Genomic DNA, 144179 nt, shown 5'->3' with positions numbered 1-144179 from the left:
AAGAGTGGCTATTGTATCATCTAGTCATTCAAAATGGATTTTTGTTTTCACTGAATAAAATTAAATGCTTTAAAAAAATTATACTTTAAGAAACTATTTTTCTGTATTTTCTTGTTCACAGTAGCATATCTAATGCATGACAAACAATAAATATTTTCCCTTCTCTAAGAAGTGATTGGCTATAGTAGGAGCAGTGTTGAATTGGAATAATGTATGTTGATCTTAGTAATTAAAGACCTGGTATCTTTTCTATAATATGAATATAATAAATATTGAAGTAACATAACAACATATAGAAATGGTGTGTGTGTATAATGGCCATTGGATAGCTGTAGTTATCAACAAGAAGATAAAGAAATTAAATAGTGAAATTCAGAAATTGTACTTTTTCCAAAGGGGACACTTAAAATTTTTTTTTGTCTCTGGGAAGTAATTTTGATTAGGCAGCTGCAACTTTTAACATATACTGACTTTGCTTTCAATTTTTGACAAGTAACAGAAAATGTTAATAAACAGTTTTTACACTAAAATTTAAAAAAAAAAGAATACCCATTTTCTCTTAATACCTAGGTTGGTGCCTGACTGTTCTGGGTAAAAGTGATTGGGGCTCTTTCTGAGTGCCAGGGAAGAGTCAGCCTTGAGAACCTAGTTTCAGGGTGACTAGAGATAAAGCATCCATGGAGTTCCAGGTGTTCTCCCTTCACTTCAGTGGACCTCAGAGCAGTTATAATAGCAACAAGACACAAGTTAGGGTAGTTAGTAGAGAAATGTGATAGATATCCAACCAAGGAAACAGTAGCATTTCAAAATATAAATATCTCTTCAGGGACAAAGTGACCTATTCTGAGCAATCTCCAAAGTACTTTTTACAGGGCATGAAAAAGGTAAAGCTGGGAGATAAGGAAAGTTAGGAAAGTGAGGTTTAAAAGGATGTAGAAGACTGATCAGTGAGTTAGAAGTGGGTGAACATTTTGGTGTTTTTTATTTTTTTTATGCTTGCTTTTCCATATTTATTTCTGGTTTCTTTATTGTTTTGAATTTTTTCTATAAAACAGTGAAAATTGATGTAATTTTTTTTTCAAAATACCTTTCAGAGTAGCTGAAAATTACATGAAAGCTGAGGAATATTTAATTAAGCTTAGTGACTTAAGTTGCTATCTTGCTTAATTGTGCTGTAATTTTTTAAAACCTTTGTTTTAATATAGCATTTAATCTCAACTGATACTGGATTAGACTGAATAAAGAATTTTTGTGTTCTGTAGGTGTACTTTCTCTTGCAGACAAATCATGGAAAAGCATAGTTTCATTTCTAAGCCTATAATAACCACTTAATTTCTCTATTAGTTATTAACAAAAGGTTTTTTTTTTATTTTGGCATTTTCATACATATAATTTTGTCCAGACCTGTGATTCTGAGAGAGAGAGAGAGAGAGAGATCTGAGGTGCAGCTAGGTGGTGCAAGGGATAGAGCACCAACCCTGGAGTCAGAAGGACCCGAGTTCAAATCCAACCTCAGACACTAATTACCTAGCTGTGTGACCTTAGGCAAGTCACTTAACCACCCCATTGCCTTAAATAAAGTTGATATCCAAACCATCTCTTTAGTGCGATATTAATGGTTTCATAGTGATTCATTCAGACTACTACTACTGCTAAAGAGCAGAGTTCAGCTATATTATATGGAGAACGAGTCATGCAGAGCACACAGAGGTAGCAGTAGTCCTTATCTTGCTACATTTTTCTACCTTTACAAATGAAATTTTATAAGACGCTATGATAGGGAAATAATTCTACCAAAATTTTCAAAAAAAGTAACCAGAGTCTAAAATCTCTGAAGAGACTTTGTAAATGAAAAGAAAAAAAAAAGGGCTCCTTAATCATTTGTGTAGTTTTCTCTGATTTCAGAGGCATAATTATTATCATTACCAAATAAAAATAAATGGTCGAAAAAATGACTTGGTTACTATTAGGGCATCTCTACATCCCTAGTTTGAGATCACCCATCATCCTTTTGAACCAGTTACTAAAGTGTAATTGTGTTTTTGGAATCTTATGAGGCCATAATGTGAAACAATAGATGTGATACAAAAATCTGAAAATAAGAGGAATATGTTAACTTCTACAAGTGCTTGAAAGGACATCATGTGAAAAAGAAATTGGACATGTTCTGCTTGGTGCCAGTGGGCAGAGCTAATAGAGGGAGATAAGAAAAGGCTTAGCTTTTGAACCATATGAAATTAAATGCCTTGGGACCTCTTTCATTCAAAGATTTCAAGTAGGGGTTGGATACCATTTATAGAGGATGTTTTCAGAGCTAACTTTTGTCAAGATACTTTTGAACTTGATCCCTGAAGTTTCTTCCTATCTATATGGGGTTTTTTTAGGGGTGTTGGATCCCCCTTCCTTGTTCTTACTCCTTTGGTGATTTTAGGCAAATAGCTTCTCTCCTTGGCCTCAACAACTGGAGTAAGAACTCATTTTCAACAAAAACTGCTGAGGAAACCAGAAAGCAGTCTGGGAGAAACTAGATATAAAAATTATATCAAGTATATCAGTGAATTCAAATGCTATATTACTGTGGGCAAGAATTCCTTAGAAGAAACGGAGTAGCCCTCATCATAAAAGGAATGAGAAGTGCTGTGGAAATAATCTCAAAAGTGACAATATCTGTCACTAAATCAGTTATCCAAGCCACTGATGCTAAATAGGCCAAAGTTGATCAGTTCTACTTAAACATTTAGAAATAATACCTAAAAGAGATATGTTCATCTAAAGTAGGAATCAAAAGATAATTCAGATAAAATTGACCTTGGAGTATTAAACGAAGCAAGGCAGAGACAGCTTTGTAAGAATAACTTGGTCATAAGCAAATGCTTTTTCAACAACCCCAAAAGGTTGGGGCTGCTAGGTGGTGCAGTGGATAAAGCATCAGTCCTGGAATCAGGAGTACCTGGGTTCAAATCCGGTCTCAGACACTTAATAATTACCTAGCCATGTGGCCTTGGGCAAGCCACTTAACCCCATTGCCTTGCAAAAATCTGAAAAAAAAAACCCAAAAGGTTGGACATCACCAGATGGTCAATATTGAAATCAGATTATACTTTGCAGTTAACAAGACCTGAAGCTGACTATGGCTCAGATCACAAAGTTCTTAATGCAAAATTCAGACAAATTGAAGAAAACAGAGAAAACTATCAGAAGCATAGATATGACCCAGATAACCATCCTGGAAGTGATTAATAGATTTAAGGGATTAGATCTGCTAGAGTGCCTGAAAAAATATGGATAGATGCTCAAAATATTGTACAGGAGGCAATAAAAAGCATTCAAAAGTAACAAAGCAACATGACTGGCTGATGAGACTTCACATAGCCAAGGGAAAAAGGAAAAGATATACCACAACTGAATGTACAATTCAGAGAATAGCAAAAAGAGATTAGGTTTCCCTTAAATGAATAATGCAAAGAAAACAATAGAATGAGAAAGGCAAGATCTCTTCAAGAAAATATCAGGAGTTATCAAGGGAACAGTTCATGTACAAATGGACATGATAAAAGAAAAATGGTAGGAATTTAAGGGAAGCAAGGGAGATTAAGAAAAAGTGGTAAGAATATATAAAAACTATACAAGAAAGATTTCGCTGATAATCACAATAATGTGGTGACTGATCCAGAACCAGACAACCTGGAGAATGAAGTGGGCATAGGAAGCATTGTTAACAATAAGGTTAGTGGAGGTGATAGAATTCCAACTGAAAATAATGCACTCGATACGCCAGTAAATTTGTAAAACTCAGCTGTGATCACAGATTAGTAAAGATCTGTTTATGACCCAGTCTAAAAAGGACAATGCCAAGGAATGTTTAAACTACCAAGCAATTGTATTCTTTCATATGCCAGTAAAGTTATGCTTAACATTCTACAAGCTAGGCTTAAGCCATAGGTGAACCATGAATTATCAGACAAAGCTAGTTGGTTTTCAAAGAGACAGAGGAACTAAAGACTAAATTGCCAATATTTTGTGGATCACAACAAAATGTGACAAGTCCTGAAAGAGAAGAATATTAGATCAGAATGAGCATACTATTTTTCACTTTTTTTGGTGGGGGGGGAGCTGTGCTTTCTTTCACAACATGAGTAACATAGAAAATATGTTTTGCATAAGTTACTTATCAGGAATGGGGGAGGAGCAATTTGGGACCCCAAATTTTAGAAATGAATGTTGAAAATTGTTTTTTACATGTAATTGGGGGGGAAATAAAATAATATTTTAAAAATAAGGACCACCTTAGATCTGTCTAGACCCATGTGCATGGACCAGGTTTTAGTCCAGAGAGCCTGGCTCCTAAAAAGGGTAGGTTATAAGCTCTTAAAAAACTAAAACAACCAAATGGTACTGTGGGTGACCCAGCGCAACCCTCTTTTAAGATGAGAAAATTGGGGTGGCTAGGTGACGCAGTGGATACAGCACCAGCCCTGGAGTCAGGAATACCTGAGTTCAAATCCGGCCTCAGACATTTAATAATTACCTAGCTGCGTGGCCTTGGGCAAGCCACTTAACCCACTGCCTTTCAAAAACTAAAAAAAAAAAAAAATGAGAAAATTGAGGCAGATAATGATTGTTACTTGCCCAAAGGCCACGATTTGCTACATAACTAATTGCATATCACATGTACCTATAATAGTATTTATCCTTGTTAAAAACTGTATTCTTGATATCATGTCTCCTTGACCACTAAGTATAATACTCAGCACACAGAAGGGGCCTAATAATTGTATAGGATAGGACCAACATATATAGGCAGCATGACATAATGAAAAGAATGCTGGACTTGTATAGATAAGATCTAGGTTTGAGTCTCTGCTTTACTACTAAACCTGTCCACTTGTCATTTAACTACTCTGAGCCTTCATTTTTTAAACCCATCAAATAAGCATATCAACATTTCTCAGGACTGAGAACTAGATAAGATCATCAGATACTAAAGCTGGGGACAACCTTAGAAAAGCTTAGACCCTGACATCTTAATTGTATGTTGTGTTCCAAATCCCTTTGGCAGTGAGTCTAATAAAGCCTAAGTCCTTCCTCAGAATATGTCTTTTAAGTGCATAAAATAAAATACATATTTTCATTTTTATATGTAAATATTGGTAAATTAATATAAACTAATTTATTAGCATAGTTAATTACAAGTTTAATTTTTTTAATTTGTAATTATATTACAAATATTACATTTATAATTATAAATATTAACATCTTTTTGTCTTACTGTTGTTTATTATACATATAATTTTTTAAGTACTTTTTTTTTTAGGTTTTTGCAAGACAAATGGGGTTAAGTGGCTTGCCCAAGGCCACACAGCTAGGTAATTATTAAATGTCTGAGACCGGATTTGAACCCAGGTACTCCTGACTCCAAGGCCTGTGCTTTATCCACTATACCACCTAGCTGCCCCTAATTTTTTTTTTTAAACTTCACAGACCCCAGGTTAAGAACATTTGCTCTAGTTCAACTCTCTCATTTACAGAATAATGTTAATGGTACAAACAGGACTTTGCACTCATACCTTCTGGTTCTCCATCCAGGACCCTTTCTGTTATATCCATAAATGTACTTTGGAAGCATAAAGTCCTACATTGATACTTCTGATTAAAGTCATGGCTACTCTGTGCCCCAGAAAATGGTCTATGTGAGCTGCCCCGTGGCTGCTTGGGGCACTCCTATGTCCCTTCTGGCAATGAGCCTCTGAGGGCTTAGCCAGTCTATTCTTCAAACCATTTTTACAACGAATCACCAAACCTGGATATGAAACCTTTTCACATGGGTGTGGGATCCATAGAACTTACTCTGCATCTTCTAAAACCTTCTAGAACAGGGTCACATCCATGCCAAGGGTGGGAGTACATGTTCAAATATCAGCTATTGTTTGTAACTCAGGAGGGCCCTAAATGAGCATAATTGTTATAACAAAGGGCTTGGGTAAACAGTTGATAGAGTAATTTGGGGTTTTGATTTTGTTTTTTGTTCTTAGGAAATTATATAAGTGAAATTTCATGTAATGACTGCCCATGTGTCAGTGCTGTCTCTGAATCAAAAATATAAATCTTAGATACATGTTGCCCTATTGTTAGTCTGGGAAAATTCTCATTTCCACAGCACTCTGAGGTTGTCAAAGCATTTTTCTCATAACCCTGTGATATAGGTAGTGTAAATATTATTGCTCTCATTTTCCAGAGGGGAAACAAAATGACTGGTCCAGGGTAGCACAGTTAGGCAGTGCCAGAAATTTTTGCCCAGTGTCTGTCTTGGAGTGGGGTTGGGGAGTTGGAGTGGAAAAAGTCACTGAATAAGATCATTTCCATAATCATATCCTAATTCTTAGAAAAATGACTAGAGCTTGAAGTCAGCTTCATATTTATCTGGGGACAAAAGTGCCAGAAATCTGGCAAGTTAGATGGAGAATAAAGCTGCTCCAGATGGTAGTATACAGAACCCTTCTCTGCTCAGCCCACCTTTGTGTGTGGCATGAAGTTCATCGAAGGGCACAGTTTAACAGCACCAGAGATCAAGGGAGACTAGAATGGTAGGAAAATGAGAAATGATTCTAGTTGAAACAGCAACCATGGCCAGGCTCTAGCAAAATCTGTCCATGACCAGACAAAAAAATTCCTATGAACATTGTTTGGGAACATCCTTATGTTATATTCTATTTCTAGCTCCAAGGCATTCAGCAAGAAAAGTGGTCACCCACACTCCAATGAGAAAATAAAAATGAAAGGGCCAAAAGTTGTAGGTTTAATGTAGAAGGTAGGTTGCAGGTATGAGGGAAAATTAGTCAGTGGCTCAGTTCCTGCCCACAATAGGGTGGATTACATTCAACCAAGATATTTAAGCAAGGCTTGCTGGCTTTGGGAAGCTAATACTATAACTGTACTAGCAGAAGCCTCTGAAGATAGAGGGCAGGAGACAGCATCTTATCACAGTTTTGCTTGGGGGGGGTGAAGTGGCAGTGGGATCAGGTGTTCTTGAATGTATTTCCTTTCATGTCTGATAGTATGTTTTTCTTTGTCCTGTGAGTTCTGGGGAGTTTTGTGCCTGGCCATGTTCTGGAGCTGCCCATGGTTCTGACATACATTGTTCTTCAGTAACAGTTCTCAAATTTTTTGGTTCCTGAACTTCTTTTATGTGGGTTCTCTCAATTGATGTTTATCATATTAGGAGAAAAAACAAACTTAAAATATTTTATTCATTCATTTAAAAATAACAATGAACCCATTACATGTTAACATAAATGTGAATGCATTTTTATGAAGAATAACTTTTCCAAAGCAAGATTTGGTGAGAAGTGACATTGTTCCACATATTATTGCATAGCTCTTAAATTTCTATCTTAATAAAGGACAGTTAGATTTTCAGACCTGCTTCTACATGCAGTCTTTTATGATAATTATTTTGGTTAAATCCAGTCTCACCCAGGTATATAGTTTAAAACAGAAGGAATATTTTTAATAGGAAAATTAGGTATGGTATGACAATAGTTTTGATCTTTTGGATCCCACTTTGAGAACCTCTGCCCCATAGGATGGTAATTTGTGATGAGTTGACCTGTCATAAGACAAAAAGAAAATGGGGCCTGATATGAAGAGCCAATCCTACTTGCCACTGCATAGTAATTGAATTTTGTCTTTGGTGCCTTCTCAGTCCCTTCCTGTGCCCTATTTCTTCCTCTCTCTTCTACTCCCAGACACAGTTGCTTGTGATCACAGGGCTGATCACATTCAAAGCTGTTAGAAATTTTAGAGATGATATTGAATAGAGGAAATAAATAATTCATAGAGAGGGAAAGTGATAACTTTTGGTTGTCCAAAACCACACCTTGTAACAACTTGTCCTGAATTGCTCATGGTCCAAAATGACTTTTGTTTCTTATTCTTCCCCTTTCTCAACTCCTGACAGTAAACTGCTGTTTACTTAATTCGGTCAACTCAGCAAGGTATTGACAAACTGAGCTCCAAGATAAATTTCAGCCCTCAAATGTCTATCCTAGAGAATTCCCTAATGTTTGTCCCTCATTCTTGAAGACCAAGACATCAGGGAAGTGATGCCATAACAAGCACCTGAATTAAGTTTGAGTGAAGAAGGGCTATACTAAGTCACCAGCCTCACTTTCTTCTCCAGAGCCATCTGGGTCTAGTGGTCAGATATGATCAGGACAACTGAAGATGGCTCTGGATGTGAGGCAATCAGGGCTAAGTGACTTGCCTAAGGTCACGCCAAGTCAAGTATCTGAGTTGGATTCAAACTCTTGTCCTCCTGACTCCAAGGTCAGTTCTCTATCCACTGTGCCACCTAGCTGCCCTGAATTATAGAATTAATGACCATTGTGAGCCACATTTAAAAAACCTGTTTTTTCTCCATTTATACCTAGTCACTGAAAAGAGTCTAATGGTATTTTGATACTTCCATCATGTGAGCACCCCATCCTATAGTGCTGATCACAGCCCATCACTGACTTCTCAACCTATGTTTCTCATGCCCAAGTCCCCCCATAAATCCTCCCCAGGGAGACGCACCCAATATGCTGGAGGTTACTCTCTTGACATTGCATAGAAATCAAAGGAGGGCAAAGACCCTGACAGTTAAGTTTCTGGACTCACTTCATTTTCAGGTTATCTGGTCCACACATTGTTCTCTACACATGCCACTCCATTTCCTCTCTTTGTGTCTCTGCCTAGGCTATCTTCTATTCCTGGACAGTTAATCTTTCTTCATCCTTGCTTTTTAGAATGCCTACAAAACTCTTTCTCGGCCTTTTAGAAATATTAAGTAAATTTTTCCTTTTTTTTTTTTTAAGGTTTTTGCAAGGCAAGTGGGGTTAAGTGGCTTGCCCAAGGCCACACAGCTAGGTAATTATTAAGTGTCTGAGGTCACATTTGAACTTAGGTACTCCTGACTCCAGGGCCAGTACTCTATCCACCATGCCACCTAGCCACTCCTATTAAGGAACTTTTTAAGAAACCCCACCTCCAGCCTTCAGATAACAAAGTAGACCAAAAAAAAAAAGTGAAAAATGTAGGCAAGGCTGTAGAAAAGCAGGTACATTAAAGAACTATAAAGTGGTAAATTGGTCAGCCATTCTGGAAAGCAATTTAGAACTACGTCTCCCAAGTTATTAAACCATGCATATCCTTTGACCAAATAATATCACGTCCAACCCTTGGGATTAAAGAAAGAGAAAAATGATTTGCATGTACAAAAATATTTAGAGTAAACCTTTTTTGGATGGTTAAAGAAGTCCACTCATCAATTGAGGAACAAATAATGGTATTTATGAATGTAATGGAATGGTATTTGTTTTAAGAAATGATAAGAGACCCAGGAAGACTTGTACTCTGATCATTGCACTGACCTATTCCAGAGAATCACATCTAGAGAACTAATAATGGCACCTGCTACCTATCTTATGACAGAGAGGTGACCAGACATATATATTTTGGACTTGTCACTTTGGTTGTCTTCTTTAACTATGGATATTTGTTACAAAGGTTTTGTTTTCCTTTTTGTGTCTGGGAGTTAGGATAGGGGAGGAAGAAAAAAAATATATTTTATTCATTGAAAAACAAATTTTAAAAATGAATATAATACAACTATTGTGTTGTGAGAAATTATAAAAGGTATTTTTTCTTTTTATTGAAATTTTATTTTATTTTTCCAATTACATGCAATGGTAGTTTTTTAATATTCATTTATTTGCAAATTTATGAATTCCACATTTTTCTACCACCCTCTCTTCCCTCCCCCCTACCCATAGCAGTGAACAGTCTGGTAAAAGTTGTGCATGTACATTCATGCTTAACATATTTACATATTAGTCATAGTGAAAGAGGAATTAGAACTAGGGAGAAAGAAAAAAAACATGGAGAAGAAAAAAATAAAATGTTTTTAAAAAGTGAACATAGTATGTATTCAGACTCTGGAAGTTTTTTCCTATGAATGTGGATGCATTGTCCATAACATATCTCTCAGGGTTGTCCTTGATCTCTGAGCTGCTGAGAGGAGCTGCATCCACTTTAATTGACCATCTCATAATGTTTTTGTTAATGTGTACAATGTTCTCAGTTCTGTTCTCTTCACTCAGCATCAGTTCATGAAATCCTTTTCATGCTTCTCCAAAGTTTGATCACATGATTTCTTATAGAACAACAGTACTGTACATTCATATATTATAATTTGTTCAGTCATTCCCCAATTGATAGACATTTCCTCAATATCCAATTCTCTCCCACTATAGGAAAAGCTGCTATAAATATTTTTGTACGTGTAGTCTTTTACCCTTTTTTATGATATTTTGGGGATGCAGACCTACAGGTGGTATTGCTTGACTACATATTTGTTATAAGGATTTGTTTGTTATTGTTTCAACCATTGGGGTGGGAAGGTGAGAAAAATAAATATTTGCTAAATTTTTTTTATTTAAAAAAAGAAGGTATTTTAAAATTACCCTAGTCTGAGATCTTTGGAAAATCTGAAAAAGAAATCTTTGTCATTTTTTTTAACTACCAGTTCTGTTTTTTTTTGGGGGGGGGCAAGGCAATAGGGTTAAGTGATTTATGCAAGGTCACACAAATTATTAAGCTAGGTACTTATTAAGTATCTGAGGCAGAATTGACCAGTGCTCTGTCCACTGCATCACTTAGCTGCCCCTATCACTATTTTTTTTTAGCTTTTTGCAAGGCAAACGGGGTTAAGTGGCTTGCCACACAGCTAGGTAATTATTAAGTCTTTGAGACTGGATTTGAACCCAGGTACTCCTGACTCCAGGGCCGGTGCTTTATCCACTGCGCCACCTAGCTGTCTATCACTTCTGAAAGAATACCCTGCACCCTTCTCTCCAAATCAGTTTCAAGAAGTACACTTCTCTTAAAGTAATTAGGCTAGTGACCAGCCAAAGATGTATTCACCTGAAAAGATAAGCATAGGGGCACCTAGATGGCGCAGTGGACAGAGCACCGGCCGTGGAGTCAGGAGTACTTGAGTTCAAATCTGGCTTCAGACACTTAATAATTACCTGGCTATGTGACCTTGGGCAAGTCTCTTAACCCCATTGCCTTAAATAAAAAAAAAATTTTAAAGATAAGCATAATGACACACCCAAAAGAAGTACCCTTTTTCCCTGTCCCTTAAAGGTAATAGAGTACATTGATCATAAGGAAGAGACTTTTTTGATTTCTTCATAATCCTTGTGACCAACTTAGAGCAAGAATCCTCAGCAAAGTGCTCAAAGAAGGATTGAGTAGTTTTAGGATATGCAAGTGGATGAATGTTAAAAACTTTCATTACATGTAATTGAAAAAAAATAAAATATCAATAAAAAAATAGATCAGTAAGACTGATGTCAGGAAAAAAAGCATATTACCTTGGATGGAAGACCACTAGCAGGATCAGAGCACAGGACAAAAAGTCTCAATGCTAAGGTTGTCAAAGTTGAATTTCAAAAGCAGTAATCACATTGCTTTCAGATTGGTAAGACTGGAGCAAGGAAAAAATTATGGAAATATGAGATGCAAGGAATTAGGAGAATATGATGCAGGGAATTATGAACATAGATTTATAATTGGAGACATTTTGTAATCCTTCATACTGTTAAATTTTGTAAAAATGTTATCTGCTTCTATGATGTAAATTGACTCCTATTTTTCCATTGTTAAATATAAAATTTTTAAATTCTCATTCCCAACTCCTAAATTTCAATCTTTTACCTGGTTTCATTCATGCAAGAGGGAGGATTTCCCCTTTACCCACAATCTCCTGATGCTTCTGAAACTAGAGAATGAGTAAGACTATAAAAGCCTGGCCTGGAATCCTCTCCTGGCACAGACTCCAAAGTCTTAGCCCAGCCAGCTCTCCCTGGCTGTCTGTCTCTCTCAGTCTGTCTCTCTCTCTCCCAAACAAACCTCATCTACTCTTGCTATTCTGAGCAGCTTACAAATTGCTTGCTGCTTTTTTTTTTTTTTTTTTTTTTTTTTAGGTTTTTGCAAGGCAAACAGGTTAAGTGGCTTGCCCAAGGCCACACAGCTAGGTAATTACTAAGTGTCTGAGACCGGATTTGAACTCAGGTACTCCTGACTCCAGGGCCAGTGCTTTATATACTACGCCACCTAGCCGCCCCCTTGCTGCTTCTTTAGAAGGAGCAAAGGTTTTAATCTGTACACTTTGTAGGCTTCCATAATAAATCTTGAGCAGGTTTAAATCCCAGGGCTGTGTATGAATTCTTTCACCATTTGAGACCCCTCAGTCTTAAATTGGGACACAAACCCTTGGCAACATGTGGATGAACAATAAAATAGACAATTTTGATGATATAAAATTTAAAATTAAAAAGGTTTTGCATAAATAAGTCTAATGTAATAAAAATAAAAAAGGAAAATAAGTGGTTAGGGGAGTGGGTTGAAAGTATTTGCAGCAAACTTTTCTGACAACTAAGATATATAAGGAACAATTTCAAATTTTAACAATAAGAGCCTTTCCCTAGGAGCTAAATGATCAAATATCGTAAACAGGCAGTTTCCAAAAGAAGTCATCAAGGTTATCAACAACTATATGAAAAAATTTTCCAAGTCATCAGTAAAGGAATACAAATTAAAGCAACTTTAAGGTTCCATTTCAAATAGGCATAGGACAAAAAAAAATGATGAATATTGGAGGGGCTGAGGAAACAGCCCTTTGTACTGTACCATTGGTAGAGCTATGAATTGATCCAGCCATTCTGGAAAGCAATTTGGAACTTTTCCCCCCAAATTAATTAACTGTGCATACCCTTTGATCTACCACTATTAGGTTTATACTTCCAAAGATTTCAAAGAAAGGAGAAGATGATTTATGTGCATAAAAATATTTAAGGCAGTTCTTTTCAAGGTAGCCAAGAATTGGAACTTAAAGAGGGGTCATCCTGTTGGGAATGGCTGAACTTTTAGTATATGAATACAACAAAATATTATGCTTTAAAACATTATGAAATTGCTAATTTCAGAGGAAAGTGGGAAGACTTCTACAACTCGTGCAGAATAAAGTGAGTGAAACTTAAGGAAAAATGTATGCAATGACATAAGACAAAAAGCATTTATTAAGCTCTTACTATATGCAAGCCACTACTGAATGATTTACAAATATCTCACTTGAACAAAGAAAAAAATAATAGTAAAAGACTTTAGGACTTTGATCAATATAATCCAAGAGTCTAAAAAAATGAAGGTGAAACATGGCACTTATCTCCTGACAGACAGGTAGGAAATTAAAAATTCAGAAAGATGTATATTTTTGGACATGAGCAATGTGGGAGTGTGTTTTGCTATGGATTAAAGGCTTTATTTTTGTTTTTGTTTTGATTTGCTCAATGATGAGGGGAGTAGAATGGACAGATTAATTTTGAAAAAATATTCATGAGCTGGCCAGGTGGCACAGTAGATACAATCCTGGAGTCAGGAGGACTTGAATTCAAATACAACCTCAGACAATGAATAATTGCCTAGATTGTATGACTTTAGACAAGTCACTTAACACCATTGCCATAAATAAAGAAAGATATTCATGCTCAATGTGTGATAATAAACTATGGTGGCTTGCTCTTTTCAGTAATACAATGATGAAGGATAATTCTAAAGGACTTGTGATGGAAAATACCATCCACATCCAGAGAAGGAACTTTGGCATCTGAATGCAGACCAAAGCATACTATTTTCAATTTTTAAGATTTGTTTTGTATTTTTACCTCTCATAATTTTTTCTTTTTGTTCTGATTCTTCTTTCACAATATGATTAATATGGACATATGTTTTACATAGTTATACATGTATAACCTATATTAGATTACTTGCTGTTAAGGGAAGGGCGAGAAATATGTAACTCAAAACCTTATAAAAGATGACTGCTAAAAACTATCTTTGTATGTAGTTGAAAAAATTAATTTTAATTAAAAAAGATCATGCTGGACTTCCGGCCAAGATGGCGGAGAGAAGACAGGCACAGTTCTAAAGTCTCCTGATCTCTTCCCCATCTATCACATGAAACAAACCTCTTAAAAGAAATCCGACTCAAAAAAACCCAGAAAGAAAAGCCAAGAGAAAGAACATCTACCTTGGGATTTGTCTCCAGCAGGAGCTGTGGCTGAATTCGGGTGGATGAGTGTGGGACCGGGGGAGGATCAGCCCCGTTCAACCAGACTAGCAGCTGAATTGGAACCAGGAGTCTGAGGGCCCGAGAGCCGGACCTGCTGGATCGGAGGTGGGGCTGGACCGCAGGGGCGTGAGTCTGCAGGGGAGCAGAGGCACTGGTGTTGGAGCTGTCCCCCTGGAGATCCCAGACAGGGTTGGGGGGAGAATTCTGGAGCAGAGTGGCTGTGGATACCATCCCTGGGCTCCTCTGGTCTGAGTCTCATTACAACTTAGACTTCTCCCCTAACAAACAAATGCAAACTACTTCTGCCTCAGGCCCAGGTGTGTGAGCAGAAGAACAAGCCCAGCTGAGGAATGACCTCAGGCCAGGGTAAAGCCCACCATTGATTGAAGGCAAAAGAATTCAATACCTCCAACTCCTCCCTTCAAGGAAAAGAAGGCCTCAAACAAGGTCACAGACACTCCAGAGAAAGCAACCAGCACCTTCTACTGGCCAGCCAGAGAAACCACACTCAGTGACTAAAGCCTTTAGCGATCCCAAGCTCCTGTGAACCAGCCCCTCCAAAACTCAGGTCTCAGCAAAATGAAGAAGGGTCAGTGGAAAGGTGGATCCATAGAAAAATTCTTGGAAGGGAAAGACACTAACTCAGAGAGACCTGGAACCTCTGAGGAGAATACAATCTGGTCTTCAGCACAGAAAGACTTCCTTGAAGAAATAAGGAAGGAGTTTAAAAATCAACTAGAAAATTTTGGGGAGACAATTAATACCTTGCAACAAGAAAACAAATCTCTCAGATCTTCAAATGGGCAAATGCAAAAAGAAATTAATTCTCTCAAAACCTCAATTGGTCAAATGGAAAGCTCTTTCAAAAGTAGAATTTACCAATTAGAAAAGGAGTTTCAAAAGGTTAATGAAGAAAACTCCTCCCCCAAAAAAAGAATGGGGTCTACAGAAACTAATGACTCCATGAGACAGCAAGAGTCAGTTAAACAAAATCAAAAAACAGAAAAAAATAGAAGCAAATGTAAAATACCTCATCAACAAAACCACTGACCTTAAGAATAGATCGAGGAGGGGCAACCTGAAAATTATAGGACTTCCTGAAAACATTGAAGAGAAAAAAAGCCTGGACTTAATATTACAGGATCTAGTGATAGAAAACTGCTCTGATATCATGAATCGGAGGGCAAAGTAGTTATTTAGTTATTGAAAGAGTACATCGATCCCCACCAGAAAAAGATCCTAAAATGAAAACACCAAGGAATGTTGTGGCCAAACTGCAGAACTATCAGATAAATGAGAAAATCCTGCAAGCAGCCAGAAAGAAACAATTTAAATATCAAGGAGCCACAGTAAGGATCATGCAGGACCTGGCTGCATCAACTTTAAGGGATCGAAGGGCCTGGAACGAGATATTTTGAAGAGCATGGGAGCTTGGAATGCAGCCAAGAATCTACTTTCCTGCAAAGCTGAGCCTTCTCTTCCAGGGAAAAAGATGGACATTTAATGAAATGGAAGAATTCCAAAAATTTATGATGAAAAGATCAGAGTTAAACAGAAAATTTGGGCATCAAACAGGAGGTTCAAGAGACACATGAAAAGGTAAAAAAAAGGAGGGGGCGGTAAAAGAAAAAAAAATTGCAATCCAGTAATTTGGAACTGGCTATGTCCCAGCATGGGGGTAAAAAAGAAAAAAAGATTCTCATAAACTTTGAGAAATGTAACTCTAACAGAGAGAATACACCTAGCCAGAAATGATACACATTTATGACCCATCCATGAGACTACTATCTAATGGGATGTAACTGGCTTTAACCCCACTTGGGAGAAAGACTAATAATTCTCAGGAATTTTGACTCTATTCGATAGAATATACAGAACTAAAAGGGACAGACACTTAGAATTTTCTATGACTTAGATAGAATGATCTTAAAAAACCCACTACTGCCCTAAAAAAGGGGACAGGAAAGAGACGGGAGGAGGGAGGGGATTGAATGGGGTAAATCTCATTACTCTAAGGGGTACAAAAACCCTATGGTAATAGTGGGGAAGGAGGGAGCAGAGGAGAAACACCTGAATCTTCTCATCAGACTTGGCTTAAAGTCAACCTACACATACTCAGTTAACTTATAAAACATCTATTAAAAGGGGAAAAGGGGAGGGGGGAATGGAGAAAGGGAAGGGGAGTGGGGGAAATAAGGGGAAATAACAAAAGGAAGGGAAGGGAAAAGGGAAAAAGGGAAAGGGGAAAGAAAGGGGAGGGCGTGATATGGGAGGGCAAACACACTGAAGGGGGGGTGGTTTTCAGAAACAAAAGACTGGGGAATATGGATAAAAGAGGGGGAAAGGGGGAAAAATACAAACAGAGGGAAGATAGCATGGAGGGCAATAAAGAATTAGTAATCATAACTTTGAATGTGAATGGGATGAACTCTCCCTTAAAACGTAAGCAAATAGAGTGGATTAAAAACCAGAATCCTATAATATGCTGCTTACAAGAAACTCATTTGAAGCAGAGAGATACATATAGAGTAAAGGTAAAAGGCTGGAGCAAAATATATTTTGCTTCAGCTGAAGTAAAAAAAGCAGGGGTAGCAATCCTTATCTCAGACAAAGCAGCAGCAAAAATAGATAACATTAAAAGAGATAAGGAAGGAAACTTTATCCTCCTAAAAGGTACCATAGACAATAAAGTCATTTCAATACTGAATATATATGCACCCAGTGGGACAGCACCCAAATTCTTAGAGGAGAAGCTGAAAGAATTACAGGAAGACATAGACAGCAAAACTCTACTAGTGGGAGACCACAGCCTCCCGCTATCAGATCTAGATAAATCGAATCATAAAACAAACAAGAAAGAAATTAGGGAGGTAAATAGATTGTTAGAAAAATTAGATATGGTAGACTTATGGAGGAAACTGAATGGAGATAGAAAGGAATATACCATTTTCCCTTCAGTACATGGAACTTATACAAAAATTGACCATGTACTAGGACATAAAAACCTACTTATCAACTGCAGAAAGGCATAAATAGTGAATATATCTTTCTCAGATCACAATGCAATAAAAGTCATATGCAATACTGGGCCAAGGAGATATAGACCCAGAACAAATTGGAAACTGAATAACCTCATTTTAAAAAATGAGTGGACCAAAAAACAAATTATAGAAAGAATTAACCATTTTATCCTAGATAATGATAATAATGAAACAACATACCAAAACCTATGGGATTCATTCAAAGCAACTCTCAGGGGATATATTATAGCTCTAAATGCTTATATGAATAAATTGGAGAAAGAGGAAATCAATGAACTAAGCATGCAACTAAAAAAATAGAGAAAGAACAAATCAAAAATCCCCAATTAAGTACCAAATTAGAAATTCTAAAAATTAAAGGAGAAATTAATAAAATTGAAAGCAAAAAAACTATTGAATTAATAAATAAAACCAAAACTTGGTATTGTGAAAAAACCAATAAAATTGATAAACCTCTGGTCAATTTGATAAAAAAAAAAAGAAAGAAGAAAACCAAATTGCTAGTATCATAAATGAAAAAGGTGAACTCACCACCAACGAGGAGGAAATTAAAGTAATAATTCGAAATTATTTTGCCCAACTCTATGCCAATAAATTTGATAATCTGAGTGAAATGGATGAATATTTACAAAAATATAAGTTGCCCAGGTTAAATGAAGAAGAGATTAAATACCTAAACAACCCTATCTCAGAAAAAAGAAATTCAATAAGCCATTACTGAACTCCCTAAAAAAAAATTTCCAGGGCTTGATGGATTCACAAGTGAATTCTACCAAACATTTAAGGAACAATTTGTTCCAATCTTTTATAAACTCTTTGGAAAAATAGGGAAAGATGGAACTCTGCCTAACTCTTTCTATGAAACCAATATGGTATTGTTAGCTAAACCAGGAAGAGTTAAAACAGAGAAAGAAAATTATAGACCTATCTCCCTGATGAATATAGATGCAAAAATCCTAAATAAAATCTTAGCAAAATGATTACAACAAGTCATCACTAGGATAATACATTATGATCAAGTAGGATTTATTCCAGGAATGCAGGGTTGGTTCAATATTAGGAAAACTGTTAGTATACTCAATTATATCAACAACAAACCTATCAGAAATCATATGATCATATCAATAGATGCTGAAAAAGCTTTTGACAAAATACAGCATCCATTCCTATTAAAAACACTGGAGAGTGTAGGAATAAATGGACTGTTCCTTAAAATAATTAGCAGTATCTATCTGAAACCATCAACAAGCATTATATTCAATGGGGAGAGGCTAGAGGCATTCCCAATAAGATTAGGGGTGAAACTAGGGTGCCCATTATCACCACTACTATTCAATATTGTATTAGAAATGTTAACATCAGCAATTAGAGAAGAAAAAGAAATTAAAGGAATTAGAATTGGGAAGGAAGAGACAAAACTCTCACTCTTTGCAGATGACATGATGGTCTACCTAGAAAATCCCAAGAAATCATCTAAAAAACTACTGGAAACAATTAGCAATTTTAGCAAAGTTGCAGGTTATAAAATAAACCCTCATAAATCCTCAACTTTCCTATATATGTCTAGCAAGATACAGCAGGAAGAGCTAGAAAGAGGAAATCCCATTCAAAGTAACCTCAGACAATATAAAATATTTGGGAGTCTATTTGCCAAGACAGACTGAGAATCTTTTTGAAAACAATTATAAAACACTTCTCACACAAATTAAATTAGATTTAAATAACTGGGTAAATATCAACTGCTCATGGATAGGGAGAGCTAATATAATAAAAATGACAATTCTACCAAAACTAAACTATCTGTTTAGTGCCCTACCAATCAAAATTCCAAAAAATTACTTTAACAAGTTAGAAAAAATTGTAAGTAAATTCATATGGAGAAATAAAAAGTCAAGAATTGCCAGGAGCTTAATGAAAAAAAGTGCAAAAGAAGGTGGCTTAGCCCTACCTGATCTAAAATTATATTATAAAGCATCAGTCATCCAAACTGTTTCATATTGGCTAAGAAATAGAGTGGTGGACCAGTGGAATAGACTAGGTGTAAAAGCAGGAGATGATTATAGTAATCTGCTGTTTGACAAACCCAAAGATTCTGGCCATTGGGATAAAAACTCCCTCTTTGATAAAAATTGCTGGGAAAATTGGAAGTTAGTATGGAAGAAACTTAGATTAGACCAACACCTCACATCCTTTACCAAGATAAGATCCAAATGGTTACAGGACTTAGACATAAAAAACAATACTATATGCAAATTAGAAGATCAAGGACTAGTCTACCTGTCAGATCTATGGAAAGGGAAACAGTTTATGACTAAGGAAGAGTTGGAGAACATCACCAAAAACCAATTAGATGATTTCAATTACATTAAATTAAAAAGCTTTTGCACAGATAAAACCAATGTAACCAAGATCAAAAGAAATGTAGTGACGGAACCCAGGGAAGCACCTTAAGGAGTGGCACTTTTTAAAAGTGCAGCCCTAAGGCCACCCAGTGCCCGAACCTGCTGAAGTAGAGTTACTTGTTGGGTCTGATCTGGTCCTTGTGCAGCCCAACTGTCCTCCCTGAGAACACCAGCCCAGCCCAGCCCAGCCCAGTCTCCACCATGCTGGTCAAAGGAGGAACCAAGTGCATTAAATATCTGCTGTTTGGGTTCAACTTCATCTTCTGGCTCGCAGGAATTGCGGTCCTTACCATTGGCCTATGGCTTAGATTTGACTCCCAGACGAAGAGTATCTTTGAGCAGGAAGACAACAATTCCAGTTTCTACACAGGCGTTTATATCTTGATTGGGGCTGGTGCCCTCATGATGCTGGTGGGTTTCCTGGGCTGTTGTGGGGCCATACAGGAGTCACAATGCATGTTGGGCTTGTTCTTTGCCTTCCTCTTGGTGATATTTGCCATTGAAATAGCTGCAGCCATCTGGGGTTATTCCCACAAAGAAGAGGTGATCTGTGAGATCCAGGATTTTTATAAGGAAACATATGAAAAGATAAAGAGTAAAGAAGGCCCCACCAAGGAAACCCTCAAAGCCATCCATCATGTGTTAAATTGCTGTGGTATGGCTGGACCTTTAGATCAGCTGATCACAGACACCTGTCCCAACAAGAACTTTATCAAGGGGATAACTATGAAGTCTTGCCCAGCAGCTATTGAGGAAGTCTTCAACAATAAATTCCACATCATTGGAGCTGTTGGCATAGGGATTGCTGTTGTGATGATTTTTGGTATGATTTTCAGTACGATTCTATGCTGTGCTATCTGGAGGAACCGAGAAATGGTCTAGAGTCTTTGCTTTCATTCCCTGAGCAGGAAAGTCTGCCCTCTAGAATTGTTCTGTTTGTATCTTTTGTTTTATTTTTGTTGTGTTTACCACTAACTTTAGTATTCATTCTGCATTTTTAAATGGACAAAGTTGTTCTATATTTGTTATCTTTTTAATGCCTTATTTGATACCAGTGTTTGTAGTTGAGGGTTTTTTAGTTTTTGCTTTGCTCCTGCAATGAAAGGTACTATATTTGCTAGACTCTAGTTAAAGATATTGTACAGAAAAAAAAAAGATATTGTACAGAATAAAGGACCATATTGGCCTTTAAATAGATTAAAATAAAATTCTTATCTCAGATTTAATCAGGATGTAACTTATGTTGAAGACAATTTCATACATAATAAAGATTATGACAATAAAAAAAGAAATGTAGTAAATTGGGAAACGATCTTTACAACTAATGATTCTGACAAAGGACTCATTTCTAAAATATACAGAGAACTGAGTCATATTTTTAAAACAAAAAGCCATTCCCCAATTGACAAATGGTCAAAGGATATGCAAAGGCAATTTACAGATGAGGAGATCAAAGTAATCCATAGCCATATGAAAAAAATGCTCTAAATCATTAATTATTAGAGAAATGCAAATTAAAGCTTCCCTGAGGTACCACCTCACACCTCTCAGATTGGCCAGTATGACCAGGAAGGATGTGGGATATCTGGGACACTATTACACTGTTGGTGGAGCTGTGAACTCATTCAACCCTTCTGGAGAGATATTTGGAACTATGCCCAAAGGGCAACAAAAATGTACATACCCTTTGACCCAGCAATACCACTACTGGGTCTATACCCTGAAGAGATGAGGAAAAAGTGTAAAAACATTACTTGTACAAAAATATTTATAGCAGCCCTGTTTGTGGTGGCAAAGAATTGGAAATCCAGTAAATGTCCTTCAATTGGGGAATGGCTGAGCAAACTGTGGTATATGTATGTCATGGAACACTATTGTTCTATTAGAAACCAGGAGGGATGGGATTTCAGGAAAACCTGGAGGGATTTGCATGAACTGATGCTGAGTGAGATGAGCAGAACCAGAAAAACATTGTACACCCTAACAGCAACATGGGGGCGATGATCAATCTTGATGAACTCCCTCATTCCATCAGTGCAACAATCAGGGACAATTTAGGGCTGTCTGCAAAGGAGATACCATCTGTATCCAGATAAGGAGCTGTGGAGTTTGAACAAAGTACAAGGACTATTCCCTTTAATTTAGAAAAAAAATAGATAGCTTATTGTCTGATCTTGTCACCTCTTAGACTTCTCTTCTCTTTAAGGATATGATTTCTCTTACATCACACCCAATTTGGATCAAGGTACAACATGGAAACAAAGTAAAGACTGACAGAGTGCATTCTGTGGGGGGGGGGAGGGGGGAGGGAAGCAAGATTGGGGGAAAAATGTAAAACTCAAATAATATCTTTAATAAAAAATAAATTAAAAAAAGATCATGCTATCATATGCTGCATTTAAATTAAATATGAATTATCACTGTTGAGGAATGTTGCCCTGTATTAAAACTGAGACACTGAACCACACTGCCCAATAGGGATGATAAAAATATACTACTTCATCTTACTAATAAAAAAGATTATTTAATGTATTTAGTGAAATAGAACTGCTATTGATAATTCTGTGCTATTGATAATTCTGACATTTGTAAGTGAATTAGGCGTATATAGTGAAAAAAGTAATGTATTAAATGCGTAGTTTTTTTAAATGAATATCCTTTATTTTTTTTAGTGATTTTATATACATATGCTGTATAATCAATTTTTTAGAGGAAGAGACAAAGAGGTAGCTTTAACTCTGCCACCCTCTTAGGGCTGTGGAACAGAAGTCCACCCCAAGGATCGGCTAAGCTATAGACCTGAGTGAGATTATTGAAGCCCTTTTCTAGCACCATTCATCACTGCAGAGCCATTGTTGAAGAATCATGGCACAGGAGACCACCTAAGGTTGTTAAAAGGCACCAGAAATGGCAGAAAGTAGAATGAGGGCCAAGACTGAGCCCCAAGGTCCATAGAAGCCCAAGGACAGTCACAGTTGGTTGTAAGTATGGAACAAAAAGCTAGGGTCCCTTGAAGAACTGAGAAGCAATTAAGGAAAACTTTCAGCAATCAGAACAGAGTTAGAATTCCTCTAAGCTTATGAGTCCAAAGGACAGACACCTGTCCTGGACAGGGCAAGTCCTCTTCCTGGCTGACCTTGCTCTGACCAAAATGATGGGCAATGATTGGGTCAGGATTACAACAGACAGTAATGGGATGAATTATGAATAATAAAGCATGTAAGGTATACTATGAGCCAAGTACCTGCTAACCCCTAGAGACACAAGTACCAGAAGGCAAGATAGTTCCCTTCAAAGAATTCATAATGTGGAGGAAGATAGCATACAAGTGGAGGCAGAGAGGAGCACTTATTCAGCATGGCATAGAAATGACCGAAAAGTAATGTGAAGACCTGTTCCAAGACAGATTAAGTGAAAACTTGCTTGTAAGAGCCCAGGATAGCTCCAGATTCAGTCTAAGACTGGAGGACAGAGACAAATGAAGGCTAAGCAGATTGAAAATGATGACCAGAGTATAGACAGCATGGTTTGAAAATGGCTAGGAAATGAGAACCAATCACGGTGCAGAGGAAGATTAAAATGTGTCATCAGGAGCATTCCTAGAACTGTGATCTCATATAAACTTTTTTCTGAGCTTAAATAATAGGCAATGGGTTCTCCTTTTAGTTTGTGTAACTGGATAACTCACCCTACCTACATTCCTGGTGAAAGGTCATATAGTATCCAAAGGTTTCAAATCAACCTTAAGGAGTGACCCTAGGGTAGGGAAACTATATATTTACTACTCATGGTGTTAGCTCAAAGTCCCTATTGATTTACTTCCAATTAAACAAATTAAGCAAGATGATATATTAACTCCTAACAAACATTTGTTACATATAATAAAAAGTAAGAATGATCCCGACATAACATGGTAATTCACCCATTGATCTGGGTCAATCTCTCCTAGCAAAGCAAATAGATCTGTGGAGGGTCATGAACCTATAAAAATTTAACAGTGAAATGGTTTATGATTAAGGTAATCCATATTCCCAGGGCAAGTCACCACTCTGGATTGCAGGCCAGAGCTATCCTTGATATATCTTTGATCTCTTTAGGAAATATTACATATGGTGGGTCACTTTCTGGTTGGAACCAACTTCTTGCTGTTCTTGGGTCACTGCAACTGTCAAACTTTTTTTTTTTTTTTTTTTTAGTTTCTGCAAAAGTTACCAAACCTGAACTCCAGTTTCCCAAATCTGCTCCCTTGACTGGGTACTAAGGCATTTCATTTATTCAGTGAAAATCAATTGCCTTAATTCTAGGATCTAAGAATCTATTTGGGTCTATTCTGTTGGACATAGGCACTTACCCTTTGAAAGCCATAAGAGAGGATGAGAGGAATAATGGTAGGAAAGTCTTTGAAGGATGTCCTTTCTTTCAAGTTGTAAAAACAGAGTTCCAGACAGCAACGTCACTTTTCCCCCAATCTCAGGGAATTCTGAGAATTCTGATTTTTTCAATCAACCCACAGCATAAACTTTCCTCCAAATCAAATCATCTTCCCACATAGCTGGTTAGCTTTCCTCATGTGTTCATCTCAAAACAACTGCTGTTTATCTTCTTCTGACTCTGCTCTTTTGGATTCTGCCTTCTGGATGAAGTTTCTAATTCTGCTTTCTGACATCTAATTCATTGGCTTCTCATTTCCCTTCTGTCTCAGGACCGCCTCATGTTTCATGAGCAACTCACATTTGTCTCAGGTTGGAAACCCCCAAATTCATATTTCTATTACTTCTTTGATTTAGGGTTTCCTGGTATTAAACTTCCAAGTACTAAAGGAATAATTTCTTACTATATAGGAAAGTCATCTTACACTTACCCCTTGTTTGAGATGCTTTCCACTCTGAGCCTCCAAAGCCTGATATGTGCAATGAAAAGGCTAGGTTGTGATCATGATCATTAAGATCCCTTCACCATTCCATTACTTAACTTTTTTTGCTTTTTTTTTTTTTTGCAAGGCAAATCAGGTTAAGTGGCTTGCCCAAGGCCACACAGCCAGTAATTATTAAGTGTCTGAGACCAGATTTGAACCCAGGTACTCCTGACTCCAGGGCTGGTGCTTTATCTACTGCGCCACCTAGCTGCCCCCATTAGTTAGCTTTTCTTCCCTTTTCCTCCCTCATTCAAATTCCTATTTAATGGAATAATACTTCTAAATCTCAAATTATACTCCCAGGCAACAGTTTGAAATTGGATTTTTTAAAAAATTTTATTTATTTGGGGCAGCTAGGTAGCGCAGGGAATAGAGCACCGGCCCTGGAGTCAGGAGTACCTGAGTTCAAATCTGACCTCAGACATTTAATATTTACCTAGCTGTGTGACCTTGGGCAAGCCACTTAACCCCATTTGCCCTGCAAAAACCTAAAAAAAACCCCTAAAATTTTATTTATTCAAGACAGTGGGATTAAGTTACTTTCCCAAGAGCACACAGCTAGGTAATTATTAAGTATCTGCATCAATTAAAAAAAAAGATAAAATAAAAAAAAATTATTAACTATCTGAGATCTGAACTTATGTCCTCCTGACTCCAGGGCTGGTGCTCTAGCCACTGTGCCACCTAACTGCTCATTTGAAATTGGATTTTTAAAAATTAGATCAGTGGAACAGACTAGCTCAACAAGAACTGCATGCTATCAAACTCAATGTTCAATAAACCAGAAAACATATATTGCTTAAGGAAGAATGACTCATTTGATAAGAATTTCTTGAAAAAACAGAAGACAAATAGGAAAAAATTAGGCTTGGAGCAATATATTACACTACCTACCACAACAAGCTCAAAATGATGAATGAAATCTCAAAAGGAAATCTCAGTATAAAAGGTCATACCATTTTAAAAAATTAGAAGATGGGGGCAGCTATGGCACAGTGGGTAGAGCACCGACCCCAGAATCAGGAGAACCTGAGTTCAAATCCGGCCTCAGACACTTAATAATTACCTAGCTGTGTGACCTTGGGCAAGCCACTTAACTCCATTGCCTTTCAAAAACCTAAAAAAAAATAAAAAAAATTAAAAAAATAAAAAATTAAATGACATTTTCATAATTATAGGTAGGGAAAGAATTCTTAACCAAGCAATGAATAGAGGAGATCACTAAATATAAAATTAGCAACTATGAAGTTGAAAAGTTTTTTCACAGGCAAAATCAGTGCTGCTAAAATAAGAAAGGAAACTGTCAAAGAGCATAAAAATCTTTGCAGCAAATATCTCTGATGAGAATATGGTACCTAGGGAATTAAAATAAATCTATAAGACCAAGAACCATTCTCTAATTGCCAAGTGATAAAAGGACATGAAGAAAAATTCTAAAAAAAAAAAAAGATTTGCAAACTATTAGTCATCATATGAGTTTTTCAAAGCATTAAAAAGATAAGCAAATCAAAGCAAAGAAATTTTATCCCACATTAGATTTTGGCAAGTTGGCAATATTCAGTGTTGAAGGGGTTAGTGGGAAGATAAGCATATGACTTCACTGTTGATGGAGCTGTGAATTGGTCCAACAATTATGACAAGCAATATGGAATTATGCTAAAAGAGTAACTAAGATATCTATGCCATTTTCTCCAGAGTTTACTAACACACACACACACACACACACACACACACACACACACACACATATAAAATATATATCTATGTACATAACAGGTTAAAATGAGGAAAGAAATGTCGCATTTATGCTAAAATATACATAGACACACTGTAGGGACAAAGAGCTGGAAAAAAGTCTATGTCAATCAAGAGGAAAGCTAAACAAAATTGTGGAATATGAATGGAATGGAATAAATGTAATATAATGTATTCCCTTCACTGAAAGAAATGATGAATAAGAAACCTTCAGAAAAGCAATGGAAGGCTTATATGAACAGATCAATGCAGAGTTCAGTAAGAACTAGGAAAGCAACAGAAACAATGACAGAATAACAATGCAAATGCAGAGAACAAAAAAAGTGAAACTTAAGAAGATGTAATTACAATGTACAAGTAAGTTTGACCCCTAAATTCAGTTAATTAAATGTTCCTCCCTTCATTACAGAGGAAGGAGACTATGAATATGGAATACTACATATACTGTCATATATGACTAATATGCTGATTAGTTATACAAAACTAATTTTTTCCTCTTTATTTTTCCATCTTATTTATAAAAGATGACTTGTTTGAGAAGGGGAAAGGGAAAGATTTATGAAATGAAAAGGAATAAAAGGCTCAATTAAAAAAAGATAAAATTTTAAAAAAACAAAAAACTCAAACTCCTTCTGATCTGCATCTCATTCCCTCAAAGATCAACCTTCCCTCAGTGATTGTATTATAAGACTAATTCTCATCTATTCTGATGTATTAAGGGCAAATGTGTTGAAATTCCTGAGTAACCTGGATCAAATACCAAATTTGGCATCAGAGAAAATCTGATTTCAAATCAGATGGCCTTTCTTAATACACACATGACCCAATGATCTAAGCCAAGATACTTTCCCTTTCTGTGCCTAAATTTCCTTATCCGTAAAATAATGGGACTTTCCTAGGTGGTCTTTGGGGGCCTTCACCTTCAATTCAATTTAACTGAACAAGCAATTCAACACCTACTCTTTAGTAGGTACTAAAGCAATAGAGAAGACAAAAATGAAAAACTCCCTGACCTTATTGTAGGATTTCTTAAATCTAACAGGCCTGTGATTATATCAGGAAATGTTACCTAACTTTTTGACTTATTTGTAAAACATACCACTTTGAAGGAAGTATCAAAAAGTAAGGCCAGTAGGGGAAGATAAGGAGCACAGCAATATAGAAATCTAGATATTTTTTTTTTCAGTTTTGGATCTGATCCATGCTCATTAGTCCTGAATTGGGAAACACCAGGTTGCAGTGTATTTCCCAGGGGATGCTTTCCTTGATGCAGGATTGATGACTGCCAGCTCTGAGAAGAGAAGTGAGAGACTTCTATTGTTAACTTGGATCTCTGCAAGTCTGCTGAATACTAAGAATGGCTATTTTCATTTCCACAATTTTCCAGTTAATAAGTTAATTTTAAACCAAAGCCTTCAGAGTTCTCTCTCCCCTAACTTCTCTTCCACCTCCTTCCATCCCTCCCTCCCTATAGCTCTCTCTCTCTCTCTCTCTCTCTCTGTCATTTTCTCTCTCTCTCTCTCTGTGTCTCTCTGTCTGTCTGTCTGTCTCTGTCTCTGTCTCTGTCTCTGTCTCTCTCTCTCTGTATGTGACTTTTTGCAGTGTCCTTTTGCAGGAACAGTTGAAATTTAGTGCAGTATATGAAGTTGAAACACATTAGAATTTTATAAGGCACAGAATCCAATTACATACACGCAGACAGTACAACAATAGAACTCTGGTCTTTGTCAGCACCAATATGGTGGAACTAAGAAAAAAAAAAAGGAGCTGTAATTTCAAAGAAAAAGTTAGGTTTGGTTTTTTTGTTAGTCTGACCCTTGTCTTGGTAAAATGTTTTATTCTGGGAGAGCCTTCTGGGATCAACAGCCCTTCCTACTAAGTGGACAAAGCCAAGACCAACCCTCTGCCAAACTGTGGCAGGGGCAATCTTTGTCCTTCCTTTACTTTGTGTCCCAGTTCGTGGAGTCCTATCTGTCCTGAGGTTCCATTCTCACTTCACTAGCTATCAAGACCATGGAACCATTAGGGATATTCACATTTCAATGGAGAACCTGGAAAATTTAAAAACTTTAGAACTCTAATGAATCCCTAATGGTAATATTTCAGACATTTGGCAAGGAGGATAGGTGGCTTCTGGGATTGGGAAGCATGGCAAAACCTCCCCTGTATATGTGGAACCAGGCTAGCTTTTGGAGAACCATTTGATTTAAATAGGAGAGGGGGGGTGGGTTGATACTAAAAGACTGTTAATGAACTGGAGAAAAGATTTTAATGATAGAGGACAGAGGAAAGTGTAAATGGTGTCATTTAATTACATAAAATTGAAAAATTTTGCACTAATAAAATTACTTTGGAAAGCATGAGAAGTAAAAACTTAGAGAAAATCTGTACTGCAACCTTATCTGACAAATATGTAAAATCTAAGGTATAAAGAGAATTAATACAAATATATAAGAATGAGGCTTATTCTTTCAGTAAATCAAAGATAAAAGAATATAAACAGAATATGAACTAACAGAACTTGCAAGTTCTCAGTAACCATATAAATAAAGCTTCAAATCATTAATAATAAGAGAAATTAGGGGCGACTAGGTGGCGCAATGGATAAAGCACCAGCCCTGGAGTCAGGAGTACCTGGGTTCAAATCTGACCTCAGACACTTAATAATTACCTAGCTGTGTGGCCTTGGGCAAGCCAATTAACCCCATTTGCCTTGCAAAAACCTAAAAAAAAAGAGAAATTAAAATGAAAAGAAACTTAAGATTTCATCTCATAAGCATCAACTTGTCAAGAAAATCTCAAATGGGGTGGGTTCATGGAGAGCCGGACTCGCCTTAACAGCAAAAGGCCACTAGGTGGCGATATTGAGATGAGCCTGAAGTCAAGAGGACTCTTTCCTGAGTTCAAATCTGCACAAGTCACTTAAACCCTGTTTGCCTCAGTTTCCTCATCTGTAATATGACCTAGAGACGGAAATGGCAAACCCCTGCAGTATCTTGGCCATCCAAGAACGTCCCAAGAACATCCCAAATGGGGTCACGACTGAAAAACGATTATACAATAGACAAAATAAAATGTGGTACACAAATATAATGTAATATTACTGTGCCATAAAAGTGATTATATAAAAAAATGAATACAGAAAAGCATGGAAAGATCTACATGAACTGTTGCAGAGTAAAGTGAACAGAGACAAGAGAACAATATGCATGACTATAATATAAGTGGAAAGATCAGTCACACACACACACACACACACACACACACACACACAGTTGTAAAGAACAAGCATGACTTTAAGGTAGAGCTATGAGAGGGATACTTCTAATACAGCCCTTCACAAAGGTCTAGGTGTTATACACTGTTTATGTTTTCTCACTTGTTTAGTATATTGATCACTTGTGCTGATTTTTTCCTCTTTTTTCCTTTTTGTTTTGTCTTAAAAATATTAGTTACAATATAATTGTTTATTCCCTTCCTCCCTCCCTCTTTCTAATCAGTTACCAGATTTGACCAAGTCTGTCTACTTATCTGTCCCTTTTCTGCACTTGCATGGCCAATATTTTTGTTCAGTTCTTCATTACCTCTCACCTGGGCTATTTCAGTCTTCCTGTTTCTCTTCTCTCTAATGTATCTTCCACACAGCTGCCAAAAATCTACTCCAAACACAAATATAACTATGTCACTACCCTCCTTAAGAACTGTCAGTGGTTATCTATTGTCTCTGGAATAAAGTCCAAGCTCTGAAATTTGGCATTTGAAGCTCTGTATAATCTGGCTCTCACCTTCCTTTCCAGGCTTATTTCACATCATTTTTCTTTACCTACCATGCTTTAAAGTCATACTAATAAATTTCCCATCCCCCGACTTGGAATTCTCCTGAAGCTGTAGCTTTGCATAGACTGTTTCATGCAGAGAATACCATCCACCACCTCTTTTTTAAAGGCTTAATTTCCTATGAAAAGTTTTTTCTGATTCTCCCCCCTCATCCCTCTTCCCATCAATGATAGTGCTCTCCTCTTTAAATTATTGTTATTATTATTATATATGAATGTTTGCATATTGTGTTCTATTAGAAAGTAAGTTTCTTGAGGGCAGGGATTGGTTAGTCATTCTATCTTTGTAGCCCATCACAGTGCTTCTGTAGAGTTGGGGCTCAATGAAGGCTTGTTTGGCTTGTTTTGAACTGGAACTAAAGAGATCAAAACATTTGGTGGATCCCTTGTAATGATTCCTAAGCTCTACAAGGATCTCTGATTGGAAACAGATTGGAAACCATGTTAAGTCTCTAAGGTCCCTCCCAGTTTAACATGCTTTGACATAATGACTATCGTAGTTTATATCATCAGGAACTAAATGAGTAAGACCATGAATATTGTGCTGCAGATGCCCTTTAGAGATCTGGGAGCAAGTGCCCAACATTTGTTGAGGAGTGAGGGACATCTTTAGAAGGAAGAAGATGCTATAGAAGAAGGCAGCCAAGGAGCCAGTATCCTTGTATTTATGGAATTCAGTTAAGGAGGAACCCAAAAGAAAGTGGTCGGGGGAAAAATCAACTAAGATATTAAGGAGTGGGAATGGCAACGCGGCTGGGAGAGGAGGAGAGCAAGAACTTGCAAATGATCCGTCTATATTCAAGTCAGGAACCAACATGCTATCAGTCAAAAAGCGCTTGGTGAAGTAGATGGTGCAGTGGATAAAGTACGGCCCTGGAGTCAGGAGGACAGTTCTAATTCAGCCTCATGCCCTTGCCTCTTACTAGCTGTGTGACCTTGGGCAAGTCATTTAACCCTGATTGCCTCACATCCCAGGACCATCTCCAATTATCCTGATTCATATCTGGTCACTAGAGCCAGATAGCTCTGGAGGAGAAAATGAGGCTGGTGACTTAGCACAATACCCCTTCACTCAAATACAATTCATGTGCTTGTCATGACATCACCTGCCTAGTGTTGTGATCTTCTTTGAAAATGAAGGACAAACATTTTTAAATTTTATTTAGCATTTATCATGGGCCAATATTGTACTAAGTATTAGACAAAAAAGGGTAAAAACCAAGTCCTTTCCTACAGTCTAATGGAAAACACAACACACAAATAAATATGTCTTTATACTTTCAGTTGGTTTTCAGCCTTGCCTAACTCTTCATGACTCCTTTTGGGGTTTTCTTGGCAAAGATAATGGAGGGATTTGCCATTTTCCTTCTCCAATTCATTTTATAGATGAGAAAACTGAGGCAAACAAGGTCACCCAGATAGTTCGAGGCTAGATTTGAACTGGGGAAAATGAGACTTCCTGACTTCAGGTCTAGTGCTGTGTCCACTGCACCACTAAGCTGTCCTATGTGTGTGCATGTATAAATTCATGTACATATATACACATAACTTCAATATGTATATAATTTTAATATGATGGTCAAAGTTCTACCCCTACAGTTTTGATCACAACAGCTTTAAAAGGAGCTGGATCTAGAACACACACATTCAACCCTTTTCAAGTCTCCATGAATGTATGTATTTATGTGTCTATACACATGTGTATATGTGTGTGTGTGTGTGTGTGTGAGAAAATCTGATTTTGAGAGAGCTAGAAATAAGGTCACATTGCAAGGCAAGGAAAGACAAGGTGCTTGTTGCTCACAAGCAAGATCTGGAAGGCTGACTGACACCCTGGGGAATTATCTGAAAAGAGGGTATGTATATATGTACCTCCTTTTCAAGAAGATGTGGTCATTGGATGGGGCATTAAAATTTAAATAGGGTTTTCAGCATTTAATCATTATAGAAATAACTGAACTCACTATCTAGTTAGCAAGAATTTGTTAAAACAAGAAGCTACCAAATGGAGATTTTCTTCCCCTCTCTTGATGTCAGCAGTATCCTTCCTATAAGAGCTTTCAGTCCCTAGCGGTGGCCTCACAGTGTTCCAGAGAATCCTTCCATGTCTCTCCCACTCCAGTCTACTCCACAACTGAACTGAGGGGCACATTTTTCTCTTGTTGGTCCCAGACTCAAAAGCTACTAGCTCACAGTCCCGATAAGTGACAATGTCCTGGGGTTTCAAGCCATTCTAAGTACAAAGGCAACAAGCAGTTACCTAAGGGAAGAGAAGATAAAAAAGCCAAGTCACTGTCCGAATGGATGGGGAGAGGAAAGTATATTGGAATTTAGAGTGATAGAGCTGTGGTTCCCTGATGGGTTCTATTTACTGTTGAGAAGAGATGCTGTGGGACCTGGAAAGCTGTTCCAGAAGAATCACTGGAACAGAATCTATGGTAGTGGTTTCTAAAGAAGGGCCCATGGCAAAAAGTCATTAGGGTCCATGATTTGACTTCAAGGAGCTTATAATCAACTAATCAACGGATTCTATGGAGCACACCCCAATTTCTCTGCAATAGCTAAACACGGGGCTTGTCTTTAACATAACCATCTTGCTCTGCACCCATTATAAACAAATGCTTCACATCCTCATCCCTTTACAGCTCTACAAGCTCCCATCCTTCTTCCTACTTCTGAGTTTGGCATAAGGCCCTCAGGGCAGACAGAATCTAATGATTATGCTATTGGTAAAAATTCCCTGAAATTGAAGGAGATATGAACTATCTCTAGCAATGAGGATTGGGTTCAGGTTCTCCTTTCAGAAGGAAACCCATATCTCTCAGTCTCCTTGAGAATAATTAAGGATACTCTAAGGAAGTTTTCCAGGCTCATAACGTAGAGAATTTTGCAACTTCTCTGCAAAAAGTATCCCAGGTATATCTGCCAGGAGCCCTACAAAGCAAATTAAAAAATGAATTCCTGATAATGCCTTCCTTACAACTCTATGAGGTAGGTAATGTGACTATCATTAGCCCAATTTTATAGATGGAGACTAAGTCACAAGGGCGAAATGACTTAACTGGGGTCATGGTATGTGTCAATCTGGCAAAGAGAGAATTCAAGCTCAGTATTTGACTCAGGCATTCAAAGAATTTAGAACTGGAAAACAATTTTATTTTTCAGATAAGAATAAAAGAGGAGAGCAGAGCAGAGCCAAGATGATGGAAGAGAGGCAGCAATCCTGATGGATTCTGTCAACATTCCCCTCCAAACAACTTTAAAATAATGCATCAAATTGAATTCTGGAGCAGTAGAAACCATCAAAAAGTCAGGGTGAGGCAATTTTCCAGCCCAAGTTAACTTAAGGGGTTTGTAGGTCTATGAAACCAGTTGAGGGCTGGTCCAAAGAGTGATAACAATGACAGTGATTACAATGGTGGACACTGGAGATGACTGCAAGAGTAATAGAAGCAGTAGCAGCTGTGGGAGGGCTCAACCCAACTAAGGATATTGGACTTGTCCAAGAGTCTATAGGGGACCCTGAACTGACACTGGGTGCAGTTCACAGGAATCCTGGTCCCAGATACAGGGAAGAGAGGAATGCTAGTGTTGGTGGCTGCAGAAGGGCTATGCCCTTCCTGGATAAAGACCAGAGAGCAAAGTAGGAGAGCAGTAACCATACCTCTCTCAGAATAAAACCATCTAAGAAGCACCTAAGAATTGCAGAACCCCAGACTAGCTCTGAAAACAAAAGCACAAAAAAGCCTGAAGTTTGGAACAACACTTCCCCTCCCCTAGGTGAGAAGAGCCCAACTTGAACAAAAAGTTCCAAGGTCAAGAAATAGGCTAGGAAAAATGAACAAACAACAAAAAAAAATACTTGATCATAAAAACTACTACAATAATGGAAAACCAAACACAAATTCAGAAGACAACAATGCAAAACTAACTAGAATCAAAGTCTCAAAGAGAAATACTAACTAGAACCAAGGACAGCAAGAATTCCTGGAAGAGTTAAAAAAAAAGAGTGGTAGAGGAAAAATTAGGCAATAGAAATGAGTGATGCAAGAAAATTATGAAAAGAGAATTAACAGCTTGGTAGAAGAGACACAAAAAAAATACCATCTTAAAAAACAAACAGAATTGATCAAATGGTAAGAGAGGCACAAAAATTCATGGAAAAGAGAGGTACCAAAGCTCACTGAAGAAAATAATTCCTTAAAAATCAGAAATGGGTTAGTGGAAACTGAGGACTCCATGAGGTATCAAGAAACATTAAAAGAATGAATAGAAGAAAATGTGAAATATTTCATTAGAAAAACAACTGAATTACTCATAGGTAGGCCAAGCTAATAAAATATAAATGATAATTCCCTCTATAGTCATTTATTTATTCAGTACCATAACAATCAAACTACCAAAAATGACTATTGAGCTAGAAAATTATTAATAATTCACATGGAGGATGACCAGGAAGGATAATGATCATTGTTGGAAGGGATGTGGGAAATCTGGGACACTATTACACTGTTGGTGGAGCTGTGAACTCATCCAACCCTTCTGGAGAGCTATTTGGAACTATGCCCAAAGGGCAACAAAAATGTGCATACCCTTTGACCCAGCAATACCACTATTGGGTCTATACCCTAAAGAGATGAGGAAAAAGGGTAAAAACATTACTTGTACAAAAATATTTATAGCAGCCCTGTTTGTGGTGGCAAAGAATTGGAAATCCAGTAAATGTCCTTCAATTGGGGAATGGCTTAGCAAACTGTGGTATATGTATGGCATGGAACACTATTGTTCTATTAGAAACCAGGAGGGATGGGAATTCAGGGAAGCCTGGAGGGATTTGCATGAACTGATGCTGAGTGAGATGAGCAGAACCAGAAAAACACTGTACATCCTAACAGCAACATGGGAGTGATGTTCAACCTTGAAGCACTTGCTCATTCCATCAGTGCAACAACTGGGAACAATTTTAGGCTGTCTGCAAAGGAGAGTACCATCTGTATCCAGATAAGGAGCTGTGGAGTATGAACAAAGTGCAAGGACTATTCCCTTTAATTTAGAAAAAAAAAAACCAGATAGCTTATTGTCTGGTCTTATTACCTCTTAGACTTCTCTTCTCTTTAAGGATATGATTTCTCTTTCATCACACCCAATTTGGAACAAGGTACAACATGGAAAGAAAATAAAGACTGACAGAGTGCTTTCTGGGGGGGGGGGGAGGGAAGCAAGATTGGGGGGAAAAATGTAAAACTCAAATAATATCTTTAATAAAAAATAAATTTAAAAAATCATGCTATCATATGCTACATTTAAGTTAAATATGAATTATCACTGTTGAGGAATGTTGCCCTGTATTAAAACTGAGACACTGAACCACACTGCCCAATAGGGATGATAAAAATATACTACTTCATCTTACTAATAAAAAAAGATTATTTAATGTATTTAGTGAAATAGAACTGCTATTGATAATTATGACATTTGTAAGTGAATGAGGAATATAAAAATAAATTAAAAAATAATTCACATGGAGGAACAAAAGGTCAAGAATATCAAGGGAATTAATGAACAAAAATTCGAAGGGAGGTGGCCAAGACATACAAGATCTAAAATTATGTTATAAAGCATCAATCATCAAAACTGCTTGGTACTAAAAAAAATAGGAGTGATGCATCAGTGGAATAGATTAGGTATAAAAGAAACAGAAGTAAATGACTATAGTAATCTACTGTTTGATAAATCCAAGACTAGCTCCTGGGATAAGAACTCATTCTTTGATAAAAACTGCTGGGAAAACTGGAAGATAGTATGGTAGAAATTAGGCATAGATCAACATCTCACATTCTATACCAAGATAAGTTTGAAATGGGTACAGGATTTAGACATAAAAGGTGATACCCATAAGCTGATTAAGAGAACAAGGAATCTTGTTTCATCCTTTTTCATTATCTTTTTGGAATGCAGACCTAGTAGTGGTATTACTGAATTAATGGATATGCACAATTTTATTGCTCTTTGGACACACTTCCAAAATGCTCTCCAGAAAGGCAGGATCAATTCACAACTCTACTAACACATTATTAGTGTCCCAGTTTTCCCACATCCCCTAAAGCATTGACCATTTTCCTTTTTTTGTCATATTGGCCAATATGATAGGTCTTAGGTGTTTTAATTTCTATGCATTAGAAATCAGATCTATGAAAAGGGGAGCAGTTTATGACTAAAGAAGAAATAAAGAATATTATACCATGCAAAATAGATTTTGATTTTGTTAAATAAAAAAGTTTTGCACAAATAAAATCAATGCAAGTAAGATTAAAAGAAATATAGAAAATTGGGAAACAATTTTTGAGCTAGTGTTTCTTATTTCTAAAATATATAGAGAACTGAGCCAAATTTATAAGCATAGAAGTCATTCCCTAGTTGATAAATGATCAAAAGATATGAAATCAGTTCTCAGATGAAGAAATTAAAACTATCCAGTCATACAAAAAATTGCTCTAAATCATTATTGATTAAAGAAATAGAAATTAAAACACCTAAGACCTATGACAATATGACAAAAAAAAAAGGAAAATGGTCAATGCTGGAGGGGATGTGGGAAAACTGGGACATTAATGTGTTGGTGTTGTGAATCGATCCTGCCTTTCTGGAGAGCATTTTGGAAGTGTGTGTCCAAAGAGCAATAAAATTGTGCATATCCATTGATACAGTAATACTACCCACAAGTTAGGGGCAGCTAGGTTGCACAGTGGTTAGAGCACTGGTCCTGGAGTCAAGAGGACCTGAGTTAAAATCCGGCTGCAGACACTTAATAATTTTCCTTGCTATGTGCCCTTGGTTGAGTCACTCTTAACCCTATTGCCTTAAATAAAAAAATAAATCTAAAAAAGTCCCACAAGTACAAAAATATTTTTAGCAGTTTGTTTCATAGTGGCAAAAAATTGAAAATTAAGGGGATGCCCATCAATTGGGGAATGGCTGAACAAATTGTGGTGGATGTGATGGAACACTATTGTTCTATAAGAAATCATGAGCGTGGAGACTTCAGAATAGCGTGGAGAGACTTGCATGAACTGATGCTAAGTGAAGTAGGCAGAACCAGAACATTATACACACTAACAGCAACACTGGGTGATGATCAGCTATGGTGAACTTCTTCACTTCAGCAGTACAATAATCAGACAATTCTAAAAGGCATGTGATAGAAAATACTGGAGAAGGAATTGTAGAATTTGAATGCAGACTATGAATGCTTACTACTATCTTCAATATATAAAAGTTGCCTTATTTTTTTCCCTTGAATGTTTTCCGATTTGATTTGATTCTTTTTAAATTTTTTTAAATTTAAGGTAATGGGGTTAAATGACTGGTCCAAGGTCACACAGCTAGACAATTTAAATTCAGGTCCTCCTGACTCCAGGGCCAGTGCTCTATCCACTGCACCACTTAGCTGCCCTAACCAGGATGGTTTAAAAAAAAAACAAAACCTGAGAAGACCTACATGAACCGATACAGCATGAAGTGAATAGAACTAATTGTACACACTAATAGCAAACAAGTGTGAAAGAATTAACTATTCTGTCAATTCAATGATCCAAGACAATTCTGAGGGATTCATAATAAAAATGCTATCCAGCTTCAGAGTGAATGGATGAACTTGAGTATAAATTGGAGTATAATTTTTTCACTCTTTTTCTTGTCCTTTTTTAAAAAAAAGGCAGAATGGCTAACAGGGAAATGTTTTGCATGATATCACATGTATAATTGATATAGGGTTTGCCGTCTCACTGGGTGGGGGAGGGGTTGGAGGGAGTTTGAAACTCAAAAATTTTTTTAAAAAGAATAAATAGGGGTGGCTAGGTGGCGTAGTGGATAAAACACCAGCCCTGGAGTCAGGAGTACCTGGGTTCAAATCTGGTCTCAGACACTTAATAATTACCTAGCTGTGTGGCCTTGGGCAAGCCACTTAACCCCGTTTGCCTTGCAAAAACCTAAAATAAATAAATAAATAAATAAATAAAAAGAATAAATAATAGAGGGCAAAGAACATGAAGTACTTTGTCCAAAGCTATTTCCACATTTGTGGAAGTGAGGTTTAATTAAACTGGGTCTTCATTACTCCTAGCAAGAAAACTTTTAAAAAATATAATTTGTTGCTATTAGTTTTTCAGCTACATAAGTCAAAGAAGAGTGTGTCCTGTCCTGAACAGGTAGGTTGGAGCATCTAGAAGGGGTTCCATCTTCTATGTCTCAAGATTGACCACATTAGAGAATCTGTTTGAAGAATTCTGTGTTTCTACAGTTCAGGATTTTTTCCACTAAAAAGAAAATGACATGAAGGAAAAAATATACTGTCATATATTATTTAATGTTCTGATTCACAAGTCACAATATTATTCCATCATGGCAAATAGGAATTTAAATCATTCAAAATGTCTCATTGGAGAATAAATTACCATTCCACTAGGAGATGAACTTCATCTTCAGAAGAACCCATTCATAATAAATTACAATCTTCTTAAACCAAGAATGTGGGTCACCTTGGACCTTTTCCCACTGCAGTGCTTAGTGATATACTAAGCGTTAAGAGCAAAATGTCCTCAGAAAGGGTGTCAGAGGATCACAAAAGGCATATTCATAGACTCAGTATTTTATATTTAGCACTTTAGAGTTCATCCATCCTCATTTTATAAATGAAGACACTGATGCTCAGGATCATGAAATGGCTTACCCACAATTCTACTGTAGGACAATTTGATAAAATGTCCATTGGGAGTTTTGTTGGGCTTGACATTCCATGTCTTCATCCCAACTAAAACCTTTATTGCTGGAGATATATATTGGACTATTTTCTGTCACTGAATATCCAGTGGCTAGAAATATCAAATTACCATCATTTACTAACAATGTTTATAAGAAATTCTTTGTTTTTAAGCACGTGGTTGTAGCAGGTACAAAACTGTTTTTTTTTGCAAGGCAAACGGGGTTAAGTGTCTTGCCCAAGGCCATACAGCTAGGTAATTATTAAGTGTTTGAGACCGGATTTGAACCCAGGTACTCCTGACTCCAGGGCCTCCACTGCATCACCTTGCTGCCCCCAAAACTTTATTTGGAAAACTACTTGACCAAATCCAATCATGCACTTGTTAAAAACCAAATACCAATTCGGCAATATTAACCAACTTATCAATTTCTTTTGACAATATATGCAATATCCCCCAACATCCAGATCTTCAAATAGGGGAGGGAAGTGCATTTTCTCACTTCTTTTCTGGGCAAGTATTTTCTAAAGACAGAGTACCTATTGGATCGCTAAGGGTCCACATTTATCCCAGACGTGTGTGGTTCTTGAATAGGACTTGGGTAGCATGACTAAATCTCAGCAGTCTAGTAAGGCATGGCTGAATGTGGTGATTCTGCTGTGAATAGATGGTGAGGGCAACAGACATTAGGAGGTGCAGATTCTAGCCTACGTTCTAGTGTCAGCAGCTGGGGAGGCATCCGCTTTGTGAATTTTGTCACACTAACAACTACAAGAACTCATTCACAGCCCTTTTAAAGTATGCAAAGGACTTGAGATACATGATCTCTTGTTCTGCCCTTACTTCAGTAGCCAGTTGTGTCAAATGAGAGTGCATGCGAAAATATTCTGTGAACTGTCATAGACTACTAGAATATTAAGATCAGACTAAAGCATAAGCAATAGACCAGGAAATGCTTACTACTTAGTGAGATACTTGGAGACAAAGCAGTGTAGAAGCTGATCATAGACTTGTGAAAACCCTGTTTCAAATCCTTTTTTTTTTTTTTTTTAGGTTTTTTGCAAGGCAAATGGGGTTAAGTGGCTTGCCCAAGGCCACACAGCTAGGTAATTGTCTGAGGCTGGATTTGAACCCAGGTCCTCCTGACTCCAGGGTCGGTGCTTATCCACTGCGCCACCTAGCTGCCCCTCAAATCCTATTTCTGACAGATCTTTGCGACCACAGAGCAAGTTGTTTATTGTCAGAACCTGTATCTTTTTCTTTAAAATGGGAATATTTGTCACACCAAATCTTGAGTTATGACTAGAATGAATTGATGAATATTAAGTGCTTTGCAAACTTTAACATATTATATGAGTCTGTCACTATAGTAATTTAAGATGGGAGCAAATGAAAATGGAACAATCTTTGAAGAAAATGACAGGGGAGTGAATAAGTCAGTATTATTATCAATCGAATTTCTCTGCAATAAATAAAAAGAATTGTCATCCAGATCATAAAGTGGTACAAAAGGAGTCATGATTCTTAAGAGATCTATCAATGGGGAGTAACTATAGGTAAAGAGTTGATAGTTTTTGCAAAAAAAGAAGATAGTGGAAATCCCTTTTTTTTAATCCTCATAAAAATAGTACTGACCAAGCCAAAGGCAAAAAAAATTGGCTACTTTCCACATCTGCACTGTTACCCCATTAGAAAACTTCTAGATGTCACTGCTAAACTGGTCAAAAGAAATGCTGCCTGGATTACAAGGACAGTTTTACCAAGATCTATGAGAAATAAAAGAAGGATAGCTTGTACTAAACAATTAAAGATGGCTCAAAAGGGTGGGTTCTTTAGGTGAGGGAATCAGTGGTTGGAACTATGGCCAAGATGCTGTTTCTCTTTACCAGTAGGATGCACATCTAGGGAAAAGAGAGAGACAAAACAGGGACACCAGCAGGAAGCAGTGAGTATCTGTTTAAGTTGGCCTTTAAATCTTTCAGCACATTAAAAGTGAGCAATATTTTGAGAATGGGATGAAGTCCCTCCATTAAAGACATGTGTTGCTCTGTTCACATCTATGTAGTAGACCTATCTGTTGGTTTGGAGTCAATGCTACAATGATTCTTCTTTTGAGCATCAGGATTTTCTGCAGCAGAAACAACCTGCCTTTTTTAGTCTATTTTCAAATACTCTACCTGCTGAAAGTTGTCAGAAAACAAATGGGGAAAAAAAAAATCTGAAAGTAGTTTCCAGTCTGGCTTAGGTCACTCCTTAGCACATCAGGTGGTCTATCAATTATAATTACTGTACTAGAATATGGTAAACTAAGAAGAATACAAAAGCAAACTTCAAAAGTTAAATTCAGACAATTTATTTGTAAACAAGATAACCCCAGCACACGGTCACACTGGCTGTCACATGCTCTCAATTCCACATCAACTACTCAAAAGAAGCCTTTAAAAAGTTACATGGAACTAATAATTTACGGTTTCTTTCACAAATTGTATTTAACAAGCACTAAATAGTAAATAACAGTATCCTAGGTAGTCTGTTATTGCTTATAGACACTGCAGCTTTGGATCCATTGAAATGACCCATTAAATATGCCTGAGTTATCAAACTGTACTAGATCAACTCAGAAACTGGGTAAAGGCTGGAGGACGGACATGGTTCTGGCACAACACACAAGCCACCTTCCAGGACTTAGAAAATAGACCTTCCTCATAAAAATTATTTGATAATGTTAAATTTCATCCAATTTTTTAAAAAAAGTTAAAATTACATCCATAGTACTTCATTTTCTACATAAAAGTTTTACCCAGTGGATTGTAATGGACTGTTATCAGGGCATGTTTATGCACTCTAGTCCATTTTTTTTATCTACTTTGTTTATATCTGCAGTTTGGTAATAACCTGCATATTCTATAAATACATATAACCAGAAGGGAATGATGAACACATAAACCTCCTGACGGATGACAAGTGCCTTCAGAAAGTCAGGTTCTGAAGGCAAAGGGTAAAAAGACCATTATAGCACCGCTCATCTGCAAGTAGAAATGGGGCCAAGTGTTCAAAGGCAGTCTCCATGTTTGTGATTATAATTACTCTTGCCCCAGTTTGTATGCCCCCAATTTTAGATTTGAAAAATGGCAAGTATAAAAACTTAGATGTGAAAAGTTGTGACTTTACATATGGAAGCTATATCACATTAAAACTGAGGTGACTGGCTGTTCTGAGAATTCAGTTTGGAAAACTGGCTCCAGGTTTGACAGCCTAATGTCACAGATACCAGCATATGGAATCAGCACATCTCCACAATTTCATTTGGAGTTAAGTTTTGACAATGGCAAATATTTTTTAAAAGCAGATGAATCTACTATATTAACTTCATCTAGAAAAAAAAAGACAGAAGCTAAGGGATAAAAGTCTCAGTTATTTCACTCAAGTTACTTTCTATTTATTTTTAAAGTAATTTATCAACAATTTAAGGCATTAATTTATCAACATAGTAAGACTACAACAATTTAAGAATTTTAGAAAACCCATGCTGTTAAAAATAATCTGGGGTTTTATTTTCCACAAAGACTCCAAAAAACATGGCTCTTCTACAGCCTCACCCCCCGTGATCCCCAGGGGAACACGTTTCTGCTGTTCATGGGCCTCATGTACTCTTCTGTTTGGTGCCACACATCCAGGAGGCCAGCTCTGACGCACCTGGCAGCTGGACATGCTTTGACGATGTCAACTTGAGGTTGAAAGAATGTGTCAGACACTCCCTTGGGGATCCTACCTGTGCTTGTTAAACTAAGGTAGCAGTGTGTGAAAGGGAAGAAGTCAAAGTGATGAATGCCACAGACCACAGAAACAACAAGAGGAATTTCAATTAAAGAAAATAATTTTAACCAGAAAGAAAATGGTCACACAGTAATCCTGAGAAAATTCAAAATGGGATAAAATTGATGACAGAGATAGTGTTTTTAGAACCATAAATAAATGGGATGGACTAAAGTTTCCAGCCATTCTATTAATTTGAATATAAAATGTGTTCACATTTATAAAAAGATTAAAACCATGCCTAAACATTCAATGATTTCACCAGTAAAAGAAAAAGCTATTTTCTTGTCCATTATCTGTCCAATTTTATATTCACCATTGATCTTAATAAACAAACCAGTAGAAAGCATTTTTTTGAGGATCAATTTTCCTCTCAAAAGGTGTTACCCAACAGTGTCACCTTTCAAAAAGCTTGGAAGTCTTCTTTATCAAGTTAAGGAGTTTTTTTTTTTTTTTACAGAAAAAGGCTTATTAATTTATTTTTTCCCCTGGCAAATGAGTATTTTACAGTTATAGAAGGAGCATTCTGTGGGAATAGTTTTAACATTTTAAGAAATGTTATGTTTGGGGGATGTGTATTAGTAATTAAAGGGAAGTTTAAATATTTTGATAGGTATGTAACATTCTAAAAATATACTACATCTACAAGACTTTAATATTTTAATTAGTTTTGATTTTTAATACTCTACATAATGCCATTTGACTGCAATTGTTTTTTCTAATCATCTGTCTCTAATACAGTATGAATCTTGAATGAACCAGAAACTCCTAAAATGGGCCAGATTGTCTCCCTAATAAGAACACTGTGTTCATTTTGAACCCTGCTGAAGACATGAGAATGCTGATCCATTTGCAATTTTTCCATTGGTTGGGTTCTTCAGAGTTTTGCAGCCATGAAATTTATGTGTGGTTTCACAAGGGGAAACAGTGGCAGACCCCGCTTGAATTCCGTCATGTTTTCAATAACTTCTGGCTGCAGTTGTGGGTGAAAAGAAACAAATTTTAGTATCTTTGAGAGGTAGATTGGAAACAACAGGGCAATACTATTCTCTTACACAACAATTAAAACCTAAGATTTTCAAAACTGCTAACTCAACAGGTCTGATTTCTACTCCATACTGGATGGAGGGTAATGAGCATTACTGCATAAAACTATACAGATTCTGGTATTCCCTGCTCTCTTCTTCTATGAGTGCCCACATGGAAAAACTACACAATAGGCCCCTCTGCTTCATTAAGGAGAAGAACTTAGAACAGTCAGAGACAACTTCCCAACAGAAGAGGCTGGTACTCATTACACAGGAACCATGGCCGAACTCCTCTCCCTTATCAAACTGCAAAGAGAGAACACTTCAAAATCCAGGGAGCCATAAAAATGGGAGATAGAACCTCCAAACATCTGGGCTGGGTCAATGAAGGAACTGGAATCCACAGAACTGAAATTCCAACAACACTCTGGGATCCCAGACTTCTTAGTAATAGGTTGCATAAAGTAACAAGTCTCTTCCTTTTTTGGATAATCATCTAAATACAACACTTTCACAGTAAAGACTGAACTTTCTTACTTGGGGTAAGGCTGGTGCTTGTGTCAAATTCACATCATTTTGACATGGAAACTCTCCAACAACAGGACCTATAAGATAACAAAAGTTATGTATCACTTAGCTGTTTTTACTGCCACACCCAGAATAGTTTAAAAAAAAATTCATGAAGTTTCTAATGTAAAATACAATTAAATATATAGTTTCCTTTAGTTTCTTTTTAAACAAAATAATTATATGATCATAACTTTTAAGACTTGTTGCTAAAAATATTACTTTAAAAAATACAATAATTCTTTAGTTTTTGGATGTAAAAAAAAAAAACTTTCTGCAACAGGTCTTCTCTGTTCCTTTCCTGCTCAACTTAACTGCTCCCTCTCAATTCCCAATTAATTGGCATGGGTTGAAATACCCCACAGTCCCTAGGAGCAATTACAAACTCTTTCTAAATTCTAAAAGCTAAGGAGCAGTAACCCTTAGGCCTCTTCCTTTAATTTCTCTGTTAAAGTGACAACACTGGGGCGGCTAGGTGGTGCAGTAGATAGAGCACTGGCCTTGTAGTCAGAAGTACCTGAGTTCAAATCTGGCCTCAGACACTTAATAATTACCTAGCTGTGTGGCCTTGGTCAAGACACTTAACCCCATTGCCTTGAAAAATCTAAAAACATAAAAATAAAAAAAAAATAATAAAGTGACAACACTGGCATTTCTCATGATTAGCTATTCAACAGCTTCAATCAGATAATTAAGTGTAAAAAAAAGGCAAAGTGATAAAGGAAGTTACATGGTCAAATGCCCTTAATACTTCTCAAGGCCAAGAAAACACTAAAACAAGACACAAAACAATAGGTTCCAATAGTTATGAAAATTATTCACTAAAAGCTTTAAACTTGTGCCTTATTTTCCAGAAGACTCAAGAGATGCTCATTTGTGTGGTAGTAAAGAAAATCTGTACTGCCGAGTGCAGATGAGAAATGAAACTTTAAAGCAGCAATATGGAATAAATGTGGAGAAATAAACTACCTGGAAAATAGAAATATCTATCAATTAGAAGCTCTGTACTTTTTTTACCATGCTTTAATGCCAAGTTATAAATGAGTACATAAGACCACAAGCTTATAGTTTGAAAGAGAAAAAAAAAAACATGTACATCTCAAGATGTACAGAACACGTACATCTTCATGGAGTGAATTTGAGTTGAGTTAGAATTTTAATAAGATTTATCATTACAACCCAAGAGCATCAATACTGCACTTTTCCTGGGTTCACTGACATGAGATGTTCAAAGTAAATGGTGGCCTGATCATTTTGCATATAAGACTATCTTACAATAAATTATGTCCCAATTGTTACACATAACTGTTAAACAAAGTTACAAAATAGTAACTTATAGAAAAATGGTATTCCTGGGGGTAAAATCGAGACAATTTACAACCCTCATAGAAGTCTCTTCTTTCAGGTTCATTCTAATAGCCTTAAAGCCCCAGATACTCTACCCGATAGCACAAAATGAAGACTACTTTCTCTGGATTTTAGACAACCACCCCACATCTCCTGCCTAGCATGAAGCATAGATGAAATACAAAACAACTGAAAGTTATTAGTGCTTTTTGAAAAAAGTAAGTAAAATATTGATTAGAGATAGTACTTACAGGAATCCATTTCTCTGGCAAGAACATGAACGGATACCTTGTGCCTCCTGGGGGCATCTACAGCCAACATTTCCTGCAGAGAAAAGGTAAAATCAACTATTGTCTCTGATGGAGTAAACGGCCCAAAGGAATAAAAAAAAAATCAATAAGTTACAATACAAGCTAAGTAACAATCCTGAAAAACTGCTTCAATGATGTTATAAACTGGAGAAAAGTATGTAGTCTTGATTATAGAGAAGCAGAGACTAAAAAAAAGTTATAAAATGAGAAAAAGGCCTCTACTAAATAGAATACATTTTAGCTACATTCTAACATTTTTTGCCTTACGAGCAAAAGATGAGACTTAAGTGAAGGGAGAAAAAAAATTTTCATCATGGTAATTGTTTGACTGGATTTCCTTCTTTTCTGTACCAAAATGAATTTTATACTTTAGCAATCAATGATTTGGTTGTTTTGGATGGAAAGGAAATTGAGTATAAAAAAGTCAATTGTAGTATTCAATGAGTATGCTTTTATATCTGATAGTGACAAGGCATTCAAATGCTGAATATATTCTGAAATAAAATACTTCAGGGGAGAGAGGGGAGGAAAAAATATTTTCCATATTGCTGATTTTAAATATACTCAAATCCAGAGGTTCAAAAGTGCTGGGTACAAAGCTGGGCATGATGGAAGGTGTTTTCTACAGCTGGCAAGTGTTTAAACTGCAGAACTATACTGAATAGTAAATAAACTGACCAACAAGTATTAAATGCCTAATGGGGATACAAATGCAATCAATGGATACATTTACTATATGCAGCTGAATGGGAAAGTGTACTATATATGTAAATTCACACACACATGTGCATGTGTGCACACACATACATACACAGTTAAGAGAGAATAAAAAATTAATAAAATTAGTTAAAGGCAGTTTCGAAAAAATGGCACTAGTCATTGAGGAAATGGGTTAGTTCTTCATGGAGAAGGTTGTATTTAAGCAGTACTTTTTTTTGTTTGTGGCTGCTGTTCCTCATCTTCCCCCCCCAAACTGATAATTTTATTTCAAAAATAATTTTAGAATGTCCATTTGAATGGGTCATGGAATTGAAATACTTCACACGGCCATTAACCATTGCACCCCAGCTCTTCACAGAAAATGAGGCTAGTAAGGAGATGGTCAGGCAAAAAATTTGACACAAAAAATTGTTCTTTCCTGTCTTACTTTTGGGAGAGCATGGCACAGTCACCCACTCTGGCAGAGGTAGAACCATAGGCGGAAAGAAATATAAGAATTCTCAAGCTGTATCTTAAAAGATTCTATGAGGTGAGAAAACCACAGGAATGGGCGGGGGGCAGCATATTAACACATCATCATCATCGTCGTCATCTCAAGGAATTCTCTTTAAAACTTTAATGCTGAATGGTTAAGACTCTAAGCACTGTCTGGTAACCTGAACTCCTTCTCCACCTGGTGAAGGTTATCATGAAGGCAGCCAGGTTCCTATCAGACAGCAGAGAATCATCTCTCAAAGCAGAAAAGAATGTGGATTCCCAGGATACATTGGGTGGGGATAAGCATGCTTTGAATCTTTTTCTTTTTAAAAATCTCTTTTGAACATTTTAAATTAAACCAATAAGTCTTTATTAAAGGACTGAATTCTTGGGTCAGTGCTACTGGAATACAAACAAAATTTAGACCCTGTCCCTATCCTCAAGGAGCTAAAATACAAGCAGAGAGAAGAGGATTCTGGGAATCAAGGAGGGAAGCTAGTGTTGCTTGCAATGGAGCGTCCAGATACAATCAAGGAGACTCCTCTTGTTTCTTTACCAGGATATTTTCACCATCCTATGGGTAATTTCCACTACTTTGCATAAGGGAAGGAACACTGTGAGACTCAAATAAGATAAGGAACCTTACCCTACCCCCAATCTTTGATAATCCAGTTTAACAACTATGTTTTGGAAATAAAAGGTTGGGGGGGGCACTGAATACAAAACAAGAATGTTGGTGATCCACTGTGCAAGACACACAACAAACAAGCTATAATGTAATGACTTAATTTTTCTAGTTAGTGTTCTCTGTTGTAAAAAAAAAAAAGAAAAGGAAAAAAGCTGCTCTGAGAATGAGAGAACAGAACTGTAAAGTACTAAAGTACTTATCTTTATTTGGTGATGATTTTGTGTGAACTCCAGTACATTTCTAAAGTGCTTTAGTTATGTACATACATAAACCAATAAACTAAAATTATTTTATCTTTAATTGGCCTCAACTTTATACATGCAGTAATTAAGATAAATAATGACCTCATATAAGAAAAATAAGAGAAAATTTAAAGAAATCTTAACTACTGACTCATGCTTAGATAAATAACATTAATACTGAGAAATATAACCTTTATCTTTCCTAAGACAGCTAGGTAATGTAGGAGATGGAGCACTGGACCTGGAGATAGGAAGACCCAAGTTCAAATCCTGCCTCAGGAACTTACTAGCTGTGTGACCCTGGGCAAGTCACTTATCTTCTACCTCAGCTTACTCAATTTTAAAAAGTATCCTAATAATACTACCTAACCTCTCAGGCATGAGGTGAATAAAAGCCATAGCATGATGACCAACAAATAGTAAGGAGTTAACAAAAATTTTATTACTTCTCCCCAGCCTAATAATTACCACTGACAATAACAAGAGATATGAGCATGTAGGCATACAAAATCAGTTTTGTCAATTTATCTTCTGTCAAATGTTTATTTGCACAAGGAATAAGCCACCATTGAAGATGGTAAGAATGTAAGATTGTCTTTCTCCATAAGAGACCCTTTTTAAAATACAGAAACAAACCAGACAAAGATGGCTGGGGTCTCATCACTCCCTAACAAATTAATAATTCCATTCTGTAACTGGCAGTTTCAAAAATTCAGTCACCTGTTGCTAAAGGCTTGACTTATCAATAACCATATTTTCTTGGTTTTTTTTTTTTTTGCAAGGCAAATGGGGTTAAGTGGCTTGCCCAAGGCCACACAGCTAGGTAATTATTAAATGCCTGAGACTGGATTGAATCCAGGTACTCCTGACTCCAGGGCTGGTGCTTTATCCACTGTGCCACCTAGCTGCCCCAATAAACATATTTTCAAAACAGTTCTATTCATTCTTGTGAGAAACATTACAGTTGTAAATGGCACCATAATCCCAAACCTTCATACCATTTGTTCCATATACTCTCACAGGTACCACCCTCAGTGACATTACATTGTTCACAAAATCTATTTCTGCATAAGAGAACTAACTGATTGATGATACAGAAGATTCAAGATGCCAACAAAAGGGAGAAAACAAGAGATGACTCGGATTTGCCTTTTGCAAAGCATCAGGGAGCACAACGTGGTCAGAGAATGGGAGCAGCTCTGCCATTTGTCTCTCTGGCTGCAGTTACTCAAATCTCACTTCTGAAAAAAATCCATTACAAAGCATTTAACAGTTTTATAAGTATAACTTATAAATAAGATGTTTCCTCCCTACTGATTCTAAAGACTCACTAATTATGTTAACAATTACATTCAGTGAGATCTGATCATGTTAACCCACCACTTAATTTCTGTGTTTCAGTTTCCTCATCTGTAAAAAAGGGATGATGGTTGTACTACCTACCTCACAGGGGAGGAAGGAAATCACTTTGTAAAAGCTAATGCACAGTAAAAATGGGAACTCTATACAATTAATAGCTATATAACACCTGGTAAGACCCCCAGCATGATGAGTGGACTTCAGATGGATGATTTACAGGAAGACATGGAAAAGAATACCCCAAGGACAGCAGGTGGCCTGGAGGGAGAATTGAAACTGACTGACTCTGCTAAGCAGAATGGTTTAGAGCATGTTTTCACGGTGAAGTAGGCGTTATGATGATGGGCACTGATACGCTTATAACTCTTAGGGACAGGTTTAAGATTAGACTGCCTCCTGTAACCTTAGAGAACAGCTCAGAGCATGGAGAGTGCCGGTTCTCTGTCCACTCTGCTCTGCTGTACATCTTAAACCTTTTGCCAAGCAGAGAGGCTTGCCAGGAGAGGTTCGGTGGGGACTGCCCTTGGTTTAGTGATGCGCTTTTAATAAACATACTTTTACACTCACAGGCTCTGTTAGGTGACAGGTGTTTCTAAAGAGTTGTTAAGAGATCGTATTCTCCCACAGAAGCAATGTTACAATGGTACTATTCTATTCCCAACAAGTACTCAAAGTACATCTCTGATATGTCCAACTATGTCTTAAAAGGAAAGCCATTCATTTAAAATAAAAATGATGATCTAAATCATATAAAATGAGCATAGGGTTTTCCCTATGGCATGAAATATATGTGCAACAGACAAAAATATTAATCTTTTATGCCTCTAAGTTTCACCTGTTAGAAACCAACAGGTTCACTACAATCAGACAATTAATAATTATTTTGCATTTTTTTTTTAAATTTACAACATCTTTGAAAGGATTTCTCAGGTCCCTTTTTAAAAGCTGTCTAGGAAGGTTCTGAATTAATAATATCCTTTTCTCTGGAAAAAATTCTGAATAGCAAAATAAGGCACTTAAAATCATTCTTGGCATTAGATTGTACTCAATACTGGAATCATTCTTCTCAAAAATAGTTATTATAGCATTTAAAGATCTGAAGGCCTCAGTATGGTAGGAGCCTTATTATTCCCTTTTTCAAGATGAGAAAATGGAGAGGGAAAAGTTTAGTAATTAGAGCATGCTCACAGAGAGTAATCAAACATTTACAAGGTGTGTGACTCTAGGAAAGTCACTTAACCCCTCCTAGTCTCAGATGTTCAACTGTTAAAAGCAGGGTGGAGGGAGCTTGAGGTCTTCCTCTCTTGTGACTCTGAATCTAATCCTATGACCTGGTAGGTCTTTACAAAGAATAGGGGGAAACACCACTGCCATTTTATTAACTCGTGATTTGTCTCAATTCACAATAGATATGTCTCAATCTTTCAATACAGCACAGACACTTTTGAAGGGGGGAAAAATACAAAATGTAAACATGAAAGTTTTCTGGAAGGAGTGGATAGAGAAGTCTTTGACTGTAGTGATGGTAAGTCAGTTTATGGGCTGATTGTCTGGATTAGAAGAAAAACTTAGGGTTTGGGTTTTTCTTTATTAAAAAAATACTATGGGCAGACCTGCTTACTCTTCCCCTCTCTCTTGCTACCTGTGCTAGAAGCATATTCTCTGCAGCAAAAAAATCATAGCAAGATTTCTGGGAATCAGAAAAACTTGAGTTCAAATCTGGTTTTAGACAATTACTAGCTCTATAACCATAGGCAAGTCACTTAACTTACTTGCCTTTGTTTCTTTACCTGTAAAATAGGATAATAACAACTATCTCTCCGGGTTGTTGTGAGGATAGAATGAGATAATAACTGTAAAATGCTTAGCACAGTTCCTAGAAAATGGCAAATGCTTAATTTCTGTCCATCCATGTATTTAAAGAGGACAAGTAGTAAAATAGGCTATGTGAAACAAGTAAAATGGAAAGATGTGAAAGAAAAAACCTAAACATGGGGGTGATGATTAACCTTGATGGACACGCTTATTTCATCAGTGCAACAATCAGGGACAATTTGGGGCTGTCGGCAATGGAGAATACCATCTGTAGCCAGATTAAAAGCTGTGGAGTTTGAACAAAGTTGTGTCAAAAAACTATTTTATTGTCTGATCTTGTTATCTCTTATATTTTTTATGTTTCTTCTTTAAGGATATGATTTCTCTCTCATCACACTCAATTTGAATCAATGTACAACATGGAAACAATGTAAAGACTGACAAATTACTTTCTGTGGGGGTGGGGGGAGGGAAGTAAGATTGGGGAAAAATTGTAAAACTCAAAATAAATAAAATCTTTAATTAAAAAAAAGAAAAAATACCCTAGTACTAATATTCATATGTATGTGTCTATATGCCTATATGTGTGTGTGTGTGTGTGTGTGTGTGTGTGTGTGTGTGTGTAGATATATATATATATAATCTGTATAAACCAACAAAAATTTAAATCACACTATTTTTCAAGCTCCAGGTACTGTTGCTGAGAAGTGGAAATTTAAAAACATCAAAATGCACTATAAATTGATTATAAACAGGTTTAACCAAAAATACATGAATAATTACAAACCTGCTTTAGTTTTATACCTACTACAGTTACTAATTAACATCTATATGTACGCATATAACTTACCTTGTAGAACTTGATAATATCATCCTTGCTTAGTGTCTTTAAATATGCAACTTCCGTGTTATCTGGCAATCAAGGATGAAAATAACATAATATCAAAATAAGTTTGAAATATGTAAAGGCTAAAAAGATGATACCTCCCACTATACTTCTCTGAACAAAAGGGAAATTTTAAGTGATCAAATATGGAACAAATTGTATTAATTTTTTTTTAAGGCTTTTGCAAGGCAATAGGGTTAAGTGGCTTGCCCAAGGCCACACTGCTAGGTAATTATTAAGTGTCTGAGACCAGATTTGAACCCAGGTACTCCTGACTCCAAGGCCGGTGCTTTATCCACTGTGCCACCTAGCCACCCCAAATTGTATTAATTCTTAAAGATTATACTAGCTAATATTGAAAAAAACAGTATTTCAAAGCCCTTTTAAAAAGACCTGGGGGGATTTGATAATGTCTCAGTTGGGGATAAAATGACAGACACATTATGAGAAAAAATGAGGATTTGCTTGAAATCTGCTAAGTATGAAATTATGCCGATGTTTAGTATTCTTTTAGCTACCTCTAGTTCATTCACTCTCTCCTGAATTCTTCACAGTACCCTATTCCAAACTTTTCCCATTCTTTCTGTGTCTCTAATTCCATATGATTCCCACCCTCCACCTCCTCAGCAAGACTCTCTTTTAAAAAACTTCATTTAAGTAGTAAAGGCCACACTTGAACTTTCCTTAACCTAAAAAGTTCTCACCTCTTCTCTCTCCTCTGTCTCTCCTAATTTCCAGGATAAAGTTCTCCACTTGTGTTTTTGATGCTATTTCCTCTCTTTGGGTATTTTTTGCCCTAGCTCCTTGCACCTTCTGCCACAAATTACATATAATATATAATTATATATAACATATAATTATATATATTCATATTCCCCTTCCCCATTAAAAAAACCCTTTTTTCAATAGTGCTTCTTAATTCAAGCTGCTGCCCCATTTATTGCTCCTTAGAGCAAGAATTTGTAGAAGAGCCACCTGTAGTCACTGCCTATTTCCTCACTCTAACCACTCTACTCAAACAAAAGTTTTCAAAAATCATCAATAAGGAAAAGATTGTCTATTCTTTCCTTCCTATTATTTCCTCTCCTTGGCTCTCTCTTACATTGGACTCTGCCAGTTCTCCTCCTTTTCTCAGACTGTAGTAATTTCTCCCTAGATATGGCCATTCCCCTAAGGCACTATCCTTGCTATTTTTGGTTTCTTCTTCTTTGTGATTTTCCTCTCCCAGTCAAAGGTCTTAAAACATCCCTAGAGTCATATTCCACTTCTTTCCATCCTTCTCATCTAATTAAGTAATTAGTGACATGATTTCTCATGACTACATTCCCATTCTAGTTCAGGCCCTCAATGACTGAAAAAATACTTCAGTCTCCTAAATGATCTCCACATAAGCTATTTTCCCTGCCTCAAGTCTAATTCACTGCTACCAGAATAATTCTTCTTCTATAGCTTTGAGCATGTCTCTTCCCTTGTCAAGAACTTTTATCCACTCCTCCCTTACTACCAAAGAGTAAAAATGGTTCTGGTCTGGCAACAAGATTTCCATGACTGTTAATTCCCAAACATGCCTCATGCCCTCTATTCTCTACATTCTTTTATTCACAGTTCTTCCCTATTTGCAAATCCCTTTCCTTCATAATTCCTTCTAACGATATCCCTCTTTATCCCTTGAGGTTCAACATAAGTATAACCTCTTTCATGTACCTTTCAGTGAGAGAGCCCAACCCCCATGGAAATAATATTAAACATCACAGGCTTTCATGAGTGTTCCAAATAACAACAGCGTTAATAATGATGAAGCTTGCTAACAATTATAAAGCCCTTTCAGTATTATCTTCTCTGAACCCCACAACAACCCACAGGCTGTTGCTACAGAATAGAAGGATACTGAGTGACTTGTCCAAAGTCTCACAGCTACTCAGTTTGAGTCAGGATTTCCATTTAGGTTTTACTAATGTCAAGTCCAATTTCCATTCACTCCACCCTTAGTTGTAATCTTCTGATATTTATTGGATTCTGCACTATAGTGTGGTTTCATGGCTATTAGTACATATGTTTATTTCTCTAGGACAATGCATACCCATTTTATTCCTCTTCTTTCTGAAGGGCAATGATCATGCATCAGTCATTTCTACATCACCAAGAAGTGATGTGATCTGACCCTAAGAACCACTTTCTACCTACGAGATCACAGACACTCTCTGGGCAATTATTATCATCATTTATAAGTTTCTACTATCACATGCTACCTGGAATTAATATATAAATGCTCCAACTATGGCTGTAAATAACTGACTCTTTCCACCTTACCTCGGTCAAAATTATACTGCTGAGAGATGATTTCTCCCCAGTATTTAGCACACTCTGCAGACAGTTTCTTTGGTTTATCTAGCCGTCGAATTGCTAAGGCTTGAATGTGTTTCTGGAAGGCCTCCTCATTCATGTCTTCTATAGATTTTTCCATGGATAACAAGAAAGCTTCCACTCTGCTTTCTAAATAGTGAGGTGGTTTTTCTGACTGGATGATAAATCGAAGACCTTGGATGCCATTGGCTCGACGGGGACCACTGAATACAATGTAACCTTCAAAACAAATGCAAACTAGTTATAATTCCTGAATTGTGAGAGATTTTAAGGCTGAGCCTTTTTTTTTTTTTTGGCAAGGCAGTGGGGTTAAGCGACTTGCCCAAGGTCACACAGCTAGGTAATTATTATGTGCCGAAGGCTGGATTTGAACTCAGGTTCTCCTGACTCCAGGGCCAGATACATTGTACCACTTAGCTGCATTTCATGAGATATTTTAAACTAAATTTGAAAAATCAGTGAAATTAACAAGAGCAAAGGGAAAAAAGGCTACACTGTGCTTCATGCTGCTTCAAATTTTTTCTTTTAATTATTTGAACATTTTTAGCTTCTAAGGATGAAAATGTAGTTTCTAAATAACACTGAAAAACTTAGCAACCATTTCCATTCTCCCGTCCTTTCTTGCACCTGTTAAAGACAGGTCTTTTCTCATACTCAGTGTCCTTCATTCTGGGCTCACTCCATCCATTCAGGCTACAGACATATCTCAGTGACTCCAATTTTTTTTTGCAAGGCATTGGGGTGAAGTGACTTGCCCAAGGTAACACAATTAAGTATTAAGTGCCTGAGGTTGAATTTGAACTCAGGTCCTCCTGACTCCAGGGCCAGTGCTCTATGCATTGTACCACCTGGCTGCCCCAGTTACTCCTATTCTTAAGAGACAGAACATACAAACTGTCACCTCTTCTCCTATTCTTTTCACTTTCATGCCCTTTAAATAGGCATCTAGCTTCCAAGCTTCCTGAAAGCTCACCAATCCAATTAGCTTCCATCTTAGAGTAATGGAAAGAACACTGGTCTTGGTCTTGAATTCTGATCTCCAAATTGTAGCTGACATTTACTAGATAATATGTGACCCCAGGGCAAATGAATGAACTCTCTTAAGCCTCAGTTTCCTAATCTCAGCCTCAGTAAAATGGGGATAATAACTATATCCCAAGAATTCCTTGTGCTATTATTACTTTTAATAAGGGACTATCCAAAGTATGCTACCCCAGTAGGAATAGCTTTTTAACTCTAAGATCCCTGAATTCATCCCAATTCTGTGCTTGATCTCATTCTCAACATGAAGACCTAGAAATGACATAAATGTGCTATTGCCAGTCCACATGTGATGTTACTGTCTATTTTCTATTTCTCCTATAGAACTCTACCTTTTTAGCCTCTAAAGTTCTGAGAAGTGACAAGATTATTATGTTTTTTCTGTACATTAGCTGTGTTGAAAGCATTCTTCCCAAGAATGATGATTGGCTTACCTCACATGAAATTCTGCTTTTTTTTTTTTCCTCCTTAAAATAACCCCAAGGGGAAGGGAACTCACCTAGTTGCTCCTTGGTTCTCAGAGTGTTGAAGCAAGGTTCTGAGATGATCTGGCAGAAGAGTTCCAAGAACATGTTCTCAGAGGTACTCTGCATATCTGTTTGGTAATAGATCTCAATACCACAGTTATTGTGAACTTCATTTCTCTGTTGATAAACAAACCAGCCTCCTAGGGAAAGTTTCCAAAAAGGATGTTAGACTCCAAAACCCAAATACATTGAGAATTCTGGTCAATTTAACAACTGTAGGTATAATTAGACAGTGTGAGGTTTGGAAAGAAACTGGGGTGGTTTAAACTTCTTATTCTACAGGTGAGAAAAATGAACCCCCAAAAGGTAAAGGGACTGACATTTCTTGTTTTTAATTGAGGTTATTCATTTTTGTTTAGCAATATTGGTCAATAATTATAAGGTGCCAGATAGGTATGTGAAATCAGCTGTTTTACCTAAAATAGAGGGGAAATGGGGAAACCTCAGTAAAGATACATTTACCTTTTGAATATTTGGCAACAAGGTGGTGTAGTGGACAGAACACTGGACATAGGATCAGGAAGATCAGAGTTCAAATCCTACCTCAGACACTTATAGCTGTGTGACCTTTGGAGAATGTCACTTAATTTCTATCTGCCTCAGTTTGCTCATCTGTAAAATGGTATTAATAATAGCATCTACCTCTCAAGGTTGTTGTGACAATCAAATGAGATAATATTGTGAATGTGGATTGCAAAACTTAAAGCACTATATAAATGCTAGCTATTATTAATTTGTTATTTTATCTACAAAAGTATTAATGTTCAAGTAAGTCCACAGTCACAGATGCACAGAAGCATATATGTGCTCCTTCAATATAGTATTCTACAAACTGAATAAATTTAAGTTTTTATGGGTATAGGAGATTTCAGCAGAAATACAGTAAAAGGATCTTCTGATTCTGAAAATTATTCTTAAATGATAAAACTTAAAGACTAAAACACACCAAGGTATCTTCCATTTCTCAAACTCTAATTCTATATACTTAACTAATGCCTAATCATTCTAGCAAGGAATGTTCACAAATTTGTTTAAGTCATTAATAATCTGTTTATTGTAACAATTTTTCTAAGTTATTTTGGAATTGTAATGGTTTGTAAATTTGTAAGTATGTGGTTCTATAATAATAGCTAAAGTTTAAGCTCCAACTGCAATAGGAAAAAACAAAACTGAATGCATAGTACTTCTTATTCTTCCATAGCTATGGTTCATTTTTTATGTAATAAGCTTCTAACATGATTTGAGATCATTTTTCCAGTCCCACATTCAAGAGTCTAACTCACTTCCATATGCTTAATAGATAAAAATTATCTTGGGAAGAGGATAAATAGAAACATGAAGCATTGATCACTTATTTGTTCTTCCTTCGGGGGGGGGCTGGGGGGAAGATATGAACAGGAATTTAATCTTTGGCCAAGGTATGTTAACATTTATAACTATATATATATATGTTATTTATCTATATAAATCTACAGATGTTAACATCTATATGTGAAAGTAACTTCCACAAATCAAAAAGTTTCTGTAAAATGCTTTTATTTATAGAGATGGAAAAGATCTTAGAACTAATCTAGCTCAACTCCTCATTTCAGGGATCTAAGGCCCAAAGAGATAAAATGACTTGTCCAGAGTCACACAGCTAGTGTCAGAGTTGGGGCTCAAATCCTGTCCCACCATACCCCAAGTCCACAGTTGTCTACCACACTATATTACTCGTCATAATGGCAAGAAAAGATCTAAAGGATTTTTACTGTATTAGCAAACCAGCAATAAGAGTTAACTGGTGATATCAAAGTCAAAAATTTCTGAAACCAGTTACCAGTTAAAATAAGTAAATATCTAAATGTTAGTAAATATCTAATTTTTAAAGAAAATAATTCTGTAGTTATGTAGAGAATTGTCAAACTCTCCAATCTTAATGTCTTGTTCATGATATTTTTATGCCCTCTGAAAGTACATACAATGGTAGAAACTAGGCAGAGACCAACATCTCATATCCTCTACCAAGATAAGGTTAAAATAGGTACAAGATTAAGATATAAAAGATAATATTATAAGCCAATTAGGAGAAGAAGGAATAGAATACCTGTCAGATCTATGGAAAGGGGAGCAGTTTATGACTAAAGAGTTAGAGAAATTATAAAAAAATAAACTGGATAATTTTGATTAAATTAAAAAGGTTTTGCACAAGCAAAACCACTGCAACAAAGATTAAAAAGAATGCATTAAATCGGAAGACAATTTTTACAACTAGTGTTCCTAACCAAAAAAAACCTCATTTTTAAAATAGAGAACCATAATAGAGAACTATAAAATCATTCCCCAAATAATAAATGGTCAAAAGATAGAATTCTCAGATGGAGAAATCAAAATTATCTAAAAATTGCCCTAAATAATTATTGATTAGAGAAATGAAAATTAAAGCATCTCTGTGGTATGACCTCACATCTCTCAGATTGGCTAAAATGACCCAGAAAGGATAATGATCAATGGGGCACTGCTGGTGGAGTTGTGAATTGATCTGACCTTTCTGGAAAGCAATTTGGAATTATGCCCAAAGGGCAATAAAGCTGTGTATACCCTTTGACCCAGCAATAACACTGCTGGGTTTATATCCTGAAGAGATCAGGGAAAAGGTTAAAAATCCCACATGTACAAAAATATTCATACAGCTCTTCAAGGCAAAGAATTGGGGAATGCCCATCAGCTGGGGAATGGCTGAACAAACTGTAGTATGTGTATGTGATGGAACACTATTGTTCTATAAGAAATCATGAAGGATGATATTTCAGAAAAGCCTGTAAAGACTTGCATGAATTGAGCAGAACCAGAAGAACATTATACACATTAACAACAACATGGGGTGATAGAATTATTCATTTCAGTAGTACAATAATCAAAGACAATTTTAAAAGACTTGTGATGGAAAAAAACCATCCATGTCCAGAGAAGGAACTGTGGAGTTTGAATAAAGTCCAAAGCTTATTATGATTCAATTTTTTTTCTCTCTAATGTTTTCTTTCTTCCAATTTAGATGTGATTCTTGCTTTACAACATATTCAATATTGGTTTATGTTTAATAGGGTTATAACCATGTTATAGGGTTTTAACCATGTTAAAAAAATAATTGGCAAAAAACTACCACTGGATGTAGTTGGAAAAATAAATAAAATATTTTTAAAAATACATACATACAAGACAATTAGACTGGATTAACTTGTATGATACTGAATAGTTTTCTCCATCTAAACAAAGAATTTTCACCATAAAAATGAAAAGGTACAGCAAATTCCAACTTATAAATTAATGGAATTTACTATAGTTCAATTTCTTATTAAAAGCAGAATTCAAGAATATATATTTTATCCTTAGGCATCAGTAATTTGTGTTCAAGCTTCTGCTCTGACAGACTCATTTCTAATCAGTTTCAATATTTGGAAATAAATGTCATTAGGCGTGCTTCACTAGTTTATAACTTAATTCCCTGTCTCTTCTCCACTCCCATCTTGAATCTACCTGGAACAACATCTCCAAATGTAAATCCCTGTCTTCAGTTTCCTTCCTTGGGAAATGCTTAACTATTCTGGAGAGTCTTCTTTTGACCTAACACGAATCCAAATTCCACCCAAGAAAATATTTAGGAAGCACCCAGCCTGAACAAGTCTTCACATCTAAATTAACAGAAGGGATCTCTATTTTCGGCATTCACATAAAATATGCAAGTGTCGATTATTTCTGCATTTATAAAACTGACACCTACTGTCAGGAAGTTGAACTTCTCGGTATCGTACAAGTTGACTTGGAAGGAGAGGTTTAGTATGAGCATATTCAATAAGAGTGTCTTCAACCATTTGCATAACTCCTAATGCAGCCTAAAGAAAAAGATATCCATTATTATATTTTGCACAAATGTACAGATATATTATCTTTGAAAAAGTAATCATAGAGTAATCTGGGTATACGTCTCCTGGGGTAACCCATCCAAAGAAAAATAAGCCAATAACTGGAATATTTGTAAAAATTTATTTCTATTCCTAGATAAATGCATATATATATATATATATATATATATATATATATATATATATATATATGTATATATATATATACACACACATATACACACATATATACATATATACACATACATACACACATACACACACATATACATATATGTATGTATTTATATACACACACACACATCCAAAAATTAAATTTATCAATATAGTGAAGTTTCAGTTGAGGCATGTATCATTAAAAAATCAACATTCTATTGCTCCCCCATCTGCAACTGTTAAAATAAGGGGAAAGCCACATCTTATATAACTGAAGAAATAAAAATTCCATAGCTGGGCAGGGTCAGTACAGTTGAATTCACATATGGTTATGGTTCTCCAAAAATCACTATAAACTAATGTGTATCTTCCCTCCCGGTAGAACAGTGTTGGATGATAGGTAAATAATATTGAAAAAGCTGTCACATGTAGTCACTTGTGGCAGTTTTTTTTTTGCTTAACTGTCCTTATGAGGTAGGATTCAGTGAGAGGTATTTTAAGTATAGGGAAGTGGCAGGGATTTAAAAAAAATCACCAATAAAATATTCAAGATAAACAGTGAAAATAAAATATTCCTTTATCTCTACTTTTTTAAGCAATGTCAGACTGCCCCACCATTCACTCATTTCTCTGAAGGGTTGCTATGGTATCATAGAATAAGTTTTTTGTTGGAAAAGGAGGATCAGAGCAAAAACTATAGCAGATAGGAGAAGGATGATTTAATCCAGAAGATTTAGTGAGGAAGGGGAGAGTGGCAGCATTATTGACAATGACAAATATTACAGTAACATGATTTGAGCAATCCATCATTAGGTTCTAAGTTGGAAAGCAGCAAATAAAACAATGCCTTACACATAATAAGTGATCGATAAATATTTTAATTAATAAAAGTTGAAGATAAAATAGATATTTTATTACAATTTTTGGAACAGATGACACTCTCAACTTAAATCCTCAGTTCAAATTAACCTTTAAAGATGAAATCAGCTGAGAACAGTAGATGAAAACAGGAATATGTGGTAAAGGAGTTTGGAAATCAGCAAAAACTGAATCCACTCATTTAGGATGTTAAATAGTTGTCTGATTGTCTGGTAACCCCAAGACAAACTGAAGTCAAAAGAAAACCTGAATTCAAAGACTGACTTTGACATTTATGACTACAGGCAAATCTCTTAGCTTCTGTGAGTCTTAGTTTCTTCATCTGTAAAATGATTATAGAACTATCCATAATATCAACATCTCAGAGGTGTTATGAGCATCAAATTAGTGAAAGATGCTTTACAAACCTAAAGTGAAATTATAACCAGAAAAGGTCCACAAAGAACTATGGAAACCTATACACATAATAAAAATGTCACAAACCTGTTTTGCTATATTTCCATGAAGAAGGGCTTCAATATGTAACCGTGACAAGAGTTGAGGTATAAAGGCCTTAAGGCGAGGGAGAGTAACATCTATAATGTTAAGATACCATTAATTCAATAACATGAAGTTAAATATGAAAATATACAAACCAAAGATAATTTGAAGAAACATACCTATCCAACTTTGAATTTATCACTATTTAAATGAAGCCATTTCCCCTCCCCTTGTAATCCAAACTGTTCTAAAAACAATTTCTAGAAGCATGGTAGTGATGAAAGGGAGAAACAGTGATGATGTTAACAATGAAGGCAAACTTTCCCACTAAATGAAATAAAAAGAAAACTTCCATGATAGAGTGAGAGTAGATAGAAAAAGGTTAGCTTGACTTGAAGGGGTTACAAAGCTAAACAAAATCTAGGCCAATAAGAATTTCTGATTACTGAGTTGATAACACTGTATCTGGGCTGAGCACAAGAAATTTCAAATAGAGATAAGTGCTTGGGGCAGAGGAAGTATATAACTCTGTACCTCAAGCAAATTTGGCAACTAATTATAGGATGAATACACCCCAGGGATCCCCCTCCTTAAGCCTTTGCTCAAAATGATCCTGTATGTCTTCAACGTCCTCTCTTTTTACCTGATGAACATCTACTCAACCATTAAAACTCACTGCAAATACTGACCCAGCCACCCCCATGCCCCAATACAGCGTTTTCCAATCCTGCCAAGCTGATAACAACCTTTAAATCTGAAGTCTCTACACATAGTTTTGATATACCTCTTTCCTCTCTACTGTCCTACTCTTGTACTATTCCACATTATAATTATATTCATGTAAATTCTATCCTCTCTACCAGAGTGTAGACTCTAAAAAAGGTAGAACTATGGTGGATTCTTCTTAAAGTTAGATTCTCACCCTGCATCTGCACACAAGAGATTAAATGTTGCTTTAATTAAATGAATGATTAAAATTCAGAATTCACCTTCACAAAAATTGGAAGGTATTCTTTCACACCTATTACAGTTGCTATTTTTAATATGTTTGCTTTACTTAAAATCACTTGTCCTTTGACCTAGGCTTTAATCACTTAAAAATAACTTTAGTTTCCTATCATGTTGAATACCTATTCTTTCACCTAACAAAATAGTTGGAATTACTCAGATGGTGTAGGAAGATTAATAAACTAAATAATAAATATGTGCCTTATAAATCTTATGGAGGTAAAAATACATATTAAAGAGTCATTATTTTATTAAATGGGTTTAACAAATTTTGCATAAATGCAAAGGCTTCATGTAATTTATAGTTAAATTTTTTTTTAAATACTTAGTAACTTTCACCAATGTAAAGGCTAACAGACTGCCTTCTTTGGGGGTGGGGAGGGAAACAAGATTAGGGGAAATTTGTAAAATTCAAAATAAATAAAATCTTCCTTTAAAAAAAGAAAAAAGGGCGGCTAGGTGGCACAGTGGATAGAGTACTGGCCCTGGAGTCAGAAGTACCTGAGTTCAAATCCGGCCTCAGACACTTAATAATTACCTAGCTGTGTGGCCTTGGGCAAGCCACTTAACCCCATTGCCTTGCAAAAACTTAAAAAAAAAAAGAAACAGAAAAAAACAAATAGCTTTCACATCAAAAGTATACTATTGCCTCCTATAATAATTGTGTATAGAGCTTTTGTTATAAAAGTTAAAAATTCAAAAAAATATTTCCTTTCCTTTTAAAACCATCAGTTTAATTTTTCTAAGCTTGTTGGGAAACAATGAACTGTTGAGTCGAAACTGAAACAGTTAAAAAACAAGCCCAGAAAAGAAAAAAGTGAAGCCAAAAACATCTTTTCTAATGAAAATAGTTCGAAAAGTAATTTAATGTTATAAAATAGGTATTTGTTTGTACTAAATAGCCCAGTACTAAAGGTGACAAGGAGAAAAGGAAGGGCTGGTAATTTCCTCAAGAATTCCAGAAGTGTTTTAAAAACAAAAGAGGCACCCAACATAAGGTCTTTAAGAAAACTTCAGAATAGGTAGGACATAAAGGCAGTAAGCCCATCTTATAAAACCTGTACTTTCATGTTTTATATTTTCTAATATCCTTGAATTTAATTAATTACACAACTGATTAGGCTCAAAAGAATGGCAGTAAAGCCAAAATGCTGAATAACAGCAAACCCTAATTCTTTAGTTCTTGTGAATTGTGACTCCATTTTATATCTAGGTGTCTAAGCTGCTGGTTTTAGTGCTAGTCTAAGAGCTCTAAACATTTTAAAAGTCACTGTGCCCAAACCAAATAATGCTAGGCAGCTTCCACTGATGGTCTAGGAATGCCTCATTGTGGCCTGGGTTTCTAGGAGGCTGGTCACAACATGACTTCTGGAAAATCCTATCAAGTTGAGAAGGCTTTAAATATGGGCTTAACAATGGACAAAACATCTAAGTTCAGAAGGATACATCAACTGGCAGGAAGAGATGACAAATGGTTTTGGTCACACAAGTCATGGGACTTTCCTGCTGAGTCCTAGGGGGTTCCGTTCCACACTTACGTCTACATCAATGAGATCACAGGTCACTGTTGAGGTGACACTAGACAAAGAAATCTCATAATGTTAAGACTAAGGTGGGTAAAGGAGTCTCACCATCTAGAGCTTCTTTGAGTTCATCTTTGGTCCAGGCCACTTCAGTCATTAACAGTCGTAGGTAATACATAGCATGCTGGTGAGGCTGTTCCGCTCGAAAGTTGTTAAGAGACCGCATATACTGTGGAAGGATAAGGCATATACCAAACCAATTAGCCATAAAAACATTTTTAAATTGTAAAAGTTATCTTTTCACAACACATGTTATCATCCTAAGGATATTTGTTTGTGAAGTCATGTGCTCTACAGAACTTCTCTGGTATTGAAGTGGTAGCAAGGCTAATTCTCCAGACCACCACTTCTTTGGACCAATCAAATAGCACTGCAGTTCTTCCTTTTAAATGCCTATAATTCAATCTCCTCTGATTTAAGAGTGGAAAGTCCAGAGAACTTACCGCTTCCTTGATAATTTCAAATCTTTTTTCATCAATCTCAAAGGTAGCCATTTTCTCAATAATCTTCTTTAGCAAAATAGGCTGCTTGTCATTGTATCCTTTTACAGAAAGCTATAGAAAGAGTTCAGGTTGTTATAATCTCTTAAGTATTAAGGAAAGATTTCTAAGCATATAAAGTCCAACCTTTATCATTCAGAAAACTGAAATTATATGCACCCCAAAAAACATTGAGCAAAAGATTCAATTCATCACCAAACTAACTGAACATTTTTATCCATCATGATGGTTCCAACAAATATCATAAACATATTAATGTACTGTTTTCATATTTACAAGAAACCATCAGAAAACTATTTTATTATTTAAATTTCTGATTGAAGCTAAGAACATTTTTAGGTTAATATTAAAAACACTATTTGAAGAAGAGAAGGCTTTAGGTATTTTACTGGAGAGACTTAAAAGGCATTTTACAGTTTAATGAACATCTATTCCACTTAACTTTATCATATTGTACTTAACATATCTTTTTCAAGTGACAAAACACCAACAGACATCTAAAAACAACCAGGTTGTGCTACTCTGCTACTCTTCTGTACTTAATATATTTCATTTCTTACCATGTCTTTGCCCTCTCGTTTGGGGGTTGGAACTGATTTCCAAATATGAAAAGACAATGGTATATGATGAGACACAAACTCATAGGACTTAGGCCTGGAAGGGACCACAGATCACTAAGTTCCACCACATAATTTAATAGATAGAAAAACTAAGAACCAAGGAAAGAGACTTTCCAAGATTCTGTACACAGCAGAAGTAGGAAGGTTGAATTTCTATCAGAGATCTTAGGATTCTAAATCCCATGTTCTTTCCATGATGATATCCCCCTACCTTCCCAAAATTAAATCACATTTCTAAAGTCAACTGATTGTCTTTTTACTTTCTATAAGGCTGATTTCCTTGCTGGGTAGTAAAGATACTTGAATCACCCCCCCTTTCAAAGATGAAGAAACTACAGCTAAAAGAGATGGGGTCACCTAGTCTAGTTTCCTGAATTTGTTACCATAGAAAGAACTTTCATATTAAAAGCCTAATACTGCCTCCTAAAATAATTGTATACAGGGAGTTTTTGTTGTAAAAAAAAAAAAAAGTTAAAAATTAAAAAAAAATGTCCTTCCTTTTTAAAACGGTCATTTTAAGTGTTCTGAGCTTGTTGGGAAAAAATGAACCACTGAGCAGAGGCTGAAACAGTTAAATAACAACAAGCACAGAAAAGAAAAAAATTAAAGCCAACAACCTCTTTTCTAATGAAAATGGTTCAGAAAGTAATTCTGGAACCCATGAGTTTGGGTTCCTGATGCTCCCCAGCAGGGCACACCATCAAAGTTGGATCTCTGGAATTTCCCTCGGAAATCTCCAAGATTTCTTCATCCAGAAGTGGGGTTGGTTTTGTGCTCAAATATTACACTGGGGCTTCAGGCATCCAAGCAGCAGGGCAGAGTCGAGGGACTAGGGCATCAGGGCACTTTGGTCCAGTGCCAGCTCTGCCTCTTTCCAAGTTGAGTACTACAGGCAAATACATTATCTTAATCAGCTTGTTTCCTCAGAAAGTGCTTCTGAGGAAAATATCAAATAAACTGGTTTTATCTTAACTTTAAGATTATGAAATAGGAGAAAAATTATTTCTTTCCATATAGAAAAGGAAATATTGATATTAAGTACTTTATTATATAGAATTTAAATAGGTTATTAATATTCCATTCAAAATCATAACTTTTACTTTAAATGCGAGAGCCAGGAAAAATGACCTAATCCAGGAGTTTGAATTTGACCTCAGACACATAGTAGCTGTGTGACCTTGGGCAAGTCACTTAACATTGACTGGCTCACATCTAGGGCTACCTCCAGTCATCCTGATTCATATCTTGACCACTTGATCTTAGAGGCTCTGGAGGGGAAAGTAAGGCTGATGACACAGTACAGCCTCCTCTAATTCAAATTCAATTCAAATGCTTGTTATGGCTTCATCTACTTAATGTCGTGGTCTTCTTTGAGAATGAAGGGCAAAATACCTAGTCCAATCCCTTTATTTTACCCCAAAGAAACCTGGGACCTGGTGATCTTGGGCACCACTCTACACCTGTTTCCTTACCTATAAAATTAGGAGGTTAGACTAGATGGCCTCTGAGGTCAATGCCAGCTGTAAATCTATTATGATAAAACTACAAAGTATCTTGACCAAGATCTTATAATTATTAAGTGATAGAAGCAGACAACAACCCAAATCTCTTGACTCCAGGATCAGAAATATTGGTGGACAAGGTTGGAATGGGAGTATGGCGTTAGGATGAAGAAAGGGGAGGAAAAGAGGATTTCTTTTCCATTATACCTGTTGCCTTTGAATTTAAAATATGAACAAACTTTAAGAAAGATCTATTTATCACAAAAAATGTACAACCAAACTAACTGGAATTGGAGTTTGAGAATGGCATGAAAAGTTAATACTAAATAAATCAACTTTTTAACTGAGAATGGCAAAGGCAAGAATCTATATGTAGTAGTTTATATCACATTGCTTCTGGATTATAGAGTATATTTTAGAGGAGATAGGTATATATCTACAAAAGGAATGTTAATTTAGAAATGAATTGCATGCCAAATTGAGAAACATCTAAAATTGCTTTAGAATTAACAAATTTAAAGATGCTCCAGATCTTTCTAGGCACACTCTAATAATGCTAATATTGCTTTTCAAGTCAATAGCACATATATTTTCAAGGAAAGTAAAGGAATAATATAATACAACCATGCATGCAGGCTTTTTATAAACCAGAAAAATTATAGGAACACTGAATCTTTAAAAATAAAAAAAATTATGTTTTCCTTTTTAGATGTTAATATTTCTACAGGGATGGGAAAAGTAACATGCTTTTAGTATGAATCAATATTTCAAACATCTAAAACAAGTGATGAATGCAGGTGAAGACAGCTTACACATGCTTTACAGACACTGAGCTTGACTGACTTGATCATTAATGCTCCAAATGTAATCGCATTTCTCATCCATGAAAAAAGATGCAAGAAGAAACATCAAACATCTCATTTAGAATTGCAAAAGTTAATGTCTTCCAAAGCTCAACATAAGACTTTTATGCTGTTTGTGTCTTTTTGCTCTTCCATTTTTTACTTACAAGTATTGCATTCATTCCTGATGCAATGCCATAGTTCAAACCTGAGAGGTGAGCTGCATATGTATACTCTTTTAAATCATCCTTCAATAACCTGATAAACAGGTATGTCATGTTGCAATGGAGAGGATCAGCATAAATGTAGCGACTAACAAAAAAAAACACAAAAGAAATGCTTTGACACCTCAAGCAGTGACATGATAATGAAGAAACATGACCGAAGAGTATGAATATGCAGCTTCATGGTCTGGATTTCAAGGAAAAAGATGTAAGAGAATGTTTTATTTCATGCATATAGGAAGATTTCATTCCCTTCTGTTGGAAACTTCAACTTCTGATACCAAGTGGGACAAAGTTAACCATAGATTAGAGAAAAAACTATATATGAAGAGAAAAATTTTATGATTCAATTAAAGGTATAGGGAAAAAAAGAACAAATTGGTTTTCAGGAATAGAGATATCATTGAAGACCTAGAATGAGAGCAAACTTAAAAATTTAAGAGATGAGAAAATATAATTAGTCCAAGATAAAAAAGAAACTAAACTAATTTCCTCCAGCAAAAATGCTTCCATCAAATCAATATGAAATAGAGTTGATGAGTGGAGGCTCTAGAATCTGGATACTTACATACATCCCATAGATGGTATTTTGGAGGTCATAGCTCAAGCCAGCAAGCTCTGCTGCATATGCATACTCGTTGAGGGAGTCTTTGAGTAGCTCAAGGTACAAATAGGCCATGTTACAGTGCAAGGGATCCACATAAGCAAATGGGCTGTAAGAAAATGTGCAAAGTAAAAGAACTGGTTTATTATTTCCTGGTTTGGTGTGGCCTTTTCAAATGGAACTCAAGACATCCAGTTGGGCCATCTCTATCTATAAAACTGAGTTTTGATAGTCTTTTTGTGTAGGGAAGTAGAAATCACAGATCACATACTGAATTGCTCACAGTTTGTGCTTAATAGGATGAAGACAAATGGATAGTTCAGAACCAGAGCCTTGAGGCTGGATAGGCCCATAAGAATCAGAGTCCAGCCCTTACCCAAGCACAGACACAGCCACTCTACAACATCCCTGGCCTCGGCCTGAAGATGCTCAGTGCTGGAGAGTTCACTATCTCCTCAGGGAGCTCTTTCTATTGTTGGGCAGCATCGACTGTGAGCAAGGTCTTTATTTCTACTGTGTTGAAAACAGCCTCCTTATCACTCCTACCAAGGGTCTCATTTCTATTCTTTGGAGCCAAGTGGAATATGGTAATATTCCTATCCATTATGACAATTCTTCAAATGCTTGAAACTATAATTTTCCCCCCACTACATTTCCTCTTTAAAGCGACATGACTTTTTGAGTTTCCCCATTATCCTAATCTGGTCTCTTTTCTAGATGTCCTATAGTTTGTTCTAAAATGGAGCACCCTAACATGAACCCAATACCACAACTGAGATCTGACCAGTTTAAACACCCATCCTATGGTAGATACTATATTTCTACTAAAACAGTCTAAGATTTCATTACCTTTGTTAGCTGTCACACCATATTATTAACTCATTATGAGATATAGTTCAGCATTGCCATTTTGTACCCTTACAATTGATGGTAGCTTAATATCTTCAGAGTTAGTGTCCAACCTAGAACAATTTAGATCTTTTTGGATTTCAACTATGATTCAATTTATTAGATAGCACTTCCAGCAGTGAGCTGTCCAAAATTGTGATTAACATGTCAAGTAATCCTGTACCCAAGACATTGAAAAAAATGTTATATCGAATTATCTCCTGCAAATGTCATGGAGAAGAAACACACTCAGACACCATGGATAGCAACAGGCATAAGGGCAGTGGAATTGACTCCACAAAAAGACTCTTACTGGAAAACTTTGCTTTTCCTATGCTCCTCCCTCTGAAGAGAATCATATAGGCTGGCTCAGGCAAAAAAAAAAAAAAAACTAATTATAACTAAGATAAACTTGAATGGAGTGAAAGGAATCTTCTATTTTTCTAAGTCTAGGAAAAAATAAGCTTGAATGAAAAGGTTGAGAACTTTAAACATGTTGCTTCAGTTTTTTCCCCAATACCAACATAAACAAGCAATCTAACTATTTTCATGTTGGGTAATTTGCAACACATGAGTTTGTCCACAAGATGAGTAAATAAAACAACACATAAGCAGAAAAACATTTAAGGAGATTATTAACATGTAAAAAGCTGAGTAACCCAGGTCCTTAAAATTAGATTACAGAACCAGATATACATATATATAAAAAATCTAGAAGGACCATGTAATACAACTCTGCTTTAACAAAGGTAGAAGATGAGACCAAAAAGATAAACTGACTTTCTCAAGGTCATAGAGATGGTATGACAGAACTTAAGCTAAACTCAGGTCTCCTGAGTCCAAGCCCATCATGCCATAAAATTGCATCATGCCATAAAATATTATTTGTCATACAGAAGGAAGAATGTAGTGAAAATGATAAAGGAGGTTTCACTTTATGAAAAGAGATTATCTCCAATTCAATCAGCTGCTGCTCTCAAGACAATAAATTTATTTTGGTGCTAATATCAAAGTTAAAATAAGTGTTTTCAATGCTGAAAGAGAAAACTACACAGTGAATTTATCAACTTACAAATTTAAATGAATTTTTAATGTTCTAAAACTTCACACAAAACTTGTTTCATTCTTTAGAAAGGGCCAATAGACAAATTAAGGTGCTTCCCCCCTCCCCTTTCTCACTTTCCTATGCAGGCTACATACTTTCTCTCATTTTTTGGTAGGGGGACCCGAACTTCTTTTTAAAGGCGATTTACTGGCCACGTGCTTTCATTTAGGGAAAGGGGAAGGAATCATTAAGAACTAAGCTGAATTCATTATTGGCAGTCATTCTGTCACTTTTCTTAGGCAGAGATAAGAAAGAAAAGTGGAAGTGGAGGAACAAAGCAAAAGATCATGGCCACTCAGCTTCTCCTTTCATCATTATCAGGAATTCCATATTTGGTTTATCTTCACACTTGTTTTAAACAAGGATTTATTATCAGGTCTTGGGAAGGGCAAAGGGGAGCCTGGGTTCTAAAAGCAGGGGATCATGTAAGCTCTTGCAGATTCTGCCAAGGTAAAGGGACACTGAGTACAGATCTGGTCAAAGGCTGTCTGTTAAGGATCAACCAGTCTAAGTGCAGAAAGGGCTCATCACCAGAGGTGATCACTGGGTAATTACATGTTACAATACCATCTTGAATCCAAATCCAGTGTTCCTTTTCTGTATTATATCATAACTACCTCAGTCCCCTGGCCTCAAAGAGAACCATGGCAACTATGGTAGCTTGCTGTTAGTCCATTCTCACCTTAGAAAGACATAGAATTGGGGCAGCTAGGTGGCACAGTGGATAAAGCACTGGCCCTGGAGGCAGGAGTACCTGAGTTCAAATCCAGCCTCAGACACTTAATAATTACCTAGCTGTGTGGCCCTGGGCAAGTCACTTAACTCCATTGCCTTGCAAAAAAAAACAACTAAAAAAAGACAGAATTTACTGATCTATGTCAACAAAACATGCAAGGCCAGAAATTTCTTTAATGTGATCACATAATACCTTCATAAATCACAACAAAAACATGGAAATAAATCTTTTATCAAAAATGATTAATTAGAGTAATATAAATCTCTTAGGAAGCGTCAAAAGACATGTAAAAATGGAGGTAACAAAATCACCACACTTCAGAAAAATAATTCTATTCTCATTAAAAATTGTTTAATTTTTCCTTTATCACCTATTCTCTTCAATGGAAATTTGCTCCTAATAAAACAGTTTTTAATTAAGTGTGGGTTCAGAATGGATGATGATTAGGAATAGATGATGTTCTAAAATTTGGTATTTAAGTTAGTTTTCATTGAGGATACTTTTTCCAGATAGAAACTTATGAATGATCAGTAATACAATGTCATTTTCTTCTGCCTTTTCTTTTGATATCTTTGATATACTCAGCACTGATTTAAACTAAGGATGATCTAGATATCTCTTTTGCTGGACAGTTGTCAGAATATAAAAGAAACAAGTTTCCAAATTTAATATAAATAAGTGATCCAATTAAATAGCATAAGATCTTAATTTTGTTCAAAAATTTAAATGTGAATGATCAGAATAAAAAATTAGCTTCATTGTAGTAATCTTGATCATCTTCAAAATTTAACACAGCAGTCAACATCTGATGAAAGTATTCAAATCTGTACAGCTCTAAATCATTTATGAATTTTGTGCTATAAAACAGTCTTTGTACTACCATAATCTTGATTCAACCTTTAGGGAAATACCATTTTTCAATTTATAGCAGAACTGTCCAAAATTCAGGCAGCAGAGAGATTTTATGCAGCCCACCTATGAGTTTATTAAATGCTTTAGTAAACAAAGCTGAGCTACCACAGAGCTACCACAGGCAAATTAAAATATATTGTCTATTGTTTCAATAAAAACTTTTAAAATGTTGGACAGCCCAGATTTAGAGATTCCTCTTGCTTTCCCCATCAAAACACATACATATAGGCATGCAGACAGACACAAACACACATACATACACTCATTCTCTCTCTTCAAATCCTCCTGCTTCAAATATGAAAAGAACATTTAAAAATCACTATATGTAAAGAGTAGTGATCAAGGTAATACTATTTAAACTCCCACTGATTATAAGAATAATTTGAAAAATTCTGAAATTCAGTAATAAGTATTTCTTAACAAATTACTGTTATAAAAACCTGATGATAAAAATATCTTTCCAATTAGAATAGTCAACTTGGTTAAATGGACATCTAAAATGAGAATTTATTCACTTAAACATTTTTTTTTTTAGGTTTTTGCAAGGCAAATGGGGTTAAGTGGCTTGCACAAGGCCACACAGAGCTAGGTAATTAAGTATCTGAGACCGGATTTGAACCCAGGTACTCCTGACTCCAAGGTTGGTGCTTTATCCACTACACCACCTAGCCGCCCTCCACTTAAACATTTTTACCAACCTTTTTCCTTCTACTTATTTTAATAGGTTGGTATTTAGAATATGCAATTTTTACAAGGAAGAATGGAGATTTAAGAAATAATTCATCCCATCCTCTCCCTGGCTTTAGGCAAGAGTATTTACCATTCAAAAACTTACCATTTTTTTAAATTACATAACCTTCTCCATGTTCAACAAACCTCAGGATTATAAGTCTGTCCTAAAATCTAATATACATATACTTTAGTTGAAAATTCAGCTCATTATCTGTTGTTCTGAATTTATTAGAAAGGGATATCAAACAAACAGTATATCTTTGAAGATCAAACAGATCCTTATCAACTCAGTCCTATAGCCTGAAAGAATAACAAAATTTAAGAAATAAAGTTGCTGAATTTGTCATCAAACTCCTTTTATTTAGTCCTACAGCATGAAAGAATATCAAATTTTAAGAAATAAAGTTACTGAATTTGTTGTGTTACATACCTGAAAAATTCAAAGTTGAGACAAGCTTTTGGTAAGAAAAATTTGTCATCTTGTTTAAACCAGAGTTTGCTCATGGCTGTGTCCTATGACAAAGAAATAAATTGCTTTGTAAGAACAAAGGGAGGCAGTTTATGTTAAAGTTTTTATTCTTCACCTGTAGCCAAGATGACATTAGGAATATTAAACAAGCTTCCTGGAAGGCCATTTGTTCAACCACACAGAAAATTCCCAATCTTATAATTTATTATGCAGTTGGAGGGGCAAACTGTTTATTGTTTGCCACTGAAGTAATTCCTGCCTATCCCATTTGCAGATGTTTGATGATGGGGAGTTTAATCAACAGGTATCTTATTCTCCCTCCCTCAACTCTTTGGAGAATGAATAACAATGATAGGTGGGAAGAACATGGGTTGGGAGAGGAAGAGAATGTAACAGAAGACCCTCTTCCTGATTCTACACTTAATTCTAACTGAAGGACAATAAAATCCCTAAGATTTTTGGCATGATTAGTTGAATTTCTTTTATATATAAGAGAGCTAAAAACTCAACTGAAGTGACTCTAAATCACTCAAAGAGGTAGAAGTATAACAAATTTGTTTCTCTGTATTTTATACTGAAATAATAGCTGAGATGATCACCATTTTCCCTTAAAATAATTCCTATTTCCATGCAGCTAGATGGTGCAGTGGATAGAGCACTGGCCCTGGAGTGAGTAGGACCTGAGTTCAAATCTGATGTCAGACACTTAATAATTACCTAGCTGTGTGACCTTTGGCAAGTCAGTTAACCCCACTGCAAAAAAACTAAAAAAAAAAAAACAAAACAAAAAACAAACCCAAAAAACCACACACAATAATTCCTTACTTTGACTTCACATTGCAAACAGTATCATTAGCATTTAATCAGCTTCACCTGTTCAGAACCTAGGTGCTATCAATAATTCTTTTCCTTTCTCCCAAGTCTCATTAAGTACTGATAAAAGTCTATCTCCCCAGTCTCTCCAAGACCCACTCCCTCTTGCCTATTCCCACCATCACTTCCTTAAGCCAGGTCCCCCTCCTCAGCACTCCCCTACTGCATCCTACTGCAATCTTGTTTTCCATCTTCCAAACCAACTTCCATATCATTATTAGATTTATCTTCCTTCAGTAAAAACTGAATCTATTCAAAAACTTTCATCCAGCAAATCATTCAAAAGAAATTTTCTACTGCCTACCAAGAAAGTTCCACTTGTTCTGCCTGGTTTTAAAAGCTAACTACAATCTAGTATAATTCCTTTATTTTAGTGAAGGCCTGTTTCCTAATTTGTAAAAATGAGTGAACTGGAATAAAGTTCTTAAGAAGAAAGGTCATATTTCATGTAAGGAAAAATGCTAACTCTAAACAATTTTAACATCCTAAAAGATAGCAGGTGATAACTAAGGGGGGAAAACATAGAAACGAGAGAAACTGGCATTGAACTGAAAGAACTCTGAATCACAGAATCCCCAACCCTAATTTCATGCAGCAACTCTAAACCAGGGACTCCTAACCTTTTCTGTGTCCCCTACTTCCTGCTATCTAGTGAAGTTATAGATTCCTCCCCTCCTCAGAACAGTATCTTTGAATTAATAAAATAAAATGGATGGGATTACAAATAAAGTAAATTGTATCAAAATAATTATAAAATTTTTTAAAAGTTTGTGGACCACAGGTTAAGAATTTTCATTTAAGAACATTCTTTCAAGGGGAGGTGGAGCCAAGATGGCGACAAGAGAGGATCTTCTCTTAGGTGCTCTCTCATAAAACTTCTAAACTAAGGACTCTAACTAAATTTTCCAGAGACAGAACCCACAGAGGGACCCAATGAGGCAGTTCTCCTACTCAAGGTAACTTAGAAAAGAGTAGAAAGGCTCTGGTCCACGGGATTGGAGGGGTGGCCCACCAAAGAGAAAGAACTTCAGCCTCCTGGGAGCCCTGGCTCACAGCAGTGGGGCAGTTTCCTGAGCTACAACCCCGGGGAAGCACCAGGCACAAATTGGGGGAACAGTGGGGGACCTCTGCCAGAGTGAGCACGTGAAGCCCAGCCCTCAGGCCACACAGCAAGCAGCATGGCCACCACAGTCCAGATCCAGGAACAGAAGCAGGCAGAGCAGGTAAGCAGGAGCCCCAGGGCTTGAGCCCATTGAACCTAGGGAAGGGAGTGAAGAGAGAGACTGCAGAGCTCTGCCCCTGGAACAGGACTCTGGGGTTCTGACCACATTCAGATCTTGATCGCAGTCTAGACCCCCCATAGAACAGCAGGGCCCCCCCACCTCAGCCCCATGGCAGAGGGGGGCACTTATGGTCATTCACAGACCAGGAGGGAGGACAGAACCTCACACACTGGCTGAATGTCCTCTTCCAGGGAAAAAGATGGACTTTCAATGAACCAGGGGAATTTCAAATGTTCCTGTTGGAATGGCCAGAGCTGAACAGAAGGTTTGATCTTCAGATACAGGACTCAGGTGAAGCATGGAGATTGGAGGAGAGGGGGAAAATATGAGGGACTTAATGATGATGAACTGTATATATTCCTGTATAGAAAAATGACACTGATAATACTCATATGAACCTTCTCAATTAACAGAGCAGGTAGGAGATTTTATAGATGAAGCACAGGAGAAAGCTGAATTTGAAGATAAAATATGGTGTAAAAATGGAGTCAATAGAAAAAAGGGAAATGTAATGGGAGAAAGAAAAAGGAGAGGAGGAATAGGTCAAGATATTTCATATAATAACATTTTTCTTTATTACAATGAGCTATTGCAATGATATGGAAGGGGGGGAAGGCAAGGGGGAATGAGGGAAACTTTGCTCTCATCAGAGGTGGCTAGGAGAGGAAACAGCATATATAATCAGTGGGGTACATATATACTCAATGGGGTACAGGCATCTGGAGTAAGAAGGGGGGGAGGACAGGGGGAAGGGGTGGTGATGTGAATGAAGGAGGAGAGGATGGACCATGGTGGGAGAGTGGTCAGATATAACGCATTTTCTTTTTTACTTCTTGCAAGGGACTGGGATTGGATGGCCTGTCCGGGACCATAGAGCCAGGTGGATGCTGGGCCTAAGGGGTGGTATGGGGGCTCGGGGAATCTTGGCCCCAGGGCCAGGGATCTGTCTGCTGTGCCACCCAGCTACCCTACAACAGAGTCAGTGAAAGGAGAGAGAAAATATAGCACATGGTAGTGGAGAAATACGAAAGGAGGGAGTTGCGATCAGCAATGGCAATGGTGGAAAAATATGGAAGTAACTTTTGTGATGGACTTACCGTAAAGAATGTGATCCACCTGCGACAGAGTTGGTGGTGTTGGAACACAGACTGAAGCACATTTTTATTATTATTATTGTTGTTGTTGTTGTTGTTATTATTATTGTTATTATTATTATTTTCGGGGTGCAGGGAAATGGGGCTGGGTGGCCTGCCTGGGGCCGCATACCAGGGTGATCGTTGGGTATCTGAGGCCGGATTCGGACCCGGATGCTCCTGGCTCAAAGGCCAGTGCTCTGTCTGCCACCTAGCGCCCCTACTATTATTACTATTTTATTTTATTTTGGGTCTTTTTTTCTTTCTTTTTTTTTTTTTGGTTTTTGCAGGGCAGTGGGGGTTGGGGTGGCTTGAATGTCACACAGCTGGGTGATTGCTGGATGTACGGGGGCTGGATATGGGCTTGGGTGCTCCTGGCTCCAGGGCTGGTGCTCCATCCACTGCGCCACCTGGCCATAACTACAATTATTACTATTAATTTTTTTATTTTAATTTTAATTTTTTTCTCTCCCCTTTACTTTATCACTCAAGTGAGTCTATATTTTTTGGGGGTATTTTGTTTACTTTTATTAATGTACAAAAAATTGTACAAAATGAGAATAAATATTAAATAAAAAAATTTAAAAAAGAACATTCTTTCAGATGGATGAGAATCTAGCTTACTTCAGAATATTTCAACAATGAGAAATGCAAATACTGATCTTAGTGAGCAATTCTATGGTTATACAAAATTTCCACATAATTTTTAAAATGTAAGCATAAACTCAATTTCCTTTTATTTAGTGATTACTGGAAAAATGGAAAACTCACTTTCTATACACAATTCAAGTAAAGTACTTAACATTTTTTCTCCTCTCTTTTCATCTTTCTTCAAAGAACTTATTTTTTAGCCTTTTATAAAGTTTTGTTGGCTTAATTATAAATTAGTTCTCACAATCTCTGAGATTACAGATACTATATGGGACACAACTCTGAATGCCAAGCTATCATCAAGAAAAATTATATTGTTTTCCTTAGATTGGACCCAGTACTGAAATTATTAGACACAAACTCCAATGGTACCTTAATAAGAGCAGGGTATGATGTTGCTTCTTTTTCTAGTGGCAAGATTTCAAAATTTGTAGGAATAAATTCATTCTTCGTGGGAAGTTTAAATTTTCCATTTAAGTCAGCATTTTTCCATTTCTAGAGTAAAAATGAGAACAAATTATATAGGTCCAAAAGTTCTTCAAATTTCTCCTCTGTAAAAAGGATTTTAGGCAATACTCTATCAAAGCATGTATATGATATTATTTACCACGAGATAAAGTACTACTACTAAAGACCTAATGATTTCATGCTGATCTGTTGATAAACAGTTACACCCTCCTCAACAACCCTTGTAACCAGATCCCTTCACTTGCTTTGTTTAAGAAATAATGGTAATGGAAAAAAATTCAGTTCAGTACCCATGAGAAATGACCATGATTCTTTAATTTCATAGTATAATATGGAACTAAACTAACCAGTCCCAGATCATTAATGTAAAATAAACCATTAATAAACTGTGTATGGTTAAAATAAAAGAAATATGTAGAGGGCAGGGAGCAGTCCAAGGACTAAATTCATCTACCAACTCACCTATCCACATTTTTAAAATTGACCATCTTTAGATATGGAAAGTTAGTTCTTTCCATTGATTCATGGTCAGTCTAGCTAGAATTTCTCTAACACATCAGCCTATATTCAAGACCTGGGGCAAACCACTTCTCCAACTTTCTACTCACAACTGGCCTTTTAAATAGTCACATAGAGGTAAGACTGAGGTTAATTAAGGCTGGGCTCCATACAAAGCTGGTGGATCATATTGAAATATGTACAAATTCTGATTCTAAGTTAGGATGTAGAGGTCTCTGCATCTCTTAGTTGAATCTGTATCACAACTAGTTTTGTTTCTAGTAAGTATGGTAATGCATTTTCTTCAAAACAACCCTATGACATAATATAAAATTCAAAGTATTACTACTCTAAGACAGAAATGTGTCTCAGAAAGGTTCAATGACTTCCTTGGCTATAAAATCAGTGGAGCTAGGATGAGAACTTGTGTCTTCTGACTCTCAAAGACCAGTGGTCCTACTGTATCATCCCAACGTCCAGTGTCTTTATAGATCAGGGTCCCCCTTCCAGTAAATAAGTATTTACACTAAAGATCATGCTCTTCCTCCTATGAGTTATAATTCTGATTTCATCTCACTTAAATACTTAAAGAATTTCATCACTAAAAACTCCCTTCTTCTAAGAGGAACAGAATTCTAATTTCACTGGCATAGGCAATTTCCTGTTAAGTACTTCCTCTAGCAATACCTGCTCTGAAATTTAATAGTCTTAGAGAGTGGTCTAGAACAACGAAAGGTTAAGTGATTTGTTCAAAGCCCGCAATTAGGCTGCATCAGAACCAGTCCTTGAATGCTGGGATAGGAGCAGCTGGGGTGTCCTAGTACATGGTCAGAAAATCTGACTTAAACCCTACCTCAGACACATGGTAGCTATGAGGTCCTGAGCAAGTCACTTAACTTCTGCCTGTCTCAGTTACTTCACTGAAAATATGAGAATAATAATAGCACCCCCTCCTAGGGTTGGACATGAAGACCAACTGAGACAAGATTTGTAAGGAACCTGGAATGCTGCAAATGATGTATGGACATTATCACAAGGTGGTCCCAAGCCCTATCATCCTCTGTCTGCTACACCACTCTGACCCTCTGGCTCTCTGATCACATTTACCAAATCAAGTCACAAGCACTCAGAGTTGTGGTGGCTGAAAATTTATGCCACAGCAATCAATTCCCCTTCACCCAAATAGGACTGTCTTGTCAGCAGGTAATAACAGCCTGAATCTCCATGAAGATTGAAGAGTGGGGACCAGGTAACATTTTACAAGTAATGATAAAACCACAGTAAGGTCTATAGAAACTGCCTAGTCCAAGTCTCTCAAGTTTATAAGATGAGGGGAGGAAAAAGGAGGCCCCCAAAAGGTGAAGAAAAACCTCTAAGAGCTAGAGTTGCCAGAGTTGGTACTGGTTCAGAGCTGCTGCTCCCAACTCCTCAGGCCAATGTTCCTTCTACTGCCAGCTGGACAATGCCAAAGAATTTGTTTTAAGAGTTATTATTAGTTTTACTGTTTTTAAAGAGACTATTCATATACCATGACCTATCTAAAATTATTTCAAGGGGAAAAATTATCCATAGTAAGCTTTACATACAATAACAAAAAAACCTATAAATGTCCTCATCTATCCTGACTAGGGAAGGTCTGATTAAATCTTGCAGAAACATAATGGATTATTCCTGTGCTAAGGGAGGAATAAATATGAGAAGAGTAACAAAGGCAAAAGAGTGAAGTAAATAGAATCAGAATATATACACACACACTGCAATATATATATATATATATATATATATATATATATATATACACACACACGCTAATTATATAAAAATAAATAAAATTAGATAAAAATTAAAAAATTAGAAAATATATAATAAAGCAAAATTAATCTCAGAAAAAGAAATAGAAAAGGGCATTTTTTGGTTACAATTTAATCTTTAAAATTCTTGAATAATTTAGAGTTTAGGATTATTATGAAGAATCACATTTCATTAAGCTTGCTTCTATTTATTCTGGATTTTACATGTTAATGACTACTATTTAGAGATAAAATTTTGCTAAAAGTTTATTTTAAATTATTAAGTCTTTAGCTCACACATTACCACCAAAAGGGAGAGAGAGTACCAGAACATGAGGTTTCAACTTTATGTAAATCTTGGATTGATGGATCTGACAGAATTGCTTCTGTCACAATAAAAAAAAAACTCTAGAGCTCCCATTCTGTAAATATGTGAAAAATGTAGAAATTGTCAAAGCACCCTAAAGATTTGCCTTTTTTTCAGATGGTATATGCCAGAAAGGGCAACTACACTGAAAAAAATCCTAAAAGCAATTTGCCTTTTTTCTTTTTCTTTTTTTAGTTTTTTTTTTTGCAAGGAAATGGGGTTAAGTGGCTCGCCCAAGGCCACACAGCTAGGTAATTATTAAGTGTCCGAGACCAGATTTGAACCCAGGTACTCCTGACTCCAGGGCCAGTGCTCTATCCACTGCGCCACCTAGCCGCCCCCAATTTGCCTTTTTTCAGATGGTATATGCCAGAAAAGGCAACTACATTGAAAAAAAATCCTAAAAACAATCTCTCTCCTCTATCCTCTTTTTCTTCTTCTCTACTGCCCTCCTCCTACAACCTATTAAGACTAGCACTTCCATTCTATCCTTGTGACTACCACCTTTTGTTATTGGGGGGGATGCATAGATCAAAACTGAACCCAAAAACTATAGCTTTTAAAAATGTTTCAAGTCCTGAAAGAAGAAAGAACTTTTTTCTTGCTTTATTTTAAACCTTCACTAATTTTTGTTAAGCTTACCTCAATGACCTCATCTGGTATAGCCTCCTGTTTGTATTGTGTTCCATACCATTCTTCTGTTTGATCTGTTTGTCCTTCAAAAGACTTGGAAACTATTGCAACCCTAAGGACAAAAATGAACAAAAAAAGGAACCTTATAAATCAACACAACCATGAGGAACTATTAGTTGATCTAGATACCAAAAAAATCCTGTTAGTACAAAAAAAAAAACCACCTAGTAGGATGCAGAAATGCTTTCAGACTCCAGGCCAAGTTGCAGTGGCTTTCACACTCCATGTATATGTTTCTTTCCTTATCTGAAGTAGTGGTGAATTTGATCTCCTCTACGCATAGTATACCTGCTATCAGAGGAATTATTAAGGTATGAAAAACTTCTTTTTGCTTTGAATGAAAGGATAAAAAAATTCCTAAATGAAAGGATAAAAAAATTCCTAAATGAAAGGATAAAACAATTCCTAAACTAGAACTGATGAAATAAGCAAGCATTTTTTGGAGTGCTAATTCTGTACTGAGCACTATGCTGGATGCTGAGACACTCTAGAATCAAAGATGAAAATGAAACAAGAAAGAAGGCAGGAACCAAGTTCCAAGGGGAACTAACTAATGTCAGGAAATTAATGAATAGTAGAAGGTAACATCTTAGAAAGAAGAATTTCTGTAAGTAAGAAATGAGGTTCTACTAATAAGGGATTGACTACTCTGAAGAAGCAGCAACATCAGAGGCGGTTAGGTGGCACAGTGGATAGAGCACTGACCCTGGAATCAGGAGTACCTGGGTTCAAATCCGGCCTCGGACACTTAATAATTACCTAACTGTGTGACCTTGGGCGAGCCACTTTACCCCATTTGCCTTGCAAAAAAACCTTAAAATAAACAAAAAAAAGCAGCAGCAACATCTCATGCTACACTTGGCTACCAAAGAGGGCTTTTGAGTACTAAAGGATGAGAAAAGTCATGTTACAGCATCCAGAAGGAAAAGATGCACAAGTAATGAGATTCCCTACTGGAGAATACAGAGCAGTTGTAGATAAACATGACAAATCAAAAAGAATACAGTTGTCCCTGAAGTAGGCTAAAGAGAACCTGCTCAGGCCCCAAAAAGCCACTAAATACCACCTGCTGGCAAATGGATCATTAATCAATAAGTAATACAGTCCAACGAAATTTGGAAAGCATCTCAAGAGACTGTAGTCCTTGGTAGAAATCTACCAAGGTGGTTATTTCCAACTAATCGTTTAGTTGGGGATTATGTCTTTGAAAAAAAAGAATGCACCTCAAGGAAGCAGAGGAAAATTAATCTATCAGATAATTCATAAACATGATTTTTTAAAAAAGGCTTAAAAATGGAGTTTAAAAGGGAAGGAGGAAAAGGACACAGATAAAACTATAAAAATCAGGTAATGGGGTGGCTAGGTGGCGCAGTGGATAAAGCACCAGCCCTGGAGTCAGGAGTACCTGGGTTCAGATCTGGTCTCAGACACTTAATAATTACTTAGCCGTGTGGCCTTGGGCAAGCCACTTAACCCCATTGCCTTGCAAAAATCTAAAATAAACAAACAAACAAACAAACGAACAAATAAATAAATAAATAAGTCAGTAATTATGAATGGAAAATTCACTAATTCAGTCAAAAAACAAGTGTTTATTATGTTCAAAGCATAGCTTTAAGTTCAGATTTTTCAAAGGACATGCATAGTAGATGGAAAGATAAACATGAAGACAAAAACAACCAAAAGTAACATAAACTAAAGGTTAAAGTCCTCCCTAAAGAAGATCAAGGGGAAAAAAAATACCAAAAAAATACCAAAATGGGCTTTAAATGAGCTATATTAATAGCAAAAAAGACAAGAAAAAGGTCTGATGCTTGAGAAGACACAGAAATAGAACACAGAACACAGAAAAGGAAAACACTATATTCTATTTTGCTTTTATCTTCTACAGTAAGAATAGTATTAAAATAGAAAAGTTTAGAATGAATTGAGAAGAATTCCAGTCTGTGATGGGATCTTGCCCGATCCCTGGAAGAACCCTTCCAATCATCACCTGAACTCTAGCTTTTATGCCAGATAGAAGATAAGCAGTTAGGTCACTGAGCTGGTGAGGTGGCACAGTGATTTAGAAGCAGAGAGTTCTCAAAGGGAGGACATTAGAGCCACACACCAGAGGAAGAAGTACCCTTCTGCTCTCCATTCCTTTTAATACCAATATTGGTATATGAGACACAGCAGTTTAGGCAGACTTGGATTCAAGAGGCACCTCTGATGCCTGCTGCCCAGCTGACCTTAAGGGCAAGTGACTTAACAGGATCACTGTTACATGTCAATTTGCATTGGCAGAAGGAGTTTCTCCTCTGGCATTACCTACACTAATGAAATCACAGCATCCATACTGGATTAAATATCAAATTAAAAGAAGACCTCCACAGGAAGATCAGTCAAATTTTCTAAACTTATCTAGCAAAAGGAATTATCTGATGCTATATTCAGTGTTATATAAGGACTATCCTTAATATTTATTAATACTGTTGAACTTCATGTACCAATGGATAAACCAAACAAGAAATTCTACTAAGTTTATTAACTTTATGATTACCTTTTGTACTCCACTAGGAAAAAATATATGTCCACTATAGTCCTATGATGAGACCTATTTTTTTTCTATACTAGCTTGCATTTAGTTTTAAAGTAAGGATATTTCCTCTTCTATATAAATTAACACTTCTAAAAGCTAAATATAGAATTTCATTTCTCAATGTGATTTAAACCCAAGATTCAATCAGTCATCAAAAACTGACAAAGCAAATTAAATTAATAATCCTTGAGTATGGGGTATAAGGTGATCTTTGGTCTTTGGAATTACCAAAACATGGTTCTAAGTATTTTTTTTTTGTTTCTGGTTTTTGGAAGGCTATGAGGTTAAGTGACTTCCCCAAGGTCCCACAGCTAGGTAATTAAGTGTCTGAGTCTGAATTTGAACTCGGGTCCTTCTAACTCCAGTTCCAGTGCTCTAACCACTGTACCACCTAGCTGCCCCTGGAAGTACTTTATAACTAAACTTCAGTAGTCTGGAGAGCACAGTCTGTGGCACAAGGTTGCATACATTTAGCACAGTCACAGATTTAACTGAGAATAACAATTAATAAAGCTTCCAGGTCAAACTGGGAAATTCATCAAGACAGCTGACATGTAAGTGCAAGACAATGGCAATGACATTCTGATCTTCATTGTGTTAATGTGGAATCATCATCTCTTTAGACCTCAGTTTCCTCATGAGTAAAATGAGAGAGGATAGATTAGATGAACTCTCACATCCAACAGTCTAAAATTCTAACATTAAATTAACACCTCCAACTGTTAGGGAGTTCTCCACTAAATTCCAGATTTCAGATTAAAGTAGAGTCAGTCCAAGGAGCAAATTAAAAAAGAAAAGTCTTCAAGAAAACTGAACTAGTTGTTGCAAAGTAAGTTTATTAAATATATTAAATGAAAGAAGCCAAGTCCTGCTGTTTGAGAAATTAGGTAATCAATCTTGTTACAAGTGTACATGAAGTCAATGTAGAAGGTGGGAGGCAAAGGTTATACGAATTCCAAAGGCAGGCCTTTCTACCAAAAGCAAGGAAGAAAAACAACTCATATATTACAAACTACTAACAAAGATTCAGTAAACACCAGTCAAAGTAGGAAATTTCACGAGGCACTAGGCATAAAAGATTTAAAGTTGTCACAGTCCTTACTCTAAAGAATTTATAAGGAGAAATGCAAAGACAGGATATGATGAAGACAGAGAAAGTGCTCTTAGAAAATCTGAGAAAGGGATTACTTTCAGCTGGAGTGGGGAAGAGAAGGAAGCAGGTAGACAGCATAGAAAAAGTAGTAGCTAAGTTGATTTTCTGGAAGGAAATGGAAAAAAGGAAGCCTTAACACAATAATTCATGGCCTTAATGATGAATGGCTTTGGGAAGAATCACCTCTCTGGACTTGACTTTCCTCAGCTGTAAAATAAAAAGTGACCGGTCTGGATAATTTCAGGTATCCAATGTTTCAAAATCCTATGATTCTACGATCCTTCTGACTCCAAAGTTCCCTGTTACACTGTTTTATGTGCCTCTATGACAGAATCATAAAGAAAAGGATAAATTATGATCTTTAATCTCTTTTTAAGAGGTTTCTCATATATACATATGAAACCTCTTATGTATATAAGAGGGATATAATGAAGTCTAGAAAGATTCTTACTAAAACAGAATTTTAAATGGGGATAAAGTGCTAATGACAGCTAAATTAAAATGTTAATAAAATATTATACCAATTTTTTTTTACCAATTTATTCCTAAATTTTGTTAATAAAGTTTTTATTGAATATTTGATACAAACTGGATCATATAAAAAGGTCATTAAAGACAACAAAGTTTCTTCTGATTAAATTATTTTGATTTTCATTTGTCTTCTAAAATGTAATTTATAATACTGTCATCTTTGAAATGACTTACCGAACATTTTCTGGTCTCAGTTTATCGAGAACCATCTCTATTAAATCAGGGCGAAATTCTTCTAGCAAATATTCTGCTGCAAGCACTTCTTCTAGGGGATAATACTTTTAAAATAAAAACACATATTAAGATATTAAATAGCCATATAGAGCTAAAAATACACATCAAATACATTCTTATTTCATTATATTAATTATATTTCCCCAATCCTAAATGCTTCCTTCTTCTTAACTTTCCTATCACTGCTAAAGGCATCTCCAATATCTTTATCAACTTGGCTAGAATCCTAGATGTCATCCTCTACTTTCCACTCTTTTACACCCTCAACCTCCTGAATATTTATTCTGTGACCCAGTACTGTTGTAATGTCTATCTTTGCAGGATCTCTTAGATTCAGCCCCTTTTCTTCTTTCACACTGCCAACATTCTGGTGTGGGTCCTAATGAATCAACTTCTGCCTGAAATATACTTCAGAAGTCTTTCTGCTTCCAGTTTTTCCCCATCTAATTCATCCTATACTCAGCTGTTAAATTGCTCTTCTAAAGTCCAGTTCTGACTGTGTCCCTCTCCTCTTCTCAAACTCCAGTGGTAGTCCATTACCTCCAGGGGCAAATACAAATGCCGTTGTACCTTGGCCCCTTCCTCCCTTCCTCCTCTCCTCTTGATGACCCCTCCATGTATTCTATGACCCAGCAACTTTGGCCTCCTGGAGTTTTCTCATCTCCTGACCCCTTTGCCATTCTCCTGTTTTTTCTCCCATGCCTCCTGGATTCCCTAAAGTCTCAGCTGAAAGCTCAGCTTCACAAGAAGAAACCTACCATTTATCCTGCTCAGAGAGACTGTTTGTGCAGGGCTATTTACAGGGTGTCTTTTCCCCTTTAGATGGTGAGCTCCTTGAGGGCAGAGACTATTTTTGCTGAGCACAGTACCTGATGCTAAGACAACTAAATAAATTCCTTGAACTGATTTGACTTTCATTAACTTTTTCTTCTAATTTTCTCTTCTTTGTCATAGTTTTGGATGTTTTTTTGAGTTAATACCATGAATTAGCCTGTTTTAAGGCAATATGTCATTTGTTTGAATACAAATGTGAGATAGACTAGTCACAGCTTGCTCTAGAAATAAAGGTTTGATGGTAAAACGCTGGCCCCTGCAGGACATTTTATAAATGACTAACTCAATTAGCAATAGACTCCCGGCCTCTACTGGGCACAAACTGCTCTGCCAGTAAGGCAGGACTTGATAGTCATGTGAATCTCCTCCTTAGGAGTAGGGGTGAGAATGGCCAAAGACTGAGCTAAATAAGCATATGGATAAAATCTTTTCAAGAATTCAAAGTCATGATCACAAATTGTATTTCAATAATTGGAACTAAATTTGGAGACGTAGGACCTTGATTCTAAATCTAGCTCTGAAAAATGGGCATGTCATTTACTGTCTCTAGGTCTCATTTCCCTCATCTGTAAAATGAGGGGATTTGACCCACAGAGTACTTAATCCAAAGCATTTTTCAAGATCAATAATAACAAAAATTACTGTACAAATTCAACTCCAATCTAGCTGTCTCCAAAATCCTAAAAGTTTCTTTCAAATCAATCACCTTGCTTTATTCTCCCCTCAGAGAAAACTGACAAAGGCTTTGCTAGGAAAATTACAAGTCTTATAAATGGTAAGTGCTCTCAAAAAGTTTCTGTTCTTTTTGGTGGATGGGACATGCATCTTTCTGAGAAAATGGACTTCCTGGGATAAGCAGCTGAGTATTTAATTGGTAGTTCTAGGGCACAAGAAGACACAGTTCCCAGGATGATGACTTAGGCCACCTGGCAATTGGGGAAGTTCATACCATCTCACTACTGGTCCACATAATACTGACAACATAGGAATCAAACCACATACATATTTTAGGATTTTTTTAAAACAAAAGCAAGGGATTTAATCTTAACTTTTTCAGATTATTTGTTTTTGGAATAGAAATTGGTCCAGAATCAGTGATTTCATTGATATAGGAAACTTTCAGATACAGGACTTCTTCAGACATTATAGTCAGTCCTTTCTCTATAATTTAATAGTTTCAGATGTCTAAAATATGGACAAATTAAATAGCCAGTTTCATATACTCATTATGCATTGAAGGTGAAAGGTGAACCTAAGGCTTCGAAGTTCCAAGGTCAGTTCTCATTCATTGGGCCCAGACTACCTCTGACATTTGTTTTAAATTAATTTTCATACAGAAAATAAGAAAAGTTGTATCCATAGTTAAAAAAAAAAAGTGGGAGGTAAATCACTTTTTTCTCAGAGAATCTTAGGTGAAGGGAGTTTTTAAAATTTACAACACCAAAGTTTAGTCACTCAAGTTTCATACCTCATAAATCTTTCCCATAAATTTTCCTAGATTATAGTATCAGAAATTAATGAAATCATCAAAATTAATATACTAAATAACCTCAAAATATCTTACACATAACTGTTTTTAAACATTACTTACATGCAGTATTCCTGCAATTTTAGATGTGTAACCTCTAGGTCTCTCTTTATCCTTAAACCTAAAAGCAACAGCATTCAAATCCTAAAACAGAAAATATATCCAATTAGGCACAGTAAATCAATTCTGATAGTCTGCAATACTGCAACAGTATTTTGGTTCTCATATATGAATACCTTGTAATTTTAGATTTTACCAATTTTCTGAGTAGCATCCTTTTTTTGTCTAAATTGATTTTATACAAATCTGAGGAAACATAGTCCAGAGACATAAACTCAAACGAGAAAATAACCTTTTACATTTCTGTAACAACTCTGCTCACCCTCATAGAACATAGAACAAAAAAAGCAAAACTAGGCAAAATTTGAATGAAAATTGATCTCTATTAAGCAAAAAAAGTGATGAGAAAACAGAATATTATGCAAAATGTGCCGTACCCCAAATCTGATCTTGGTGAGTCAAGAAAATAACACCAAAAAAAAAAAAAAAAAAAAAAAAAGGATCTTCCAACACAACTGTTAATGCCAAAGCTGACTCCAATGATCAAGAGTCTGCTTAGGTAAAGAAAATGTGCCTCATATTAAAATAAATGAATTTTATAAATTTTATTTATTTAAGTCAAAGTATCTTAAAAGAAACCCTCTAAAACATAGTCACACTTTTAAAGCATGACAGCCAGACTATTTCTAAGTATTATTTCTTAAAGTCATTCTTAATAATCTTAAAGCCACATTTTTTCCAAAAAAATTTTTAAGATAAAAATTTTGACATTAAAAAAAGCTACTCAACTTTGCTTATCTAAACATTTTTAACTTTTTCAATATAAGTTCCTGAAAGTTTACCAGTAATTTACTAAATACTTATTGAACAGAATAAGAGAATGATTGTATTTACCACTGATAATGAGACAATAGCCAGGGCAGAGCAGCACAAGGGATTGAGAGGTAACCAGATCAATAGAAGCTAGGTTTCTTCCAAGAAGGGGTTTTGGTTCCTTCTTTCCCCTTTGGAAGATTATAAGCTAAATGGGCCTCAGGCAACTAACAATAGGGAACTATAGCTATTCTACCACTATTTAAAATCAAAAAAATAAAACAATTTCAAATATCAGCTGGGTCAACTGATAAGTTTCAATCTAAATTAATTCACAAGTATTGATTGTAAAATATAGATAAGCTCCTTAAAAAAATATTTGGTGAAACAAATGTACCTTGCACTCTTGGAAAACCCATTCTTGAGGTCCTTCTGTACGTAACTTCTGAATGTATTGAAACATGTGCAAAATTATATCTTCAACATGTACTGGAAAAAAGGGGCACACTTAAAAACCGTTCAGTCCTTGTATCCTTCAAATCCGTGAGCCCACTCCTAAGGTAAAGTAAGGCAAGTAGAATATGGTCCCTCTTAGAAATGAAGTCCTCACCTCCCAGCGATTTGGTGGCATGGCCCAAGCTCTCCTGTGAGGTGGTATTCTGGGCCCGTGGAATCAATTAAGTTTCAAAGGAGATGCTACAGGAGCAACAGCCCCAGGAATACCAGCATAAGGAGACGAGAAGCAAAAGGGAAAGGAGTTAAGAACATGGGCTACATACCAGCCCCACTTCAGACTCGAAAGATAGGTGGGGTTAACATTTTCCAAGATGTCATAGATTTCATTTACAAAAATACCTATGACATGAAGGCCAAGTTATATGAGAAAATTAGAAATGTAAACTTGTAAAGAAATTTGAGAGCTTATAGATTTGCAATATAAATTATATTCATGGAATAAGAATGTAAAAGATAAACCATGAGAGATAAACTTTCCTCAAAAACAAAAAGCAAATGGTCCCTTTTTTATCTGATTCTTCTTCATAATATGTCTAATCTGAATGAATATATGCTTAACATAGTACATGTATAACCTATACTAGAGATTGCTTTCTGTCAGGGAGTGGGGGAGGGAAGGAAGAGAGAGAGAGAGAGAGAGAGAGAGGGAGGGAGAAAAATGTTAAACTTAAAATGTTACCAAAAAAATCATTGCTGAAAACTATCTCTGCTTGGTAATTGGAAAAATAAATAAAATATCCAAATACCAAAAAAAAGCAAATGGTGTAATACTTACAAAGTCCTTCCTCAGTCAAGTCCACATTAATGATGAAAAACATAAAACCTCTGGCTCCTTCTTTCTGACCTCCTACAAGAGTGTTTACCCAACCTGCAATGCACAAAGGGAAACAATGTGATCTTTTCTCCTGCTCCTTTCAATGCAGACAAATAACCATAACTATTGATATTACCATACATCATACATATATGGACAGAGGCATGCAGATTTGCATACTTGTAAATACATATCTATCCTCACTATATATATATATATAATTATATTTATATATTCATATATATATATATACTCACACACACATATAATTAATTTGCCCATGGTAGTCCTACCCTGTATTCAATACATGGCTTCTCTCTTCACCTTTCTCATAATCAAAACTTATTCATCTACCTTTCAAGGTGAACAAAAGAACAAAATAGGGTTAAATATTCCAAATCTAGATTCTACATACCTTCCTGCTTTCTCTGATCCTATGCTAAGCACTGTAAAATGGTACTCAATAGTCACATAAATAAGAATACTGACTAGAATCAATCAATCAAATCCAATACACACACACACACACACACACACACAAACAAATTCTACAAATTTATAGTCAGTGATAAAACTAGGGCCAAGCCAGTTGTGGATGATTCTGCTCATCCCTCACTCCATACACATAAAAATGATCTCACAACTTACTGACCTCACTGAAATAACATCTCATTTTATGTTTCATTGTTTATTTTCCATCTTCTTTACACTTCAAGATATGAGGAAAAAATAAAATCATGAATCCCTTCCGTAAGTTTAGCTACTAAACTCAATCAAGACAATAAAGAGAAAGCAAGGAGCCAAAAATACCCTCCTTCAGAATGTTGTAGATATGGTAAGATATAGTGGAATTGCCAATCAGTACAATCATTTTGAAAAGTAATTTGGAATTACTGTATGCAAATAAAGTAATTAAGATATTTATGATTTTTGAAAGAGAGATTTCACTAACAGGCTTATAACCCAAGGAAACGGATTAATAAGAAAAGTCACTATACACGTTAATTTATTTGTAGCAATACTTTTTGTGATGACAAGAGAATTTGAGGCAAGGTGGATGACCATTTATTGGGGAATAAGAACAAACAGTATGGTGCATGGACATAAAGGAATATTACTGGGTTGTAAGAAATGACAAACATGATGAACAGAGATAAGCATGAAAAGATCTGTATGAATAATGCATAGTAAATAAAGTAAGCAGAGTTGGAAAAACTAGACACAATGACTACAATATAAATGGTATCAATCAAAACACAATAAAAAAATGAATGTTGCAAAATGACACACAAAGCATGACTTGAAAGAAGAGAGATATAAGACACCCTCTGACTTTGTAGAGGTGGAAGTCCAGTATGGCAAACCACGTTTTCAAACATTAGTGATTTAGTTTTGCCAATTTTTTCTTTTTCTTTTGTCTTTAAAAAGATCATCTCAGAGCAGCTAGGTGGTGCAGTGGATAGAGCACCAGCCCTGGAGTTAAGAGAACCTGAGTTCAAATCTCACCTCAGACACTTAATAACTGCCTAGCTGTGTGACTTTGGGCAAATCACTTAAACCTATTGTTGTAAATAAATAAAAATAAAAAGATCATCTCTTAAAAGTATGGAGTGACTCTTGAGAGGAGAAGGGTAAGGAATACTGGAAAAAGGCATCAAATTGACATTTAAAAAAAAATCTACCAATTTCAAAGTCCTTATCTCAAATTTAAAGAAGAATTAAAGCAATCTCCATAGCAATCTTAGGGAACAACTGGCAGAATTAAGAACTGTGATGTTCTATCACTTGTACAAAAATATCCATAGCAATCCTGTTTGTGATGGCAAAGAATTGGAAATCAAGTAAATGTTCTTCAATTGAAGAATGGCTTAGCAAACTGTGGTATATGTATGTCATGGAACACTACTGTTCTATTGGAAACCAGGAGGGATAGGAATTCAGGGAAGCCTGGAGGGATTTGCATGAACTGATGCTGAGTGAGATGAGCGGAACCAGAAAAACACTGTACAACCTAACAGCAACATGGGGGCAATGATCAACCTTGATGGACTCGCTCATTCCAACAGTGCAACAATCAGAGACAATTTGGGGCTGTCTGCAATGAAGAATACCATCTGTATCCAGAGAAAGAACTGTGGAGTTTGAACAAAGACCAAGGACTATTAATTTTAATTTAGAAAAAAAACTGATATTGTCTGATCTTGCTATCTCTTATACTTTATGTTTCTTCCTTGAGGATATGATTCCTCTCTCATCACATTCAATTTGGATCAATGTATACCATGGAAACAATGTAGATACTGGCGGACTGACTTCTGTGGGGGAAGGGAGTAAGATTAGGGGAAAAATTGTAAAACTCAAAATAAATAAAATCTTTATAAAAAAAAGAAATGTGATGTTCTGACATGCTAGGAAATCAACATCCAGAAGTTGATTATCAAGTGACTTACCCTTTGATTTGAGTTCTGATAAGAGACTTCCAGGACCTTCATGTCCAATAAGATGACCAAGATAATGACCAGGATTTGATTTATAGTATTTCTGAAGATCAGGTATTGGAAATGTAACATATAGATTTCTAATGTCCTTAATGGGTACAACTTTGTAAAGTTGCTGAAAATAAACAAAGACATTAGGCTAGCAAAAACTCACTGAATTCTTTATTCATCAACTACAAGACTTTAAGATACTAAAACTTTGGGAGAAACTGAATTTTAGAAATAGATTTCTTGTTCAAATCAACTATAAATTAAATAAAATTAACAAGAATCACAGTTGTAGAATTTCTTTATATTTCAATTTACTTCATTAATCAAAAGGAGCATTGGACAAAGAGGTCTGGAGTCCTATAATCCCAGTTCTATCGCTTATACAAGGTATGTGACACTTTAGGTAAGTCCCTTAACTTTTGAGGGGGTCTTAGTTTACTATTTTGTAAAATGGGATAATAATATTTTTTACCATCTACCTCCTCAGGGCTGTTGTGATATCAAATGAGATTATGTAAGTGAAAGTATTTTATTATTGCAAAATGTTAAAAAAATTAAATTATTACTGTTAAGAAAGTTCAAATTTTTGGCACTGGAAAAGAACTACTACAATTTATTGAACTCTCTTCATGTTACACTCACTACAACTACATTTACTGCAGCATTGTATCAAATATATCCAAATTATGCCCTATAAATAACAGTACCAAAAAAAGGTAGTTTTCTTCTAATCTCCTCTAGCTAAGTCCCTATAATCTCATGTCTAGGGAAAAAACTATGTTTACTCACCCTAAGATGTTCTTCTTGGAAAGGATGTTCTGGAAATTCTGGTAATGGGACATTTTTGTTCTCTACTTCAGAAAATAACTTCACAACTAGCTCAGTCAACTCATCTAATGACTCTGCAGAAAATAAACCATTAGAAAATCATGCCATTAGACTTACACCTGGTATTTTTAGTATAAAAAAAAAAATCATGCAATATAAATCTCAGTCCTAACAAGAAATTATAAAGCAAAAGCACATGTGACAAGTTAAGTCCTCAAAATAATAGTAGATTCTAAAAAAACTTTTTTAGCCTAACAAACAAAAGGTGAGAGGAATACATAATTGAAGAGCAATACAAGAGTGCAGTACTGAACAAATAAGTTTGATATCAGCTGCTGAATAATTGAGATCTTTTCCCCAGATCAACCACAATTAAGAGGGCATGAACTGTGTGTAAAACAGCAACACTTGAAGAGCCTGTGAAATTATTACTTTGGTTATACCTGTAATTTGACAGCACCCACACTCCTTCAACATGAGCTTAGTACCTCATTAGCAAAAATAATTAAAGTAGGAAGTTACTAGACAAGATGACTCCTCCCTGAGCAAAGGGCCCCCCTCTCCTGTCCTTTTTCAGGGACACAGATCTTCTCATTAGCTGCTGCTACTCAGGCTGTCTTCTTTTGCATGCTAGTATTTTAACATCTTCATTTGCCATGCAACTGTTTTTTTACACCTCGTGTTAATTTCACTTTAAATTACCAAGATGATTTCAAGATATTTTTCCTTCCTCAACATACACCAAAAGTATTCATTTCTAAAGAACTGTAAGCTATACTTAAGATTAAAATGAACCAACTCTTAAAAATGGCAAGAGCCAACAAAACACGCTTTAATTAAAAAAAAAAGTATTTGGAATAAGAATAAGAAAGAGATAGACCTATTACTTGGGGAAGATGATATAGGGAGAATAAAAGAAAAACTCAAGTCCTATTATTGCTTCTGTCTCCTCTACCAGGAACAGTTTACAACTGGAATGGGTAATAACAAGCATGGTTAAGAGAGAATTCAAGTCCAAGACAGATTAGGAACCAGTTTAAGAACATTTAACTTTCTTAGCAGATTTAATTTTCTAGAGGTACAAATTCTGCATTTACAGATACTAGAGGGAAAAAAATTGTAGATGTGGCCTCTCAAAATTACTTCTACAAATCATATAGAAGAGATACTACCCAAAGGACAGGATAAAGGATAAAAATGAACTTGTAAATTTGAAGTAATATCTAAAAGTGTTGAAAAGCTGAATTTCAAAATTTTATAACTTTGATACCAACTACTATAAAAAATTTTAGTACTTGATAAAGGTCAGTAAAATCTAATAAGAATAAATCAAGTCATCTTATTTCATTTTTGCATCAGGACAATATGATTAAAAATACACTTAAATTTTACATATGAAATCTGAAAATTATTTCAGGTAATCTTTACTGTCAAGGTGGAGAAATATGGGCCAGGAGCCTGGTAACTGTAAAGACTAGTCTAAGACCTACAACATTTCAACAAGCAACTCTGGCAAGGAGGCAAGTCTGTAATGCAAGGTCATAACTTCTTCCCCTAATAGTTAAAAACAAGAGATGAGAGAATCAAAACCCCAAATTATTTCAAAAGGCCTAAATAATAAACCAAAATTAACGGGATAAAATTTAACAAGGATGAATCTAAGGTCCTATGTTTAGATATTTTTTAAAACAATAACAGTATGGGGGCAGGGCAGCTAGGTGATACAATGGATACAGCACTAGCTCTGGAGTCAGGAGGACCTGAGTTCAAATTTGACCTCAGATTCTTAACTTAATACTTAGACTCAGCCATGTGACCTTGAGTAAGTCACTTAACCCCATTGTTTTGCCAAAAAAAAAAACACAAAACTGTACTAAACCTGATAAGGAGAGTGAACAACCAAGTCCAAAGGTTTAACAAGTTTTATACATGAGCCAGAAATATGAAAAAGTTGCTAAAGCAGGCAGTTAGTAAGAAAGTCTGTGCTCTGAGAAGCTCAGTCTTAATAGATTAGATAATATAAAAACAACTATATACAAACAAGATATAAACAAGACAAATGAGAGATAATCAAGAATAAGAAGGCACTAGAATCAAGGGAAAACAGGAAAGGATTCTCATAAAAGATGAATTTTAGATGGAATTGGAAAGAATCTCAAAAACAGACAGGTGGTGTGAATAAGGAAGGAGAGAATTCTAGGCATGAGGAATAGACAGTGAAAATCTTCGAAGTCTGGAGATGAAGGATCTTGTTTTAGGAACAGCCAGGAGGTCAGATTCACTGGATCAGAGTAAGGAGGGAAGGGTCTGGATAGGAAGGTGAAAAAAGAATATAAAGGCAGGAAGTTGGAAAGTTATGGAGGGCTTTTAAAAGCTAAAAGAAGATTTTATATATGATCCTAGAAGTGATAAGGAAACACCTGAGTTGACCAAACAGAGGGGTAAAAATTGTTTTTTGAATATTAATTCTGTGCTTTTTGAATATTATTTTAACAGCTGAATGGGGGACAAACCGAAGCAAGGAAATCTGAGTCAGAAACACCAACCAAGCAGGCCACTGCAGTAGTTTAGGTGTGAGGTGATAAGGGACTATAGTGTGGGAAGAGATTAAGGGACATACATAAGTGATGTTATGAAAGACTTGGCCACAAAATCTGGGGAATGTGAGAGAGAGTGAGGAGTTGAGAATGATAGCTAGGGGGCAGCTAGGTGGCACAGTGAAGAGAGCACTGGCCCTGGAGTCAGGAGGTTCTGAATTCAAATCTAACCTAAGACACTTAATAATGACCTCTCTGTGTGTTCTTGGGCAAGTCACTTAAACCCAATGTCTTGAAAAAAAAAAGAAGGTTCTGAGGAGAATGATAGCTAAGTTGTAAGAGCCTAGGTGAGGAAGGGGAAAGTAGGGTCCTGAAAAAGACAGCTAAGTTCAGAAGAATGGAGGAAAAGAGAATGAGTTCAGTTTTGGACATATGAGCAAGAGATACTCCTCACAATAATCTGAATTTGGCATCAGTCTATAAGTTTTAGTCTTATAAAGTTGCCTAGGACACTGAGAGGCTAAATCCTCAATCACACAACTAAGACTAAGTTAGACACAAGATTTAAATCCATTCAAGTCTTCCTGACCCCCAAGGTTATCACTGGTTTCTCTAGTCTCCATGGAGTTACATGAATCTAAGCACAGTATTTAGAGGAGATAATAGAATAGATCTTATAAGATCAAACTATATTTAGAATATTTCATTCAGCTCTGAATGATATAGAGAAAGACACTAGAATGTGGCAAGAGACAGGAAGAGATATACTCTAAGAGGAATGGTTAAGTAAGCCATTAGCCCAGAAAAGAGAAGTCATGGTCTTCATACTCGAAAAACTTTTAAAAACTGATCCTCGATTTTTCACAAGAGGAAAAATGAGGCTGAGAATTATTCAGGTACTTGCCCAAGGTAAAACAAGCATGAAATGACAGAGCCAAGAAGTTTAATACAATAGTTATTCCATGTTGTTTCTACCAAAAAAGTCTTGGATACCAGAAAGGAAAAGACATTTTAAAAAAAACTCCATGTAAAGGTGGTGAAATGACTATCTCCACCATGGAAAGTGGGGAAGAACTGTTTTTCTCTTACTTCCTAAGCATATCATGTCAATGTTTATAGCCCTAATAGATAAATGAGCAAAAAATGTGCATCAATAGGAATCTCTTTCCTAATTCCTTTGAGTGGTATCCATAAGCCAGGGTCAATCATCATGAAGTCTATACCCACAAATATGAAAACCATAGCCTGACTAGCCAAAAGTAGTATTTTCACTGAGGGAAAAAACAGTGTTTGCATTAGACATATGCTATTTCTCTCAAATTTTGCATGGACATAAATAACTACAAATAACCTGGGCATATTTCATCCTGAATGCTGTCCACTTGTCTTTTTTTTTTTTGAATTTGCATGGCAGTAGAGTTAAGTGACTTACTCAGGGTCACATGGCTAAGTATTAAGTGTCTGAGGCCAAATTTGAATTCAGGTCCTCCTGACTCCAGGGCCAGTGCTCTATTCACTGCACCATCTAGCCACCCCTCTCCAGTTGTTCTAACCAATATTTACTTTTTAAAAGAAGCTAATTAATTCATTTTAGTAAATAATTTAGCAAATCTATTTTCAAAATCCATAATGTTAACTTTATCTTGTTTATTGATCAGTTTCTGGAATGCTTACCTCGGCCCAGCACACAAATAGCCATTAAATTGGATGAGTAATAAGTAGAATGGAATTTTAATAATTCTTGTCTTACATCAATACCTTCTTGAGTTGGTCTTGTTTCCAAGGTATATTTGTTACCTGAAAGAAAAATACTGATTTAAAAAAATTCTAAGCAAGACAAATTTGTATCTTCCTAAAATTAAGTATTACTAGCTTTTTTCTGACTGCCTCAAAGCAATCTAAACTCTACTATAATTTTGCAATTATCACTAGGGACTCTAAACAACTTCCTATATCTGGACAGACTCAGATCAAGTATAATCTAAATATAAAAAATCATCTTCAGACTTCAAAGCTAATTAGCCCAGAGGTTAAATACAAAGATCAAAAGTAGAAGATAACTAGCTAAATAAAACATTAATAATGATTATAGGATGCCCTTTTCTGTATGGAGACTATTTTCCCTAATATCTTAACACACCTTATACAAATCTTATTAATTTCTTAAAGATTCTTTTGATTTCAGATACTATAAAAACCATTAAAGATAAAACGACATATCAAAAATTAACAGCACTTCTATATAATAATCAAACAAAAAGGAATAATAGAAAGGAAACCAAACAACTACAAAATGCCTGTAATTTCTGGGGATCAACCTCCCAAAGCATATAAAAGAGTTTATATACTGGTACAAAATGCTCTTTAAAGAAATAAATAACAATGTAAATAGCTGGAGTAATATTCAGTGCTCATGGCAAAGCTGTGTTAATAAAAGAAAAATAACAATACCACCAAAATTAATTTATATCCCTAGTGCTATAACCAATCAAATTACCAAGGAAATACTTAACTGAGTTTGATAAAGAAATAACAAAATTCATTAGCAAAAGTGAATGATCTAGATTTATCAAAGGAAATTATGAAAATAAGTAGTGGCAAAGGAGGATAACGCTTCCAGACCTCAAACTTTATTATTAGCATCATAATCTTCTGGTATTGACTAAAGAACGGAGGGATGGGGCAGCTAGGTGGTGCTGTGGATAGAGCACCAGCACTGGAGTCAGGAGTACCTGAGTTCAAATCCGACCTCAGATACTTAATGATTACCTAGCTGTGTGGGCCTTGGGCAAGCCACTTAACCACATTTGCCTTGCAAAAGCCGGAAAGAAAAAAAAGGACAGAGAGATAGATCAAAGGAATAGACTAGACAAAAGAGATTCAAAAACAATAGAGCTCAATAGTCCAGTGCTTGAAAAAATAAAAACATTAATTACCTAGGGAAAAATTCAACTACTTGATAAAAATTGCTAGGAAAATTGTATGTCAGAAGATAGATTCAAACTAACACCTTCCACCATATTCCACACCCTATAAATCAACAAAAATAACTAAAAAATAGTCAATGTTGGAGGTATTATGGAAGGACAGGCACATTGTTGGTAGAGTTATGAAATGGTACAACTATTTTCTAATGCAATTGGGAATTATGCAGTGACTTAAATTAAGAGATTCCACTGCTAGGTCTATATACCTCAATTAAGAAGGTCATGACTAAAAAAAAAATACTCCACATGCACCCAAAACTTTATAGTAGCACTTTTTTGTGATAACACAAAATTGGAAATCAAACAAAGATGCCCATTGATTCAGAAAGAATAATCAAATTACAATACATGAGTAAGTGAAATATTAATGTGGTATAAGAAACAATGAAAACTAGGGTAAGATACAATGTATTTAATGAATATAGAGAAATATTCAAAGATTCACATAAATTGAAACAAAGGGAAGTAAGTCGAACCAGGAAAACATATACAGACTACAGCAATATAAATGGAAAAAATCATCACCATAAAACAATCAAGAATGAATGTTCCAAAATGACAAAGAACAAGGATGGCCTTAAGAAGGTCATTAAACCAAGAAAATCTGAGAATATCTATTATATGCAATAACTCTCTGGGAGGAGAAGTAGTTCAGGAAGAAATTTTGATAATTTGAAAACAAAATAACAACAAAGATTTATTTTTAAAGACTTTGCAGAGGATGTCAGAAATAACACTGTTCCATCAATCTTTGATCATAAACAACAGGTGAGGTATAAGTAGAAGAGAAATATATGGTAACTGGGAAGAAATATCACAAAAAGCTGATTAAGTTTACTCCAGATTTGTTCTTTAATCTCCCCTGAACCCTCACACTAGAGTAAGACAAAGCTCTTACCCTTCCCTAATTAACTTTCTATTTTATTCTACATGGGACTCTGATACTAAAAAGAATGCAATAGATTGTATTTTTAAAAGATAGAAAAGGTTTGTTACTGAAAGGGAGTTGCGATAGAGAAAAGAGAAGAAAAGATAAAGTATGGGATAAGGCCTTAAGCTAAAATTATAGGTGCCAGAGATACTAAAACAGACCTTAAGAAAGAAGTTTGGAAAAATTATGTAGAGTTAAATGGAAAATTAATGTGGGAAGAGTTGCTCTAGTGCTGGCATTCATAGAGGGCTTTAAGGTTTACAAAATTCTTTACATATATTATTTCTTCTGATCCTCACAACAGCCTTATGAGGTAAATGCTATTGTATCTATTTTGTAGATGAGGAAAATGAGGCAGACAGCAGTCAAATGACTTGCCTAGGATCACACAATAAGTGCCTGAAGTTAAATTCGAACTCAGCTCTTCCTAACTTCAAGACCGGGCCTCCCTTCCATAGACCTGTCTGAGTAACTGTATATACCTAGGTATGGCTAACATAGAATGGAATAGTTGTTTTTGGAAATGGATAGGGAAGAACTGGACTATTAGGGGGTCTGAGAGAACAATAAGGATAAGAGTTATGCCACTAGGTACATGACTAACACGGGAATTTGTTTTACACAACCATACATATTTGAAATGGGTTTTGTTTTTCCAAGTAGGAGGAATAGAGAGGAAAGAGAAAATTTGGAATGGAAAAATGAAACAATTTTTATCTATTTTTTAAGGTTTTTTTTTTTTGCAAGGCAATGGGGTTAAGTGACTTGTCCACGACCACACAGCTAGGTAATTATCAAGTGTCTGAGGCTGGAATGGAACTCAGGTACTCCTGACTCCAGGGCCGGTGCTCTATCCACTGTGCCACCTAGCTGCCCCAAAACAATCTTTAAAAAGCAAAAAATAAAAAACGATCAACAGAAGTTAGTAAAAGATGTTCTGGTTGACCTCAAATTTCTCATGTCATTAGAACTCTATTCTATCCCATGATTTAGTATTGCTTCCTGCCCCTTCCTCCCTAATGGCTTTATCTTGTCTCATCATCCAATATCATATTAACATAAGATATCCAAGAACTGTCACCATTCAACAAAGACTCATCAAACACTGTCAGGAGTTGGGTGATTTTGTTAAAAATTTCTTCTTCCTATTTTTGTTGGAAGGGATGGTTTGTTGGGGAGGTGCTGAGGAGAAGAAACCAGTTAGTCAATAATCATTTATCAAGTGTCTACTGTGGGGCAAGCAGTGGGGATACAAAAATGGGCAAGGAAGAATATAATCCAAAAAATAAAATAAAAGCAAACAAAAATTAATTCAAAACATTTTTTAAAGATAATAATGCTACCCCCAAAATATTTTATGTCTCTTTTCTTCTCCATATACCTTTGACAAGCAGAGTGTAAGCTCATGACCATCAAAGGGTGTTGAGGGCAGTGGAATGTACCAAATGTTTAATAAGAAATCATTATGATGCCTCCATCAACAACAGTCTCTATTCCCAAATTCCTTTAAAAAATGCAAAGGTTTTAGAGAGCAGCTTAGGTGGCACAGTGGATAGAGCACAGGTCCTGGAGTCAGGAGTACCTGAGTTCAAATCCGGACTCAGACACTTGATAATTACCTAGCTGTGTGGCTGTGGGCAACTACTCAACCCCGTTGCCTTGCAAAAATTTAAAAAAAAAAAAGGGAAGGTTTTGCCATAAAAAACTCATTTAATTCATTTTGGAGGCAACTAATACTTTCCAAAAAAAAAAAGTTAGCTTACTTCTTAGCTGTGCAAAGAAATTTGGGAAAATGATAGAAACTGTAAGGCAGAAAGCTTATTGTTTTATTGATATATTTTCCATAATGGTTTCCCATCTTATTACATAAAAAAGTTATTTTCTATTACTATTTGGGGGGAGGAGGCAGGGAGGATTATACTTATCTGAAAACATCAAAAGACTTTCTTAAGCTATTTGAGCTCATTTTACTATAGTAGGAACAAGGAAGTGATAGTTCCTCTGTACTTTGCCCTGGTCAGATCATCTCAGGTGTCTTATGTTTACTTCTGGACAGCACATTTAAGGAAGGACACTGACAATCTCTAAAGTGACCAGAGGAGGGCAACTTAGATAGTGAAGGGTCTTTGAAGTCATCATGGAAACTGAAGGTATTTTAAACTAGAAGAACCTGAGGTCAATTTAATAGTCTTCAACTATGGGAAGGGCTCTAATACAGACAATCCAAAAATCTTAAGAGGTTTCCTTAAGTAAAGTATAAATGCCCTTAAGGCTTTCAATACCTTTTATAGTTTGGAAATGCCTTACCTTTCAATTTTATCTTATTGATACTACTTCCCTTTACATGCCAGTTTTCTCCCTGTACATAATGACTATGTCCCTCCTGACATCTCTAATATTATAAACTATAAACTCCAGTGTTTGGCATTTAAAACCTTTTATGACCTGGCTCTGTCCTAGCTTTCAGTCTTCTTACACTTGAAAGTAAGGAAGTTCCTTCCTCCACATATGAGACTAATATAAAAGTAAGTAGACTAATAAACAAGTTTAGTTGGTTTACTGTTGTTCAATGTCAATTTATTAATATACATTGAAATAAAAAAAAACTTAAAAGCTTCCTTTGATGAAAATCAAAAAATAAGAAAAAATTTCATCAAGACAACAACTAGATATTTTTAAAATCTATGTACATTTCCCCACCACATTAATGAACGATTCTATACTGAATAATTCCCCCTTTAAGTGAGGTTTTGAAGTAAAGATCCATTAATATCAATATATAATTATCCAACAGTATAGCTGTAGTCCATTGAATCATTTCTTTCAGTGTTCTCCTGCTTTTTGCTCTAATTACATCCTACATTTATTTTACATTTTTCTCCCAGCTCCACTTCCCAGCATAAACTCTTTGTTATAGCTGAAACCAATCTATAGTCAACAATCCAGAAAATATTTTATATTCCTTCCATAATGACGTTTTCTCAAGCTAAGCTCTCCCAAATAAAATAATTTCCCTTCCTTCATGACTTAAAAAAATTCCACCAATTCTTTAAGTCTCAATTTAAGTGATGATTTCTCTGTGAAGTTAACCAGTCTTTTTTCAAGAACCTCAGTCATCCAGAAATGATTTCACCCTGTGACCTCCTATAAAATTTCTTGTTCAGGGGCAGCTAGGTGGTGCAGTGGATAGAGCACTGGCCCTGGAGTTAGGAGTACCTTAGTTCAAATCCAACCTCAGACACTTAATTACCTAGCCATGTGGCCTTGGGCAAGCCACTTAACCCCATTGCCTTGAAAAATCTAAAAAAACATAAATAAAAACAAATTTCTTGTTCATACAACTATTTGTCACTGATCATTTATTATCCAATATTTCTAAATATTCTCTACTATGTCTTATTTTCCAAATTAAATTATTAACTCTTTAAGGAAAAGGGCTAGGACTTATATTCAGAATCTAAATGTATACACTGGAATCTTAGAAATCATATAATCTAACACCCTGTTTTACACGTCCACCATAGTACCTTACACATATTAAGTCTCCAAGTATTTGATGATTGATAAGGAGAATGCAGGCTTGCCTACATCTTACTTAAATATATAACAACCACCTGATTCAGAGATAAGCTAGGAAGATTAATGAATGCTAAGTATCCTGCAACTACAACATGAGATAGAGAAGATACACATACATAAATGACTAAAAATGATTATAATTATATCATATTTCCATACCACATTTTCTATACCCATCTAGTTCTTCTTCCATTTTATCTGTCAAAGACAATTCTCTGTTTTCTTCACCCACACCTTTCTCACTGTCCACTTTTTAAGTTATGTTCCCATTTGATTTGAATGCAATTTTCAGTAGCATCAGGAAAACTCTTGTAAAGACTAAGAGTCAAGTATTAGTCAAAAAAATTAAGAGGGACTCAAACATTCAGAATATTTTTTGCTTTTATTCCAAGTCTACTTTAAAACATCTCATAGAGGGGAGCAGGTCAGATGGTAGTCTATCAGGAAAAAGTACATTGAATTCCCTGTACCTTCAAAAAAAAAAAAAAACCAAACCCAAACAAACAAAAATAACCTGTCCAAATAGATCTTGAATATGTACCAGACCAAATCCTGATGGGGAAATTCAAGGAAAAAAGTCACAGTCATTTGTCCAGTCATGCTGGCATATGGAAACAGAAAGAACTCCAGCCACTGGGTAGCAGATGTGGCCAGAAACATTCCAGCACAGGGAGAGGCTGTGCTCTGAGGTTAGAAGAGGTTCCAGACCCATACCTGAGCACCATAACTTCAAACAGGGAGTGGAATGAGAGGACCAATGCCTGGAGGTGGCCTGCCAGGATAATGGCTGGTTGTGGGCCCTAGCTTATGCAATGAGAAAGTATCAAGGTCAAAAGCAAGCTGAAGTGTGGCTCAGTATCCCCAAGAGGAGAGCAGTGTCTCAGTATCACCTTCTTGCTCAGTCTGAAGCCCTCAGAGGAATAAGGACAGAAATATCAAGCCAAAAGGGAGACTGCAGTTTTGTCAGTCTGACCCAGTAGAGCTTTCCAGCTGGTGAATGGTAATTGGTTCTAATAGCAGTCTATTGTTGCTAAGACAGACCCAAGCCCAGCTCAGAAACTTACAAATCAAAGAAGGAGAAGCAGTGATCAGACTTTGCCCTAGATCAGGCCATTCTGGAAACAAAGGAAGTTTACAGGTGTCCAGTCTGAGTTATCCCTAAGAGCCTGGAATGATACAACCCTCAAAACCCCAAGAAAACAGTAACAGGACCAGTCCAGACCATCCCTCCAGAAATGTGCAAAAGTTGGCCCTAAAGTCAAGTCTGATGACAGGAAGCAATCTGGGAGAATGAGTAAAGAAAAAAAGAATTACACCATAAAAAGCTATTATTATCAGAGAGACGCAAAAGATAAAAATCCAGAAAAAGCCTCAAAGAAAAACACAACTTGGGCATAAATTCAATTAGAATTTCTGAAAAAGATGAAGCAAATGTTTTTAAAAGAGTTTAAAGATAGTTTTATAAATGAAACAGAGATGTAGAGGAACAAATTGGAAGAGAAATCTGTTTAAGAAGAAAGAAATGGGGGCGGCTAGGTGGTACAGGGGTGGCTAGGTGGTGCAGTGGATAAAGCACTGGCCCTGGAGTTAGGAGTACCTGGGTTCAAATCCAGTCTCAGACACTTAATAATTACCTAGCTGTGTGGCCTTGGGCAAGCCACTTAACCCCATTGCCTTGCAAAAACCTAAAAAAAAAAAAAAAAAAAAAAAAAAAAGAATGGAAAAGAAATTAACAACTTGGCAAAGGGTACAAAACTACGTCCAAGGGAAAAACTCGCTGAAAATTGGAATGGAGCAAAATGAGGACAATAAAGAGGCAAAACATCTTATTTCAAGAAATCAAAAAAAAGAACACTGTCCAGACTTATCAGAGGAAAGCAAAGTAAAAGAGAAAGAATCCGAAGGATACCTCTTGAAAGAAACACCAAAATGAAAAATATAATTTATTATAGCCAAAATCCAGAGCTTCCCAGTCAAAGAAATCTGCTTTATGTAGACAAAAAGAAAAAATTTTAAATTATCAAGAAGCCACAGTCAGGATCACATATGATTTAGCAGCCACCATTATTAAGAAGTGTTGAGCTTAAGCAGAAATGTCTATCATCTGCTTGGCATCCAGAGGAGGAAACTTTATTTTAATCAAAAATCATGAACTTGCTTAGTTAAGATATTTGGGGCATGACATGTAAGTAATGAATAACAGTTAGTTGTGATGCTGTCTAGGCTTGAACTTCTGGTTGGGAAAAAATCTTTATGGAAAACCAAATACTCATGGAAAAGGATGTGTATGAATATATTTAAAATGTCCAAAAGTTAGAACTGCTAACATTGGAACAACAGTTAAAAGTACAAATGTGTTTCATCTTTGTTTAAAGAAAGGGTTTGATCTAAAATTTATTTGGTAATCTTTCATATTGTTAAACTTTGAATCTAATCTTCTTCTTAGATTAAAACACAATATGCTATTTAAAAAAAAAAAGTGTTGCGCTTAGAAGACAATATTCCAGGGGTGGCTAGGTGGCATAGTGGATAGAGCAGCAGCCCTGGAGTCAGGAGTACCTGGGTTCAAATCCAGTCTCAGACACTTAATAATTACCTAGCTGTGTGGCCTTGAGCAAACCACTTAACCCCATTTGCCTTGCAAAAAAACCTTAAAAAAAAAGACAATATTCCAGAAGGCAATGGATGTGGGACAAGAATAACTTAACTAGAAAAACTGAATATAATCCTACAGTGGAAAAAATATACTTAATGAAATTGCTGACTTAGTTTTGCATTACTGAGGGAAACACCAGAACTGTGCAGAAACTTCAGGATTCCAATACAAGTTTAAAAGAAACATAAAAAAAAAGTAAACATAAATAAATAATGATGAAGGTCTGAAGGATAAACTGCTTATAGTCAAATATGGGGAAACAATACATGTGTACTCTTTTGAACCCTATCTTCATCAGGATCAACAGAAGGAAGGAAGCTAGAAAAGGCATGAGAGTGGTTCCGTTATGTTCTAATGACCTTAAGAATAGAAAAAGAGAAAAGGAATACATTGGGGAAGAAATAAAAGGAAATTTAGGGAAAATTATCTCATATAATTGGGGTGCACAGAATTCTGTATAAACAAGAAGAAAGACAAGAGGAATGGCCAACACTTGAACCTATCTAAAATTGCCAAAAAAATTCACACATACATTTCATTCAATAGAAATATAGGAGGGAAAGATGCCCATCGATTAAGAATGAGTCAACATGTTACAAAATACTTTTGTCTATAAGACATGATAAAATGAAACACATATATGAGCTAATACAGAGTGAAGAGACTAGAACTAGGAAAATAATTTATACAAAGACAATAGTATAATAAAGACAAACTTTAGGAACTCTGATGGGCACACTGACCAAACATGATTCCAGAGAACTAATGATGAAATATACTACTTATTTCCTAATAGAGGTGAAAGGAGAAGAGTGTAGAATGAGAAATGTATATATGCATATATGTGGCTGTATAAACACACATGTGAATATGTAATTTTCTTTTGCACATGGTCCTAGAGAAATTTGTTTTGCATAACAATATATTTAAAACAGATGTTTTATTTTTATTCTCAAAGGGGAGGAGGAAAAAGCAGATTTCTGTTGATTGAGAAACATAAAAATTAGATCAAAATCAAAAACAAAAATTAAACAAAACATCACAAAAAAGAAAAAAAAGTGCCAACCACATTGTCCTTATTCTCTACCCTCAAACATTTTATGTAGTCCCTCACCTCCAAGCTTTTGCTTAAGCTATTTCCTATGCCTAGAATGTCCTTCTTGGTGTATTGATTTTTATATACAACTTTTAAAGGAAAACTGAAATATCTTCCTCTGCCTCAAACTTCATGTAACATTTTGTTTTGTACTAATGCACTTATTTAAATATTTTTCTATTAAGCACTGATGAAGTGACATTATCTACAATGTATACAATATTATGAACTCTTAACTTTCTGCTGAGAGCTTCATTCTCTGCCTTTTTAAAAAAAATTTTTATTTAAGACAATGGGGTTAAGTGACTTGCCCAAGGTCACAGAGCTAGGTAATTATTAAGTGTCTAAGGCCGCATTAGAACTCAGGTCCTCCTGACTCCAGGGCCGGTGCTCTATCCACTGTGCCATCTAGCTACCCCCTCATTCGCTGCTTTAAGGGAACCTCCTTTAGTTTTTACACATCTTAGTTTTTCCAAGTTGTTGGGTTATCCACTTTGTTTCCATTTCTTTACCAGGACAAAAAGTGCTGTTATGAATATTTTGACAGACACTAAAGTTGACTTCATTGAGGTATATACCCAGAATGAGAGAAGGCCAGAGGCAAAGGAATAGGTTTAATAACTTTCCATGAATAATTCTGAACAAATTCAAAACATGAAGATAATCCAAAGCATAATTGCACATGTTTTCCCATAACCCCTCCAATGACAACTCTTCCTAGAAACTTTGTCAACTTGTATGGTATAAGAATTAAACCTTATAATTTACTTTAATTTTCATTTCCTTTTTAATCTCTTTTTTAGACTGTAATCCATTTGGGATACTTTTCAACCCAAAATACTCTTCAATAGTTCCCAACTCTAAGGTCCTTCCCAATTTTAACTGTTATCTTCTGTAAGGGAGAGAGGTGGGAACAACATCTGCAGTTTAGTTTAGATTGGATGGTGTTTTTTTTTCCACTGCATTGTAAGTCCTTCTATAAAAGAAGAAAGGGAAATGACATCTTTCTAGCTCTTTCAAGGCAGATCTTTACAATATAATTTTATTATTTTGTTTGAAGTTATGACTTCCCAGATAACAAAATGTAAATTCTGAAGTATAAAAAAAAATCTGTAGTTACAGAATTTGAGGATTATTCAATATTTTGCATTCTGTGAGCAACTTCGTCTATTCTTAGCAGTGTAGCAAAGTAGAAAGAACATCAGATTGAGTCAGGAGCTCAGGGTTTGAATCTCAACTTTTAAATCTACTAATCACATGACCACAAACAAGCCATTTAAATCTCTCTCAGTCTCAGTCTAATTCATACACAAAAATGGGAGGCAGGGGGAGAAACAGTACTATCATCTCATATGAAATTGAGGATGATAAAATATGGAGTTCACTGGAACAGTAACTTAAACTTCAGAGAAATAAAACATACAATAATAATTTTTCAGAAAGCTATTTTATAGAAATCCAAAGAATTTTCTCTCATGCCCTTCTGTGTGTATGCAATGAGCCAGAAAGAAAAGAAGATGGTCATGGAGCTATTGGGGTTGGGTCAGGGGCTCCTATTGATACATGTTGGCTGTGTAATCCTAGGGAAGTCACTTATACCTCTCAATGTTTTAATCAATTAGAGCTAAAAAAAAAATGGAGTCCAGTCCCTATCCTATTCCTTAGAAACCACATACATACTTTTATCATATGTATGCTTCTTTATTTTCATGATATCTATGTTTCTTTCTATAAAGGTGGTCTTGAAACAGTCTAAGATTAAATAGCTAGACAGCCTATCTAAATAAATTATTAAAATTATAATTGAAATGATTGGGACTAATACTTATGACTCAAACTAAGAAGACTAATAAATTACTAATTAAGGCAAACTGTTACCTTTCTTTGCCTTCAAAACAAGGTACTAAATGATTGACCACTTAATAAATACCTTCTAGTGAATTTTTCCTTCTTAATAATTCTGTTAAAATTGTAACAAAGGTATTACTAATAGCTGCCCTTGAGAAGTACATCATTTCCACTGACTGGCCCTAAAGTTTTTGAGCTTATACATGAAGTCAGGTTCCATAAACAGGCTATAACTTTTCAAATTTTTGATTTTAGTTTAAGTGAGCTCTCAGTGTGTAATTATTAACCTCGTTTTATGGATGAGGCAAACAAAAGTGAAGAGACTTGCCCAGGGTCATACATTTAGGAAGAATTTAAGATAGGATATGAAATCAGTTCTTCCTGATTCCAGGACCAATGCTCTATTTATCACACTACCAAACTGCCTCCTACTCTCCTTGAAAAGATTCTACAAACCCCCAAATCAAACCAAGTCAGAAAATCTCTGGTGTTAAACCAAGAGATCAGTATATAGCCAAGACATCACACACACACACACACACACACGAAAAAAAAAATATATTTAGTAATTCTTTATGTACTATGTTTCTTTGCCTTGTATATCCATTATATAGCTTGCTGACATCTCATTATTTTTATTGCCTATTAAACTTGCCCCCAGTACCATCTGCAACCACCATCACACTAATATGGTGGAACACTAAGTTAAAATACATACAGAAAAGGGTATGGACTGGGGCTTTAGTTGTCATGACACTTTCCATTCTAACTTAAAAAATAAAAAAAACCTCTCAATCTGTAATGAGCCAAACTGAGCTAAGGAAGTCTCTATAAACATTATATATATATATATATATACACACACACACACACACACACACACACACACACGTGCTATATGTGCAATATGTGCAGACACACACACACACACACACACACAGAGAAAACACATACAGAGCTGACAAACCTGTTCCAAATTTACTAAAGGGATGGTTGGGGTTTCCAGTAGCTTTCTCCAACTGAAACAGTCTCCAGGCATCATTCATTACATTCTTCTCATGTTCTGAATCAACTGCATTCACCTCTCTTTCTTTGCAGCTCTCATCAAACAAAGGACACAAGAAAAACTGGGCAAATCTAAAACAATGAAAAAAGATAGAATTTAAGTTATTTGAAAATGAACTCTTTTAAAACAATGCTTTGATGATCTTATTGGCCAGAGAATACAAAAACATCTATGACAGAGTAGATGAAAAAGTATTATGATATCACGAAAAACACTATATTGTCATAGATGTCATATCAGGAAATCACAGATTCTGACTGATTAGAAAAAAACATCTTACATGAAAATGTTATGACAGGCTTAAGGTAATAAGAATTTCATTATTTAATGAGATTGATAAGGAGCCTGTGGGTTTGCATTCTCTTTGTAACTACTTAAAAAACAAAATACAACTAGAAGGTGATGGTCCCTTGGGTTCAAACCTGTATATGTCTTTAAGTTTTACACATTTTGTCAATCAATAAGCATTTTTTAAGCACCTACCAAGAGCTTAGTGCTAAGAATAGCAAACAACAGTCCCTGCCCTCAAGGAATTTATTGTTTTACAAAGCAGATAACAAGATTTATACAAGATGAATTGGAGCTCCACTCAGAGGGGGAAGGCATTAGCCTTAAAAGAAAGAATTCTTATAGAAGCTGGGAATTTAGCTGAGACCTACAGGAAGTTGAGGATACCAAGAGGCAAAGATGAAGAGACAGAGAGTTCCAGGGATAAGGGATAGCAGGTGAAAATTCTCAACCAGAGTCCAGAAATGGGGAATAGCAATGTGGACCAGAGAGGAAGTCAGAGTCACAGGACTGTCCAGTTCATGGGGGAAAGGCATAAGAAGACTGGAAAGTTAGAAGGGGTTCAGGTTCCAGAGAGTTTGAAAACTCAGGCAGATCATTGTATAGTTGATCCTGGAAGTAATAGGGAGCCACAGCAGGTGGAGTAATAGGGGAGTAACATGGTAAGATCAATCTGGCAGTTGTGTGGAAGATGCTCAGGAGTTGGGGGAGATTTGAAGCAGGAAGACTAATAAGAAAGATCAGGCATGAGGAGATGATGGTGGGAGTGTCAGAAGAAAGAAGAAGCATATAAGAGAGACATTAAGAAAATGAGAAACAAGACCTGGGAACTATTTGGCTCTGAGTGTGGGCTGGGGTGAGAGAGTGAGGAATAAACGAAGACACCTAGGCTGCTAGCCTGGGTGACTGGGAAGATGGTGGTACCCTTGACAGTAATAAGGAAGTTAGCAAAAGAAGAAAGTTTTCATTACATTTTGGACCTACTGAGTTTAAGATGTGTATAAGACATCTAACCCAAGATGTCAACAGGCATTTGGAGATGAGAGAATGAAGGTAAAGAAAGCTTAAAGTTGAAAAAATAAATCTAAAAGTCACCTGCATTTAGTACCAAAAGCATAAATTAATAGTAACCTACTTAAATACCTCTATTAAAGAGACTCCAGAAATTCAAATAAAGAGAACACATTTATATAAGAAATCATCTAAGAAAAAATATAAATAATTTGATCAAGTGATCATTATATTAAGAAAAGTAAAAATAAACAAACACTGAATAAGTAATGATTCAGTGATATAATGAATCCTAAAATAAGTTCATTAACTCTTCTTATGAACTGCTACCAAGCAGAAATAACTGTCTAATTAATAACTTATGAAATCTTGCTTCAATTTAAACTGTCTATATCAATTTAAACTGTCTATATCTATAGTTATTCATCTTATTTTATAATAGCAAAATTTTAAATTCAGATTAAAAAAAGAATTAGAACACCTGACTCTAAAATCAGCTAAGCTCTGGTTCAAGAGGAAGAGAACAAGTATTCACTGAGCCCCTACTTGGTACCAGTCATTGTGTTAGCTTTTTTACCCAATATGAACACAACCCTGTAAAGTAGGTGCTACTATTAGCCCCATTTTATGTTAAGGAAACTAAGGTATAGAGAGGTTAGGTGATTAGTTAGATTCAGAAAGACTTCTGGTCTCAAGAGTCAACTATACTCCTCCCTCCCTGACCACCTACCCCACTCTGTGTCTATGTCTGCATGTGCATGTATTCAAATATATACGCACATTCAAATTGTAACCTTTCTTCTAAAGGTTTTATGCAAAAATATTTCTACTTAAAGTTTGGATAGGATAAGAGTAATATGACATTTTATTCCATGGAAATTCAGAACATTCTATTAGAAAAACAGAGTTAAACATAGGAATCAATAAATTATCAGTATTAATATCAGCTGGGGAATAAATATATATATATCCTTAATGCTGCCTTTCTCAAGCTATGAACAACTGATACAACATGCTTGAGGAGGGAAAACAAGAGAATGGTAAATTCGTGACTTGGCCATCTAAAATCTATTTTAAAATACAGTCACATAGAACTCTTCCAACCTTTCTGGAGAGCAATTTGGAATTACGCCCAAAGGGCAACAAAAATGTGCATACCCTTTGATCCATCAATACCACTACTGTGTCTATACCCTGAAGAGATAATGAAAAAAAGGTAAAAACCACACTTGTACAAACATATTCATAGCAGCCCTGATATCATGGAACACTATTGTTCTATTAGAAACCAGGAGGGATGGGGGAATTCAGGGAAGCCTGGAGGGATCTGCATGAATTGATGTTGAGTGAGATGAGCAGAACCAGAAAAACAAATTGTATCCCCTAACAGCAACATGGGGGTGATGATCAACCTTGATGGACTTGATCATCCCATCAGTGCAACAATCAGGGACAATTTGGGGCTATCTGCGATGGAGAATACCATCTGTATCCAAAGAAAGAATTGTGGAGTTTGAACAAAGACCAAAGACTATTACCTTCAATTTAGAAAAAAAAAACCATTATTTTATTATGTAATTTTGCTATCTCTTATACTTAATTTTTCTTCCTTAAAGATATGATTTCTCGGTTGGCTAGGTGGCTCAGTGGATAAAGCACCGGCCCTGGAGTCAGGAGTACCTGGGTTCAAATCCAGTCTCAGATCCAGTCTCAGACACTTAATATTAAATTACCTAGCCGTGTGGCCTTGGGCAAGCCACTTACCCCCATTTGCCTTGCAAAAAAACCCAAACAAACAAAAAAAAAAAGATATGATTTCTCTCTCATCACATTCAATTTGGATCAATGTATACCACAGAAACAATGTATAGATTGGCAAATTTCCTTCTGTGGGGGGAGGAAAGCAAGATTAGGGGAAAATTATAAACCTCTAAATAAAATCTTTGGGAAAAAAAATACAATCACATATAAGTGGAAAAATGCCTATAGCAAAATTATTATATTTCTTTAAACTTCTTCTGTTTATTTATAGAAATATGATCTGATGCTGGCAAAGATTTTATAAGTCAATGAAACATTTTGCAGGTCTTAAGTCTATGACAATGGTTATATCTTTACTTTTCCTCTAATACAAAATAAATGTTATTGTTAGCGTAAGAGTGAATGAACAAGCATTAAAAAAAAGAATGTAAAGTTACATTTCTAATGTAACAGAAGTATGTAAAGTAGATCAAAGCTTAACAAATTCAAGGTTACCTGTCCAGGGCCCCTTCTAGATGTTTATGTGAAACATCAAAGTAGTAGTTGGTATGTTCTCCACTTGTGAAAGCATTTGAACTCCCTGCATGCTCACTGAGGAATTGGCTGTATTCATTTTCTTTGGGATATTTCTTCGTTCCCAAGAAGAGCATATGTTCACAAAAATGGCTCAAGCCAGCAATGTTTGGGGGATCTGATAATGATCCTAGAGAAGAAACCATATAAACTTAAGAACTGAAACACAAATGAGCTTCCAAGATTAAACACATTATAAATATTATGACAACTGAAAGTTATTTCAGAGTCCATCTCTATAAGATAAAACCTGTAATTCCCTCACACAGTCCATCCCATTCTGGGGCAATTGCTATTATTGGGTAGTGTTCCCATAAATCAAAATCAAAATCTCTCTCTCTCTCACTGTGCAATGTCTACCCATTATTTCTATTTCTTCCCTCTTTAAATACATGAAAAGTCCTTTCTACTGACCCGCCCCCTTCAAGTCTTCTCCATACTCAGTATCTTCAATTTTTTCAAATGACCTTTACTTGGCATAATCTTCATCAGACCTCTTATCATCCTGACTATCTTCTTAACATGTTCAATTTTATCTATGTCTTTTCTAATCAATAAACAAACAGGAAGTGCCTACTATGGGCCTGGGACAGTACTGGGCTAAGGAGTTCTTAAATGAACACAGTGCTATCAATGGGATCTCAGAAGAGAGCAGAACTCTCACCTGTATTCCAGACACTGACTTTTTAGGGCACTCTAGGATGGTATTAGAGGTAGATAGGCAGTGGGGTGGAGAACAGTCCTGGGTCTGGAGACAGGAAGACCTGACTTCAAACCTACACTCAAGACACTTACTATGTTACCAAGGCAAGTCCTTGGTAACCTCTGACTGCCTTAGTTTCCTCCACTATAAAATGATAACAGCACCTCACTTCCAAGGTTACTGGGAGGAGCAGATAAGATAAATAATATTTGTAAAGAGTTAGAATAATGACTGGCACATAGTAGGTACTTTTAGATGTTTTCTTTCTTCCTTTATCTTTTTTTTTCCTGGCTGCCAAATCATACTTTTGACTCTTACAGATTTTATAAGTCACTTAAATCTGCAAACCAGATATCTAAATCTGTTATAAATAACTAAATTCACTAATGAGAATTCTAAGTAAATTCCAACTATACAATTCTAAAAATGTGGAGTACTTGCTTAAGATCTCATAAGAAGTAACTGATGTGGAATTCAAACCCAGTTATCTTGACTTCAAATTTAGTACTTTATTACAACATGTTCAATTCATTCTTTGAAAACAAGTATTAATGATAACATTTCCTTAAGCAACAAGGGCTTTTATGGGTACTTTTAATTATCTGGTTTAACAAAATTTAATTTACATGCAACTTTAGAGAAACATACCTAACTGCATACTATAATGCTGTTTATACAGACATACTTGTATGCATTGAAATAGAATTTTTTTATTATTTCAATAGAAATGTAAAGTCCTAATAAATTCCAGGTCAAACTTAAAAAAACAGAAACATAAAAATACCTATGTGTACATCAAGGGCTGCTGATGACTTATCTGTGGTAGGATCACTGATGAGGAGTGCCTTGATGCCATTTACCAATTCTAATCCACGGTATTCTCGTTTATCCTCTGGAGATTTGATAATGTGATTGACTATTCTCTTAACAGCTGGGTTATCCATTTTGCTGTAAGTTCCTCTCTGAAAGCTAAAACATCAGAAATTTAAATGTTTCCATTTTTTTTTTAATAAGACATACATAAAGTTGAATATAAAGCATACCAGAGGATTACAGGCTAATTCCAAGAGGTTTGCCTAAAACCTGTCTAATAAAATACAGGCATTTCTTGTCTCCCAAAGACTAAAGCCTTACATAGATGACTTTTAACACCATCTGAGTACAGCCTACATTTGAAGGTCAACACAGCTCAAATTATATTAATCCACGTAAAGAAAATTAAGTATTATTTATATGGAGCTATATTTTATTTATGATGACTAAGGAGTTTCAGTTATGATATAGTAAGGTTTAGAGATCTCAGAATATTTAAACATAAGTAAAAACACTAAACAAAGAGCAAAGAGCAAAAGGGGCAGGGAAAACTTTTTTTTAGATTTTTTTTTCAGAGCAATGGGGTTAAGTGGCTTGGCCAAGGCCACACGGCTAGGTAATTAAGTGTCTGAGGTCGGATTTGAACCCAGGTACTCCTGACTCCAAGGCTGGTGCTCTATTCACTGCGCCACCCAGCCGCCCCAGGGAAAACTTCTTAATAATATTCATCAAAGGGGCGGCTGGGTGGCGCAGTGGATAAAGCACCCGCCCTGGAGTCAGGAGTACCTGGATTCAAATCCGGTCTCAGACACTTAATAATTACCTAGCCGTGTGGCCTTGGGCAAGCCACTTAACCCCATTTGCCTTGCAAAAACCTAAAAAAAAAAATAATAGTATTCATCTATTCATCAAAAAGAAATTAACAGAAAGTTTTCCAAAAAGTAAACACATAATTCTACAGTGTTTAAACCAACTAATTAAAAGGAGTTAGCAGAGACAGGAAATATATACATATACATATATATATATATATACACACACACACATATACATATATATACATGATTTATCAATCTTATCTCTACCCCACTGGTTGCTGCTTACAAAAATAGCAGGGTTGAGGAACATCTGAAAGTCATGGTAATAATGCTAATGAAAAAAAAGAACAGACTTAACAATAAAACACTTTCAAAAACTCTACAGAAGACAACAGAAGGAAATTTGTAAAGAGACAGAAACAAGCAGTATGATGTTTGAATTAAAATTTAAAACAAGCTTAGTATAAAACATTTCAGTATCATATACAATCCTCTTATTTTGTTCTTCATAGGATGAGAAACTGTTCATATTCGTCAAGTTCATAAGTATAAAATATACAGTAAAAAGCAGTGGATCTAGGACTTGATTGAGTTATCAACATACCAAGTGAACTAGACATTAATCTGGAAGGAAGAATTACGGTGGAGATATTTCACAAACTCCTTTACTTCCAGGGAAGTAACCAGGTGATCATATAAACAGCAGAACCAGGGAGTTCATGATTTAAGAGAAGTTCAGAAGTGGGTCAATGGGTTATAAGGTATGTTTGTCCTTTTATGGATAAGATTATAGTTTGTGGGTTAAAACCTCTATGAGATTTTATAAGAAATGTTCGGTAAAAGTATTTACTCAGTATATGTAGTTCTTTGGACTTGCCCATTAATATCAAGCACATTTACATAATAAAAAATAAACCCAAGAATATTGATCTCTATTAAGAATGTCCTGTTTATAAAAGTATTTCTATTAGAATTATAAATTTCTATATTGCAGGGCTACCATTTCCATATTACTACTTGGCAAAACACACTTACAAAATATAGAATATAGAAATACTACTGCTGGTGATCAGCAGAATATAATTAAATATAATTCTCCAGAAAAACATAAAACTTATGTGCCAATGGGATAAGCCATCAAAATCTAATAAAAACTGCAGTGACAAAAATCAATGGCTAAGTCAATTATGCAAAGTAATGGTAATTGCCTAGTACAACCAGTATAATCATATATCTTCATGGACTTCCCAGGCAGGACAGAACAAGAATCTCCAGAATACCTAGATAAACAGCAATCAACAAATGATAACTGGATAAAGGATACACCTTAAATGAACAAAGTTTAATGGGAAGAATTAGAGGTTAATTGCAAAAGCAATCATCCATAAAGCAATCTAGCTAAACTGCTACCAAGTTTACACCTTTTGTTTTAACCTTCTTAAAAGATTCTAGATATTAAAGTCAACATTTACAAAACAATGAATTCTAAATCATCTTATTCCCCTCATTTTTAATGTGAGTATCCATTTAGTCAAAGTGGTTCCTAAAAAAGATGAAGAAAAGCTTATCTTGTTACAAGATATTTCTATTTCTGCTTTGTTAAATGTGGGAAAAAATTTAAAACATGAAAAAGATCTGCTCTCTCCCTTCCCTAATCCTAATTTATCAATTGTCTCTTGATTTCTAATTTTCTAACCCATTTTTTTTTTAATGACTAAACTCTAGATTTAGAGAACTCTTCTGATTTAGGCCTATTTGTAACAGTCATCAAAGTCCTTCAGGAGCAACAATATAAATCACTTGAGAAATAACCAATTAATGCTGAAATTCACATTTGGTCATTATAATCACATAAAACACAATATCACACATACTTTGCACATAGCAATGAGACAGATTCCACATATTTGAAGAGAAACTAATCTCAGAACATTTGAGAATCAAAATCTATGCCTAGGAACTCCATCTTTAACTTGATAGTGTCCCCTCTGCCCCCACCCCAAACCAATTTGTCAAGAATAATTTGTCAAACAAGACCCATTACCAACAATCCAACACTTCCTCTGTTTTCCCTGTATCAAATATCTATCTACACTTCACAAAGCAATTGAATTCATACCTTCTGGAATAAAGGAAGAAGGAAAGGAATAAGGCTTCTGAAGCCTCCTCTGATGAACTAACTCACCAACAGCTTGGCGCCTCCTGAGTATTTATGATCTCATGTGATCACCTGACTCATCTAAGCCACTTATAAGCAATAAACAAAAAGCCTTCACTAATGACATTTTAAAAGAACAAGGGTACTCCAAAAACTGGTTACCTGACAAAACAAGCTTTAAGTGCTTAAGGAAGTCAAAGTAGAAAACCTAGTTCTTAAAGAAATACTTTCTTTAAAAAGTATTCAAATTCAGGATGTCACATGCAAAATCATTTATAGGCACTAGCAGAATCTTTAATAGACCAAAGTGCACTGAAAACTTTAAAATGCACCACTATCATCTTTTAGTGTTCTATTGCTCTGCTTTCTAGATCAATTTTTGCACACATTAAAATGCTGTTAAGAATTTAAATAAATGTGACTTAGAATCAAAGAATGCTACAGCTGAACAAGCTCTACAACAGTACAGGTTTCCATGATGGTTCTTCCCCAACTCTGTCCATGCCACTTCTCATGAATTATAGTTGTATATTTGGACATTTGAAATTAAAGACTAAAAATAAGCAATAATATAAATATGAAATATGAAACTTTATAAATATGAAACTTTAAAACTTTCATGCCAAGTTGACATTTTCCTGAAGAACATAATCGCTTTTTTTTAATCAATAAAATTTGGGGATTAATTTTCCCTACCAAATTTCTGCCAGAGGCCAGAGAAAGCTGTATTCCATAAGGGAAAGAGCACTGACTTCAGAAGGCTTGAACCTGAGCTCCAATCTGGCTGCTCATTGGTTGTGCGAGCAGGAAGGCAAAGCTCTTCATCTCTATGAATTTTTGCTTCCTTGATAAACCTGGGGAGTTGGACAGAATTAAGCTCTAAGGTTCCTTTCGAGCGTAACATTTTGTGATTCTCATCACTTTGACATTTACAAAGTCTAATTTAAGTCTCTTCTATTTAGATAATTAAGATGGCAGACCATTACTTTTGTACTATCACAGAAACAGTGCATACATAGCAGTCTCATCAGAACAATGCAGCATCAATATAATAAATCCTTTCTTCATTGTAATATAGTTGACTACTTCCAAAGCAGCTAGTGGCTGAAAAGGAGGTAGAAACAAGAATATATGTGATGATCATCACCACAGTATAAATTTCCTATTCTGTAAGACAGAAATCATCATAAAAAAGAATCATCAAACCCCATAGCAGGATTAATGTGGTTCAAAAACCTTTAATTACTCAATAAAATTAATGTTAAGTCTAGAACACTGATAAAATATTTCTATTAAGCACTTATCTGAAACTTTTTAATGCAAATACTCACTTTATGCAATCCAGATGCAGTCCTATAGTTGTCTATAATTTGGAATTTTATAAAATTCTATTTTCTAGTGATGTTACTATGATTTCTGAAATGCTACATTTTTTATTGGCTTTGTACTGACTTTTAATAGTTCAAGTGTTTTTAATTGGTCTATCTTGCTTTCTGTTGAGTAGTTTATAATATAAAATATCTAAATACCTTCAGGGTCCTTCTGTTTAAAAAACTGAGAGGGATATTATGTGACCAACAAGATGGCAAAATGGTTGTTTTCAATAATCCTCAGCAACCTACAAAACCTCAGAAAAAGAAATTATAGGACAGATAAAGGAAATATATGGTGCCTTTTTTTAGGAGAAAACCATTTGCAAAATGTATGAATGTCCCACAATAACATTATTTTTTTTTTAACTATTGGATCCTTCCTGTTTTACTCAGGCTGGAAGTGCAGGGATAGTCAGCATAGGAGGTTTGATTAGCTCCATTTCTGACCTGGGTCTGTTTGCTCTCTAAGACAACCTAGTGGCTTCATTCTTGGAGGCTCACCATACTGATGACAGACAGTGTTGGCCTCTGCATTGAAGCTTAGAAATCCTGAGAGAGCTGACAGCCTTGGCCTCCCCAGGAGCTGGGAATAAAGGTATGTGCCATCATGACCTGTAAATGTTCCCCAATTCACTTATTTTTGTAAAGTCTCTGTGTATATGTCAAAGTGACTTGTGATTTTACCTTATTATTAGATCAATTGTGTAGAGCCTGCCAATACTAGTACTGAAAAGAATATAAAATCAACAGTGAACATTTAGGCAAATGAACAAAAGTGATCATTTTACAAATTGATCCTTCCTCCTGATGAAGCTAGAAGACTTTCTTTAAACAACACAAACGATGATCCACAGGGTTTTCAATGTAGTCAAGAAATTATTCCTAAATTCAATGGATATTTAGTAGTTTGCTACCTAATATAGTAAAAGACAGTATAACAACTCGAATACACATAGTATTTTTGCAAGGTTTTTCAAGTATATCTCATAAGTATCCTCATTTTATAGATGAAAACACTGAGGTTCAGAGTTGTACAATGACTGGTTCCCCACAGGCCCACTGTCATACTAAGCATCAGAGCAAGGAGTCCAACAGGTATCCTGAGGTCAAGACTAGTGGACACATTCATTGCACTCTCTCCTTCTCTTCTAAATGACCAAAAGCAGGGAAGCACAAAACAATTTACAGGACCACTGTTATAGATGAAGTCCATTGTCCTGAGAAAAGGAAAGCTGCCTATAGGTAAAGGGAAAGAGAAAGAAGGAATGGAAAATCTTACTGGAGATCAACTTTGACAGTTTTCTATGCCCCCCCCCCCCAAAAAAACCCTATGTTTTCTTTCCTTTCCTGTCCCTGAATGACAAAGGTGAAGTAGATGAGAGAGGAATGGATTCAAAGGACTCTGTCTCAGGATATAAGTGACATGATAGAGTTTTTCATCAAGTTATAGTGGTTTGTGGATAGAAAATGCTGAGACCCACTAAGTCATAATTATTCCTTCTCCTCCAAAGAAATATGTTCATTATATAAACTTGTGAAATCTTACAACCTCCAAAGGTCATCCTAGAAATGGAATCACACTGATGCCAGATAGTACTGATCCCTTCTGAACAAGAATCTAGAAAAAGAGGCCTTGTCCAGCAATGATAGGCCATAATCATCAAGTAGGCATGTACAGGTGTGTCTTCAATACACGCTTACTAATGATAAACATTCTTGGCCACATTAAAAAATAGAGAACAGGTTTAATATAATAATATCAGTCAAGTTAATAGTAAGAAAATATGTTGATTTTTTTAAACTGAAGTTTGCATGTAAAATGGAGTTTTCCATAGTAATTCACCACTTGAGATTTAATACTGCTTTAGATCAAAACTGTTACTAAAAAATGAAATGATGCAACTGACATTGGGAAATACAGTCAGGTAACAGCAAAATGTCAAAGTGATGCAGAAATTATTCCCTCCCTACCATTAATCATCAACATGTCCCTCCCAAGTAGTGAACAACAACAAAATCCCACCTTAACTCTAAACACTGGCAGTCTAAAATGTTAAAAGAATTCTGGAGATAGAAGCCCTTTTCTTTAGCTGCCCTCAAACCTTTGAGACAAGATTATCTTGAACTTAACTGTTAATTTCCAAAGATACTAGTCCATGAGCAATTGAGGGTTTGGAGATTTTAATCAACACTAAATTTCCCCTCAAGACTTACCAAACAAGCAGTCAAATATTAATAACTGCCTGGATTCCCAGAATCCTAAATTTACTTACTCCAGTCAGTTGCATGTTCATTTATCCCTGCCTGTAGGCTTAGTTCTACTCAAATTTTGGCCTTGTTTCTGGCATAGAGGGAGTCTCCAAATCAGAAGTTGCTGACCAAGCATCAAGATAATTTCTGTTTCTGGTTATCTATTCTGTTTGATAGTAGTTCCCAGAAGACTTAAGATTCATGATCTATTTACTTAACCCTACTGTATCCTCAACTTAGATACTAAATCCCTGAATCATGTGCCTGGGCTTCCTGATTCCTGCCTCTACTTATCCCCAAGACTCTATCCCACCCAAACTATTCAAAGGACTGCCCTCCATATATGTATGTATATATATATATATACACACACACACACACATATGTATTATTATCTACGCTGATCTCACATTCTTCTTGAACCCACAGACCTCTTCTTTCCTTCCTTTTACCACCAAATCAGAGTTTAAAAAAATCCAAAAACTTTGTTTCACAGATTCCTTTTTTCTCAGATTTTTAAATGCAAAAAAATAAAAATACATAGGATTATTCAAAATATTTTTCAAAATAATTATTTATATTTTTTGAAAACAAGTTCAATGACCCCAAGTTAATGACCCCTGCAGTAGAGTTGGCTATGATTCCTTGCTGCCCAGAATCTAATGACTCTGAGGTAATAATATTCTCAAGCCTATTCTTTTTTGTCCTGTCCCACCCTGCTACAACCCAAGACCCAGGAAAACAGAGGTATCATCTAGAAGATAATAAGAACTAAATAGGTCTTCAAGATAAATTTGTAAAAACTAAGAAAGAATATATACATAAGGAAATGAGAGTACCAATAAGCAGTTTTAACTATGTAAGAGTTGGGCTGCTTCAATTCCAACATTGGATTTCATTTCATTCCCTAAGACTACTACCAAAGTGAAACAACTACACTACCAAACCTAAGTCTGAAGAAAGAACTAAGGCCATACATAGTCCTATCAACATTCTTAAGATAGTTTTGACATTTCTATCTGTGAGATTATAAAATATTTCAAAGGAGATTAAATATATTAAATGAGCAAAGAAGTAATAAGGTAGAAAAAATGGAGCAAACAATTAGCCATCACATGAACCAATGCTTCCTAACATTCTGTATTCATTATGTAAGATTAATTGAAATAATATCACAAAATATTTAATAAATTCAAACAAAACCCACAAAAAACATTAACAAATCAATAGAAAGCTTGATAGTTTCATTAATCAAGAATCAAAACTTGAAAGCTTAAATAATTACAACTATATTTCAAGTTTAGGCTATATAGTCCAGGATATTATACATTTTCATATTATATATTTTTATCACAGAGAAAAAAAATACAAGTAGATAAACTGATTTTTTTAGAAAGCAGACTTGGGGATAGTGTTCAGATTTTATAATTTCATCTGTATAGGAAACTTCCTGTAGAAACAAGCAGCATTTATTAAATATCTATGTGCCAGGCACTATATTCTAAATGCTGGGGAAATAAAGTCCAAAAACAAAGATTAATTTGACATCTATTGGATGCAAGTAGGCAAGTTCTACATGAACTCAGTCTTACAAAACTGTCTGGCACTGGGAAAATAAGTATGATTACCTATGACCACATATAAAATATTCATCAGAACAAAACTTGACCTCAAAGACAGTCCTCTGGAAACCATGCTACCTCTCCAACAAAAGAATATTAGATGTTTATTCAAAAAACAAATTTTCGGGGCAGCTAGGTGGTATAGTGGAAAGAGCACCGGACCTGGACTCAGGAGGACCCGAGTTCAAATTTGACCTCAGACACTTAATAAATTTTCAATGCCAGTACCCATCCAAAAGTCATCTATACCTCCTATATTTACAGTACTGAATAAAGATCACATATTCATAATGATGGACTTGACAAAAATCCTACTGTGTCTCTGCATCAATGGAATCATTAGTATTAGTAGCTTAAGATTCACAATAATACCTGATACCAAAAAGAGTTGAAAAAATGCACCTTACATTTTTTTTTTAGGTTTTTGCAAGGCAAATGGGGTTAAGTGGCTTGCCCAAGGCCACACAGCTAGGTAATTATTAAGTGTCTGAGACCGGATTTGAACCCAGGTACTCCTGACTCCAGGGCCAGTGCTTTATCCACTATGCCACCTAGCCGCCCCCACCTTACACTTTTAACAGGAAAGGGTGGGGATTATAGGTTGGGGAAAGTTGCACAATTGTTGCTAGACAGTTAATCTGTTAGTTAATCTTGCTAATTATTCTTTTTTATATATTTTCAAAAAAAAAGGAAGAGATGCTGGAGATAGATAAAAGGACAAATATTCATATTTTGAATATTTGCCATAAAAACAAAAAGTATCCTCATTTTAAAAAAAAAGAGAGGAAACAAAAAGTCCCTTTTTAAAAAATACTAGGTTCTTTGATTCAAAAACCTTGCACATAGGGGAGGCTAAGTGGCATAGTGGACAAAGCACCTGTCTTGGAGTCAGGAGTACCTGGGTTCAAATCCGTTCTCAGACACTTAATAATTACCTAGCTCTGTGGCCTTGGGCAAGCCACTTAACCCCATTTGCCTTGCAAAAACCTAAAAAAAAAAAAAACCTTGCACAGGCAGACTGGGTTTTATTAATGCTTTTTGTCATCTCAAGTGCTCAAGACTGACTAGAGTGAAAGCATTTGCCAAGAATATTTCCATGCATCAAAAATGAAAGTCGAAGGTTCCAATAAGTTGATGCTGACTAGCAATCGATGGCATTATTCCCATGACCTGCCAAGCAGCTTCCAGGAAACCAAAGTCTTTGGATTAGGGGGAGGGGGGAGTATGGCTGCAGAGAAGAGTGGAATAATTAAATCACTTTACTGACCACTGAGACACAGGATAACTATAATGGGTTGTCATAAAGGTGTTAACAAAAGTCACCATAATGGTGATCTACCCAGCAGCATCCAGACCTTTACTACAATTCCTGTTTCCTATTAAATCAGGCCAAGGGGTAAAACCGTTCTGGAAAAGGCAGTGAGAAAGGTAGTCTTTGCACAACACTGCCCTCACTATAATAAGCATAATATCCAAGTCATATCATCAAATACCAAGGACAAGTACCTACCCAAGTGCAATAGCATTTACTGTATGAAGGTAAGCAGATAAAGCTATGAATGAGATTTACTAGCAAAAATAATAATCTTTTAAAGAGATATACAACTTGAATAACTGGTTAAAATTGCTTAAATCCCACTCCCTTTTACAAAGAAACACAGAACTTGCTCACTAAAATGGAGAATTTAAATAAGAATCCAAAACTATTATTCTGGCTATATAAGCAAGCCTCTGGAAATTTAAACTGGAGAATCCCTAGCACTAGCATATTTGTGTGTTAATCTAGTTATTTGAACTTGCTGGTTCATATTTTCTTTTTAGGTTTTTGCAAGGCAATGGGGTTAAGTGGCTTGCCCAAGGCTACACAGCTAGGTAATTATTAAGTGTCTGAGTTCAGATTTGAAACTCAGGTACTCCTGACTCCAGGGCCGGTGCTCTATCCACTGCACCACCTAGCAGCCCCCATATTCTTAATAAAAGAAAATTTATGTTTCATTTTCTACATGATTTGTGTAAATATATAATGTTCATGTGTATACATTTATATATATACACACAAATGATATATTTCATATATATATATATATATATATATATATATATATATATATGCATTGTGTTTATACAAAATAAAAAGCCTGGTCCTCTAAGCAAATTAATTGGAAGGGGGCTCTGGTATTAACCAACCTGTTTAGATGTTGTTTAAATTTTTATAGTTTTTATAGTTTCCTGTGCCCTATAGTTACTTGAATCTCTTCCCCCCTGACCCCCCCCCCCCCAATAAAAATTCCTCTTGTATCTACTGTCTCCCTTGGCTAACTAATAAGCTCTTTGAAAGCTTTTATCTTTATATCCACAACACCTAGCATAATATCTGACACAAGGTAAGCAAATAATATATTCTTGAATGAGTGATGGGCCTAAACTCAACCCACTCACAGCTGCATTCTTAGGATGATTACAAACTGTGTGATGCTGGGAAGTAACACTTACTGAGTTTGAAAAGAGGAGAGAGGATCATAAGAGTGAAAAATATCAGGACAAGCATAAAGAACTCAAGAGAAGGCAGAGTTAGGAAAAGATCTGCAGAGATAGCAGTCCACTCTCCAAGTTTTTGTACTGGCTCATTTCTACAACTACCAGCAAAACAGTAGCTCCCACTGCTTCTCTGTACTCTTCCCCCTGATTCTAGTCCTTGAAACCTTTCTGTAGTGCCATGTTTCAGCACAATTAGCAGCTTATATTTTTTTCTTCTGGCTAGTTCAATAGATTTTCAAAAGCTGTTTGATTTATGCCTTGTCTTCCCAAACAGGGTGAGGTCAGGAACCTTGTTTTGTAATTTTTTTTAACTGTCCTCTGCATCCAGCACAGTACTAAATTCAAAGGTGGCTCTTAATACTAAATTTATTTCTATCCTTATAATGGAAAAACAAAGTTCCTATCTTCTCATTATTATAAACAACTGTTGAGATCCAACTATGTACAAGGCAGCAGTGACAAAAGGACATATAGCCATAGTACTGTTTTTTCCCAGATGCTCTCTGTACTCTAAAAATACAACTTTCAGCACTGACTGATTTCAATCAGAGGGCACGATGAATGACATCTCTTCAATAAATGACAACTAAGTGCTTTAAAAAGGGGGTAGTTTTCATGATCCCCCTCCCCTCAAAAATTAATGAGCTAAAGTTCATCCAAAGACTGATCTAAAAAAATAACCCACTACCTCCACAACTAGGTGAATCTATTCAAAAATGAACATTAAAAATACTGACACAAGCTAATTTATTATGTCTGGTTTTTCCTTTGTGAAGATTTGGTTGGCTCCATTAAGAAACCAACCTGTCACAGCTGGTGGAATTTCCAAATGAAATTGCAAAAACTGTTTCAGGTACAGAGTAGATGAATTACAGAATGGAACTATAATCAATATTTTTTTCACAGGCCTACTAACATCATGTGGTCTGGCTTAAGACTGGAAATAGCCTATTTTATACTCTAATTTTTTTCTAATTCCAGAGGGAAAAAAAAAATTCCTTCAGGAGCTTTGGAAAGCTCAGATACATCTTTCATTCTCTCCTTGTTTACAGATTTTAAGAAATCTAACTGAATCCATCAAAATAATTACAACTTTGAAACATTAGTGTGGTTTGCTTGAGAAATTTTTCCTGAAGTGTAAATTGTCTGATGTATCCCTAATTCAATAAATTTCCATAGTTTTCTATTACCTTTTCCATCAAACATGAAACCTTCTTTAAAGCCTTTCATAACCTGACCTTACTCTTTTTCACAACCTCTACAATTCAGGAACCCTGGCTCCTTTGCAGTTTCCCAAACAAGACTCTCCATTTTCACTGACTATTCCCATATTCCTCTCACCCAGGCCTTGCCTTCTCATCCCGGAGTCTGGATGTCCTTCAGATCCCAGGTAAAACTGCATTCCTACAGGAAACCACTGCTCCTTCCCTTCATGGAAGTGCCTTCACCTTCATAATTATCTCCACTGTATCTTATCAGCATCATTTTTGGGTCCAAAGTTGTTTGCCTTTGTTTCCTCTACATTAGATTGTGAACTTCTTGAGGACAGAATTTTTTTTGGTGGGGCAATGGGGTTAAGTGACTTGCCCAAGGTCACACTGCTAGGTAATTATTAAGTATCTGATACAGGATTTGAACTCAGATCCTCCTGACTCCAGGATCGGTGTTCTATTCACTGTGCCACTTAGCTGACCTGAGGAAAGATTTTTGCCTTTCTAGTCTCATGCTTAAGGACAGGGCTTGGCACATAATAAATGTTTGTAAACTTGACTTTTCATCTTTATAAGAATGTTACAAAAACACTACCTCTATCTATACCTGAATGGGCTCCTAATTCTTCACATATCTGAGGGGCTATAAGGCAATGCCCTAGCAATTCCATGATCACAGTAAACAAAAGCCAATGAGTGGAAATCAAAAGTATACTCTGGCTGGACAGAAACTTTTTGAAAAATTAAGAATGCCTAGCATATATACCACTTGAAAGTTCATAAAGCACAGATATTTCATTTTCTCACCAAAGCAACTCTGGACATTAGATGCTATTATCCCCAATTAACAGTTGTGCAAACAGAGGCAAATAGATGTTAAATGACTTGTCCAGGGACACACAAAAAGTATAACAAGTCAAAATTGAACTCTGGCTTTTTGGACTCCATGTTTAGCACTCTATCTACTATGCTATTAAGTTGGTTTAATAAATACAATTATGAATTGGCTGCTTTGGGAAACTTCCTGATTAATGATTAAAGTACTTTAAAAGAAAATTGGATCTGCTAGGGAGACTGGAGAGCAGGGGTTCTTAACCTAGGGGTCATAAACTTGGATAGAAGAGCAAAATTACGTCTACATTTTCACTAACCTTTAGTTTCTTTGTAATCTTATATATTTTATGTCATGTTTTTTAAAAACATGATTCTAAGGAGGGTTCTAACAGGAGTCCCCTGGACAGAGAAAAAGGTTAGGAATCCCTGCTACATAGAACAATGATCAAAGACAGTTCTAAAAAGACTTGTGATGGAAAATGACATTCACATCCAGAGAAGAGATCTATGGAGTCTGAACACAGAACAAAGCACACTATTTTCTTTTTTTAAGTTTCTTTTATGGTTTTTTTCCCCCCTCTCGTGGTTTTTTTCTCTTTTGTTCACATTCTTCTTTCACAACATGACTAATATGGAAATATGTTTAACATAGTTGTACATGTATAAATAACATATCAGATTCCTTGCTGTCAAGGGACAGGGGGAAGGAAGAGAAGGAGCAAGAAAAATCTGTAATTCAAAATCTTACCAAAAAATCGAATTTTTAAAAATTTTTTTAGATTTTTTCCCCCAAAGCAATGGAGTTAAGTGGCTTGGCCAAGGCCACACGGCTAGGTAATTAAGTGTCTGAGGTCGGATTTGAACCCAGGTACTCCTGACTCCAAGGCCAGTGCTCTATTCACTGAGCCACCTAGCCGCCCCAAGAAAATTGAATTCTTAAAACTATCTTTACATGTAATTGGGGAAAAAAATAGAGAGGAAAATAAAAGAACTCCTGCTACACAGAAAAAAAATCCCACACTGTATAGTATGTTAAACTAGATTTCTTCTAGGTTTCTTTCAATTCTTATGTTCTCAGATACTAGATAGACCAAAATAGACAGAAACTTCAAAGCTAATAGATAAAGGGTTTTTCCTAAGAATGCAGCACATCTGAAGTCACTGTCTAAGTGAGGCTGCTCTTCCATACAACTGCCTAAAATACTCCCTACTTGCTGAGGGAAATTGGGAAGGGGAAGAGCTAATTCATTTTCATTTAATACTTCATTTATGAGTACTCAGGATCAAAGGTTTTAGAGCTGGAAGTCTTTAGAACCTATGTAGTCTGGCTCCCTTTATTTCAAAAATCAGTAAATTAAGGTCTGAAGAAATTATGTAACTTGTTCAGCTTAACAGATTTTTCTCATATCCTTAAATTTTGTAGACAATAGATGAAATAAAGCTTAGTGCTCAGATCTATGTACCAATATTTTGAGAGGGTAAAAGGGATGACAGAAAAAAGATACAGGATACAAAAATATCTATATTCATTTATGTTTCTGATACAATGTAGTCTCTGTAATATAGTTTCTGCCCAATCATCTACCTCTTCACCTAAGACCTAATTCTCAGTTCTAGATATAGGCAGGTCTCCCTCCTCATGTCTGTGTGTACCATTCTTCTCTAATCTGACCAAAGATGGGATATTATGAGTTTGATCAGACTGGATCTCATTATTTTTCTACCCTGATACATCCATCTGTTCTAAGACCCAGTCTATTTTCATTTACCTTTTTCAAATTCTATTTCCTGTTGACTCTGAATAACTACTGAATCTGGATGGGTGACATTAATCTCCCTGTTTATTTAAGGTTTACAGCTCCACCTACTTCAGAAGGTAGCAACTGAGTACCTTCTTATTGCACAAGGACATCGGCAATTTTAGAGCAATTTCTGTAAGTACTCGATTATTTTGGTTTTTGCAATTACCCTTGATATATAGGTGTAGTCATAAAAGATGAGATTGTTTTTCCTCTCATTTTATAATTATACATACCATACATTTTAAATAAAATTCTAAAAACAAAGAATTTTTTTTAACCACAGAGACAAAGTTTTACAAAGGGACACTAACGATAAAGACTAATATAACTAAAATACTTTTTTCATATTTAGTTGTATTTTGTAGAAAAAAAATGGGAATAAACAAATTCCGAGGGAGGCTCCTATCTTATGAAACTTTGATACAGAAACATATTCAAGTAGAATGCTGCCTGATGAAATCCAACCCTCCACACCCACCAAATTTCAATGCTGGGTCATGGCCTATATTGGTCATAGAATCAATTGCAGACCAAAACGGAAATGGAGTCCGAGAGCAGTCAGATACTGGGAGGCAGTGAAGAAAACTTTATAAACATGGAAAGCCCTTTTCCAACCTAGAAGGGGAAAAATGGCAGAGGAGAAGAGGTACTAAGGAGCAAACTAGAATTGTTATGGTTTAATTAAATTTCTAGGATTAGATAAATGTCTTTTCACAGAATTGCTAGATCACATATTTCAAGCTAGAAATGCCCTTAGTGGTCATCTACAGATGAGTTAGCATTTATAAAGTACTTTAGGGCTTACAATGTGCTTTACATATTTTTTTATTTGATCCTTACTTCAACTCAGTGAAATAGGTGCTATTATTATTCTCATTTTATAGATGAAGCAACTAAATTTGAGGTTAAACCAAATCTCTCATTTTAGAGGTGAAGAAAATGAGTACTGAGAAATTAAATGACTTGGCCAGGTTCATCAGAGTTGGAAGCAACCCTAAATAACTATTATCTAGTACAACCCCTCCTTTCACAGAAGAGGAAGCTAAGCCAATAAAACAGCAAAAAAAAATTTTTGCACTAAAAAGGGGGGGGGGGAAACTAACACAAAGATAAAATGGGCATTCCATACTGTTTTTCCCATTTAATAATTTCTAAAATAAGCGAAGTCTCTAAAGCAGATTCTCTTAAATGTCTTTTCCTTCACAACAATGGGAAACAGTACTTTAGGAATCCTAGTGACAGTCTCATTCAACCTATTCATTTTATAAATGATTAGTTGTAAGTATTTTAATTTAATAGAAATTCCCATCTGGATGTAGAATATGTGAAATAAGTGACATTTATATAATGCTTTAAGATTTGCAAACCATTTGACATATATTATTAATGTTTAATGTAATTCTTCAAATGAATCAAATTTCTCTTTCTCTCTTCTGACCTGCTTAACTTTCTAGGGTTGGTTGTCCTTCCTTAGGCAACCTCCTGTACTTCAGCCCACAGGGCTCCCTATAATACTGTCAGAGACTTAATGGGTATACTTTCATTCTACCATACCTTAGGATACCTGAGTCCAAGAGATGCCCCACATGGGTTATTACTCTTGTAAGAATTTATTTCTTTAAAAAATAAAATATATATTGTTCTTTAAAAAAAAATGTAATCATATTTTAAATGACTAAGGTTGGGGGGGGGTTAACTGCAAAGACCAAAAGTAATCTTCACGGTGCCAGGACAGTTCTGAAATTGTCTCATATACAGTTTACCCTTCCTTTACATGTCAGCACGCTTTATGATTTTCAACTTGTAACTACTTTTGAAGAAACTAATTCTTTTTAAAAATTTCATATGAATATTTTCTTATGAAATGAATTATGCCAAGACTATATAGCTAAAATACTACAAAGGAAATTTTGTTTCTATAAAAGATAAGTTTGTGTGAGCAACTAGGTAATTGTTATAAATATTGAATATTTATCATGTGAATTGTCAAAAAGGACTGTTTAGTATATATCACTCAGTTCTTTAAAAATCATGACAATGGGGAGGCTAGGTGGCGCAGTGTTTAGAGCACCAGCCCTGAAGTCAGGAGTACCTGAGTTCAAATCCGGCCTCAGACACTTAATAGTTACCTAGCTGTGTGGCCTTGGGCAAGCCACTTAACCCCATTTGCCTTGCAAAAACCTAAAAAAAAAATCATGACAATAATTGGTTCCACCACAAAGTCATATTGGCAAGTTCATCCTATAGCAAATCCTAAAAGGACCTCTATTCATAGAAATATATATAGAACAGAGTTCAACCAAAGCAAAATTCTACAAGAAACCAGGCTCCAATTAAATCATTTTTTGGCTGTATGAACAATGAAATCAATTAGAACCATGGAATCATAGAACTGGAAGAAGCCTCAGAGATCATTTACTCTATGTACCTCTACCGAAAGGGTTAGAAAGGTAAGGTTATTCTGACTCCAAATTTAGCACTTTGAAAGTATGATTCTAAGCTCTAAACTTGCTCAAGGTCACACAGGTAGTAAGGGGGCAACAAATGGGATTTGAGCTCTGGCTCTGCGATTCTAAATCTAGTATTCTTTCCACCAGATCACACTATCTCTTTTTTAACATTTCGTGTATACAAGTGTAATTCCTTGGGTTGCTCATTTTAGGAGTGGGGTAGATGGGAATGGGAAAGGGAGAAACCCCAGCCCTAGAATTTCATTTTTCTAAGGAACTTCAAATGAAGGAACTCCCTCTAACAAAGCAAGTGGGGCCCAACCTGTCAACTTGGGAGCCTAGTTGGAGGTGCTAGAAGAAAAACAAAAAAGCCTAAGTCAGTCCTGCCTACAAGGAGACAAATAACATACAACAATCTATGATTAAGTCCCATATAATTCAGTTAGTCACCTAGTATTTGTCTAATAGATGCAGGCACTGTGCTAAGCAAACAAACAAACTTTATTAAGAATGACTAAGTTGGGGGGGCAGCTAGGTGGATCAGTGGATAGAGCACCAGCACCACCTTGGAGTCAGGAGTACCTGAGTTCAAATCCAGCCTCAGACACTTAATAATTACCTAGCTGTGTGGCCTTAACCCCACTGCCTTGCAAAAACTTTACAAAAAAAAAAAAAGGAATGACTAAGTTCAGCAAATGATTGGAATTTGACCTACCAATATGCCTGAGCAGAACATTTGACCTCTTGATTCCTTCTTCTCATCTGTCAAATAGGAAGAATCCTTTTAACGACCAAACTCACAGAACTGCTAGGAAGAACTATCTAAATCTTAAATTGCCCTCAAATGTGAGTTAAATGTAAGTAAAGAAATTGGAAAAAAGGGAAGTTGGGCTAGGACCCACAATTTGAACAAGCAACCTTTATAAATTTAATCCATCCTGAAAGCTTGATCTCTCCTGATTTTCCTCCTCCTTAAAAACAATCTAAACCTGAAAGAATTAAACATTAGAAGACTATTTTAAGATGTACCCAAAGTTTTCATTTTGAAACCTGGTGGCATTTTCACTAGCTGTCCCACAAGCCTAGAAATGCTCTCCATTTTTATCTCTGACTTCTAAGTTCCAATGAAAAGCTAACCTTCCACAAGAAGCCTTAAGTCAAGAACCTTCCTCTGTTGATTACCTCCAACTGATCCTTCACATATCATATTTATATATAGTTGTTTGCCTGTTGTCTCAATGCTCATTAAGCTATGAGGTCCTTGAGAGAAGACTATCTTTAATCTTTATATTCTCAGCACTCAGTTCAGCACACATAAGTAGATATTCAATATATTCAATAAATGTTTACTAACCGGCTGAGACTGGTGGTTACAGCTTTAGAAGTGTGAGGTGTTTCCTCTCAGATTGGCCAACATGCCCAGAAAGGACAATGATCAATGTTGGAAGGGATGTGGGAAATCTGGGACATTAATACATTGTTGGTGGAGCTGTGAACTCATCCTGACTTTCTGGAGAGCAATTTGAATTATGCAAAGGGCAACAAAAAAATGTGCATATCCTTTGATCCAGTAATACCACTACTGGGTCAATACCCTGAAGAGATGATGAAAAAGGGTACAAACATCACTTGTACAAAAATACCCATAGGAACCCTGTTTGTGGTGGCAAAGAATTGGAAATCAAGTAAATGTCCTTCAACTGGGGAATGGCTTAATAAACTGTGGTATAAGTATGTGATGGAATAGATTCAGGGAAGCCTAGAAGTATTTGTATGAACTGATGCTGAAGGAGATGAGCAGAACCAGAACATTATATACCCTAACAGTAACATGGGGTTGATGATTCCATCAGTGCAACAATCAGGCACCATTTTGGGATATCTGCAATGGAGAATACCATCTGTATCCAGAGAAAGAATTGTGTAGTTTGGACAAAGACTGTTACCTTTAATTTTAAAAAAATGGTTATCTTATTATGTAATTTTGCTATCTCTTATACTTTTTTCCTTAAGGATATGATTTCTCTCTCATCACATTCAACTTAGATCAATGTATACCATGGAAACAATGGAAAAACTAATAGACTGGGGGGTGGAGCGAGATTAGGGGAAAAATTGTAAAATTCAAAATAAATAAAGAAAAAAAAAAAGAAGTCTGAGGTGTTTTTTGTTTTTGTTTTTACAAGGCAATGGGGTTAAGTGGCTTGCCCAAAGTCACACAACTAGGTAATTATTAAGTGTCTGAGGCCGAATTTGAACTTAGGTCCTCCTGACTTCAGGGCAGGTACTCTATCCACTACGCCACCTAGCTGACAAAGTGTGGGGTGTTTTACAAACCTTAATTCATGTTCCAATTGAAAATATTTCTCAAATGACCATTAACATTTTTCACTGCTGGATCTGTGTACTGTGTTTACAACCACAGTTTGGTTTATTCTTTTCTTACCCTCAAGTTGTAATCTAAAACTCATTCTCATCAGTGTCCCAGGATGATTAACAGGATTGCTAACACCTTGAATAAAAAATTAGGGAAGCTTTACATAAGGCATGCTAATAAAATCCTCAATCAGTTATCAATAACCATCTGGAAGATAAGACTCATTGATCTCCTTCACTCCTATTTTAGATATTGTATTTTGGGATTTAGCCCTTGGATAAAGAACTTGAAATTCTGAACTTCATTTCTTCTATTAATGCCATGTAGAGCAGTGTTTTCAAACTAAAAATATCTTTGAAGATACTTACTGACTTGGAAAACCACAAATTAGCATTACCTATGCTGTATTATATTTTTATTTATTTTGTTAAACATTTCTCAATACATTTTAATCTGGTTCCTGTAGCATTATGTAGAATTTCCTGTAGAATCTGACCCCAGAGCTCCAAGCATCACACTTCCAGTGGAAAGTAAAAGGTAACTACTTGCTCCTTTCCAAGTACAAGCCATTCTCAGCATCCCATTTTTTCAAAGTATTATAAATTTAGAGCCAGGAGAGACCTTAGAAGTTATGGAATAGTTCAACACCCTCATTTTACAGATGAAGAAAATGAGACTCAGGGAGCTTCAGTAACTTAGCCAAGACACATATTCAGTATATGAGGTGGAATTTGAATCCATAATTTTCTAATTCAAATTTAGACCAGAAAGAGAAAAGATGCAATAAACTTCAAAATTTGAAGTAGTTAAACTTCTTTCTTGTTGGTCAGTTATTTTTTTTCAGCTGTGTCTGACCCTCATTTGGGGTTTTCTTGGCAGATATTGGACTGGTTTGCTATTTCTTCTTCAGCTCATTTTACAGATAAGGAAACTGAGGCAAACTGGATTAAGTGATTTGCTCTCCAAGGTCATTTGAGGCCAAATCTGAAGTCAGGAAGATGAGTCTTCCTGATTTCAGGCCTGGCGCTGTATCCACTGTTCCACCCAGTTGCCTTTAAACATAAAGCTCTGTGAAATGCACTGATATCTAATCTCTTGACATGGTAGACAAAAAGATGAACTGACAAAATATCAGTCATCAAAGATAAGAAAAACTGAACACACACATATACACTCACATACACTTTCATTTTATTCTTTAACCCTTGCAGAACTGCCAAAATACTTTCAAAGTATCACCAAAAAAAGGAAAACCTGAACTCAATAAAGAAAAAGCTGCAGGTTTTGTGGGGGGAAAAAAAAGGATCCTTGATTGACTTTTTGGAGTAATCTGAATATTTACAGTAACATTTAAATTTAAATACAATGTAACTTTACCATGAACAAAGAACATAATAGGTTGCCTAAAAGGGAAAGAAGTATGTACTGCTGCTACAATGAGGTGACTAAAGAACAACATGTGCTTTGTTGAAAAAAAAAATCTATCTAGATTTTCTATCTGCTGACTGATAATGCACTAACCAGGGTTCAAGCAGTCATGGAGAAAAAATAAAAATGTACTCTCTTCTTTCAGAACTTAAAAACTGATGTAAAGATCTATTGCAGCATCTGTGAAAAAGATGAGCATACTAAACTCACCTCAGAGTTGCAAAATTAAGTTCTAAAGATTTCTCCTCTCATTAATATTTAGTATGAGTATAAATCATGTGCAAGGTGCCAAGTATACTGCACAGAGAGAAATAAAGTATAAGATATATTCTCTTCCTCAATTAGTCTCTGGTTTAATTGGAAAGATGTGATATTAATAACAAAGAGTAAAACAATCAAAATTGTCACGTGGCAATCTGATATTACTTGCCAGTACAAATACCAAAGCGCTGAAGGATTATATGGGTTGAAAATAGAAACAGAGATGGACAAGGAAAATAGGTGTAAAATCTTCATGGAGGTGCCCTCCAGACTGTTCCCAACCATCTGAATGGCTCTTCCACAATGTCACCAGCTGAATTTTCCAAAAATATCACTTAGAGCCCCACTTCCATGTTCCAAAATTTTCATAACTGCCTAGAAGATAAGGAGCAAGGTTCTCTGCTAAGCATTCAAGGTCTTCTTCCATTTTTTTCATCCAACTCCTTCTGCACAAGAGCAAGGGCTTCCTTCACAACATTCACTATGCTCCCACTATATACTCCACTATGGTACAGCCACACTGGCCTTTTTACTGATTCCCACATACAGCAAACTCTCCATATGATCAGTTTCCTTATCCTTGCATTGACTCCTCACCTCCACCTCTTAAGAGTCTTCAAAACTCTGCTCAAATGCTACCACCTATAACACTCAAATAGAAATGGGGGGTCCTAAACAAACCATAGGTAAGAATCTCTTTAGACTGCACATCAACTTACTTTTAAAATATAACGTTATCTTGTTTTATTGAATTTTTATTTTATTAAATATTTCCTAATTACATACATGTGAATATGGTTTGAGAATGCTGTGGGCTGCAGGTGATCTGCATAGTCTTTTCTGTCCCTCTCAACTACACATGTCCTTGTGTCTTTATTTATGGTACATATATAAAAGGTGATGAGACCAGAGGCCGGTCAAGGACAGACTGGGACAACTATCTGGAACATAATCCCGACTTTCTATTTGTTGACTGAAAAGCTTCACTCCCCAAACGCTGTGCTCTAGTCTCCTAAAGATATTCCATACTTGTACGAGTCTTCGGAATCCAGTTTGATCTTTCGCCCGAGGCGCAGATTCAAGTCTCACTCCCGTCTCGAGGCCTCCTGACTCTCTCTGCAATCCCACAGATCGGCTTGTTACTCACTGGCATGGGCACTGCCTTCGTGATTCTGCCACCCCCTCTGCTGCCTCCTGCCAAGCAGGGTAAATGTTGGGCTGGTCGGGAATCTCTCGTAGGGCTTAGGGTCATATGACAGGAAGGCTCCGGGCGGGCAGAGCCCGCGGGGCGCCGAAGCCCGGAGGGCGAGGAGGGGTCGGCCGCAGGTCGGGTCACGCTTACCGGGTTCGCGCCCCCCCCCAGACGCCAGGGCGCAGCCCCCTCTAGGCCTCCCCCGCCCCCCGCGGTCACAGGCTCGCTCAGCGACCCCCAAGGCCCGCCCGAAGCCGCCGGGTCCGGGGCGCCGGCCGCCTGCTCGGCCGCAGCCCGGGAGGCTCGGGGGCGCGCGTTAGGTCTGTTCCAGGTCACGGCGCTGGAGCCGGGAGCCCGCGGGCAGCGGCGGCGGGGCCCGGCCCGGCCCGGCCCCTCGGCGCCGCCTCCCTACCTGCTTCTCTTCGGCTCAGGTCCTCGCCCCCCGGGCACAGTCAGAGTCCGCGGGAGGGGGCTCCCCTTCCAGCGCTCGGCCCCGGCGCCGTCGGAGGGGCATCCCTCGGCCGCCCCCCGCCGCCTGGTCGCCGCGCTCTGCCGCCCGGCGCGGCGCGGCGCTGCTCGGCCTCCCCGCGCCGGCCTTGTGACATAGCCCCCGCGGCGACCCTAGGTCACACAGGCGGCCGGCCCGCGGCCTCGGCCCCGCGCGGCCCGGCCCGGCCCGGCCTCGCCCCGCCCGCGGCCCGCCCGCCGGGCCCCGGAGCCCCGAAGCCCGGCCCCCCGCCCCCGCGGGCCCGCGCTCACCCAGGCAGAGGCGGCCCGCAGAGGCGAGCGCTGAGGCCGCGGAGGAAGGGGGCGCCGTGCGCGGGGTGCAGCAGCCGCCACGCGAGCCCGTACCGCATAGCCCGGCGCCGCCGCCAGGAGCTCCGGAGCCGCTTCCTCGCTGCGCCCGGGGCTGGCCCGGCCCACTGAGCATGCTCAGAAGGACAGCGCGCGCCCCCCCCCCCGGGGCCCGGCGCGAGCGCCGCGGAGAGGCGGGCGGGGGCGGGGGCGGCCGAGGGGCGGGGCGCGGGGAGGGGGCGCGGGCGCCGCGGCCGAGCCGGGCGAGCCCCCGGCGTCCCCGAGGCCGCTGGGCCGCCGGCGGAAGCCAGGCCGGGCAGGGCCGGCAGCGGGGCCGTGTCCTCGCGGAGCCGCCCCGCCGGCTCCTGTGTGCCAGCCGAGGGAAAGGCGATGGAGCCCGGAGCGGCCACATCGGCGCCGAAAGCCACCCCCGCGGCTCGGGCCGCCGCATGTCGGGGGCTGGCACCCCGGGCTAACGGCCCCCGGCGCCCCTCTAGGGCGAAGGGCGACGCGAGGGCCGGCTCCCGGAGCCCGGGAGCGCGGGCTCACCGCCGCCGAGCGCCTCAGCTCTCACCTCGACCCCGCAGGGCCCGGGGCTGCCCCGCTCGTCCGCAGCTGCCCCGGACCCGAGCCCGCCGGGTCCCGATGACTCCGCACAGCCCTCCCCCACCGAAATCCAGTGCGCTTGCTTGTCGCGGCAGCCACTTCCTGCTGTCCCGGCTCCCTTTAGCCACTGGTGAGCGGCAACCTGTGGGCAGAAGTGACTCAACTCGTCCCTCCCTCGCCTGCACCTTTCCTTTCTTCCCTCTCTCCCCGCCTAGTAAGTCCCTGCTCAAACCTCCCTTGGTCATTTGTGGGGCTTCTGTCCCTCAGAATGAGTTGTAACGGTTTCTGTTTTGGTCGGGAACCTGGGAGTCTTCCCCTCCCAGACTGATTTTTTTTTGTTGTTTAGGTAAGAGGCCATTCTTTTTTTTTTCATTAATTTTTATTAAAGATGTTATTTGAGTTTTACAATTTCCCCCCCAATCTTGCTTCCCTCCCCCCCACCCCCCACCCCCCACGGAAAGCACTCTGTCAGTCTTTGTTTCCGTGTTGTACCTTGATCCCAATTGGGTGTGATGACAGAGAAATCATACCCTTATAGAGAAGAGACAAGAATTCTAAGAGGTCACAAGATCAGAAATAAGATATCTGGTTTTTTTCTAAATTAAAGGGAATAGTCCTTGAACTTCAAACTCCACAGCTCCTTAACTGGATACAGATGGCACTCTCCTTTGCAGACAGCCCAAAATTGCTCCCGATGGTTGCACTGATGGAATGCTGCTGTTAAGGTATACAGTGTTTTTCTGGTTCTGCTCATCTCACTCAGCATCAGTTCATGCAAATCCCTCCAGGCTTCCCTGAAATCCCGTCCCTCCTGGTTTCTAATAGAACAATAGTATTCCATGACATACATGTACCACAGTTTGCTAAGCCATTCCCCAATTGAAGGACATTTACTTGATTTCCAATTCTTTGCTTCATTTCTTCCCTAGACTTAATCACTGAATGGGTATTTATTCAGGCAAATTAAGGAAAGACCTTAATTGAAGAGGGGCCAGAGTCTCCCACGAATCTAAATCCAGTCAACCTGGTCTATATCTTACCACTAGACCCAGATGGTTCTGGAAGAGAGCTTGAGGTTGGTGACTTTGCACAGCCCTCTATCACTTAAATCCAATTCACTTGCAAGTCATGGCATCACTTTCCTGAGGTCATAAGAATGAAGGATGAGCAGCAACAATAGTATTGTGTGTATTTATGTGTATGCCAGAAGTGGTGCAGGAGGAAGGGGGGGAGCTTTGAAAATTTGACAGTTTTAGCCTTCATGAACTTTACAATTCATTAAGAGGAAAAAAGGAGTATCTAGGTAGTATAGTGGATAGAGTGAGGGGACTGGAGTCAGGAAGACTTGAGTTGAAATCTGGCCTTAGTCACTGCCTAGCTAGTGACCTTGGGTAAGTCACTTAACCCTCAGATTCCTCATCTGTAAAATGAAGTAGAGAAAGAAACAGCAAACCACTTCAGCATCTTTGCCAAGAAAATCCCAAATAGCAGGTCACCAAGCGTCAACTTCTACTGAAAATGACAATGACAGTAAGATAAAACATAAATTCAACTAAAAAAAATATAACAAATACATTGTAAAATTAACCTCCCAAGTCCTACAATATAACATAAGGAACTGTAGAATAAACTATGAAAAAAAAAAGTGAAACTATGAAAAAAAAAAGTGAAGCCCAAGGAGAAAGATTCCTATCAATCAGGAAAGACTTCATGAAGGTGGTAGCATTTCAGTTAGCTCTACAAGATGGTAAAAATTCATCAGTACAAGAAAGGGAAGACATTTCAGAAATGGAACAGAAGAAATAAAAAGGTAAAGAAAAGCCAGGTTTTTACCATTGAAATCCCTCTGGAAACCAGCCATTATAACCATTATGTTCTTCGCTATAGATCTGATTTCAATGTAAAGTAGAGCCATCCTGGACTCTGTCCAAAGGAGTTTCATTACTGAAGTGCCAAAAGGACTTTATTATAATGCAGTTTCACTTATAAGGCAGTCTCATGGCATGAATCCTGAGGCTAGAGTTAAAGTGAGGCTCCACAGCTAGCGCATACACCCTTATAATAATACTTTCAGCTTAGTATACCCATATTATATGGAATAAGCATTTTAGAGTAAGACTCCATTAGGATACTTTATTGCAATCTTTCTGAATAGTTTAAGGAAGAAACTTAATATAAATTATTATGTATTGGAATGTATTAGTAGAAAATAGCTGCAAAGTGATATTCTACATGATTTCAATTGACTAATCCAAATGAAATAGAGATGATAGTAATCTATTTTGTTTTATTTTGTTTTATTTAGTTTTTGTAAGGCAATGGGGTTAAGCTGCTTGCCCAAGGTCACACAGGTAATTAAGTGTCTGAGGTAGGATTTGAAATCAGGTACTCCTGACTCCAGGGCCGGTACTCTATCTATTGCACCACCTAGCTGCCCCCATTGGTTTATTTTCATAAACAAATGTATGCTTTGAATATCAATAGAAAATTCTTGGGGTGGCTAGGTGGCACAATAGATAAAGCACCCGCCCTGGAATCAGGAGTACCTGGGTTCAAATCTGGTCTCAGACACTTAATAATTACCTAGCTGTATGGCCTTGGGCAAGCCACTTAATCCCACTTGCCTTGCAAAAACCTAAAAAAAAAACAAAAAACAAAAAGAAAAGAAAAATCTTTATAGCTCTTATTATTCCTGTTATGCTGAGACTCCCTAGTAACTTTAAAAAAAAAAAAAAGGAAGTTCTGAGGTTTCTACCTCCTTCCTCACAAGTCATCTTTCACCAAGATTTTTTTAACCAAAATTTCTTCCTACTCAGAAGTTCTGATCCAAAGAACAATAATGCTCAGTCTAAAGTAACTTGAAGGGAGGATAGGCAGAGATGAATAGAGAGATAATTGAGCATAAGTACTAAATGTATACCAAATATTTTGATAGACCTATGATTTGATTTATATGAGTTTACTTCTTCCTTTCCTGTCAATTGCAATGACTCCCTGCTTCTCTGACTCTAATTCATAACTCTTCATAAATCCTCCTCACAGGAACCTCTTAGTTCTCTGGAGATTCCCCTCATTTCATTTCTCAGAGTAACTAACATCATGAGCTATTTCTCACTCATAACATGATCAAACTACAAAATTGTAAATTAAAAGAATACAAAATGAAGGTGAATGCTTTGTAATTATAAGGACTTATTTTAGCTCTAGAAAAGATTAAAAGAAAAACAAATGCATCTCCATTTCTTCCTTGGAAAGATGAGATTATGAGTGAAGAATGTTGTATATATTATCAAAAGTGGTTCCAATGTTATTTGGTTTTGCTTCACTGTTTTTCTTAGTTACAAGGGAAGGCTTGTTGATTGGAAAAAGTAGAGTTTGTGTATAGAGAAATTACTGTGATTATAAAAAAGAAATGACATCAGTAAAACTAATTCTAAAGTCAGTTAAGTTTAGTTCTTTACAGAAACATTCTGTAATTGACTTTCTCTTTTTTTGGCTTTTTTTTTTGTAAGGCTTAAGTGACTTCCCAAAGTCACACATCTAAGTAAGTATTAAGTATCCAAGTCTGGATTTAAACTCAGGTCCTCCTGATACCAGGTTTGGTGCTCTATCCATTCTGCCACCTACCTGCCCCTGTAATTGACTTTCAATCTTGATGAATGAAATTTTATTTTTATTACTTACTTTTTAAATTTACTTTATTATTTACTTTTATTCATTTCATATGAATGAAGGTAAGTATTTCTTAAGTGGCTACTATATAAAAATTTTACTATAACTGGTGAAATCATTACCTCTATTTTTTTAATGTTTTTTGCAAGGCAGATGGGGTTAAGTGGCTTGCCAAAGGCCACACAGCAATCATTACCTCTATTAATAAAACTGAACTACATCATAAATTAATTGATGGATGGATGGATGAGAAAACTAATCCAACAATATAACAAATATAATGCTGGAAGTGGTTGTGAGAGGACAACTACCTTTATGTACTATAAGTACAGCTGTGAATTTTCTATCATTTTGAAAAGCAATTGTAACTATACCCCTTAAATGATTAAAGTTTGAATATTGACCCCGATCTACCACTACCTATTTATATATATAAAAAAAAAAAGATCAGAGGGGAAAGAGCCCATATGCACAAAAATATCTGTGGCAACCCTTTTGTGGTAGTATACAACTGAAAACAAAATATACATCAATTATGGGATGACTAAATAAAAGATGATATACAAATACAATAGATTATTATTGAGCTATAAGAAATAAATATGGGGGCAGCTAGGTGGCACAGTGGATAGAGCACCAGCCCTGGAGTCGGGAGTACCTTGGGCAAGCCACTTAACTCCACTGCCTAACAAAAACTAAAAAAAAAAAAAAAAAAAAAAAAGGAAAAAAAAAAGGAAAGGTTTTGAAAACTTTAGAAGACATGCATGAAATGATGTAAAGTGAGTCGAATCATAAAAACAATTTATATGATGTCCTGTCTAATGTAAAGGAAAACAACTTTGAAAGACCTCAAACCTCTGGGATGAAATCAATGACCAAATATGCTTCCAGAAATATGATAAGGCATTCTTCCCACCTCTTGGAAGAAATAGATTAGAATTGTAAAATGAGACATTTTTAGAGAGGACCCATATATGAACTTATTTTGCTTGACTATACTTATGTTTGATAGTGATAATGCTGAAGAAAAGAAAGCAAAGCATATCAAAAATATTTGACCTGAGTTCAAATTTGATCTCAGGCACTTAATAATTACCTAGCTGTGTGACCTTGGGAAAGTCACTTAACCCCACTGCCTTGCAAAGAAAAAGAAAATACACCAAAAACATTATGAAGTTTGGAAGGAGACACAAAAAAGGCAACTATGTTTCTATCATGTTAAATTTAACATATGCTCTTTTAAAAAACTATAAGAAGGGGGCGGCTAGGTGGTGCAGTGGATAAAGCACCGGCCCTGGAGCCAGGAGTACCTGCCTTCAAATCTGGCCTCAGACACTTAATAATTACCTAGCTGTGTGGCCTTGGGCAAGCCATTTAACCCCATTTGCCTTGCAAAAAAAAAACCCTAAAAAAAAACTATAAGAAACTCATAATTACATAGACTATTCTTTGTATATTAAAAGTTCATCTTAATTTCATAATAAAAAGGAAATAATTTTTACTTTTTTATTTAAGGCAATGGGGTTAAGTGACTTGCCCAAGGTCACACAGCTAGGCAATTATTAAATGTCTGAGGCTGGATTTGAATTCAG

At 36.3% G+C, this 144179-nt stretch overlaps 1 protein-coding gene and 2 pseudogenes across 6 annotated transcripts; 2 read left to right on the top strand and 1 right to left on the bottom strand.

The window, feature by feature from the left end:
* Positions 1–1807, top strand: part of LOC141521144 (E3 ubiquitin-protein ligase MARCHF5-like) — a 59972-nt pseudogene extending 58165 nt beyond the window's left edge.
* A 17969-nt stretch (positions 1808–19776) lies between these two features.
* On the top strand, positions 19777–20764 carry LOC141519928 (CD9 antigen pseudogene; annotated as a pseudogene).
* Positions 20765–41221: 20457 nt separating this feature from the next.
* Positions 41222–138963, bottom strand: IDE (insulin degrading enzyme). Of its 6 annotated transcripts, XM_074233361.1 has the most exons (26): positions 137927–138008; positions 137352–137438; positions 115172–115356; positions 113607–113814; positions 109953–110122; positions 97563–97685; positions 93313–93425; positions 92485–92647; positions 89996–90088; positions 89102–89193; positions 87895–87975; positions 85410–85513; positions 80920–81022; positions 77527–77649; positions 73176–73258; positions 68337–68481; positions 64524–64634; positions 64129–64249; positions 61493–61584; positions 59833–59944; positions 56045–56212; positions 54451–54723; positions 52105–52166; positions 45894–45966; positions 44266–44333; positions 41222–43673 (listed from the first exon to the last, which is right to left on the bottom strand). In XM_074233361.1, exons 3-26 carry the CDS (start codon positions 115329–115331, stop codon positions 43578–43580), a joined length of 2937 nt encoding a protein of 978 aa, XP_074089462.1. In that variant the 5' UTR covers positions 115332–115356; positions 137352–137438; positions 137927–138008; the 3' UTR covers positions 41222–43577. The 6 variants fall into 6 exon arrangements, with proteins under 6 accessions (XP_074089462.1, XP_074089464.1, XP_074089465.1 ...); XM_074233363.1 differs by lacking the exons at positions 137352–137438; positions 137927–138008 and adding an exon at positions 138884–138963; XM_074233364.1 differs by lacking the exons at positions 137352–137438; positions 137927–138008 and adding an exon at positions 138274–138372.
* Between the last annotated feature and the right edge of the window lie 5216 nt (positions 138964–144179).

This window comes from Macrotis lagotis, chromosome 4 (genome assembly GCF_037893015.1).
Source record: "Macrotis lagotis isolate mMagLag1 chromosome 4, bilby.v1.9.chrom.fasta, whole genome shotgun sequence".
Lineage (NCBI taxonomy): Eukaryota > Metazoa > Chordata > Mammalia > Peramelemorphia > Peramelidae > Macrotis > Macrotis lagotis.
The sequence above is the reverse complement of the archived record's forward strand: the minus strand, read 5'-3'. Positions and strand labels throughout refer to the sequence as shown.

Excerpts from the sequence above, each read along its gene's own strand:
- IDE (XM_074233364.1), bottom strand. The coding sequence starts at position 138,371 with ATGCGGTACGGGCTCGCGTGGCGGCTGCTGCACCCCGCGCACGGCGCC. Across the intron at positions 56,213-59,832 it reads AGAAGTTCAACTTCCTGACA|GAGGCTGGTTTGTTTATCAA; the intron begins GTAGGTGTCAGT and ends AACTTTCCCTAG. Across the intron at positions 43,674-44,265 it reads AAGCACCAGCCTTACCCCAA|CCAGAAGTTATTGAAAACAT; the intron begins GTAAGAAAGTTC and ends CCACAACTGCAG.